The sequence below is a fragment of the Siphateles boraxobius genome, unplaced genomic scaffold (genome assembly GCF_051911475.1).
Source record: "Siphateles boraxobius isolate OS27281-9 unplaced genomic scaffold, OSU_SipBor_1 20, whole genome shotgun sequence".
Taxonomy (NCBI): domain Eukaryota; kingdom Metazoa; phylum Chordata; class Actinopteri; order Cypriniformes; family Leuciscidae; genus Siphateles; species Siphateles boraxobius.
In genome coordinates this window covers 7585752-7729930 of record NW_027508811.1, presented here as the reverse complement: position 1 = coordinate 7729930, position 144179 = coordinate 7585752, and the positions used below count along the sequence as shown (strand labels likewise).

Here is a 144179-nt window from a genome sequence, read left to right as displayed (position 1 = left end):
AGATCACGTCTGCCGTTCCAGAGACCGTTCAGGTCACGTCTGCCAATCCAGAGACCGTTCAGGTCACGTCTGCCAATCCAGAGACCGTTCAGGTCACGTCTGCCAATCCAGAGACCGTTCAGGTCACGTCTGCCGATCCAGAGACCGTTCAGGTCACGTCTGCCGATCCAGAGACCGTTCAGGTCACGTCTGCCGATCCAGAGACCGTTCACGTCACGTCTGCCGATCCAGAGACCGTTCACGTCACGTCTGCCGATCCAGAGACCGTTAACGTCACGTCCGCCGAGTCGGTGTCTGTTTCTGTTCCTGCGCCGGTGTCTGTTCCTGCGCTATGGCCGCCCAAAGGGTTGTCTCCGCCCTGGTCGTCACCGCCATGGCGGCCCGAAGGGCCTGCCCCGTCTCGGTCGCCTGCACACCCTGCTCCGCCCTGGTACTCTCTGCCATGGCCGCCCGAAGGGTCGTCTCCACCTTGGCCACCCGAAGGGGCATCTCCGCCATGGCCGCCTGCACAGCCTGCTCCGCCCTGGTCACCTGCATAGCCAGATCCGCCCTAGCCACCCGATGGACTGTCTGAGCCACCCTGGTCTTCAGCCTGGAGTCCGGACCCGCCCTTCCCCCCCTGGCTCAACTCTCCCGTCCCTCCCTGGCTCCCCTCCCTCCCTCCCCTCTCTGTGTATGTGTTCTGATCTGCTTGTCTTGTCTGCTGTTTGGTCTTGCACGTTTGATGTTCCTGTCTTGTTTTTGGTGTCCCTCCTTGGGAACGCCAGGTGGCGTCCCTTTGAGGGGGGGTAGTGTCACAGTTCTGTCACCCTTGTCTGGGTTTTCCCTTGGTTTAGTGACAGAGCTGTGACACTCCCGGTTTGTCATGTGTTTGTGTTGGTCTGGTCTGTTGTGAGCACATGGCTGTAATGTTATTTCCTTGTGCCATGTGCTCTCCTGTCGATTGTCAAACCCCGCCCATCTTGTTATCTCGTTATTGTTTAATGTCCCTCACCTGCCTGCCTCGTTACCTTCATTTGTTTGTTCCCTATTTAGTCTCCCTGTGTTTGCAGTCCTGTGCTGGTTCGTTGTCTATGTTCCCTCGTGTTCTTCTTGATGCCTGCCTGAGTTCTCTCCTGTTTTCCCCCCACGGGGTTGTTTTGTTTGTAAGTTTGTTTTGTTTATTTAATAAATTCCTTTCACGCACATGAATCCTCGCTTCCTGTTTTACCCACTCCGTGACAGAAGATCACTGGATAAAGGGCTGAATTGTCTTTTGTGAATTTATGTGTAAACCAAATATTACAAAATGGTTAAATGATTAAAGAAGGTATATTTAAGGTTTTAAAGTGTATTCTTGTTTAACACCATGTAGGCTAATCCTCCGAAACAAGTTTGCAGCAGAAGGCACGAACAGAGCGAAATGTTATTATTTATGAGTAGCCTAACGTTATTATATGAGTAACGTTAAACTATTAATAAATGTGACTGAAAATTTTATTGATAAGACAATTGAATGCAATAGAGTCAAAACATTAATGCGACAATTTTAACATGCATAAGTTAAATAGGAATACGTACAAATTTGTATGTCGGTAAAGTTTATACGTAAATAAATTATGTTTTTGTGCTGTCAATACGTAAATGTTATACGCTTTAGTGCTGTAAATACGTCAGTATTATACGTTTCTGTGTGTATAAAACGTGAATAAATGTACGTATGGTAGAACTACACTTTACGTAAAAATATACACATTTTCATGAGATCATGTTGCATAATGACATAGAATAGATGGTATTTTGAGTTGCTAAAACAAACAAACAAAAAAAGCCAAGAGCCACCCACCACTGGTGTCTTTTTCTGACGCCAAGAGCTATCGATACGATAGCTATCTAACCTACTTGACCAAGTAGTCCAACTTGAGAGCAGAGATGTGAACTGTAAGTTGTCTCATTAACTCAGTTAGTGGAAAGGCTTAAGCAGGAGAATACCATAAACAAATTGTGTTAGGGACATTCTATTTTATCAGTGAGAAGTGTTGAATGTTTAATGTCAAGTGGCCATTTAGCTACTCAATTAGTTTGTTTGTGAATGCTAACTCGCTAGCATCTATATGGATTTCTCCATAGGCGTTAGCTGAGCTAACCAATCGGTTTCAATTCAATTTTTAATGTGTCTAAATGCACTCAGGAAATGAATACCAAGATATATTTTGTTTGTCTGCTTTACAGTTTTACAGTGAGTCTTAAGTAAAGCTTTGAAGAGAATTTTGGCGTCCTGCTTTTCTTGGGAAACGTTATCCATCTGCCGAGCTTGTAGCCACACACACAAGAGCAGGGGCAAAATACATTAGTTGTTCGTCTGAGCTACACACTTAGTAGTCGTCTTGAATAGGGCACTCAGTGTCGTGTCGAGTTGAATTTTACTTGAATTATATATTAGGCTACATAGGGAGGTTATTTTAGTGCTTGTGTGTAAGACAACAAGAGAAACTCTGGTTACTCTAATGTCCACACACAGTGTTGATTAAAATTAGTCACATCTACAACATCTGCATCTTGTTTAATTGTTAATCTACATTAATATTGTTACATAAAGCCTTTGTTACAACATTCAGCAGTATGTAGACATAGGCTGATAATTTCGAGTAGGTAGCCTAATATAATTTCCACCATTAAGATTGCTCTGCAGTGAAACAAGTTGTGGCCTGGCTAGGTGGCTACAGGTGGTTACAAATTTGAATATTAATAATTTTGAATAGTAATAATAGGCTGCCCGTGGTCATTTTCTTTCACATCAGGAATGTGGAAATGACCTTGCATGTATTAGGCTAGGCCAGGGGTAGGCAAGTTCGGTCCTAGAGAGCCGCTGTCCTGCAGAATTTAGTTCCAACCCTAATCAAAAAAGAATCCCAGTACTGGTGAACCAAGTGAAGCAGACTATTGTTGAAAGATTGCAGAGTCAACCATCTATCTCTGTAACCATTGATATCTGGTCTGACCGCAGACTGCGGTCCTTTTTTGGCGTCACTGCACATGCAGTACACTGCTCTGATGGATCCTGTGTGCTTGAACCGTACCTGCTTGAATGTCGGCGGTTTACAGGACGGCACAGTGGTGAGAGGATTTCTGCAGCTTTTGAGGAAATACTTGAAGAATATGGCATCACGCAAAAAGTTTGTTATATTATAACAGACAATGCCGCCAACATGAAATGCGCTTTGAAAGTGCAAATGCCAATGCAGCAAGCCTCTGACACAGAACGCGGGAATGATCTTGATGATGAGGAGTTATGGGAGGACACTGATGAGGACACAGAACTTGGGCTATCGGGGGAGAGGCTTTCTTGTTTTGCCTATTCTCTTCAGTTTACTTAGTTCAATTAGTCTTGCCATTGCTAAAGCATCTCGCTTTTCTACCCTCTTACACACCAGCTCGGCTTTCAAAGACACATTTGAAAGCACATGTGGAACAACAAAAACTGTACCTGCAGCGAACAACACCAGATGGAATAGTACATTTAAACAACTACAAGCACTGGCTTCTCTGGATCACAAAACATTGACCGAAATGTGTCTTAACGACTTTTCAGATGTTGTTTTCACGCCATGTGAGTGGAACCAACTCAGAGACTTAACCTCAATTCTTGCTCCTTTTGCTGAGGCTACTAACTTAACAGAGGGGGAAAAAGTCGTAACTATCAGCATCATTGTGCCGACTGTTCTTGACCTGAACACCCATTTAATAAAATGTGAAACAACTTATATCCTGTGTAGACCCATCGCAAGGGCACTACACGGATCACTGAAAAAACGCTTCCAGGGGATTTTTGAACAGTTTGACATGTCTGGGAGAACTGGGAAGGAGGAGCCATTCAACAACAAAATCTACACCCTTGCCACAATGCTGGACCCACAGTTTGGCCTAAATTGGGTGGATCTCGATGTGATGTGCAAGCAGGGTGCAGCATACCAGAGGCGATACAGAGAGGACCTGAAAAATCACTGAAAGGTTAGTACATAAACTGATGTATGAAAACTTACTGTAAATTCGTATCATATTTGCGCACCAGAACATATTAAACTGGGTGTATTACATTTTACCACAGAGTGCAAGGGTAATAACATACAACAGTGATAATTATTCCAGGATTACATTTAACATGTTTAACATAACCCAGCGTGATCATAATCTCGAGTCTACATAACATTTGATATGACGTGCTCATGTCCTCATGTCTCACAGAAACACTGGTTGCAGAGGTTGAGTAATGTGCTGAGAGATACGGAGGAGAACAAGATGACTTGGACGCCACATTGGAAGAGGATGATGACTCCCCACCAAAGAAATCTGGTCGCATGCTGTCGATGTACAAAACCCTCAGAAAGCGCAGCACAGGGCAGCAAACATCTGTTGCTACGCAGGTTGCAAAATATACATAGAACATAGTTGTTAACAGCAGTGTGACGTAGTGTGATATACACTATGTGTGTGTATTTGGGTGATCATTAACTGCATTACACAGTGCAATTGTGTTTATGTAATGTTTGTGTGTGTTATGGGGGAATTAAGTTTTAAAAGATACTGAATTGAGTGTATTGTTAAAATTTTTAAGATTGGGAAATATTGGAAAATGTTATAAAGTATCTAAGCCTACTAATTTAGACATGCCAATAGAAAATTTTAATTTGCTCTGCATGTCCTAACTATGATTAAAAAAGTCAGGGTGGGCTTAACATGCTGATGACAGAGCAGCACTGCTGAAACATCTTAGAAAATAGGCAGAAGATGATGCATGTGGTAGGGATTTTTTTAATGATAGTAAAAGTATAGTCCATATTAAGATGTTAAGACTGCTCCTCTAAACAATTTCCAATCTAGCTGAGTCTGTAGACCTAACTGTTGATTATTAACTGGGGTGATATTAAATCATGAATAGCAAAATTGACATGTCGAGACAAAATCTCGACTCGGACTTGCTTCCTCAAAGACTTGGTCTTGAGTCGGACTCGACTGTATTTGAAAAACAACGGACTCGGTCTCGACTCAAACTCAACCCTCCAAAGACTCGGTCTTGACTCGGACTCGACCCTTCAAAGACTCGGTCTTGACTCGGACTCGACTGTATTTGAAAAACAACGGACTCGGTCTCGACTCGGACTCGACCCTTCAAAGACTCGGTCTTGACTCGGACTCGGCATAGGCGGTGTCGTCCCCATCACTACGTTGTGTTACACATTTTCAGCTGTATAGCCTTTCCCTCGGGTGCACTTTATACATCAAATATCCCCGCTATCATCGTTTAAAAAATCACACGCACACACAACACAAGTTTTATTCTAACATTTTTATTTACTTATCTGTATATTTGTTAGTTGGTGACTTTGTTCGTGCTATAAAGTGTCTCACGTGTGGCGTCTACCTGGTTGATCAGCCATCAGCACGGCAAGTGAAAAGGGTCAAAACGCCGGTGGCAATTCGTAAACGCATAAAACGTAGCTTGTCTGTGCTGCGCCTGTGTGAGTCATCCGCCGGCTAGGCGGTTTTCAGTGTTTATGTGTGGAGAGGAGGAAGTGGGGAAAATGTCTTTTATAATTTTTCAATTTATTAACTATTATTAATGAAGTATAATGTATACATGGTATTAAACAAGACATATATAAAGGTGTGTATATCCAGTTTGCCTTTTTCTAGAAAGTTGTAAAATGGATACTTACCTTGTACTTACCTTGATGGTTTCACCCTAATAGGCTGGGCCTTTAATATATAAGGGCAGCTCTTTCTCACAAGGTGGTGGAGGTGTGAAAGTTAAGGAGTGCAATTTGAAGTGCAATTGGGGACTATTGAAATCCTTTTTAGTAGAAGGAAATTCAGCTAAGAGGTTGGTGTAAATATATTTATATATATTTATTAGTTTATTTTATTTTTGTTTGTTATATCTTTGAATTTTTGTACACTTTGGGACGGTTTGGACTGAAAATAAAGAATCCTTGCACTGAAGTGCTAATGTGGCTGAGCCATAATTCTTGTGCCGAGAGCCTTTTACCAACACGCCTCTTCACAGGGCCATTCTGCCAACCTTGCTGGGGCAGAGAGGTTCCCAGCAAGTTTTTACCCGAGGGTTGCTCGCTCTCTCTGAGGAGGGCTCTAGAGCAGTCAAGCCAGTTGGTCCCTGCCGGTTCTCTGCTTCAGGGCACTATGCTTGCGGTTCAAAATACAGCAGAGGCCAGTCATCCGACAACACATCTGTGGTCTTTTACATAAACAATCAGGGGGGTCTGCAGTCAAGCCCCTTATACAAGCTGGCTCACCAGATCCTCCTGTGGGCCCAAGGGAAACTGCTCTCTATCAGGACAGTTTACATCCCGGGGTATCTTAATCAGGGAGCAGACATACTTTTGAGGCAGGGGCCGAGGCCTGGAGAATGAAGACTCCACCCCGAGGTGGTGGAGCTCCTATAGGAGAACTTCGGTCGAGCAAAAGTAGATCTGTTCGCACCTCTACGACAAACTCTCCACTATGGTTCTTTCTCAGTTTTTCAGCTTCTTTTTGGGCTGGATGCTATGGTACAGACATGGCCGAGACCACGTCTGTGCACTTTTCACTCCAATCACTCTACTCCCGGGAGTTCTGGAGAGAGTTCGCCGGGACGGGGTCTGTCTTCTAATAGTAGTTACCCAGTTAACTGCCCAGTGGGTGCAGGAGTTTCTGCCGGAGCGATTCTCCGCAGAGTTATCCCCCTCAACAATAAATGTGTACGTGGTGGCCTGCTTACCACACTCCTTTACGTGGTGTGTCTTTGGGGAGACACCCCCTAGTAACCCGTTTCCTTCATGGCACCTTGAGACTTAGATCTGCAGTCTGCACGAGGGTGACGACCTGCGATTTGGCCTTAGTTTTGGAAGGCCTTTCCTTGGCTCCCTTTGAGCCCATTGAGGAGGTTCCTGAGAAGTTTCACACGCTAAAAACTGTCTTTCTCTTCGCTATCTCGTCTCTCAAAAGAATTGGAGATATGCAAACCGTCTCGGTTTCTCCCTCGATCATGCCTGGAATTTGCACCTGGTATGGTAAAGGCTTTTCTTCACCTTAGACCAGGCTGTTCCTAAGGGTCCTACTAATACTGTAAAACCTGATCGTACTGCAGGCCTTCTGTCCTCCTCCCTTCCAAATGTCAGACCAAGATTAACTAAATCTGCTCTGCCCAGTTTAAGGGGTATACAGTCAAAGACCCAGAAACCAGATATGAAGAATAAAGACCCAGAGTCAGATTTGGGTTGCTGGGCGCCAGCATGCCCAGAACAACAACTCAGTCAATCTCCAATAATGCTAGTGGTTCCTTAACCTGTAACCAAGAAGACTAACACACATACCGAAAAAACAGCTTTTCCAACGTTGGATTTGGCCAGGCTCTAACTATAAACAGGAGAGCCCTCTCAAAACATCAAGATAATGTGTTCTTTCTCTCAAGGATAGCTAAACTTTAGTCTAACTGGAAAGTAAAGCTTTAACAAAGAAATGGTCCCTTAAACTATAGATCCCTATACGTTTTCACATGTTGAAGACCTTACTCAAACACAAAACAAGTCCCTATTTTATTTGTGGAATAAGCAAGCACTGTTACTGCATTCAGATGGCAAATACTGACATTAAAGAATACATGAAAAGAACATTTCAGTAATCACACTGGTAACTTCCATAACAAAGTAAAATCTCCAGAGAAGTCATTCAAATCATTTGATATTTGGAAGGAAAAATATTGATTAATACCTTGATTATAATCACTCATTACATATAGATTGAAGCAGCAGTGGATTCCAATCAACCCCCTTCACCAGTTAGGGCTTTAGATGCTTATGTCCACAGAGCTGTCCGGTGGAGAAAGTCTGAACAACTGTTAGTTTGCTTTTGGTCACCCAGGAAGGGGTCCTCGGCATCTAAGCAGAGGATGGCCAAGTGGGTGGTCGAACCATCTCACTCGCTTATGAGTCGGCCGGTCAGCCTTCACCATTCGCTGTACTAGGAGTATGGCTGTTTCCAAAGCATTACTGTCAGGAGTTTCCCTCCGAGATGTTTGCGATGCGGCAGGATGGTCCCACCGCACACATTCATGAGGTTCTATAACCTTGACCTTGACTCCACTCCAGGGGCGCAGGTGCTTTCGTCTTAGTGTGCGCATAGATTTCACACAGACGGACACTTGCTCATATGGCGGCATGGGTTTAGCGTTCCCACAGCGTTTCGATGTAGTGTGAGTTCCCTTGAAAGGGAACGTCTTGGTTACATTTGTAAACTTAGTTCCCTGAAGATGGAACGAGACGCTGCATCGCCCTGCCATACTCCCGGCATGCCCGTGATTGACTTGCTTCAGATCTATCAGAAGCTAACACTGTTTGGTTTGGGTATGCTTTATAGTTTCCCGGTCGATGACGTCACCCGCCTATGATGTTCCGTAATGCCATTGGACTGATTTCATACGTGCGTCATGACGCAATCACGCAGAGGTGTTCCCATATCGTTTTGACGCAGCGTCTCGTTCCCTCTTCAGGAAATTAAGGTTACATTCGTAACCGAGATGTTTTACTTGTCAGTTTTAATTCCATTTCTAAGTCCAATTCTATGAGAAAGGGAGAAAACATACTGAACTTTAAAAAGAAGCTGTAACGATGCAAAATATAATTTAAAAAAATTAAAATGAATTAATCAATATTTCTGTCATTCTTTAAAAAACATAAGAAACAAACATATAAGATTTATTTTAAAAGAAATATTTTCTTGCCTCATTGGGGAAAATATTGTTAAATTACACTGTAAAAAATGAGTTATGACAACATATGTTTTTACATTGATTTAACTCATCAAAATAGGTTAAGCAATTTTCAACTGTTTTTATAAGTTATACAAGATTCAACTTAAAAAAGATACTTTTTGTCATTTTAATGTAACTTAATTGAAATTACATAAACATTCAAGTTGATTGTACTTAAAATTTAAGACAGCATTTTTTTTTACAGTGTAAGTATTTTTAAATTTTCATATATAACTTAATGTTTTAATATGTTACTGGAATGTTTATGGAACATATACTTATTTTAATCTAATCTTATTCCCAATGAGGTGAAAAATTATTATTTGCAAAATATTTGATGTTGATGTCTTATACTGTTAGTTAACATATTTATATATTTTTCAGTGTATTAAAAACTGAAAAAACCCACATTGATCTACCTTTTATATATGTGGACACTTTTTTTAGACTTTTATATATTTGTACACTTTTTTTAGACTTTCTAGGTATTTATAGAGAGACAATCATTCAAGAGCAATACATTCTTCAAACTATAAATGAGAACAAACCTAAATATTCTCATGGAACAGAACTCTTTGACATTGAAGGAGTTGAGCTGAATGCTGAAATGCATCTGACATGAATGTTATTATGATATAAGCTAGATGGTAAAGGAAGTAGTGTGGATTTTTGCACTGGATCTTCAAAGTCTGAGAACGAGAGACAGAGGTGCACGTCTGTGTTGCATTTGTGTTGTAGACTTGGAGAGTTTTTTTTAGTGGGGGGAGAGAGAGAGAAAAGAGGAAATGGAGCTGAGAGGTGCTTCCCATTCCGACTGTTAGTAAAGCAGCATTGCAGCACCTTCTGTGCCCAGGGACCCAGGGCCAGAGCTCCTCCCTCCCTAAACAGCTTATTCTCTCACTCTCTCTGTCTTGCTCTCTTTTGCCTCTTTTTGTTTTAAACAGAGTCAGAAAGTTCTGACTCAGGTTCATTTTATTATGCTATTGTTTCTCATAAATACAGTAACTGTCCTCAGCGTTTTGTCTGTCTTCAGGCATGGTTGTGTTTCTGAGCAAAAGAAAAAGGAAATCAACAACCTCTGATGGCATTTAGATGTATTCAGCATCATGGGTCACAAGTGTGACCAATTAGGTTGACTCCTTTGTGTCTCATACTGCATATAATTGAAAAATGCTGAACAGCTGTTTCTCTATTGGTTAATTAACCCTTTAAAGTTTTTTTTGCTTGTTTTTTGCATGCAAGAAAATGCAAACTTACAATGTCACAGATTTGTTATGATCTGGTAAGTGATATATAAACTGCAATTGGAATATTACAGTTTTACTAAAATGAATTACATGTAATGAACTTTCATGTTTTTACTATCAGTTTTATTTGTGCAAATGTATCATTTATTTAGTAGGACAGTCTTTACATTTTACATTTTTTTGACTCTTCAAAAAGACAATGTTTTTTACCCCTGAGAATATCTTGAAAAGATCAATTTTACAGTCCAACATTGTGAAAACAGTTCCTTATGAGATACTTTAGTTTAGTTTTATGACACACTGTGTGATTTTTGTCAGATGGATATCCAGCAGCATGAAATCATAGATCTATTTATCTGTGTTTTGGTAAGATTCTTCAATCTCTGCTCCGACGCTTATCTCTCCAACATCATAATGGAACATTCCACCTCCTGTGGGTTCTTCAGAACTTACATAACCTGCTATCAAATAAGCAAAGTATTTTATCGAATACCACAGATTCTGGAGGTAGAACGATGGTAATAACATACAGATTAAAGGAGTCTGGCTTACATAACCTCAGCATACTCTTGCTGTAATTAAAGAAAATCAGTGCGGTTTTTTTTTTCCTGAAAGAAATATGTTGAGATGCTTAAGATAAATGAAATTATATTCAAATATAAAACAAATATGTGTGGAAGATGTAATGCTGTTCTCTGATTTAGATTCAACAATTATCAACCATCAAAAAAAAGAATAAATGCATGATATAAACATCATCATATATGAAAACAAGTGAAGATGTATGCCCACTAAAATTTGATTTATGAAACTGTCATGCTAAAAGTTTGGGTGCAAAGGGTGGCCTCTCGGGTGCACAAGAATGGACCAGCATAAAGACATTACTGAAATCGCCATGAAGACAGAGATGACCGCATTAGCATGACAGAGGCAGCATCATAGAGAAGTATAATGGGACTAGAGACGGCAAATCCTGTCCATGTCACACTAACCCAATTTTGAAACGCACACATTCAGCTAATGGAAACTGGTAGAACTAGTGTCAACAACCAAAGTGATATTCAGTATGCCCTGCAGTGATGTGTTTTGATAGTGTGCATGTTTGCTCAGCTTTGGATGAAATATCACTCTCTGGGGCTTGAGTGGAACCACATGAGACCGACAGACTCTTACGATTAAATGACAAAAAATAAGCATTTTGAATTGGCCAAATGGTACTTCCAGAAGAAATTTTTACAAAGATGGCACAATATCTAAAACAAACCAATTTGCTCAGATGATTAAGTCTTGTCACGCAATATCTTTGCTTGTGCACTGAATGATCATTGTAACATGGAGAGTAAGATGTTTGTCTCCAACTTTGAGATTGGTAAGTTATGAATATAAGATATTAAGTCATCTTTGGTTTGTCCTTCTCTCTGGTTTCTTTGAGACAACATATGTTGTTGCATGACACATTTTTGCCCCATTCTTTGAAACCATAGAAACCTCTAAATTAAATTACTGGTATTCTTAAACTAGTTAAATATATGAGATTTCTCAGACTGACACAGATTGGCAAAAAGTCTGCACAAAACCGAATTTTCTATTAGACCTCTAACATTAAAAATATGTTTTTCTTTTTTTTTTTTGTATAGCCTATTTTTGTCACATATATTTAAAGTCACCAACTCTCATGAAAAACAAAAACTTTTCTTGAAATTGCGATTGGCTACAATACTCAACTTTGCAGAATCACGTGACACATTTGCAGCGCCGTTGAACTCATGTGATATGAATAGAACAACCATTTCGCTTTAATTCACTCAATTGCTTTTCTCTTTTATTTAACAATTACAAATGATGTTACACGTAGTAATATATCTAATAAAAACATTACTTTGCATTGACCTGACAGCCATGGCAGACGCCCCTGAAGAAATAGCTAAAGAACAACTTAGACTTAATGTGGCAGCTTACTAAGACATGTTTACAGTCAATATATCAGTAAGTGGAAAATATGGATATACTGTTTAAATAAAGTTTAATTAGCATACTAACCGAATAAAAGTCTGAACCTGTGAAGGTCATTGCTCTTTTACAACCTCGATTTATTTGGCCAGATATTAGCTATACTGCCTTAACTATTTATATAGGCTACAACTTAAATAGATGTAAACAAATATTATTTATAATAGGCTATAATTTACACTGTATCTGACAATGAGTGGTTGTATTCTCGAGTGTCTAAAAGCATCTTGAGCGAGCATGCGTCTCTTCTCCACATCTCTGTTCCTCCTCCTCCTCCTCCTCCTCTCAGGCTCAGACTCTGGCTCGGGATATGGACGCGGAGACGTCACTGCAGGGGAGGACAGGAGGTTTCACTGCATTGGTAGGCTACTGGCATGACATTATATGATGGGGAACTTATAATTCAGCCCCCTCAGCAGGTCCACCTTTATATCCGAACCTGACTGACATGGTTCGGACTGAACCGTATAAAGGGGCTTCAGTCCAGTTGTTCTCAGGCCATTGAACTGAAACTCGGAGCCGTGTGGATGTTATAGACACTGTGGATTTTAGTCCTTGCGTATCTTATATTTATCTTGAAGATTTAGAGGACTAATAAACTTGTGCTGTTTCAGTTGGATTGCACATCATAACAGGTGAGTTTTTTGTTTTGGGGCATTCATAGCCTATTTATATAAATTGTCTTCCTAGACTTGACTAATTTTATTAAATGAGAATAATAATTACACATTCTTTCCTCCAAAACTACGTTTGACAGATTGTCACAGTTGTTACCGATGTCTTCATTTAGTAAGCCTCCTGAAGTTAAACGCTTTTAAAGACCTGTTACTACTGCAATCAGCAAAAGTGTTTGGGGTGTCATTCTGATAATGAGGATGCGTAATATATGTTTAATGTCTTAATAGCTTGAAAAGTAATTTAGTCCCCATTGGTGTGTCCATTTACTTTTGACTTTGACAGCTCTACTAGTGCTGTTGATGTATTTTACATGAGTTGTCGACTATAAATGAACGTTCAGACTGTCTTGATTTTATGTGAACTTTTAATTGGCTGGTTTAAATAGTCACATGACCACAGCTGTTTTATTAGCTTACAGTTTGTCCCTCTGGAAGATGATATCTGTGTCAGTTCTCCTTAAAATGTCATAATTGATATACATAAAATGGATAAGGGTCTAATATTAATCTCTTTCTAATATTGTCTTACATGCATATAAAACCCAGCAATGTGCAAAAATACAGTAGTAAAAACCCAGAGTCCGTTTGTTGAAGTAGTGTTTCATTAAATAATATATTTGTACTATTATTCCTTTTTCAACACAACTGCCTGATAACAATACAAAATGTGCATTATTTATTTATTTGCGATTTTTCAATTATGTCCTGTAGCCCAACTGAAACGTGGATTGTTTCATTGGGCTATCTAATGAGTATTTGTTAATAAATGGGTTATTGATATTTTATGTTTGTATATATGTATGTGTGTATTTTGAAGGAGTTATGATACTCAGGAGAAATCTCTGCTTTCTGCCCTTGCTGTTACTATGCATCAGAGCACTACCTCAAGGTAAATACATGATGCACCTGTTCCTAAATTGTTTCTAAATATTTAGGGATACCCAGTTTTTCTGTTGCCATTGACATTTACCCACTTTTCTTTATATCTAATTCTGAATTTGAGATTTCCATATTACACAATTTGCCCATTATTCTTTGTGCCTCCAAGCACATATGTGTTTAATTTACTAACAGAGTCTCTATGTGGTATTCAATGCAAAACAGCTTTTGAATGATTTTGACCTGAGATGATGTAATGTTTTCCTGAAAATCTTTAATGGGCTTACATAATCATCACATAAAACGTATTGTGTATTTTCACATAATCATCCGCACCTTGCTGAAATGCTTATGTCGACTCTCAAAGATGGCCATGTGGAAGATGAATCCATCTTCGACCTTTTCAAAATCAGCAGCATCAGCAGAAAGACGATTGGTGCCAAGCTCTTCAAGGGCCACGAGTGGGACTCGCCGGCATACCGCTTCATCCGCTTTGACCACATCCCTGCTGTGAGCACCCTGGCCCTCCATCAGATCCTAAAGCAGGTCCAGAACAATGAGGGTTTTGTGTTTGTGGCCACCATGCGACAGGACAAGAGCTCAAGGGGCACTCTGATTGGTCTGGAGGGTCCCAGTGGGAGCCGTCAGTTTGAGATTGTGTCCAATGGACGCGCCAACACGCTTGATCTGGTCTACATGGTCGAGGGATCTCAAAATGTGGTGTCCTTTGAGGATGTGGACTTGTCGGATTCGCAGTGGAAGAACATCACGCTGTACATTCACGGAGAGAATGCTCATCTGTACGTAGGCTGTAGCCTCATCGACAGCGTGATCCTGGACGAGCCTTTCTATGAGCGCCTGCGGCCGGAGAGCAGTCAGATGTTTGTGGCTAAGGGATCTATCAGGGAAAACCACTTCAGGGTAAGACCAGTTCTTCTCCATGAACATCATCTGTACTTCATTCCATGCTTGTTATGCTATTCCTGCGTAATGATTCCCTGTGCTGTGAGATAGTCAAGTCAGCTATTTTTTATAGTGCTTTATACAATACAGATTGTTACAAAGCAGTTTCACATTAGTAGGAAAATAAAAATCAATGTTTGAAAACTTTAGCAAACATGGGACAAATTCATATTCTCCTGCAGAGCAACTTTAAAAAAAGATGAATGTAACATCATTCAGCTGAAGTCATCTCAGTGTTGATTCAGTTTAGTTCAATAACTGAAAAGTTCAATATTTATAAAATTTGTTTAATTCGGTTATAAGCAGCTCTACAGAAGACAGTGTTCAATTACCATGTCGATGTTTCAAAATTTGTCATTTATGAATCAGCTATAAAGCAGCAATGCAGAAAACTTTAAGTTTTGTTCACATCCAATAGTGTTTGTGCAGTCAAATTGATAATATTACTGAATATTAAGTGTATAATAAACCCCAAATAGGGAAGGAAAATCCTTTTTTGAGTGTCTGAAAGTGAAAATGTTTTTTAAACCAAATGGAGAAATAATATATATATATAAAAAAAACTTTTGCCTAGATATGCAACAAATTCACCACTGCTGTGGGGATTTGAATATGATTGCAGAAAATAACCATAAATCTCCTAATTTTAACATTATAATGGACTTATTATAATCTCTGTCATTCCACAGGGTTTGCTACAGAATGTGAAGTTCCTTTTTGACACCCCGATAGAGAACATCTTGATAAACAAAGGTTGTGAGATTGCTAAACCTGGTAAGAATTCATTTATATCTCTTAAACATGAAAACTATAAAGGTCAGCATGGGAAAACCACAGAAAGTTCTTGCAGTAATTCCCGAAATGTCACCTTAATTGTTTGCTTTCATGATCTCTGGCTTATTTTGAATTGATTTGTTGGTGTCAGATTAGGCACTCATAATGCATGGACTTCTAAAAGGTTGCAGGAGCTCTATATGGCTTTATTCTGTGCAGTTCATGATCAAATTTGTTTTTAGAGGGTTGGTATGTTTTCCGTTGGATTCAGTTTTCATTTTAAGCTCTTCTGGCTTTAACCTAAGTGGGTCACGAAATCTGCAGATCAGAGCTGTGGAAATTTCTGACCGTATTACATCATGTTTACGGGAAACGCTCATGTTAGTGTGGTGGTATAAGGGTCAACCAGTTTGCACATGCCATAAAGAGGATTAATATACATTGATTAATATACATTGGCAGGGAGTTCATACATTAAGAGAAGGTGGAAAAATGGAAGTACATGGTCAGATCACAAACTGGCTGGTTTGACTGACTGTTCCGAAAAGCTTTGGTTGGCAGGGTCCAACAGTAAGAATGGCCCGCTGGCCCAGAGAGTTTCAGGCCAGTTTATGAAACAGTCACCAGTAGTCCAGTGCATCATTGCCAGTGATAGTCTTACTTTATTATGGTTTACATCCATTTTTATGCCTGGCAAACTGCCTCGGAAACATTTGGTATTCTACATTTCTGCGGCAATTTCTGCAGATTTATCACCACAATAATGTTATCTTACTGGCTAACCTGAATGAGCTTTTGTCAAATTTACAAAAAATGACTTGTGATAGTGTTAGAAGCATAAGAATGTGTTAAGGTCATGAGACACCAAACCGACATAAAAGAACTAGTGGCGACGGAAGCTGACTGTGTTGTCACCTTGCGTCGGCTGCGTCTGAGCCAAAAGGCTACGCTTGGACACATGACAAAGACTACAGACGACTGTCAACTATCATCTGTGGTCTGCCCGTGCGTGTAAAGAAATAACTGCCTTTATCAGCAGGTATCAATAGTCTACATCCATCATTAAAAAAGGGAAACTGAAACTAGGACTGCAGATATACAAACTGAGTTATTCGATCAGAGTTCTCTCTCTCTCTTCGGTGGCGGCAACATGCTTCAAAATGCTTAATCGGTAATAAAAACCCAGAAGGGGTCCGACAAGTGCTAACGGTGCGGAACACACTGCAAAAACTGGATCAACAACGGCCCTGCGTTGGTCGACGGCCGTCCGTTGGCTTGGTGTGTCAGAGCCTTTAAACAACAAACCAATCTGGAATGTTCTGCATCAGATTCCACTGTTTCAAGTTTATCGTAGAGAAGAAAACTGAGATAGTCTATTTAACCAGTAAATAAACTCATCCCTTGACCTGGCTGACTTTTGTGCTGAAATAAATAGTTTGAAACCATGACAAAACTACGCCTTGTGTGAGATATGCGGGTGTGAGCATTTCTCCTTCACTGCTGCCTCAGTTCCTTTTAATTATAACTGAATAAGTATGCATAGTATATGGCAGTCAAAAAGGCTTCCATTTCCATTGCCAGGACAAATGCATGCCAACTGCTGAACGTTAGGATGCCAGTACAGAGGTCCCTCTAAACTCTCTAGTGCCCCAGTTTAGGAGTGCCACGTATTGCTAAATAAAAGCTAAACTGAAGCGCACAAAAGCCTGCCTAGAAATTCGCTGAAACATATAAACACACACACACTTATTTTCTCAGCTTTGACTGAAACCCCAAAGAGATTTGAACGAGTTCAACAGTCTCTAAAAAGCTGCTAACCCTGCATGGGTCTCAAAGGAACCTCTGGAGGTATCAACATGGCTCCCTGATTTAGTGTCTTCTGTTCGCCATTAATCTGGAGAAAATTTACGCAAATGACCCCAATATGGCTGCAGATATCTAATGGGAATTTTGGCATTATGGACAGCATTCCTCTGCTGTTGCGTATCCCCCAACCACACCACCTTCCTCCTTTTCCAAGATGTGCTTTGAAAAATCACTATCTTTCTTTAAATGTTACTTCTGGGGTAGCTTCCGCACATTTATTATAGTTATGTCAGAAATATAGTGAGAGAATGATATATCTGAAATCTGTGGGCTGTGGAATATCCTACAAATCGGTTTTATGTTTTATAGACCATGCACCCCTATACAATTTCAAATATAGCTGCTGTATTCTGATTGTATTCATGAGGCCACTTTGTATCACATGTACCATTTCAAAAGTGAAGTCTTTTTGCTTGCTCTTTATCTTTAGGGTCAATTTTTTAATCACATTATGAAGTTGTCTAATGGGTACTCTCAAGTAACGTCCTTTAACACTGATCCACTGCATTCTTATCCCTTTCAGAGGAAGTTAACGTGGTAAATGAGAGTATAGAGACTGTGTCTGTCAGCACGGCTATCTCCACCAACTTCATTGGGCAGAAGGAGAAACTTGCATCGGATGTGTGCGAGCGTTCCTGTGAGGAGCTCAGCAACATGGTGCATGAACTGAAAGGTCTTCGTATCATTGTGGGCAATCTCATCGATGGCTTGCAGAAAGTGGTAAAGTTGTTTTCCTTAATGTCTGGTTTTACAGACAGGGTTTAGATTAAGCCAGGATTAGGCCTTGTGAGAGAGTGCTTCTTGAGACCAAACAATGTCTCTGACATATTTTAAGAAGTTGCTTTTTAGTTAAAACAGCTTAAACATGCATTTTAGTCTGGGACTAAACTTAAGCCTTGTCTGTGAAACCTGTGTTTTGTTTGAAAGATTAGTTCATTCAACCTGAAAAAGAACACAAAATAAAAACTGTTTTCCCATGCAATTGCAATGAATAGGGACTGAGGATTTCAAGCCTCGAGAAGGTCACAACAGCACCATAAAAGTCTCATAAAAGCAGTCCATACGACTTGTACACTATACACCAGGTCTTCTGAAGGCATACAATGGTTTTATGTGAGAAAAACACCTTGAAAGCCTCTCAGTTCTCATTCGTTGTCATTGCATGGAAAAGAGTGGCCATCAAATTTCTCCTTTTGTGTTCCACGGGGGGAAAAAGTCAAACGAACATGGAACGAAAAGAGGGAGAATAAATGATGTCTCTTTGGTTGATCTGAAATTTAAACTTTATTTCATAAAGCTCCATTGTTCAGGTTGGTGGCCACCTCTGATTTGGAGAATTTTATTACAGATTAAATATCTGGCCATGCAAGCAAAAATTCTTGTAGTCTAAACAGAACCATTAAAGGAAAACAGGACTGAAGAGGCAGTGGAAAACGTGAAGATGTGGGCTGGGGTTTTATGGTTTGTTTTAGAGGGAGATAGGAAGTGTGAATAGGAACCGAGTCGTGTCTGGCAGTGTTTAAACAGCCCCTTTATCCTCCACTGGGAGCTTCCCAGCGATGAGGGAGTCTGGGCATAATCTCTGGGAAATCCTGCCGTTGGATGCTGCGGGTCCCAGAGGCTCTTCCAGACCATGTGGTGTTCTGTTTCACAGCCTAAAACTCATGGCTACTACCTATGCTTTTTTTTTCTTACTCACACATGCACAAATTAATTCATGAGCACACATTGTGGTTTGTTTTGTGTGTGTATGTGTGTGTGTGTGTGTGTGTGTGTGTGTTATTTTATGTTCTTAATGTGCTGCAGAAGTTAATAACCTTTCCTTCCCTTACATTTTTCTTGTTGTTCTTTCCCCTCCCTCAACCTCTTGTTCTGTCTCTTTCCTCTTTCTCAACTCTTTAGTCGTGGCCACAAAATCATGATTTGCTAATACTGCAGCTCTCAGAACTACAACAATCTGGTTTGGGTGTTCTTTTTTCATTTCATTCTTTTCTTAAAAAAGCAAGAAAAAGAAAAACAGAAAATTGAAACAACTAACAAAATAACACGAAAGTCTGAAAAGAGATTTTTTTTGCATTCAAACATTACAGAACCTAGATTGATGTTACAAATGTCAACATTAAAAGCAAATCATAATTTTAAGACAAGTAATTTAAATGCAAATCACTTGAGGACAATTTTCCCTCAGCAGTGTGTTTAACCAGAAATGTCAGTTGGGGCCCTGTAGGGATTTAAAGGTCTTTAGGTGCCTGCTGGAAAGTAAAGACATTTATAATGTTACAAGATTTTTATTTCAAATAAATGCTGTTCTTTCTATTCATCAACAAATTCTGGGGGGAAAAATCATGTTTCCACAAAAATATTAAGCATCACAACTATGTTAACATTTATAATAATAAGAAATGTTTCTTGAGCACCAAATCAGCATATAAGAATGATTTCTGAAGGATCATGTAACTGAAGACTAGAGTAATGATGCTTAAAAATTCACATGACAGGAATAAATTATATTTTAAAATATATTTAAAAAGAAAACAGGTATTTTCATGTTATAATATTTCACAATATTACCCCAAACCTTTGAACGGTAGTGTACTTGGAAATCTTTTAAGTTCGTCATCATTACCCACAGGTTAACATTACAGATCTGACAGCAGGAAAAGCAAAGATTTCCCAAGTCAAGAGGTCACAATGAGAAATCCATCTAAGATTGGCTGAGGCAGAGCATCCTTTTCTCAAAGGCATAATTCCCTTGCTATACAGAAGTGTGCTCATTTCATTGTAGTTTGAATCACCTCTATTTATATACATGTGGAAGACGTTGGCAGAAGTATTGCCATCTCTTGACCGTTTGTGCATCTGTCTTGCTGTGCATCTGTCGGTTAGACTGAGGAGAACAGTGTGATGAAGGAGGTGCTGGGGAATATGAAGAACATCAAAGACAAGCGCATGTGCTGGCAAGACGGCCGTCTCTTTGAGGATAAGGAGGACTGGGTTGTGGACAGCTGCACCAAGTGTACCTGTCAGGTAAGAAAAAAGAGCTAATGCCATTCTGCTTTTGTTCTGAGTACTCTGTCTTATGGCTTTATCTTGCAGGAATCAAAGATTGTGTGCCATCAAATCACATGTCCTCCAGTAGCCTGTGCCAGCCCCACTTTCCTAGATGGCGAATGCTGTCCTGTGTGTCTGCGTGAGTAACGTACATTGCTGATTTTCACAATTGTCATGCTTTCAGTTTCCCAACATGTCTACACTGGATGCAAGGGGTCTCGCATTCAATTTAGAGACATAATTGAGAATCAAATTATGTTATTCACTTATATCTTTTGTGTTTATTGTATTCAAATGCCTGAATATTACATTTAAAGCCAGCTTGTCATGTTTCTCATGGTAACCTGAAATAGTTTGGGTGTTTTAAAATAACTCATGCTAGTTTTATACCAATGGATTGTCCTTAAAAATAAAGTAGGATACAAAGTTTGTCATGTCAACTGGCACTTACAGTACATGCGCACATACACGACTGTTCAAAAATGGGGAAAGTAAGATTTTTTTAAAAGTAAATTATACTTTTATTCAGCAAGGATGCATTCAATTGATCCAAAGTGACATTAAAGACATTTATAATGTTATAAAAGATTTCTATTTTAAATAAATGCTGCTGCGCAATCATTTTTAACTAATAATAATATGAATTGTTTCTTGTGCAGCTAATCTCCTTTTTAAACTCCAATTACTGTTAAACATATTTTACTGAGCTTTTTTAATGTAAATAGACAATGTTTTTATTCAGATAAACGTTTTACTGATGCATTTTAAAAATGTATCACCTGAATGTATTTATGAATTGAAATGTTCACCTGAATGAACTTTTTGGTAAGTGAATCATTTTTGTTGTTCAATTTGTTCTCGCAATGAAGCTAGCCTTGTTGCTGGGTGCTCAAAAATAATAAATAATAATAATAAATGAGCAGCTAATCAGCATATTAGAATAATTTCATGCGACACTGAAGACTTGAGTAATGGCCGAAAATTCAGCTTTGCCATCACAAGCATTAAATTACATTTTAATATATATTAAAATAGAAAAGTTATTTTAAAATATATGTATATATTACTTATCAATATTACTGTTTTTACTGTATCTTAAACGCAGCCTCGGTGAGCATAAGGGACTTCTTTCAGAAATGTTTTTTGGAGAATTTTACCAACCCTATACTTTTGAACAGAAGTTTATAAACAGGCAGACTTTTTCTTTTCTTAAATGATATAGAACTTTTATTGTTTTAAAAGTGCCAACCACACATTTTTTATTATCCATGAGTAACAAGCATTACTGTATGTTCCCATGGTCTGAAGTGGGTTGAGAAAGATGATGTCATGTTTAACTTAAGCTCCAAAACATCAGAGCTGAAGAACAATTTTGCCTTTGCTGTGTAAATATATTAACAACAAGGAGCACCATGATGGGTGTGGTGGGGTTAGAACGGGGTGAATTGTGCCTGAAGTTACCATTGCTAAATGTGCTTGTGTGTTCATGTGTGTATAGCTAAAGACAGCGAGGATGGCTGGTCGCCTTGGTCTGAATGGACGGAGTGTACCGTCACATGTGGAACTGGCACCCAGCAAAGAGGCAGGTCATGTGATGCCACAAGTAACCCCTGCAGCGGCCCCTCCATCCAAACACGCAGATGCAGCTTGGGAAAATGCGACAGTCGTGGTGAGACAGCCAGTCTTTGTTTGACCGTTATTAACTGCACTCTTTCTCTGAAAACCTGTTCTTTGGTCATATAGAGGCATTTTGGACACCATTTTCTTGCCTGTTTTGTCCAAAAAGTCTAAAATCTTGGACGAAAACCACATAACAGCGGTTTAAGTGGGATTGGATTGATTCCTCTTGTTTGTGGCCTTAAGAAATTTGGTCCGTCACCTTACAACTGCAAGTGCACAGTTTGTTCTCTCACTGATTTGTTTCAGGTGTATCAGTGCTTCAGAGTCTAGCGTGATAATAAATGCAGCTGTCATATCTAAATAGCTGTTAAAAATAATGAAAATGGAAGAAAAAGATTCGCTGGTTCACGGTTTACTTTTCGCCAGAATCTCTAAATCTTTATGGGGGAAAAATACTTATTTTGGCTGTTGTTTTTGTTGTTTAAAAATAATTTTGAGCTTTCAAAGGAATAGTTCGTCCAAAAATGAAAATTCAATGATTTACTCATGTCATTCCGTACTTGTATGACTTTTTCTTCCAATGAAGACAAATTGAGAAATTACTCGTTGCTCTTTTAATGCAATAACGATAAATGAGGTCTGATGCTTTTAAGCTTAAAAAAGCATATATACACAATAAAAGTGTAACAAACAACCCAGGATCATTGGAAAGATGTAAAAGTGGAGTTCCTGCACGTTTCGTGACACTTTAAAATTGAAATGTCCAGTGAGTGCCACAAAAATCGTATTTAGTTTTATCCGAAACGGATTAATTCGAATCGTGCAACGTTTTATTATGTTTGTTATCGTGGCAGTTTGGAATTGAAATAAAATTCTAGGACATAACCATGTGAAAATAAGTCTTTATTCATTTGATAATCTGTCACTCTAATTATAATTTGTGTAAAAAGTAATAAAAGTTGGGTAACACTTTAGTTTAGGGTCCAATTCTCACTATTAGTTGCATATTAGCATGCATATTACTAGGATAGTGGCTGTTTATTAGTACTTAGTTATAAAGCACATATTAACGCCTTATTCTGACCATATTCTACATCCCTTAATCCTACACAATACTTAACAACTTCCTTACTATTAATAAGCAGTAATTAGGAGTTTATTGAGGCAAAAGTTGGTTAATGAGAATTGGACCCTAATCTAAAGTGTGAACAAAAGTTTTACTAATGTTGATTTTAGCTGGAAACTGCAGTAAATTTTATGTATAGATATGTTTTTGGAGTCTGGCAAAAAAAAAAAAATTAGGTACATGCACGTAATGAGCCCATGTTGGTCACAAAAGCAGTTTATACAATTTGTCAATTATATTGGAAGTTTTCTGAAACCATCCAATTACTTTGTGTGAGGACTTCAGAACACTTTCAATAGTGCAGAAATCATATAGATCACATTTATGATTCTTTTATGGTGCTTTTGTGTCCTTTATGAAGGCTAAAAGCTGCAGTCATCACTTATTGTAATGTCAAGAAAAAGAGCAGCAACCAGTGCAATTTGTCAGAGTTTCTCATTTTATGTTCTTCAGAAGAAATAAATTCAAATGAGTTTGTAACAGCATTAGAAAATAATAAGAGATTTTTTTATTTTGGGCGCAAGTAATCATTTGAAGTAGGCCATATCAATCAAATATCATTGATTTTTAATGCAGGGCTGAAGTAATATGATAACTACAGAAGCCCCTTGCCAAGCGTTTGAATTGGCATTAGGCTGAACACACACTTAAGCAGTAATCTACTACCTGGCACCCACTTACCTACATTTCATCAAATCGGTTATTGCTACTGATGGAATGTTACATCACCTAATTAATATTCATTACCCATATACTGAGCCTGTGATTTCAAGCCAGTCAATTCCTTTGAAGAATCCAACATGATATTATTGACCTGATTTTGTGGCAGGCGGAAGGTTTTGTAACAACATGGGTGTTTTCTTTCATCATATGTTGTAAATATTTATGGAGCGTGGGCTAATAGACAAACTCCTTTCCATCAGCAAGGGAATGAGCTGGTAGTCATCACTTATGCTCAGTGAGGTTTTAATGAGCGGCATATGGCTCTTTGTGGTGTACCAGTGCTAACTCTGGCTTATGGCTGACTCAAATGTTTTTTATAACTGACAAATGTTACCAGCTGGTATCTTGGACAGCAATGGACAAACTGGCCTTTGTTACAATTACCGCAAAACAATATCTGTACATTAATACATTGAGCTTTTTAGATTTATATAAATTTTTTTCCAGTCTCTCTACTCATAATGTGGGCCTGTGTACTCAGACCCTTGTGGTCGTGGCAACAGAATTCAGCTGACAGTGTGTGAGGAGGTGCACTCAGATGGATAGTTCACCCAAAAAGGAAAATTTTGCCATCACATATCCTCATCTTGTTTCAAACCTGTGTGAGTTTCTTTCTTCTGTTGAACACAAAAGAAGATATCTTGAAAAATGTTGGTAAGCAGACGGTTGATGGTCCAAATACTTACATTGTATTTTTTTTTCCTAATATGGAAGTCAATGTGTCCATCAACTGTTTGATTACCAACATTCTTAAAAATATATTCTTTTGTGTTCAACAGAAGAAAGAAACTGATTGGAGCAACATGAGGGTGAGTAATTGTTAACAAAATTTTCATTTTTGGGTGAACTATCCCTTTAATGCTCATTGCGTCACCCCTGGCCTGAATACACCATTGGGTCTCTCCCATACTGAATCCAAAAGAGACGATGGGGTGGCGGGTCCAGAATTATGGGCCAGGTGGTCATCGCTTCATCAAGTTTTTGGCTGTCCCACCCTGTGTCATTCCTGGACCTCATGCCTCTGTACTTACTAATGTAAATGAAAGATGTCATTGTTTGTGTGGGTTTGTTTGCTGCTTTAACACTGCATTCAGGTCATGTCTGAATGAGATGAGTGCACATGAATGCCTCTGCAATTTTGTTTTAGTCCCAACTTTCCGTTTGCTGATTTGTATTTGTCATTGTTAAGTTTCACTTGTGAATGTTTACTGTGCTGTTCATAGCGATACATCTTGCCAGAAAACATTTATTGTAATAAACTACTGAAGCAAAGCATTATGTATGTATATCTAATGAATATTCTTTAATTATTAGGCATAAAAATGACATAAATTTGCCAATAAAGTGTAAGAAAGAAGAGAGAAATACACCACTGTTCAAAAGTTTGGGGTCTTTAGGTTTTTAAATATAAAAAATTGAAAATCTCTTATGCTCACCAAAGCTGTATTTATTTGTAAAAAAAATAATAATAATAATATATTGAAATATTATTACAATTTCAAATAAGTGTTTTCTATTTTAATATACATTAAAAAGTAATGTATTCCTGTGATGGAAAATCTGATTTTCAGCATCATTATTCCAGTCTTCAGTGTCACATGATCCTTCAAGAAACTTATTATTACGTATTATGAATGTTGCAAACAGTTGTGCTGCTTAATATTTTTTCGGAAACCATGACTTTTTGATGAATAGAAAGTTAAAAAGAGGAGCATTTGAAATGGAAATCTTTTGTGACAATATAAATGTATTTCCAATTTATTTTGATAAATTTATCACGTCCTTGCTGAAGTAATGTATGAATGACTTCAAAAAAGTCTTGCTGACTCCAAACTTTTGAATGGTAATGTGTAAGATTGAGCATCATGTATATCTATTAGGCCAAAATCATCACTTGAACACTCATTTCGTAATTACACACTTAAAAGTAGGATCTTCCACAAGAAAATATATATGCTATTGTATATGACTTTGGTAATCATGCCAGTTTTCTGACTGTTGTTACAGTCCGACAAGACGGTGGTTGGAGTTTGTGGTCCCCTTGGTCATCATGCTCTGTGACATGTGGAGAGGGACAGATCACACGAATTCGCCATTGCAACGCCCCCGTCCCTCAACTGGGAGGAAAGGACTGTGAGGGCAGCGGGAGAGAGACGCAAAAGTGTGAAGCCAAGCCCTGTCCGAGTGAGTGCTGGGAGTCATGCGTTTCTCTTTTATATGCTAGACTTAGTGTTGTGAAATGAGACTGAGGCAATATTAGACCTATTTTCATTGAGTGATCTTAGAATAAAACAATTTACATACAGTAATTTGTCTCAGTAAACTCAGCTTAATACTGTTATTTTCACTGTACTTCCCGTAGTGGATGGAGCCTGGGGCCCGTGGTCTCCTTGGGCGATCTGCTCCGCCACCTGTGGAGGAGGAACAAGGACACGAACACGCGTGTGTAATAGCCCTCGTCCGCAGTACGGTGGCAAGAAATGCCCAGGAGAGTCTAAGGACACTGATTCCTGCAACAAACAGGACTGCCCTGTGGGTATGTTACCTTTGCACTTTCTTTTCACATATTCTCACTTCTTGACTCTCTTCAGTTGTGTATCTGCGGGGCCAAACCTTGGACCCCCTCTTGTTCCCATCTCTGAGCCACTATTAAACCTTCTGCCTCAGCTCAGTTTGGTGGTCAAATTAGCAGCTGCCAAACTAGCAGCTGCCAAAACTCTCTGTTGTTTATTTAGATGTCTATTTTTATGTTGGCTATATATCACAATAAATACAATAAAGCATAAAGGTAAGGATTCAGCAAGGATGTATTAACTATCAAAAGTGACAGTAAAGGCATTTATTATAACGCTGGCAGGAACAAAAGAGATGGCAGTTGTAGAGCGGATGAATGCAAACAATATTTTGTTTAATATTGCAAACAAACAAAATATAAACAAAGAACTAAGAGCTAAGGAACACAAAGTGCTAGGGAACATGAGGAACAAAATAACACAGACCATCTACATGTAACAGCAAACAATGACAAAGGAACAAGGAAACAAAAAGGCTGCGTCCGAAATCGCATACTCTCTTGAGTAGGTACTTATTTTGAGTAAGTACTTCACGAACGCTAAAAAAGTATGTTCTATTATAGCATGAATGTAATCCGAATGTACAACATCCGCTATGTTTTCATTATCACGTGATCTACCAGTGTCAGTTATGTTGCTTCACCTCCATTCATAAATCCTATCTCATGGCCTCATGGGATAGTAGCCTAAAGTGTCCATCGTATGCACGCTTCAAAATCTTGCCGGAAGAAGAAGATCATCCAGGTATTTAAAGTACTACTATATAGTAGGGAATAATGCAGTTTTGGATGCAGCCCAAGGCTATTTATTCACAAGATAACAAGGGTTAACAAGGGACAGGTAAAGGTGATTAATCGTCATATTAACAAAAAAGGGTAAATATGAGAACAAACAAGGGAGCTAAGGAAACAAGCGTTGAATTCCAACTGGCGTTTTTGCACCCTTGAAGGGGACTTCGGGAAGGGGACACCATTTTTAGGATCATTCCAAACAAAAGTGAACAACTGAATCCCTTCACGAAGGACCATTCCACAAGTCCGTTAGCAAAGGGAACATGTCATGTCAGATCAGCCTAGTCACCATCCTCTTCACTACTTTTCCCATCACTCTCCTCGGTTCCAACCTGCATGTCATTTCCCAATCACTCACACCTGTACCTCATCATCGACCTCATCACTGCCACTATTAAAGCACACACTTCACCACAGCTCACGGTCTAGTTAATGCCATGTGGACTATTCCCCCTGTCTCCAGCGTCTTCCATTCCTCTGTGTCTCCCTCAAAAAACAAGACCTTTTGAACTCTCACTTAACTGCTCACCTTATCACTGCCCCTTTTTTGTTCAATGAACTCACTGTTCACCTGCCATCTTCAGCGTCTGCTTTCCGTAACAGGTCACTTCAAGGAAGTAATTTAGTAATTTGTGGTCATGTTCTGCCCTTCGGAATGAGTAGGGCATAGGTATCCTAAAGCAAACACGGGAGGTGAAACACAGGACCAAGGGGAAATACACTTCAAAACAATAGTCCTATAACACAAAAATGGGGAAACAATTTGAATAAATGCTGGTCTTTTGAAAATTCTATTCTTCAAAAAATTCCTAAAAAAACTGAATAACTTTTTAGACAAAATCATTAAGCAGCACATCTGTTTTCAACATTGGTAATAATAAGAAATGTTTCTTGAGCAGCAAATCAGCATTGAATGATTTCTGAAGAATCATGTGACACTAAAGACGGGAGTAATAATGCTGAAAATTCACAGGAATAAATTAAATTTTAAAATATACTAAAATAAATAAAAAAATTAAAATTATTAAATTGTTATAATATTTTACAATATTATTGTTTTTAAACTAATACTCTAAAATGAACCAGCGCAAACTTTTGAACAGTAGTGTACATTCACTAATCATACTGGTAGTTGTTATTTAAGGACCTCTTTAGACCAGTGGTTCCCAAACCTGTCCTGGAGACCCACCAACACGTTTTCTCTGTCTCCCTAATCAAACACACCTGATTCAACTCATCAGCTCATTAACCCATGTGATTATGAGCTGATGAGTTGAATCAGGTGTGTTTGATTTGGGAGACAGAGAAAACGTGCAGTGTTGGTGGGTCGCCAGGACAGGTTTGGGAACCACTGCTTTAGACTGACATCATGCAGAACATCTCTTGAGATTTATGAAATGCATATCAATTTCATGAGTAAACTGTAAGCCTCTCCCTCTGCATTCTCTTCTTCCTCAGATGGTTGTCTATCTAACCCATGTTTCGGGGGTGTCGAATGCACCAGTTTCCCTAGCGGCTCGTGGGAATGCGGGCCCTGCCCTGTCGGTTTCCGTGGCAATGGAACATTCTGTGAGGATGTGAATGAGGTACAAAGGCAAAGAGAGCTGGGAAAAAGCGTAATGTCAGGGCTATGTAACAAGCAATTGTTATACTTTGTTACTCATAATTCAACGCGTAGCCAATCAAAAATGTTGTAACTCAACAAGTACTAATAAATGTGAAGATTCTTGAAAAATACTTATTTTAAATGTTTTATAAACATGTCTGTTTGTTTTTTGTGTCCTATAGTGTGACATGGTCCCTGATCTGTGCTTCAAACTCGTTGAAATCCAGCGCTGTGTTAACACAGACCCAGGATTCCACTGTTTGCCTTGCCCTCCTCGATACAAAGGCAATCAGCCCTTTGGAATGGGAGTGGAGGCTGCCAAGCTAAATAAACAGGTCAGTTATGCAGTCTGTGGACAGATTGGATCAATTATTGCACAAGTATATAAATGTGTTAGTTTCCCATTGTACACTCATTAGCCTGGCTGAATCCAGTCTCGGCCAGTGACAGTACGCTTACAGTATGTGCCGCCCACAGTTCGTTCGCTGACCGTCTGATGCACATTACACACAAAACTGGAAAGCACTTTCTCGATCTGGCAAGTTCAAACTTGAGTTATTCCTGTTAAATAGTCCATACTTATTTTTAGATGAACAAATTCTGATCATAGTGTATACGCACATTTTATCCCAGACATCAACATAGTGTCGGCCCAGATCCGGGCCACATCTGGTACATGTGGATTCCAAGCTTACCAGATGTGGGCCGGATCTGGGCCACACTATTTTGCTGTCTGGGATGTTATTTTGTCAAGGTTATTATTTAATTAATTTCTTTGCTATTATTTTGGAATCAACTATTTCTTATAAAACTTCCCTTTAATGCCAGATGTACTAATCAGGGCAAATTTACCGTAAAGCGAAATTCCAAAAAAGCGCAGATGGGAGTGGAAAGTTCTGCGCATGATAATGGTGCAAATACCAATAAATTAACATTGCGTGATTCATTTAAATACTCTCTTCCCATTAATTTTGCTACTGAAAGGGAAATTTCCTACAATTGAATATGCAATAAGGTCAGTTGCAAAAATAACCCTGTCCACGTCTTTTCAGCGTTAATTTTTCACTGCGTGTCTTAAGTAAATCCTGACAGCGGTTTTTAACGAGAGTTTGCGTTGGCGCAAGCTGTTATTAAATCTAGCCTTAGGTTGGTAGTCATGATAATAGGCTGAATGTGTCAAACGTTTAGAGTAGAAAGTGTATTCTGAGACATTTTGGACAAAACATGTCAGCTAAATGAAAAAATCTTTGGGCCCATAATGCTGGCCAACCATATGGATCTTGCTCTCACTTTCCCATTCCTCTTGGATTAATAAATTTAGCAGATTTCTTTGAAAGCTGAGTCATTTTCTTTCCTGCCCAAAAGTTTCATAACGTCCACAACCACAACTAATAGGTTTGTCACCAACTTCCAACTTGTCTGTCTTTGATCCAATGCCCAAGAGTAGTAAATTGACAAAGGACTGAAAGGAATTGTCTCATATTTTATAGCTGCGATCCAATAGCTTTTTCAAATAAACTTGTTATGTGCACCGCTGAAACAAACAAAATAAAAGGAAATTATCAATAAAAAGGCCCTCACACCACTATTCCCGATCCCAGTTGTCCCCCACAAGCGATGAACCAGTTCTTTATTCACCATAATTGGACTGCTGTTCAGTGTTGCTGAAGTCTGTTAATTTTGTTAGGTATGTGAGCAAGAAAACCCCTGCAAGGATAAAACCCACAACTGCCACAGATCCGCTGAGTGTATCTACCTTGGCCACTTTAGTGACCCAATGTTTAAATGCGAGTGTAAAATCGGCTATGCTGGGGACGGTCTCATTTGCGGCGAGGACTCTGACCTTGATGGCTGGCCCAATCAGAACCTGGTGTGTGGAGCCAACCAATCCTATCACTGCAAAAAGGTAATAGAGATGTCTTTTCTGTGGTTACAAGATAAAGTTTGTTATAACTTTTGTTTCTGAAATGAATTGCATTTTTGAAAGAAGTCTCTAATGCTCACCAATGCTGCATTTATTTGTTTAAAAAATGCAGTAAAAACAGTAATATTGTGAAATATAATTAGAATAACTATTTCCAATTTTAAAATTAAATTTGTCTGTAATGGCAAAGCTGAATTTTCAGCATTATTATGCCAGTCTTCTGTCACATGATCCTTTAGAAATCATTCTAATTTGCTGATTTTGTGCTCAAGAAACATTTCTTATTATCAGTGTTAAAAACAGTTGTGCTACTTAATATTTTTGTGGAGACCATGATACATTTATTTTCAGCACTCTTTGATAAATAGAGCAGCATTTACACTTTTGATCAATTTTATGTAGCATTGCTGAATAAAAGCATTGATTACTTAAAAAAGAAAATCATACTTGACTTAAGCCCAAACTTTTAAACAGTAGTGTATATTTATACAGTGAATCCCCAAATTAATGTAGATCTAGCTATCTACTTGTAAAAAATTTAAAAAACAGATTCTGCATTAGTTCATTTAAAACATTAAACAGTCCACATTCAATTTTAAATTTTTAAAGTGTTAATTTTCCCAACTAATAAAAATAATATTTTTCATCCTTCATTGTGCAGGACAATTGTCCCAACCTTCCAAACTCAGGCCAAGAGGACTTTGATAAAGACGGTCAAGGAGACGCCTGTGACAAAGACGATGATAATGATGGAATCATGGATGAGGGGGTAAGCAAATTCCTTAATAATATTGTTGAAATTCTTCTTCTTTTTTTAACTAAGCTTGTATTTGTTTCTCCTGTGCCCCAGGACAACTGTCCTCTGCTGTACAATCCCAGGCAATTTGACTACGATAAAGATCTTGTTGGTGATCGCTGTGATAACTGCCCATATGAGCACAACCCCGCTCAGATCGACACTGACGGTAATGGCGAGGGAGATGCCTGCTCTGCAGACATCGATGGAGATGGTGAGAAACATTCACACAAATTACGTCAACAATACTCAGGGTTTGTTTATAGACTTGACAAGCTTGGGTTTCTATAATGATTAGACTCAGACTGGGTGTAAACCCAAGCACAGTTTTTAATGTAAATAAAATAATAAACCAAAAACAATGCAAATATCTCACCACAGTCAGGTGCAAATTTGTTGGATTTCCCGATTTTTGTCCATTGAACTAAGTGTAATGCCGTTGTTTGCATGTGTATCAGAGGTTCTGAATGAGCATGATAACTGCCCCTACGTGTACAACAATGACCAGAAGGACACCGACATGGATGGCGTGGGTGACCAGTGTGATAACTGTCCTCTGCTGCACAACCCTGACCAGGTACAACAGGCGTAGTAAACGCACGTACCCAAAAATAGAAGGTATGTTTTGAAGTAATTTGTATGTTTTAACAGTCTGACTCAGATAATGACCGAGTTGGGGATGAGTGCGACAACAATCAGGACATTGATGAGGACGGCCACCAGAACAGCCTGGATAATTGTCCCTACATTCCCAACGCCAACCAGGCCGACCATGACAAAGATGGGAAAGGAGATGCTTGTGATTTTGATGACGATAATGACGGAATCCCTGATGACAAGGACAACTGCAGACTGGTGCCCAACAAAGATCAAATAGACTCTGATGGTGAATGAATTTATTGCTTAAATTAAAATATCTAGAAGTGATTCTCTGTATTTCTACTGACTGTGAAAAGAAAAGTTCCCCCACACACACACACACACACACAGACCAGTGATCTGTATCCCATTCATATTTGTCTGGTTTTTTTTTTTTTGGCCACATTTTTCTCTATTTCATTCGTTGAGATTCAGATATATTTACAACTGGAAAATTTCCTTTAGTGTAGACGGTCAAGGAAAATGATGTCAGACTCTCATAACTTGCAGGTGGTTACTGAAGGGTGCGTGTGAGTTGCCCCACTGTACGCGTTTTGTTAAGGCTAACTGATTTTTATTTTTGTGTTGGTGGGAAAATGGAAACCGGTTGCAGTTGGAGGTCGAAGTTGTCAGATGCTATCATACTTCTCCCACCTCATTATATTTAGTTTCTTGGATAGAGTCAAGATGGTTCCAAGGAGAGAAAGTCAACTACTATAAAAACAGACATCACAGCAAGAGCTAGCATCTGTGCAAAAGCCTACTTGACTTTTCCCTCATATTTGATTTGCTAAAGTCTGGATTTAATAGATCTCACATTTGAAGCCAGTCACATGTTAATGTACATGACATGAAAGGACAGCTGAGATTGCTTTGTGCTTGGAGAAGAGAGCTGGAGTGCTAGATGAAATCTTCCCTTTGTTAAATTATTTCTATAACCCCTAACAATTTTATTACACACAATTTAGTGTGGGTGGGTATAATATAATATAATCAATTTCTAGATCATTTATATTAATATTCAAATTGTTTAAAAATATAAATAGTAAATATTAAGAACAATAATTATTCAAATATAAAACGGTAATAATTATTAACCAAGTAATTAATAATATAATTCTCACATGCTCTAATTTCATTACATTTTTAATTAATTTAAATATTAATTAATTTTTTTAATTATATTGAATAATTATTTATATTATTAATAAACGAAGTAAACATTTATTATTATATAAATGTTTTTATTATTATAATTTACTTAATGTATAATATTTACGTTAAAATGTGAATTATTATTATTTGTGTATATTATTTTTGGTTTCATTTATAATTTTTGGGGGGTTATTAAAAATCTTTAAAAGTGTGGATGGCAGATTTAACAGATCTGCTGACATTTATTATGAACTATTTTAACTTTCTTCCACAGGGGATGGTAGAGGTGATGCCTGCAAAGATGATTTTGACAATGACAGCATTCCAGACTTTTTGGATGTGTGCCCTGAGAACGACGCCATCAGCATCACAGACTTCAGGAAGTTTCAGATGGTGCATTTGGACCCCAAAGGAACGACACAAATTGATCCCAACTGGGTGGTCAGACATCAAGGCAAAGAGTTGGTTCAGACTGCCAATTCCGACCCTGGTATTGCTGTGGGTGAGTATGTGAGCTTTCAGAGTAGCCCATCTGGTCATGATTTTAACTTGATGTCATTGAGGAAATGAGAGAGACTTCAGCTTTTGAATTGCTCTTCAGGTTTCGATGAGTTCAACTCTGTGGATTTCAGTGGCACTTTCTACGTCAACACTGACAGAGATGACGATTACGCTGGGTTTGTGTTTGGCTATCAGTCCAGCGGGCGATTCTACGTGGTAATGTGGAAGCAGATAACTCAGACGTACTGGGAAGACAAACCTTCAAAAGCCTTTGGCATCTCAGGGGTTTCTCTGAAAGTGGTCAACTCTACAACGGGCACAGGCGAGCACCTGCGCAACGCCCTGTGGCACACTGGTGACACTCCTGGACAGGCAAGGCTGACTACTCCTCAAATATGACTGATCTGTTAGCGTTTATGGTAACCTTTGCTCAAACTAATCGCAATGTGTGGTCTGACAGGTCCGCACACTGTGGCACGACCCTAAAAATATCGGCTGGAAGGATTATACCGCCTACAGGTGGCATCTCATCCACAGACCCAAGACAGGATTCATCAGGTGATTAACAGGAAGGACTTAACAGACACAGTGATCTTATGAAGCATGTAGAGTTAACAGATCTATGTTCTTTTTCACCAGAGTGGTGGTTTATGAGGGGAAACAGATCATGTCAGACTCAGGGCCGGTTTATGATCAAACATTTGCAGGAGGGAGATTAGGACTGTTCGTTTTCTCCCAGGAACTGGTTTACTTCTCTGATCTCAAGTACGAGTGTCGAGGTGAGTAGTTTATCATAACAAAACATGGGTAATGGTTTAAATTACACCCCTGTTGTATTAGTAATGTGTGTCGAACCACTGTCTCTATCACCATTTCTACACTTGTGGCCCGTCAAATCTAAAACCCTCCTCCGTTCTTCCTACTCTAGCCTCTTCATTTTCTCCACCTGTTTGAAATACAGTAGCATGTATATTATTATTATGATTATGTAAAAGTGCTCGGAAAACAGAGTCTGCATCACGTGTTATCTGTTAAAATATTAGCAAAGCAGATTCATTAATAGCAAAGCAGAAAAACAAAGCCACTTTTTTCATTCTTTTTCTGTTTTTCAGATAACTGAACAAGAGAAGAAATTACCCTCCTTTAAAGACTAAATCTCAACAACACATTTTCACACTCTCTGACAAAACACAGAAGACCAAAGACTTTGGTGGACTACATCAGAGAAGGGAAACAGACCACAAACCTCCTCCTTAGGAGAAATAATGAACTTAAACTACAAGCACATTTATAGCGATGTTTTTGTTAGCCAAAGTTTGGGTAATGGTAATCAGACATTATGTTTGTGGTATTTTTTTATTAAATTTTTTTACAAAATGTAACAAAATCTTGAGGAAAAATAATCACCAACTTTATCACCATCTGCTTTACTTGCACAAGATTTTTTTTGTTCCTCTGTATTGTTACAATGTGCAGAATTGTTCTTCTTTGGATTTGTTGTTGTAATGGAGACATCTTTTTCTACAACCCTCGATTCTAACAGGGGCTTTGGGTTTGATCAGCATATAAATGTTTTAGAGACCTTTGAGATGAAGATGTTTATATTAAGACTGTATCATAATTACTTGTGTAAAGTATTTATATGACTCTTGCAATTCAGTATCAAGTTGTCTAGTGTTTTTTTTGTTTTTTTGCAATGCTTTCAGAACATAGACATTGTAAATACTAATTTATTTGTTTACACTGACAAAATTTGATTATTGCAGAAATAAAGATTAAAAAAAATAAATTTGCTGAGCTTCTAGACATCCATAACGCAACTCCATGCCTATGCAGTTTTGTATTCGTTACTTGATAAAAGTGCTTTCCAAATGTGAGTATGAGTGTGCTATTTTTTCGTTTCAGTTTTGTCCTTTGATGCCACACTGCATTTGTTGCATTGAACACAAATTTGCTGGTCATCAACCACTTTTTCTTTTGTTTCTTATGTTTTGTCTGTTTATCAAAGAAACTGTCATGGAGTGCACAAGACATAACTAGACAAATGTTTTATTTTTATCAGAGAAACAGAAATTATCATTCATCGTCCAGATCCTTTTGAGCCTTAATGTTCATCCGTGTTTTGTCTTTCTTTTGATTTTAAAATGATTTTATTTTCATAAAAAATCTTCTTCGATTTTTATGCCACATCCCCAGAAAACCTTGTAAACTTGTTATTCTCAAAGTTGTCAGGTTTTTTTTTTTTTTCTTTAATAAAAGGTTTACACAGTTTTCCGTTTGGACTGGTGCTTTGGAATCATTCCAAATACTGTAATGGGATGTATGATAGTTTTTAAAGATGTCTATCAGATAATTTATGTGACATCACTGCTGCCATAAATCCTGCATCATTCCTGTCCTTCACTAAACAACTGTTTTAACTGTTCATGCACAAAGAGGCCCAAAAGTCCTGGAAGGGTGCAACACGGGCCTATATTCGCTTGTCTCCAAAACACACATAAATTTGTTTTTAGATCGTAATATGATTTCATGGTGCCATGGTAAAGCATGTACAGTCAGTCAATAGTTCAATGATGTGATTTTCATTTTTGGATGAGCTTTAAAAAGTACTAAAAAATATAGTTTTGCAGAGATGACATATTTTTGTAGGCCAAAATCCAGAAACAAGGATTTTAGCATTTCTAGTTCCATTGTCTAGTTCCAAAGGTTTTTGGTTACATGCCTGAAATAAGGTGTGTGGCTAACACAAGCTAAATATATTTTCACATTTTATTCTAAAAATACATCTGTAATATCCTCTTGCGTTTTTTTTATCTTGTTGACTATATGGGAATACAGAGGTTTTTGGGGAAATGAAACATGACGAACACACATGTACACACTAAGCCACCAACAGTTATGTTATAATAACGCTTTTGCAAACTATTAAAAATCTTCAGGGGAAATTAATTAAAAACTGAAATAGTTGTTGGAAACGTATGATGGCGCGTTCACGCCATGACGTTATTCCCATAATTTCGAGATGACAACCTAAACACCTAAATTAATCTGCATCGGTCACGTGGTACAAATAGCAGCTCTCAGAAAATTCCCAGTTTACAAATTATAATTACGAGCTCTACGAGGAAATGAACGAACATGCAGTGACCCCATCTCAATGATGGTGATGTTGAAGTCATGTGAACGGGGTCTAGTTTATAGTCTATGTTTTAGTGATGGGATTTATGGCTCTTTGAGGGGATCCGGATCTTGGCGATCCGTTCCTTACAAAGAGCCGTTCAAAAGAACGGCTCTTTTGGCTCTTTTTAAATATTTAATCAGTTTTAAGAAGCCAGCTTGAGGGCATCTCAGTTTATCCTGGAAATAATCACTGGGAGGAATGATGAGGTGAGATTTGTAGTCAAATAATTTAAACTCAGATATCACACACCAATATCTGAGTTTGAATTTTTCTGAAATATAGATTATTACCTCATTTGTCATGTGTGGACTATATACCATAGGGTTGCACAACATCCCTCTGTTTAGAAAGTGACATCACTATTTTGGATTCACCTTTAGTACAAAGTGTGTGTATGTGTAAAGCTATGTTGACTTATGTTATTCATACAATAACTATTCACAAATAAACATAAAAAACAAAGCCGGCTGCAATGAATTTCTGTGCAAATCAGCTTTTACTACAAACAGTAACACTTCCACACAAGAACATTGTTATCACACAAGAACATTTTGATAAAAAAAAAACGGCTCTTTTGGCTCTTTTTAAATATTTAGTCAGTTTTAAGAAGCCAGCTTGACGGCAGCGCGCACAACTCCGCTCCTAACCAATGACAAAGGCACGTAGGTTTTTTTTTCCATTGGAGTACTCACGTAAAGGATGGGCGCGCATGCACAACTACTATCATCATGCTGTTAGGCAGTAGTACCCCTGCGCTGGGTGCGCCCCTTCCCCTATAACTGAGGAGCTAATTTGTGTGCATCTGTGTGAAACACGCATAGGAAAAAAAGAACGACAGAAAGAACGGCTCCCCTCCAGCCGCGACTCGGCTCCCATCGTTCATGTTTATGAGCCGTTCAAAAGAATCGGTTCGTTCACGAACGTCACAACTCTACTATGTTTAGCCTTTTACTTCTGGCGCTTGGATTGAGGCTTCAAAATGTATAAAATGTGTGTTCATTTGATTAACATGATTAACAAAACCATCATAATTTCTGCAATAATCCATAAACCAATGGAAAAATCTTACTGGGTTTTTGTCGAGGGGAACCAGGGTGATGTAAACTTCCGTGTCAGCTTACAAAAAAATGTCATCACTGCAGCACTCAATGCTAACGTTATCTTCCTAGCTCCCTTTGGATGTGGACACAGACATATCCGAAATAGAATTCCAATAGTAGGCGAAAAACAGTATTGCTGCGTCCCAATTCGCATACTATCCGTCCTAAATAGTATTCGAAAATATAATTAGTACGTCCCAAATCGTAGTATGTTGAAATGAGTGTTTCAAAGATACCCGGATGGTCTACTATTTCCGGTTAGAATCCGATATTGCCCACAACCCATCGCGCGTTGGACGAGGATTCGGTTAGAACTACAAACAGGAGTGAAAAGTGTTAAAAAACCTCAGACATTGAGGACGCGCGAGTCCCGCGGTTATGAAGAGAGGTTTAGATAAAGAGGTTTGAGTGATTAATTATCAGTATCTAACCTGGCGAAAATGAATGTATTCAGTGTTGTCCACATTATAGCATCAGCAGCATTGTGAACTTTTGTAAATATACGTTTAGCCATTACCTTTTAAATGCATCATATTCAAATTGCAAACACGAGAGTATCCGCGTGAAAGACTCACGACTTGTAGATGAACGTGTTCTCCGAAACAGTAGGACATCAAATTAGATTGAATTGAGGATTTGAACTGTGATGAGATGATTGACAGGGCAGTTTAAGGTGACAGGATGCACGCAGCACGCGACAGAGCTGTCCATTAAAGATGACGTGATAGTATGTCCCAAAGCTTGCCTACTCTTTAGCTACACACTCAAAAGTATGTACTTTTTCTTCACAAAAAGAGTACATACTTTTAGGGCGTAGTATAAGTAAGCGAATTGGGACGCAGCACATGTGACAAAAGAATAGGCAAAAAGTACCCGGATGACCTACTTCCAGACAGATTCTGAAGTGTGCATACGGGTCACTTTACTATCCCATGAGGCCCACGGGATTGGATTTGTGAATGGTAGTGACGCGACACAACTGATGCTGGTTGGGCACATGATTATGACAACATGGCGAACGTACTGCGTCCAGATTACATTCATAGGACACACAATCATTCTACAGAACATACTTTTTTAGCGGTTGTGAAGAAATGACTTATTCATAATAAGTACCTACTCAAGACAAGAGAGTATGGGATTTTGGAATCAGCAATGATATCCTGGCCCTTAAAATTTGATTAACTGTAAGTAGTACTGTACCTTTAAATACAGTACATATTTACACACAATAATACATAATTATACACTGACTGTTGCATCAACAATGTAATGATATTCTAGAAATGGCTTCTAACATTCACTGTTTTTTTAACAACCAGGTTTTAAGTGGCACTACTAGGGGGTGAAAAACAGAAAGCATTAAATAGGCTACTCAACATGTGAAATCACATTTGATGACAAAATATTACAATGATATCCAATGACTCCGAACAAAAAGCTCTGTTGTGAAAACATCCCACAACTGCTTATGATAACCTTGTCGAAAATGTTTAATTTTCTATGAAATGACAAAAGCCAGGCATTATGCAGCTACATCCATTCCCATGGATTACATTATATTTGTATGTGTTTTTTTTTTTTTTTGAATGTTTGTAAACCTCATCACAAATGTTGATCCCCTTCTGCTTACATTTTAAAAATCCCAAGTCTTTTGTGATCTCCAGCAGGCACACTTTTAAAGTCCGTTTTGAAACACAAACTGACATTTGGGATTTGCAGCTGGTTTACAGCCGAAGCCAAGATACCATTGACATGTTGTAAATGCGGTTAGGCCAAGGAGACATAAATATGTGCATTTTAACAAGCCAGCAACTGGCTTCAAGAGATAAACAAGTTAAAAGACTACTGTCATTTCCAACTACCGCTGTTAAAACCAAATATAAAGGCACCATGCCAGGATCTTTAAGTATGCCAATCCTCAAAAATAAAAGTCTCTTACAGTACCTGGGTTCCCTCATGGACCATACGCGTGACATTACCTGGTTCATATCCAGAAACAACTGTTCTTTTACAAAACCACTTCCACCATATGTTTGGAATCAATAGTTGTGTTTTAAATCTTTTTTTTTTTTCTTCCACGTCACTCAAATGTATTTCAAATCTAAACTGGTTGATTTAATTCGCAGCCTTCTTAAAGGGATAGTTCACCCAAAAATGTTGTCATCATTTATTCACCCTCAAGTTGTTCCAAACCTGTATGAGTTTCTTTCTTCTGCTGAACACAAAAGAAGATATTTTGATAAAATACTATGGAAGTCAATGGAGCCCTGGGCCTGTATGGATATTTGGCCTGTATGGATTTTATTTTGTGTTCAGTAGAAAAAAATAAATTCATACAGGTTTGGAACAACTTGAGGGTGAATAAATTATGACAACATTTTCATTTTTGGGTGAACTATCCCTTTAATACTTTTATAATAATTGTGTTTAACACAATGTTACATTGGACAGAAACCTGCACCATATATTGCTTTCTAAATTAGCAATAATCCACACGTGGACCTCCATTTGGTAAACATTAAGGTAAATTCTTCTTTTATTGGACATGACTGTGAATTTTCTCAGTGACTGGCCTTAAGTTTGCAAGTGCTGTCAACCAAATATATAAATGTTAACAAGGTAGGCCTAGCACCACAGGCACCAATTACATGTTTTCCATGAAAACAGAAACAATTAAATGTTCTCAAGTTCTGCACAGGAACTACCAGATGAAGATACAGGGGCTGAATTGTTAAACATTGCTCAATGAAAACAATGCAAAAGCAATCCACAGCTCTGTTGAAGCTTCTTGCTGATATCTGGAATCCTTGATTTTGATCGAGGAGGTCAATCGCAAACGCAGCGCCTTTCATATCACGTGAGGCAGCAGCATTTTGTGTATCCTATTTATCAATTGTAGATTTAGGTCTTTAATATTACTGTAACGCCTTAGTGCAGAGATGATGAAGAAGATTCAAATTGAAGCGTGTTTATTAAAACAAAGTAAACTCGGGTAATAGGCCTACACAAAGTACAAAACAGCGTGCTACACGAACAATAGTCAATGACCGTGAGAAACAGTTTATTTGTTTGTCGAGTAGCGTAATAAACTGGAAAATTATCGCAAATAGCGCGAAATTAACCCTGACACCTTATTCCTTACATGCTTTATTTAGCTATTTGCCTACAAAGATATGATGGATGGTTGTGTCTAACAGCCAATTATAGCTGTGATTAATTTTCCACAGCCATATTGGCTCTGAATCTGTTTTCTAAGGCTGTAGTGTCTCTGATATGGCTGTCATTAAATACAGCTGTCAGATGATATATTCTCACTTCTGGTCCCCCTTGGCTGTTGTCTGCATTGCAATGTAGGACTGTGAAAGGTTTCGATATGCTTATTTGCAAAATATATCACTACCCTGTCTTGAAGGATTTTTTAAATTATTTTTTCATAATTTGTGACCATCTTGCAAATCATATCAGCCAACTTCCTCATTAAAGTAAAGGGGCATTTTTAAAGGCTGAAATGGTGTTTCATTACAAAGTTGAGTTACAACAGAACGGGTAAATATTGTGTCTATGCTGGACATTGCTGGTTGAGTTTCAGTTTACCGTCAGAAATATTTGCTTGTCTGGTTGCAGGGTTCAGAGAGTTGCTCAAACAGCACAGGTCGGAGTGGGAAGGGTGTCTCTTGGGGTTCTAGATAATCACATGTGAATGTGAAAACATAAAGTAGCTAGTTTACATTAGACTGGGTTGGAAGTTTTAAAAAATTAAAAAAAGGCTTTCAGCTCCTCAACATAAAGCAGCACCTTTATGACACAGGCACTCGTGACTGGTTGAGTTAAAGGTGCTCTAAGCGATGTCGGGTGACATCACTTCTTGTTGACGTTTAAAGTATTGTCAAACAAAACGAAGGCTAGCTAGACCCTTCCTCCTCCTCATCCGCGCACTAACCCCCCAAACCCCACCCCCAAATCCTTCTTGTCGGTTATTGGCTGGAACAGTTTGTTATGTTTCTTGGTGCGGGTTAGCCCATTTTGTTTTTGTTGCCGTTTTTGGAGTCTGGGGTGTCTGCAGAGACCGTGTTTTTTTACAGTGTGTTCAGGGGACAGGCAGCTAGCGGATAGTGAGGAGATGTTTGTTGTATGTGACAAAAAATGTTTTGGCCTAAAAAACGTGTGACATCGCTTTGAGCACCTTGAACAGCTGAAAGCCTTGCCGTAGCTTTACAGAAAGTAGGAGAGTAATCTTTGACATTCAGGTTGGTACATGGAGTTAATGTCTTGTACTGACTCCACTCCTTTGACCTTTATCAGGTTCGCAATCAGTACGGCCCAATTATTCTGATGATGAATCAATGAATAGCAGGTCATGCTCTGAGAAAAAAACAGAAGTCCGTAAATGCTCGTAAATTATTACTCCTATGGTGTGGCATGCCAAATCCCTAATTTTTCCAGAACTTAATGATTCTCCAACTGTTGTGGGTGTGTGTCTTCACAGCACAGGAGCCAGACCTCCCACTGTGCCTAAACCAGTTTTATATACGGCCTGCTGCTAGACACAATTTTGTGAGTCTCCCGCAACTGTCTGATGTTGCCATTAAAGCATTACATTTTGTTGATGATATAAAGTGGTTGGTTCACTTTATAACTTAAACTGAATATAGATAGATAGATAGATAGATAGATAGATAGATAGATAGATAGATAGATAGATAGATAGATAGATAGATAGATAGATAGATAGATAGATAGATAGATAGATAGATAGATAGATGAAACAAAACTGCATTCATGTACAACTGTCAAGGGAAATAAATGTAATTGCTTGAGTATGTTACAGATTCAAGTATCATTTGTATAATGGCGACCTCTACTGGAAAATATTATAACCGATGATAACCTAAAAATGTTATAAATAACATATTTTATTAATGTGTTACAAGATGATTTCTGAAGGAAAAAAAAAATATATATATATATATAATTTAAATAGACTATAAAATATATACAATTTAAAGAATGTAATCACTCATATTAATTATATAATTTAATTATATGTATATATATATATATATATATATATATATATATATATATATATATATATATATATATATATATATATAATTATATTAATAGTATTATTTCTACATTTTTATTAGTTCTAATTAATAAGATGAAAAACACTTTTTTACGTTTTATATATTTTCGGGTACAATCAATTACAGTAATAAAATGGACACGCTGTGGTTTTTGTTAAATGGATAGTTCACCCAAAAAATTAAATTCTGTCATCATTTACTCACCCTCGAGATGTTTCAAACCTGTTCTTCTGATGAACACAAAAGAAGATATTTTTTAAGAATGTTGGTAACCAAACAGTTGATGGACCCCATTGACTTCCATAGTATGATCAAATATGTTATTGAAGTCATGTGTCCATCAACAGTTTTGGTTACTGACATTCTTCAAAATATCTTCTTTTCTGTTCAGCAGAAGAAATAAATGAAAACAGATTTGGAACAACTTGAGGGTGAGCAAATGATGACAGAATTTTCATTTTTTGGGTGAACTATCCCTTTAACTCTCTTTATGACGTAGGAACAGGTGACTTTCCACAGCTACAAATGTCAATCGTCTTATGGAGTGTCAATGTGATGAAAACAAATCTGCTGAATTTTATAGCTACTGTAGATCTGCACAGGCTGTGCACAGGCTCACATGCCCTATAAACCCGCTGATGTTTTTTAAAATACCCTCTTGTTTACAGATCTCACTCTTGAGTAATCACACTTTCGCAGATGTCACTTATATATCTCATAATAGCTGCGCAATCGTGACAGAGTAATCTAGTGCTCCTGCTTATTTACATGGCGAACTGGTTGACACAGAATCCTAACTAGATTTTCCCCACAGAAAACCTGCAATTTTTTGCTTGTTTAGAATTAGAGTGTGATAAGGGCTGTGTAATCGAGGCTAATTTACGAATCCTACTATGGTAAAGGGTCGAGGCTTAATGTAAATGACCATTGCTTTTTGGAAGGTCACCAAATCCCGTCAGCATAACCTCATTATTATTCATGAGCAACTTAGTTTCTTTTAATTATTTTAAAGATAAATAATTTAATAGCCTACTAAAAATATGGGGGGTAATGGCACAAGTAATGAACTTCTCCTTTGCCATAGTAACATTAATTCTTTCCTCGCCGGTGTCTATCTATTCCACAGACAGTAAAAGGTCTATTCTCAGTAAACAGTTCTTGGATCTGTTATGTTGGAAACGGTGGAAGTGACGCAAGCTGAGGAGGGTGGAGTTGCGGCATGTGTGTTTGTTAGCTACAGCTGAATGGAAACGAATAACTTACATGGAGCGCTCGTGTAGAAATACGATAGCTTAAATGACAGCAAGCGGCTCTGCTTAAAAGAAGTCATCATTATCCTAGAGAGTTCAGAAACGACACGAGTAATGACAGTACGCGTCTTCCAACTAGAAAAGACCACGACTGTATTATGGTTTTGACATTTATTTAGTTTTATAATTTGTAATACTTCTCCCATCTCAGAAGCTCATCACTGTTTGGAATATTTTTGTACATGACTATCTCTAAAATAATCGAAGTGGAGGAGCCACAATTGGGGGACTGTAATATGAAAAAAGAAGCATCCGATTTATTAGGGTTTGTTCCGCAAAAAGATATTGTTTACAACGAACTTCTGCCTTACAAGGACAAACTAGACGAAGAGTCCAATGAAATTTTGGCACAGATCAAAGGAAACCTCGGCCGAGCCGTCCAACTCAGAGAGATATGGCCAGGTGTCTTGTTTTGGACGAGGAAACTTTCCACGTAAGTATTTTAATTAGAGGCATTACTTCATTAAACATTATCCAGGAATCATCCTGATAGTTATCTGCCCACGAAATTAAATTGTGAAGTTGTTCATGATCATGAATCATAAAAAGGGCCTTCGATCATTCCCTTAACCTTAATAAATAGGAAATGTGATGTTCTGTAGGCAGCTGTATTTAGAGTTAGGCAGCTGTATTTAGAGTTACGGGAACACCGAACACTTTGTATTTAGGAGGATAAATCAGACTAGGGTAAAAATATCTCCCTTGCGTTTTAAATAGAGCGCTAATCACAGTGCGCACTGACTGCTGATGCGCATGCGTAGTCAACTTTGTTTCACTTGCGTCATTGTTCAAACAAATGTTATCGAAGAACGATCAAATAAATATAATTTTAGAACGTTCAATTTGAACACTTTGCGAGATTTTAACTGGGTATGATAAAACCATTACATTGAGTTGTTTAGATTTAAGTTGTTTTTAAATGATAACCCATTGTTGACTAATATATAGGCCTACAATCAGCTTTGGCAACAACGTTGTGGTTTGGTGTTAAAAGTATCAAATGTAGAGTTACCTATTTGAGCCTTCATTGCAGTGAAGGTAAGGAAATGACTGGTGTTTAAAGAGCCATATTTTGTCAGTGATTGCAAAATGGCTTGTTGGTCATGTTTTAGCTACTCAAGTGCTATTTTAAGAGCTCAACAAGCACAAACTGTCACTGATGTCAGACTGCGTGTGACTGAGATGCAATACTCATCTGTAAACAGTAAACATTCAGAGAAATATTGTTCTCAATGTCATCCAAGCCATTTGAGTAAGCCAAGACATCATATTGTTACTCACTAAATCTATTCATTGATCTCCAGATTGCCTGTATTTTTAAGAATGCATGGTATGTCCATGTTTTGGAGATGTCCTAGAGTCAGTAGTTGTGTCCCAAATTACGCTCTCAATCTCTAAACACTATGTACTCAACCATGTCGAATGGTATGAATATTATAAGGTTATTTTGTCATTCAGCATCGGAGTCTGATCGCCCCTGCCCCTCTGCTACGTAAAGGGGATAGTTCGCCCAAAAATTAAAATGTTGTCATTACTTACTCACTCTCAAGTTGTTCTACTCACACTATTTATACTACAAAACGTTATAGAATAGTGCATAAGTATGCAAATTGGGACACACATAGTAGTGTTTGTGTTAGAAATTGTCTCTATGTGCACTTAGGTGTTTAGGACATGGCTTTATTTATCACTGCCAGTCCAGAGAATATCTGCACACAAAACCCTCTTGGTAAGGTATTGGCATTGCCAGCCTAAGCACAGATACTAGGTCTGGCCTAGATTATTCGATTGTGTCAGGTCAGCCATGAGTCCACTTCCTTTTCATTGGAAAGCAAGCTTGGGCAGCTTGACCTAAATCTACTAATTAAAGTGATTTACTTGGGTATCACATGTTGCTGTTATGTTCGGAGCCATTGAAAACCCATCTAAATGGAATAATTTTTAGGGCAATCTAAATTTGTTTAGATTTTATGCATAAATGCACATTGTTGATGTTATGATCTAACATGACTACACCAATCAGCACATGGTCAGCACAATAACACTGTCAGTTCTAAAACTGATAATAACCACCAGTCTGTTTCATCTCATACAACACACCGTCATAATGGTTAATATCAGAGAGAGACACAATATAGTTTGAATAAAGTGGTACTTTTTAAAACCCCACAATACTTCCTTGTCCTTCAGGTACATGCGATTATATGGAAGGAAGTTCAGCAAAGAGGACCATGTGCTTTTCGTCAAGCTGCTGTACGAGCTGGTCACCATCCCCAAACTGGAGATCAGTTTGATGCAGAGCTTTGCCCGTCTGCTCATCACCCTGCTGAAGTAAGACTGACTTCATTCATGCCGTCACGTCAACACTGGAGGCTCAGAGATTGTCACTGTGTGGGGTGTTTCTGTAGTAGTTTGCAAACTATTTAGCCTAGCCATAAAGATTGATAAACCATCCATCCAAATACAATACTTTAATAATTAAAATAAGCAATTTTACATATTATGTAGCCATTTGATAATTGTTTCTTCACCTCACATCAATGCAATTATGACTGGACCCTCACAGATTTGTAATCGCAGAGTGGCAGAACAGCTCTTGAGTTTTGAATATCCACTATGACACAAACCATATGAAGAAAATCATCTTGATTAAATGGTTTTGTCTTTCAGGAAGAAGGAGCTGCTTTCAAGAGAGGACATAGAATTGCCATGGCGACCCTTGTATGAGTTGCAGGACAGGATCCTGTACTCAAAGACAGAGCACCTCGGCCTGAGCTGGTTTCCCAGGTACACGCATATCTCATCAGAGATGTTATAGAAATAGGACTAAAGCAGTAATAACTTGATCTCAACATCTTAAAAATCTCTGTTCAATAAAATGGGTAAAATAAATGTGCTTATGTAGTTACTCTAATAACTTCCATCCCAGCTTTGGTTTTGGTTTTGGTTTTGTCTGTCACAGGGAATTTGCACACATCTTAGAACTGGTGCTGATGTTGAGAATCTCATAAAAATGTTGTCTGAGTAGACAGGAAGTGCTGAGTGTGCCTGTCTTTTTATCTCCTCTCATATTCAGTTCTCTGCGGCCACGCTCTTCCTCTAAACACATTCTCGTTAAACTTGCTCAGAGGTGGTAAGGACCATGTTATTTTATGTTAATATTTAAAGGTGCACTCTAATTTTTTTTGCACTCAATGTTTCGCTGGCTCTCATTTCGTCCCAGTGGTCTTTGACTTTATACTCGCTTTGTTTGTCTTTAAATCTGTTGCTGTGGATGCATGACATTTTTGCTGGTGCACAATAACAACGTCTGTTTGTCTGTTTGTTCCTTGTTGATCATCAATGCATATTCTGCAACTCATACATACACATAAATAAAATGGATGTTTTTTATTTGTTAAAAATTAAGTTTCACAAGATGACAACTGAAGGATTATACTCTGAGCTTTTCACATCCTTTACTTTTTGGAAATTTTTGTTTGTTTAAATACTGAATTAGGGTATGCCAAATAATTGAATTAGGCCAAAATGGTTCCATGTCTTTCTTATATTTTCAGATATGTTTGACCTATCCTGTATTATTAAGACGTTAGTAATGGTAAAATTACAGACGATACCAAACAGGAAAAAAATGTATAGATTTCTTAAGTTTTTAGTAATTTAGTTCTGAAATGTGTTTAAAACAACATACAATTTTATATATATATATATATATATATATATATTTCAATTGATATATGAGATTCATGTCACATTGCACAAAAAAATACTGGCACCATGACACAGGCTGTTGGACTCCAATGCTGTGAAATCTAATGCTGTGCTGCTCTCACACTATTCAATAACACACTGTTGCTCAATTGACATTCCCAAGCCAACACTGAACACGGCGTATTGTACGTTGTTCCTGAGTGCTGAGCGTGTTTGTAGCGTCTGTTTCCCCCATGCTCTTTAATGCAGTCATCTGATACTCCAGTATCCTTGTTGGGCTGCAGCAGTGAATCCCTACTGAGGATCACATTCTTTCCTCTGAATGAGTCCAGAGGTGAATGATTTCTATGGCCTATTTCAAAACTAAGGTCCTCAGGTTCAGAGGCCCTGTCTGGGTGTCGCATATCTGCAATTCTTTGGTGACACATGCATTTTTACATTTGTTTAGCTGTGTGATTTTTATGGTGCATGTGTTTGATGGGTTTCATGCAAGTGGTGAATGTGATTTTGATGTTTTGGTATTGAAGAACAGAATTACCTGAAATAACCCCTCCATTTTAGATGCTCACATTAAGGAGGTTGATAAAACTTTAAAATAGCTTTGCTGACCAGCTTTTAAGCAACATTTAGGTCACAGATGGACAATCAGCCTAATAAAAACTCTACTTCCCAAAAGTTCCTCTACCACTAGACTCATCCCCACATTTTGGGGGTTTATAACAGGAGACTGAGGAGGTTTTGTAATGAATGAATGGGTCTAACAAACACTAGTGTGTTGGGTTTGTTTATTGAAGAATTGTTTGCATGGAATTAAAGTGTTATTGTATCTAATGTCGGACACTTTCAAGTTTTTCTTCCGTTTGCAGCTCAGTGGAAGGAGTTCTGAAGGCCTTAATCAAGACCTGCAGGCCGTAAGTACTTGCATATCTTCAGAGGTGTAAAGAGTACCCGGAAACCATACTTGAGTACAGATATCCTACAACAAAAATGACTCAATTTCAAGTCACAAATTCCAATACGACTTAAGTCTTAGAGTATCTGATTTTAACAGTACTTTTTATTAGTACTGGGTTTTTTTTAGCACTTTTTAAGTATTTTACTCATACTGAATGTAGGCTCAAAGATGTGCTTATGATACATGCCAGTAAAAAACAAGAAATGGTGTAATGTGTAATTGCATTACTCTTCACAAATTAATATAAAAAATTTGTGGTCAAGTAGAAGCTAAAATTTGCCAATATCTTTCTATACTCAGTAAAACTACAAAGTAGGCAATAATATTCTTAAGTACAGTAACTAATTACATTTACTCAAATACTCGTTATGCCTCGTATATAACTACCAATCGGTATTTTGGGAATCTTCAGAAATTAGACTTTCTATTTTTGAAATATTATTAAGCACAAAATTATTAACCATCACAACTATTTTCAACATTGATAATAATAAGGGAAGGTTTCTTGAGTACATAATCAGCTTATTATAATTATTTGTGAAGAAATTGTTCTGAAAAATTAGCTTTGCTGATAAATGTAACGTTTTGATAACTACTTTCTATACTGAAATTTGAGCCATTTCATAGTTTTCATGTCTTTAATATATGACAACTAATAAAGAGTGAGCAGGTGTGTCCAAACATTTGACTGGTAATGTATATAAACCCTGCGCTCTCAATAGATCTTCAGTTTCTCCCTAGTCATTTAATCCTGTTTAATTCTATTTTAATTTGGCTTTGTTGGAGTTTCCTGTCTCTGAGAGACCGAAATGTCCCAGGATCAGTGCAATCCGTTCCTTAGCAAGAGGTCAAAAGGGGCATCATCCTTCAACAGCAGACTATTAAAATTAGGATAAAACTGTTTTAATACAGTGTAAGTGAAATAGAAAGAGACCGTCGTATGATTGACTTGTTTCTACTTAAAAACAGTGACACAAAAGAGACTGGAAGTTATCTAGGGTGAGGGCAGGCTGCATGTTCAGAGCTCTTCTCGGCTCATCTTGGATTACAGAAAAGGTTGCCATGCGCCCAAGTCAGTGAAGTCCATACTTTTAGCTTGTACAGATAATGCACTGTTTGCAGATTGCTCATGAATGGGCCAGTAGATGATCCAGAGGATGTCTTGTTTCTTGAAGTGGCTTCATTCATTTTACAAAAGCACATTTTATCCAGTTAATAAGAGTTTACCTGTCCTGCATACAGTTTAACATGATATTTAGGTACTTTTAAAAATAATATGTAATACATATTTATTTATTTATTTATTTATTTGAAACATCACAAAGGTTTAGTACTATTATCTGTGTGCATAACATTTTAGGTGTCAGCAACAACAAAATGATTCTCTGTCTGTCTGAATTTGTATGCATGCAGTTATTTCCCAGAATCAGCAACACAGGAGATGCTAAATGAGTGGAAACCTCTGATGTGCCCTTTTGACGTGACCATGCAGAAGGCGATGGGATATTTTGAGCTCTTCCTGCCCACCACTCTCCCCCCAGAGCTGCATGATAAGGGCTTCAAGTGAGCACTGTCTAAACCTTATTATGACACACTTTGAGTCCTTGCACAGTCAGTCCTTATAGTCTTTCTGCTAGACTTGAAATCATATATAGAAAAGATGAATTTAGCACATACACACTACCTTTCAAAAGCTTGGGGTCAGTAAGGCTCTAATGTACTCCGAAGCTACATTTATTTAATCACAAATACAGTAACGGTAATTTTGTATAAAAAAAATATATATACATATATATATGTATGTGTATATATATATATATATATATATATATATATATATATGTGTGTGTGTACAGGTGAAACATGAAAAATTTGAATATCGTGCAAACATTTTAATTTTGATCATTATGGCTTACGGCTTATGACAACCCCAAATTCAAAATCTCAGAAAATTTGAATATTACATGAAATCAATAAAAAAAAGGATTTTAAATACAGAAATGTCGGCCCTCTAAAAAGTATAATGATGCATATGTATATAGTTATATATAGTAAATATATTATTTTCACCTTTTAATTTGAATTACTAAAAAACATGAACTGTTGCACGATATTCACATTTTTCCAGATTCACCTGTATGTATTGTATTTAAAATAACTGTTTTCTATTGTAATATATGTTTTAAAATGTAATTTATTTCTATGATGGCAAAGCTGAATTTTCAACAATTTCCACTATTCATTTCTTTAAAATCATACTGGCCCCAAACTTTAAAATGGTACTATACATATTGCAGAATGGAGATTAATGGACAAGCCATTGTTATTTTTTGTATTCAATTTAATTTGAAAAGTCATTCATACAAACTAGAACTTTTCCAGAGTTAAAAATACACTAAAATACCTTTATTTGAATGATGTGTTTCCACAGACTTTGGTTTGATGAGTTGATAAGCCTGTGGGTGTCTGTGCAGAACCTTCCAAGCTGGGAAGTGGTATGATTGTCTCACTATCGAAGTTAACTCTGTGGATTTCTCTTTCACATCCTCATTGATTCATTACATATAGTGTTAACCCGATTTCGTCTTTTCCAGAATCTTGTCAGTCTTTTTGCACGACTGGCAAATGACAACATTGGTTACATAGATTGGGACCCTTATATACCGAAGGTGAGGACATCGCTCTAAAATTTTAGTCCGCCGTCTGTTTTTAGTAACAGGTTTCTTATTTAAGTGATTTTCATGTACACATTAAGCCATTAAATCCAGAGCTAGTTCAGTGTTGCTGGTTATACATTTTGTATTCTGTGTCTGTTCTCAGATCTTCACCAGGATCTTGAGGAGTCTTAATCTTCCTGTAGGATCCAGTCAGATGCTGGTTTCCAGATATCTGACGAATGCCTATGACATTGGTCATGTGGTCACCTGGATTTCTGCTTTGCTGGTCAGTGTGAAATAAAGGCACCTTCCAAAATATGCTATTGAAATACCATTAAGTTATGATGTAATAAATTTGCTTTATGTTTAATGTGTTTTTAGGGAGGGCCAAGCAAACAGACCCAGACCCAGCTCAGTGGCCTTTTCAGCAGTATCACCTTGTTTTTACACCCTTCTAACCACGGCCGCTGGCTGGTGAGTTACTGCAAGGGATTTCTGATTCTGATATTTATGCTTCATTTCTTCTTTATTATAAATAAATGTTATATCAAATTATATAAATAGTATTTATAAGTCTAAACAAATTAAAAATATAAGAATAAACAAATTCACTGGATTATCAAGACATTACCACATGATTTTTAAAACCAAGAAGAAAGAGCAAAATGAGTCGGGTCGCTATCCAGATTTTAATCGTCCTCCCAGAATGCTTTAGAGGAGCCTGCAGCTGTGTCCGTTTCAAACACACTGCTGCTATCAACAATACATGCCATTCTTTTTCTGGAAGCATCTCCTCATAGACGAGGACGGCTCATCTTTCCTGGGTTGCGTGTTTGCTTTGTCTGGGGGAGGCATCTAGTTTTCACAGTAAAACCCTGCGGAAGCTTTGTTATTTTATTGTTGCCACATTGTTGATGAGATGTTCAGTCTGTAGAACATTGATTTGTTTTCAGAAGCTTACAGAAAGTGTTCTTCCTTTGATGATGCAGATTAATTGTGTGATTTGTGGTGGTGGGAATCACAGGGTACAAAACGCTTTATGACAGGAAGGAATGTGTCGAGGCCAACATGCTCACTTGTTGAAATGGGAATCTGAAGTTAATATCCGTCCCTTTGATCAAATGGATTTTTTTTTTTTTGACAGTAATTGCTCAGTAGAACTAACTTTTTTTTTTAAACCATCCACAATTCCATGTTTGCTTAATTTATTTTAGGCTTCAATCTGACACTTTGTCTCTTTAGAAAAATAAATGTCATTATTTCAGACCTATTACAGACCCATTACAGATGTGGTTGCTGGATGGGAATTTTGTTCATTCAGTCTGTCTCCCAGTTGTAATAATATCATTGTGGTCAGAGCTCCATTTCCAGGCCATTTCCCCTCTTTCTCCCCAATGATTTTCTTCCTCCTCCCCTTCACTGTGATAATAACAAAAAAAATTGTAATTATTGCATGTAAATATAAGTTCCATAATCAGTCCTGTTCAAAATCTATTATTTTATTTTTTTTACTTTCTTTTTAATAAATAACTGTTTTTCTTTGCCCCGTCCATCCCCAGATGAAACTCATGAAACTCCTTCAGCGTTTACCTGCCAGCGTTGTGAAACGTCTGCATCGAGAACGTTACCGGACGCCAACATGGCTGACCCCTGTTCCCGAAAGCCACCTTCTCAGTGAGCAGGACATCACAGACTTTGTAGAGAGCATGAAGGAGCCTGTCCTTCTTGCCATGTTTAGCAAAACCGGCAGCCTGGATGCTGCCCAGGCCCTGCAAAACCTTGCCCTGCTCAGACCCGAGTTGGTCATTCCTCCAGTGCTGGAGAAGTAAGTGTATGTGTGTGTGTTTGTTTGTTTAAAGCACATGCTAATGTATTTTTAAGGTAAGAACTTACAATAACATTACATTAAGACTAAATAAATTGATGATAAGCTGATGGTGTGCTTGATCATTATCACATAAAAGCATTTTTTGGGACCCTTTTCTAATTTAAGGACATATCCCGCCATGGAGACCCTCACTGAGCCTCACCAGCTGACCGCCACTTTAAGCTGCATGATCAGTGTGGCACGGAGCCTGGTGGCCGGGGGCAAGAGTTTTCCTGAGGGCCCCACACACATGCTGCCTCTCCTCATGAGGGCTCTGCCGGGGGTCGACCCCAATGACTTCAGCAAGTGTATGGTGAGAGTCTGTTCTGCTGTTAACTAAAACTATAACGGTTGGAAATAAATCTGAAGAAAGATCAAAATATTAGATGATAAACTAAAAAATTAGAACTCAAATAAATAAGCTTAAATTGAACCTTTAAATTAATTACAAATAAATATAATATAAATGAATAAATGAATATGAAATAAATAGATATTAAATATAAATATATAATAATAATAAATAAAAACAAGCACTTAACAAATTTACTCAAACTAAAAGCTAATTCAAATTGTATATAAATAATACTAAAATAAGACTGATTGAAGATAATGGGTGTTTTTTTATGATTATATACTTCCCTGTCCTAAGTAAGAATATTATTAAGTTAAAGTATAACACTTTTGTGCCAACCCTCCCATAGCGAAAAAATATTTTTATTTTATTTTTTCAGATAACATTCCAGTTATTAGCAACTTTTGTTACTCTTGTGCCATTGGTGGACTGTTCAGCTGCTGTTCAGACAAGAAATGACCTCACACAGGTCAGATATATCCCTGCCCTTATATTATGTTTACGTGTCATAGTTCATGTGTGACTCAGTCTTTTCTTTGTGCAGGTGGAAAAAGAGTTGTGTTCTGCCTCTGCAGAGTTTGAGGATTTTGTTCTTCAATTTATTGATAGGTACAGAACTCAGAGTGCCAAATGAATACTGTACCAGTGTTTATTCTTTCTGTATCTTCATTCTCCCTCTTATGTTTGTGTATTTAGGTGTTTTGCACTGATTGACATCAGTACTCTGGAACAGACCCGGGAGGAGATGGAGACAGAGAAAATGACTCATCTAGAGAGTCTGTTGGAGCTCGGCCTGTCCTCCACACTCTACACTATCCTCACACAATGCTCCATGGAAATATTCCAGGTCATTACAAATGTTACAAACACATACATGGAGATAAAGCTAGTCATAAGATACTGTACACTACCATGCAAAAGTTTTGGGATAAAAAAATTTTTTTAACTTTTTTTTTAGGATTCTTTAATGTATAGAACGCTCACAAAAGCAGCGTTTATTTGAAACAGAGTTTTTGTATCAAATGTCTTTACTGTCACTTTTAATCAATTTAATATGTCCTTTCTGAATCTTACAGACAGAAAATATTATATAATATTTAAATAAAATATTATAGACCCCAAACTTTTGAACTTAAAGGGACACCAGGCAAGCCTGAGTGTTTTTTCTCTACAAAGCTCCCCCTAGCTCCCCCTGGTGTCTCCGTCCCCCTGGTAGTAAATGCTTTCAAACACACTGTCGTAAAAACAAACTGTTGTTCCTCCCCCCTCGCCACGAGCAACCCAGCTGATCAGCTGTCAACCCAGCTGAGCATGAACCGGCTATTTCAAACCTTCAAAACTAATTTCGTAACTTCTATATTTGCAAACAAGACGGTCACAGAAAATATTTTGAGTCTGGACTTCATTGTAGTTGACAAGGATTTGTAGTATATGGATCAATACAATAGAGAATGCAATCGGTGAGCCATCGGCTTCTACACTATGTAGCGCACTGCAAAAAAGCTACACCGGCTCCAAATAAAAGCAAAGTAACACCTGGATGCAACGTGCAAGCTAAATTAGACACATAGAAGTGCAGCATCCATCTAGCTAGATCAAGCCAAAATCTCCGCTAGCCATTTAGACGCGGGTAGGATACACCGGTGTCTTGATTTTGAAGAAATTTGATATCTGATTTTGATATCTGATTTGATATCTGAATTTGATATCTATTTATTTGCGAACTAAGTTACACAAATAAAACTGACAGAGGAACGGCCAAACAACTACAGAAATCAAACGCGTTTGCTAATGACAATACTAACATCAAAGTTATAGTATCTAACGTACTAGTAAGCCCGTAACAGACAGCGATCATAATAAAAACCTTTACAGACAATAGCAAACATCCTGAGGTCACAATTACTTGAAATTTTAATATTAAACACAGTTTATTCCAAAGTTACTTACAAGTGCAACAGCAAGAAGGCCAGGTCAGCATCAGTTTTGCAGGCTTCTGTTTCTCTCAGTTCTGGCCATTCTGAAAAAGCCAGTTCGATATTTACTCGAGTCTGACTTCTTGCTCGGTCAGTCTCCCGTTTCCTCTTTCGTTGGTCCTCCGACAAAGATTTCCTAGCTTTCTGCTTCTTTTTTACAGGCTCAGCCATAACTCAATCGATCGTTGCCTTTTGCTTATAGTTAGCCGGTACTTGAATGGGGGCGTGTATGTGTGCAGTGTCGTCAAGCAATTCGTTACATCGCGAGACCTGATATCACGCGATACTTCCTGACGGCCCAAAGTTACAAGTGAGTTTTTTCCGCTCTTACCATGTCTCGGGCACCATGGGGGGTGCGAAACCACCACCATTCAACCCGAAATAAGTAATATAACCATTCCACTGACTCCAAAGCTGTTCAGTTAAGGTAAAAAAGTTACCTGGTGTCCCTTTAAGTGTATTTGGCTGGTATGACTCAGTTAGGATACCTGAACATATTACCCTCATTTTCACAGGTGGCTCTCGAAAAAGTCTTCAACTTCGCCACTACAAACATTTTTGAGACTCACGTTGCTGGACGGATGGTAGCAGATATGTGCCGAGCTGCAACCAAGGTCAGTGTCCTGAGCTCAACTCACAGACATTCACAGCTGACAGTGTTTCTCAAAAAAGTTGTCTGACAATTTCAAATGATTATTCTCCTTTTTAGTGTCACCCGGCAGAGGCTCTGAAGCTCTTTTTGCCTCACTGCTGTAATGCCATATTACAAATCTCATCCAGTAAGTTCCACATGGCACATGCACCTAATGTTAATGTCTTGCTACATGTGTTGTGTTTCCTGTTAACATACCATGTGTTCTCAGATGAAGAGGTATTAAATGAAGAGGAGCTGGATAAAGAACTGATGTGGAACCTCCAGCTGTTGTCTGAGGTCAGTCACTCGATTCTGCCACTCGTAGATAAGTAGCTGTGTAACTTTGGAAATGCTGAAATCTTTATATAGAAATCTATAGCTAGAAATTTCTATTTAAAAATATATATATATATATATTTATAAATTTGAAATGTATATTTTGAAATCGAACTCTAGGAATATAGAAATCTCAATTTAGAAATTAAAGAAACTTCAAAACGTTAGGGTCGGTAAAATTATTTAATGTTTTTTTAAAGAAGTATCTTATTTTCACCAAGGGTGCATTTATCTGATCAAAAATAAAGTAAAAAATTAATTGTCTAGTAATATTGTTTATTAGTAATATTGTGTAATAACTGGTTCTGTTTTAATAATATTTAATATTCCTGTGATGGCCAAGCTGAATTTCCAGCATCATTACTCCAGTCTTCAGTGTCACATGATCCTTCAGAAATCATTCTAATATGCTGATTTGCTGCTCAAGCAACATTTATTTTTTCAATGTTGAAAACAGATGTGCTGCTTCATATTTCTGAGGAAACCATGGCCTTTTTTAAGGATTATTTGATGACTAGAACAGCATTTATTTAAAATAGAAATCCTTTGTAACATTATAAATGTATTTACTGTCACTTTTGATCTTTTTAATTCATCTTTGCAAAATAAAAATATTATTTTCTTTTAAATTTTTTTTAAAGAATTTTGGTTTAGTTCATAACCTATCTATACTTGAAGAAATAAATCTAGAAATCAAACTCTAATTTTAAAACTATATCTAGAAATTTAGAACTCTTGAAATCTGAAAACTTGACTCTAGCTTCTGAGAACCATATCTAGACAGAGATGCATAAGATCACAGTCCTTGTCTTTGTCTGTAGGTGACCCGTGTGGATGGTGATCAACTGCTGCTCTACAGGTCTCAGCTAGTGCAGATTCTTCAGTTGACTCTGCACCTGAAATGTAAGCCGGGCTACAGTCTGGCTTGTAAGCTTCTCTATCACATCCTGCGTTCCTCATCCCTCATCTATCCCAGAGAGTACTGCAGCGTCCCTCGCGGTGCCCAGCAGCACACTGACACATACCTACCAATCAAGGTCAGCCTCAAGGGGAAAAAAACACTAATCCTTTCATTGTGACACATGCCGTATCTCTGCTCAGAAAAAAATCTGAAATATGATGCTGTAATCCTGAAGAACCCATTTTAAGAGTCCATTTAAAAAATTGTTGACGCACAGTAAGAGTATAGACCATTTTCAATTCGTGGAAAGCATACAGGTCATTTAAGTCAGTTATATGTTCAGTAGACATCTCTGACGTTTGTATCTTGGTAAATCTAAACTAAGTTTGAGATATCATTGAAATTTCTTCTGAAACTCTAGAGAAGATATGCGTTTGATTACTGAGGTCTTTTCTCAGGAGAAAAATTTGAGAAACAGAAGGAGATTTAAGCAAGTCTCCATTGCTCCCAATTTACAGTAATAGAAGTGATGTCTAGGAGAAACAATTGAGATAAATCAAATGTAATTACTGTTTTAATAATCATTTATATTTCAAAGTGCCAAATGTTATGTTTTAGGGCTAATGTTAGTAAAAATTAATATTCTATAAAATATTATAATAGTATTGTTATTATTATTATTATTAATCATAAGAAAAATTACAGTAGATGTCAATGGGACTATATAATATATTTACATATTTAAAAATTCCAAAATGTGCAAATTACCATTCACAACAACAGAGTGACTGGGAAGTCTCCACTAGGATATTTCTGTTTTTGCTCATGTGACAGGGCTTTACTTTTATCCTATCAAATGAAGAAGAAGAGATGAGATGTTTAGGTAAATGAACGGTTTAGTGGAGCTCCGTCACCCTCTTTAGCATTGAAATGCCTAAGCACCTCTTCTTAGATAGACAGACGTCACTCTTCCTAACTGTCTGACGTCTTAATGCGCGATTCATCTGAACTTGACTCTGTCTCAGCATTCTCAGAAAATCAGAACTACTTTTACTCCCGTTGTTTTCAACATTTATGAGAACAAATCAATGAAACAAAATGTTTTTCTTAAAGAGCTCCTATTATGCTATTTTAGAAGTTCCTAATTTTGTTTTGGTGGTCTCTTACAATATGTTTACAGGCATCCAAGATCCAATAACACTTTAAATTTCTCATAATATACATTGCAGCATCACTTCTTTTCTCCCAGTGTCTGAAATGGTTCAATAAAAGATTCAGTATCTCTAAACCCCTCCTTTCTGAGAGCATACTCTGCTCTGATTTGTCCGATGGCCCACTCTGTTGTGATTGTGTGTCGGAAACGAAACGCCCGTTACCGTATCTGAATTTCAGCTCCATAGGCTTCCTCAGCACTTTTATACACCGTGATAAGAACAGTAACAGTAACAGTGAAATCAGCTTTTAATTCAAGCCTGAGTTCTGTTTAATTCAAGAGCATGCAAAATGGATTTCAGCTTTCACTGAAAACAGCGTCTTTTCAACATGTCGACAACTTGAACCAAACTCCTTCATGCCTCAGCTACAGCGTTTAAGGGCGGGTCAAAGTGGATGTTCTTCACTGGACAGCCATTGAAGACCATAGGCTAGCATTATGCAAAATTGTTTCAAACCTACGTAGGTTTGTGCAGAAAGTAAGACTGGAATTACTGGCGACTCATTTCAGGCAGTTCAGAATGGGTGACAACAACTCAATTTATTATGCACTTTTATCTTTGAAACTTTGCTCACTTTTTACACTCACAAAGGGGTATATTACAGACCTCATGAAAGGTAATATACAAAAAAAGCATTGTATGGGCAGTTTAAAGAATGATCAAGATAAGATAACAAGGATGACATTCAGTAAACTTAATTTAACAAAACAAAAGTCACTATTGTCTTCTTCAAAAATCATGTAATGGAGGCTGATATTCACTGTCTCCTCTCTGGATCAGGACTGGGGTCGGCCTGGAGACCTGTGGAAGCTGGACATCCAGTGGCATGAACCCAGCACAGAAGAGAAAGAGTTTGTTTTCTACTTGCTGGATCTGCTGTTAAAGCCGGAACTCCAGTGTCTGCAGAAACACACACAGGGAGAACAGGACATGAGCAGGTCAGCTTTGTTTGAATTCAGAAAAACTCTTCTTTCTTTTTGTCTTGTGTACCCACACAGCCCCATCAGTAAATTCCCATTTATCAACACTAAACCAGAAATGTGATCCTTTAAATTTATATTACACTGGACTTTCTTTAAAAGGGGGGCTGAATGTTTTCAGGGTGTTTATTTGGCAAAAAAAAAAAAAATTATATTTATATATATATATTTGCAATGATGTGAAATGCACAATGTTTTAAATGCCCCCTGGACCCTGTGGTAATTCAACATACCATGTTTCACTGAATTACAGAAGTCAGAGACTATTATTCAAGAATGATTTAAGCTTATAGATGTTTTTGTTTCTTTCATGGATGAATGTTATTTTGATGCCATTGATCCACAAAAGAACATTTAAAGAAAAAGATCAGAGAAAGAATAATTTGCTCTACTAATTTGTGTGTTATGTCTCTTTAGGGATGATGTTCTTCAGAGTCTGTCTATTATTCATAACTGTCTTCTGGGAGCAAGCCCCCTTCTGCCCCCAGTGAATGGAGAACCCATCCCGGATCTGTGAGTAACACACACAACACTACCATAGAAAGGTTTGTGGTCGGTAAGATTTTTTTTTTTTTTTTAGAAATTAATACTTATTCATGCACTAAATTGATCAAAAGTGACATTTATAAAGTTAAAAAAGATTTCTATTTCAAATAAATGCTGTTCTTCTGAACTTTCTATTCATCAAAGATTATCAACATTGATAATAAGCAATGCATCTTTAGCATCAAATCAGCAAAAATAGAATGATTTCTGAAGGACCATGTGACACTAAAGACTGGAGTAATGATGCTGAAAATTTGGATTTGGTACATTTTAAAATATAATAAAATAGATAGCAGCGATTTTAAATTGTAATAATATTTCACAATATTACAGTTTTTACTGCTCAAATAAATACAGACTAGTTGAAAATAAGAGACTTGTTTCAAAAACATTAAAAGATCCTGCTGACCCAAAACATTTGAACGCTAGTGTACTACAGTTAAAAAACAACAACTCTGCAAACATCTGTGATTTTAGCATTGCATAGATTGTCCAACTATATATGATGCTCTGGTAAACGTCTTTTTAAATATATGAATTTGGTAATATTTAAACTTTCTAATGCTTCTCATTTAGGATCAACAGTATGGTTCGGCTAAACGAGACAAAGGTGTACACTGGAGTAGACTATGGTAAGTGAGCATTTCCTTGTTTAAAATCAGTGCTGGAGCTATATTGATTAATGAATGAATTGCTTTGCAGTGGATTATATTGATTATTGATTATTGATTTATTGGCAGACCTGTCCAGAGAGAACTACAGAGAGGACATCTGTAAGACAATTAGACCTTTACTACGTAAGTTACTTCAACATACTAAGATACTTAAATACCCTTTCTAGTTTTAAACTTTAAGGTTTTGTTTCCAAACCTCTTAACATCTATAGAGAAATGTAATGAATGATAGTTCTTACATATTGAGTGAAATGAAACCTATTTTTAATTATGTATCTATACAGACTACACACTAGAGCACTCGGAAGACGACATCAAATCCCTCTTCTCCATTATAAAGGTGAACCACAACACTGTCAGGTTTTCTCCAACATTTGTGTGTGTGTAATATGCATGTGATATTTATTTTATTGGTAATAAGCATTGGCGTGAACAATTCTTGGTGTTCTTTTAATAGATCATCAATGACCTGCTCCACTTTAAAGGCTCACACAAACATGAGTTCGACTCCCGCTGGAAGAGTTTCAGTCTGATTAAAAGGTCTATGGAGAACAGGGTGAGACACATTTAATGTCCATCTTCTCTGTATTTGACAAGTAGTATACTGACACTCTCTCTTCTTCTCTCCAGCTTCACGGCAGTAAACAGCACATTAGAGCTCTACTCATAGACAGAGTCATGCTGCAACATGAGGTAACTCATAATAATAATTATAATCTTAATATGTTTTATAGAGCATTTGGGTGAATCTTAAGAAACCTGTCAAGAAAATTGCTGGGTCATTTTTTCAATAAAGTAACTTTTATTTCAATAACTATTTTGTATGTTTTATATAACTACCGTTCAAAAGATTGAGGTTTTTGAAAAGTTTTTTATGCTCACCGAAGCTGCTTTTTATTTTAAAATACAGTAATATTGTTAAATTGTTAAATATATAATTCCAAAATAATATATTTTAAAATGTTATTTATTCCTGTGATGGTAAAGATTATTTTTTTAGCACGCATTATTACCCCAGTCTTCAGTGTCACATGATCCTTCAGAAATCATTCTAATATGCTGATTTGATGCTCAAGAAACATTACTTAGTATTATTAATGTTCAAATCAGTTGCACTGCTTAATATTTTGTGGATTTTTCTTTTTTTTTCTGGATTCTTTTATGAATACAAGGTTAAAAAACAGCATTTATTTTAAATATAATGTTACAACAAATATTTCTAAGTGTCTTTACTGTCATTTTTGATCCTCGTGGAATTAAGTATTCATTTTTTTTTTTTTTTTTAAAGAAATGTAATACTTTTCTTCTTCAAAAAAAAACCTTTTAGGTTTTGGGGTAAAATGCATGACCTGGACAGGTTTTTTATGAGAGGAATGCTTTATAATATATATAACTTGCCTCCCGTTAGATAAACATGTATCTTAAAGACTCTTCAACATGTTATGATTTCAGTAGTTTTTAGTGTGTTTATGCCTGTTTGTGTTTCAGTTAAGAAATCTGACCATAGATGGGTGTAGCTACAGGTACGTTCATCAGGACCTGATGAAGGACCTGCTCAGACTGTCCACCAGCAGATACAGTCAGGTATGACAACACCATACACAAACACACACACACATATGCATTCACATTCAAACGCAATGAATGCAACATGAATAGCCTCTCTCTCTTACCTCAGGTGAGGAGTAAAGCTCAGAATGCGCTGTTCACAGCATTGGCAACCTACAACTTCTGCTGCAGAGACATCATCCCTGCGGTGTTGGAGTACCTGGACCCAGACCGCACTGACGTCACCCAGCAGCAATTCAAAGTAGGTCTCTCACAATGTTTACACTCTTTCTGTTAATAAAGGATCATACTTGATCTGTCTTTCTTACTCTTCTCCAGGGTGCCTTGTATTGTCTGTTAGGGAACCACTCTGGGGTCTGTCTTGCTACCCTTCAGTACTGGGACTGCATCGCTATGACATGGCCTGCCGTTGTTCGTTCTGGCATGAGCCCCTCCATGTCTCTGGAGAAGCCTTCAATCGTGCGGCTCTTCGATGACCTGGCCGACAAGATCCACCGCCAGTACGAGACCATCGGTTTTGACTTTTCTGTGAGTTCAGCAAATAGCAGCCTAAATGACTGAGATGGATAAACTGAATTATAAATAAAGGCTTTCCTTTTACTTAAAGCTGTTAACATATTAACATAATTGTATAAATTAAAACATGTAAATGCTAATGTGTTTGTTGACATTGCACACCTCAGCTAAACAAACTCTATTTTTCTTGTGGCATATGTATCTTTACAGTTTTCTCCTTCGTTTTGTATTCAGATTCCAGAGAGTTGTGTGGATGTTGCCCTAAAAATTCTGAAATCCAGTAATCCAGAACCGACCCCATGTGATGCCTCTGAACAGGAGGAACTGGAGGGAAGAAAGAGACAGGAACAGAAAAACAAAGACTCAGTGCAGTGAGTAAATGCTTAAAAACTGCATACAAATATGCTTCACAAGTTTATATCCGGTTAAGTGGTGCATATACTCAAAAACTGCGTTATTTTTTTATTTGATCAATCCTAACAGGAAGTATGAGAATCTAGTGGTGGATCTTTTGGACTGCGTTTACGACCGAAACATGTACGTCTACTCACAAAGTGCTGTTCATTCTAACCAGACACAGTTTTACAGGGTTTACAGGAACAGTTATGCTAAAATATTGTATTATTCTTTGTTATTATTCTTTATTTTGCTGTTATTGAAATTGTTCTTTGTGATTGCAGTCTCTGAATTATTTGTAAGGATTTACAAAACACTGAATGGTAATGGAAGTTCATTGGTCCTATGCTTGTTTATTTTGCAGGCCCTGGAAGTTTGAGCAGATAGCGATCGGCTTCCTCTCTCTGATGCTGAGAGATGACCAGCCCTTGCCTTCCTCTGCAGTCCTCTTTTTCATTAAGAGCCTGAACCACGACTCCCTCTTAGTTCGCAATGTGCGTTTGTGTGTGCATTCTGTCAAAATTTTACTTCAGAACATATCTGTGAAAGGAAAGCAAAAACATGTTTCTTCTTTTTTTGTGCTATTTATTGCTCAGGGTGCAATATCAGCAGTGAGTGGAATACTGAAGCAGCTCAAGAGACCTCACAAGAAACTGGCAGTGAATCCCTACGACATTTCTGAACTCAAAACCTCTCTTCAGTCATGTGAGTACACTAACATATAGTAAGAAGTGAGTATATACAGTTGGTAGCCAACCAAAATGCCTATTACTGCCACTTGTACTGCCGCTGCTAGACCACAGCGTTAAATAAAATCTAGTCACATGTGGCACTAGTTTACGAAATCACCACCAGTTGGTGCAAAGGGCAAATGTTTACATGTAAATGAAGATAAAATAATGAAATAAATTACTGGTAATAATATTAACTGTAATATAATATAGTATTACACCTTTTAATCTTGGCTAGTTATTTATCATATAAGTGCTTAATGTTCCAGCTATTAAAACTATGGTTATAGCGCCACTTGCGTTCAAGAGCAGAAATGCATTTTCTGCCGCAAGCTGCGTTACCCGTGGCGGCAGAAAAACTCATTCTGGTTGAGTACCATCTGTAGTCTTACTAAATGGAAACATATCAAAGTATATCTGAGATTTGTGATTTCCTGTTCTTCATGTAGGTGATGGTAAAGCTGTTGGTTCTCTGTTGGTGGGAGATAGGCCTGATAACCAGTGGCTGCAGTATGACAGCAGCAGGTTGCCGCGCTCCCAGCAGGACTGGGATGAAGGTTGCTTCATTGAGAAAACCCACTGGGGTTATTCCACATGGCCACGGTACACACACAGTGCTTAAAGGAAGAGTTTACCACACATGGAAAATAACTGTTTGCTGTTATTATAATTTTTTTCTGTGGAACACAAAAGAGGAAATTTTGACTCATTCCACAGCTCTTTTCCATACATCAACAGTTCATAGAGGCTGTCAAGCTCCAAAAAACACAGTAAAAGTGGTCCATATGACACATTCACCATATTTCACATTTTCCAAAGCCAAACACAATAGCTTTGTGTGAGGAACATAAAGAAAATTAAAAGTTGTTTACTAATGATTTTTCCCTCTGCAAAGTTCTGAATAAGGCCTGAAACCATTCTGAAGCCAAAGGATCTCCCTTTTCATTATAAGATTTTTAATATCATTTTTAAAATGTTTTTGAAAGAAGTCTCTTCTGCTCACCAAGGCTGCATTTATTTGATGAAAAATACAGTAAAACTGTAATATTCTAAAATATAATTACTATTTAAAGTCTTCAGTCACATAATCCTTTTTTCAGGACTGAATTGAAAGTTCTAAAGAACATCATTTATTTGAAATAGATATATTTTGTAACATGGTGAATGACTTTACTGATAATTTTGATTAATTTATCCTTTTCATCCAAAACTGAATAAAAGTTTTAAATTTCTTTAAAAATCTTACTGACCCCAAACGTTTGAATGGTAGTGTATAATTTGAAACTCATTTTGTGCTGATCTTCAAAAGTTAGACAAAACAACTGCTAAATATGTTATTATTTTGTTTCTTTTTTTAGGAGCCTGATGCTCTATGCCCCTCCTGAGGAACAGCCCAAACAGGGCAAAACAAGAGAAGAAATGAATGAGGTATACTCAATTTCAATTCTAGTAACATCTAAACCCAACCCAGTTTTGTTCCTCAAAACTCAAAATATGCTTTTACCATTTATATTATATTACCACAGTGGTTTTTATATTTCAATCTGTCTTGTTTTGTTTAGGTTCGTTTATACCTGTTTTCTGTTTTGTAGAGTGAACAGATCATATATGATCATTTCTCAGACCGGCTGTTCATCGATCAGTTCATCCACTATTTGTCTCTGGAGGACAGGAAGGGGAATGATAAATTCAGCCCACGACGATTTTGCCTCTTTAAGGTGAGAGTATTTACATGCACGTCTACAAGTCTGTTTTTCAAACCCAATGAAATGTAGACTGTAGAACTCTATGAGCCAGGTTTTCAGGCTTGTTCAAACCAATTTAGTTCTATATCTGAGTGGCATCCAAACAATCGCCATTCTCCGAATTAAAAATGATTGATCGCTTGCATCATAAAAATGCTTTGTGTTGTAAAAGGGCCTTTTCCGGAACTTTGATGATGCCTTCCTGCCATTGCTGAAGCCTCATATGGAGCGTCTGGTTGCGGATACCCATGAAAGCACCCAGCGCTGTGTGGCGGAGATCATCTCTGGACTCATCAGGGGCTCCAAACACTGGAGCTACAGCAAGGTATTTGCCACATGTGCATTTCAACAAATTAAGAGTCCTCAACATAAGCATTTTTACTCACCTGAACACTTGGGTCTCAACTGTTTGGACTCTGGCTGTTTGGACAAGAATGAAACACCTTTGCTTGAGTCTGTATATGTGTTTTTGTGCGTTTCAGGTGGAAAAACTGTGGGCTCTGCTATGTCCACTCCTCCGTAAAGCTCTTTCCAATATCACTATAGAGACGTATGCGGACTGGGGCACCTGCATTGCCACTGCCTGTGTAAGGATATTTTTGACCATGTACTTGTCTTTTATGAGGATTTATGATTATTGGTATGCTTAGGATCACTGGGTTTTGGGAAAAATCTTTGCAAAAATATACTATTTCAAATTGTGGACAGTTTTGGGTAAGTTACTTAAAAAAGTAATGAATTACTGGCTACTAATTACATCTTCAACAGTGTAATTATATTACTGGCTACTAATTACATCTTCAACAGTGTAATTATATTACTGTACTAAGTACTCTCTTTAAAATGTATTGCATTACAAATCCAATATCAACCTCGACCAGTTGAACAATACAAAGATAGACATGAAACTGAAATAAATAATATAAAATTGTATAAATAATTTTTGAACTGACCAAAGTATTTAAAGTGAGAAGGTTACATTAAAAAAAAATACATTTAACCATTAAACGTTACATTTTTATGTTCAATCCACTATTGTTTGATATATAATTGTCCTATATCATATTTAATGGAGTTACATCAGAAGTAAATGTAATTAAATTACAGAAAAATTAAGAGTAATCCCTTACTTTACTATAATTACTTTTCTCTTGAAAATGCATTACACCAAAAACTGATTGTGGATTAAATTTAATATCATATTCTAGTATTAATGAGGCTATTGACCAGACAATCTGTGGATTTACTTTACCATTCAAAAGTTTGGCGTCTAAGTTTTATTTTTTATTTTTAAAATAAATAAAAAATGTTCAACATGCGTGCATTAAATTGAAAATTTTATAATGTTACAGAAGATTTCTATTTCGGATAAATGCTGCTCTTTTGAACCTATCATTTATTCATCAAAGAATCCTGATAAACAAAATACTAAGCAGAAAAAGAGAAAAATGTTTCCACAAAATATTAAGCAGCGCAACTTTTATTTCCAAAATTAATAATAGTAATAAATGTTTCTTGAGCATCAAATCATCATATCAATATGATTTCTGAAGGATCATGTGACACTGAAGACTGGAATAATGATGCTGGAATCTTTTTTGCCATCACAGGAATAAATTACATTTTAAAATATATTAAAATAGATAACTGTTATTTTAAATCGAAACAATATTTCTTAATATTACTGCATTTTTGATCACATAAATGCAGCATTAGTGAGCATAAGACTTTCCAAAACATGAACAAGTCTTACCTTCCCAAACCTTTTAAACAGTAGTATATGCTTTCATATTTTCCCAGCTGAATTATTCCCTGTGTACATATGTGTGTGTGTTGTACAGGAGAGCCGAGACCCACGAAAGCTCCACTGGCTGTTTGAGTTGCTGATGGAATCACCGGTCACAGGAAAAGGAGGCTCGCTTGTGGACGCCTGGTATGACATCACTGCCACACACTTCATCTTCTGAAACCTGAATGTTATGGTTTAAATAGGGGAAATGATCACTGTGACTTCTATATATTTCATTGCTACATGTCAAAGTTTGTCATTTAAATGGGCTCAATGTCATCTCTGTCTTTCAGCCGTCTGTATGTGCTGCAGGGAGGTCTTGCTCAGCAGCAGTGGAGAGTCCCAGAGCTGCTTCACAGGTTACTACAGTACCTCGAGCCCAAGCTCACTCAGGTCTACAAGAACGTACGCGAACGCATCGGCAGGTATGTGCTTCAACACAAAAAACACATCAACATTATACATGTTCACGTTTAGTCTTTTCAGACCTCATTTTTAATTAAAACCCTCCGTATTATAGCAACACATTTGGATCCACTCATTGTCTCTGTCTTCTCCTATCTCTCAGTGTGCTCACTTACATCTTCATGATCGATGTGAACCTGCCACACACTCAGCCCACCACGTCCCCGCGCATCGGAGAGTTCACGGAGCGTGTGCTGGCCAGACTCAAGCCTTTAACCGAGGGCGAGGAGGAGATCCAAAATCACATAGTGGAGGGAAACACGGAGGGAGATCAAGATGAGAGGTCACAGGCTATCAGATTACTCAAAACTGGTGTGTATTTTGTACACCTTTATGTTTGTGTTTGAAAAAGTGTGCAGAAGTGCTTGTGGTCCAGGGCTATTTGGGGTAACAGTGTTTTCTGTTTGTTTTAGTGTTGAAGTGGTTGATGACCAGCACTGGACGCTCTTTCTCTTCTGCTGTCCCGGAACAGCTGCGTCTCCTCCCTCTCCTCTTCAAAGTGAGTCCTAGTTTTGTCTGTAATTTAGTTCACTGTCTGCAAGTCTTGTGTTTTTAAGGCCTGTCTCCCACTCTCTCTCTAGATTGCTCCTGTGGAGAATGACGACAGCTATGATGAGATGAAGAGAGACGCTAAGACATGTCTGTCTCTCATGTCCCAGGGGCTGCTGTTCTCAGAACAGATCCCACAAGTCCTCAGTGCACTTGAAGAGGTGACTGTCAGTGCCCATAAGGCGCACACACTCAGCACACACAGTATGAGTCATGTGTGAATGTGAGGGTTTAATGTGTGATTTGACCAGCAGATGGCACTGTTTGTTACAGATCTCAAGGAGCAGCTCGTGGCACGCACGTTACACCGTTCTCACCTACCTGCAGGTTATGGTCTTCTACAATCTTTTCACTTTCCTCAGTGATGCCCAGGCTGTCGGTGACGTGAGAGCTGTAGTTCTACACCTGCTACAGGATGAACAACTAGAGGTGTGTGAATAAATTTGCACACTGATATACGCACATGCATTACAGTTTGTTTCACTATTTCTGAGGTCTAGTTGCAACTCTGTACCCCACTCTGTTTCTGGTGGGGTACAGTCAATAATTTCCCAAGCCTATTATGAAAGCACAAACTTGCTACGAACTACAATCTAATTAATCAATGTATAAATACTACAATCTGTAAATAAATCTTATTCAACAGGACGTTATCTATGACAGCTAATCAGCCGAGAATTAGAATAAAAGCCAATGAAGAAATGCACAACAATTCCTCATTCGACAAACTTGGCAGGCTTTCATGATAAGATCTGGGTGTTTATAAATGAAGTGTCATTGCAATTAGCATAAAGAGAGACTAGGCTTTTTTTGGCATTTTTTTTTTTTCTTTCTTTTTTTTTTTTTAAGCTCCAGTCTGTAACTTTTTTGTGTTAAATATTATCCACAATAAATTTGAGCAAGTACATATAACTAGCCAGTGTTCCAAACTACCTGCTTGCTTTAGCTCAATTAAGAACGGCAAGCTTGTAATAATGTTTTTAATTCCAGTGGTACTGGTAGGGCTGGGCCGGTTACCGCATTACCGCAATACCGCGATACCGCGGTCACGTGACTCCGACCGCGGGTCTGAGCTGGTCACCGTCATCACCTGAAAAAAAAAAGAAAAGAAAAAACTTGGCCTGCACATGTGTGCATGTTGTGTCTAATAACATGGATTCATTGATTCTAATGACATGGATTATGTTTATGATATTGTAGCTTACATGGATTCAAGGTTTTCTAAACAAAACTTATCAAAGATGGAGCAAATCCGACCTTTCGCGAGTTGAGGAGCGCAATGTTCCATGACGCATAATAACATTCCATTCGTATTAGAGATGCGCGGATGGGCTATTATTATTTCATCCGCAACCACATCATAAAACTCATCATCTGTCCGCCATCCACCCGCACCAACGTTTTTTGATCAATTTTCGAAACCGCATCCGCGGCGCTGACTGTTTTAAGGTCTATGAGCAATGTGAGGCGCTGCTGTCGCGAGGCTAGAAAGCTCTTGGCTGTTCTAGAAAGAACACTGATCCAATGCAGCAAAGATATTTAAAGGCTAAAGTCCCTAGAATATTGGCTATGTTGTATCCCCAGAATATCAGCAGTGAACTCCGTCTCCGATCGGCGCACAGGGATAAATATGAATAAGTAAATAGCCTATAACGCACATCGGCAAACCTGACCTTACCTGACTAGGCTACTGTAGACTAAAATTTTATCATTTCGTTTTGAATTTTGTTTAAAAGTAGACATTTAGGCCCAGCCTACGCCGAGTTTCGGTTCATTTATGAGACGAGCTCCAGTTCACGCGAAAGAGATCACACCTGCGTTTCGACGTCCTCCTGATTATATGTCTGCTATTTGCTTCTTATTCCTAAATTCCAGGCAATTAGTTAATGAAACAGTGATTAAATTTAAGGTACAATTTATACAAAACGAAATTTAATTTAAAGAAAGGCTTTCTACAAAACAAAACTTAATAAAGTGGTCAAAATCGTGTCTGACCCATCTTATGATCCTATCTTACTCATGCTGTTCACTCTTCATATAATCGACATAGATTAAATAAAAAATAACACTATATTATGTAAACATAAATATGGAGTATAATATATTTAAAGTTGATAAGTTAATACACGTAAAGTTGATAATTCCGCGAATAACTGCTCTTGCAGATTTCGAACAGAGATGGCGACAAAGAGGAAAAACTACGGACTGCAGCTTTAAGTTTCTGTTATATAGTGTATTAATCAGCTGCGTGGTTAATCGTTAAAAGATCATGATCTCGATTCAAATACACATGCAATATTCTTCCTAAAAGAAACCTTTGACGGGTACGATTACAGACATTCAAATCTGTGTTCTCGCTGGCGCTGACCCAGAGAGAGCTGTTGTCATGTAGAGGAATGGAATAGCTTCACAACCACACAGTATCATTATTTCTGTTACAATAATTCAAATTATCACAGAAGTACTGGGATAAAAGCTTTTAGTGAGCATTATGAGTGAGTCATTGAATCATTCACTCAAACCGATGTTTTTTTTTATAATTCATTCAAATTAATTTAAAAAATGTTCTGATTTGTGATCTCCATTTTAAACAAAAATCGTAATTCTCAATTTATCCAGAATCGTGCAGCTCTCACACAAATATTATGACATTCACTGCAAATGTTTATTTAATAAGTATACATATATTGATTTGTTTATTATTATAATTTTATTTTATTATTTTTAATCTACTGTTTTACTATTGTTGACCTTTTTTAAAATGTCCTTAAAAGTCTTATGATACAATTAACCATTCAAAGGTTCGGTGTTGGTTCGATTTTTTTGATCAGTACATTAATTTGATCTAAAATGACAGATTTTTTTATTTTACAAAAAATTCTATTTGAAATGAATGCTTACATTTTTATTTCAGGATATTTTGATGAATAGAGTTTAAAAGATATCACGTTGATAACAAGATTGATAATATTCAGAAGTGTTTCTTGCACTCCAACTCAGCATATTAGAATAATTTCTGAAGGATCGTGTGACACTGAAGACTGGAGTAATGATGTTGGAAATTCAGCTTTGATCACCGGAATAAATTACATTTTAGTATATATTTAAATAGAAAACATTTCTATTGTAAAATATTTACTTTTCACAGTATAACTTTTTTTTATCAAATAAATCAATAAGAGAGGGCATTTTACAAATATTTGGCCCTCATAATACATAACATAAATGCACATGCCACAACTAACAAGTGTCTGTCTTTTACTACTGATTTCACCCTTAGATGTTCACACCTTAGACATTTTTCACTCGATTCCATTGAATTAATCTTGATCACTGTAAAAGATGATATATCTTTAGTATATCTATATTTGAAGTCTTTCTGTTCTGTTCAACCTTCTGTTCATGAATGTGATGTAGTATAATCACAAAGTTTAAATGTGTCGGAAGCCAATTACGTAAACCGCTGTGGTGAAAGTGTCTCTTTCACCATGCTTTCTTTGCAGTGATGTAGCACTCTCTTGTTTTCCTTTATTCTCTCTCTCTCTCTCTCTATCATGCTCTCTCTATCCGTCCTACTGTTACCATAGCAACTCCCAGCTGCAGCAGTATTCTGTTTCCATGGTGATAGATGTTCAAATTTCCAGAGAGGAGCGTACGGCAAACGGAGAGAAGTGGGGGAAAAGATTAGGGTTATGGGTGGAAGGAAACTACCCCTTTAATACAGCAAATTAAATCACATGACTTTGGATTCCATGTTGCATATGACCCTCTGTCTGCTGACGTAATACAGCTAGTCAGTCGATTAGTGACACCCAATCAGAACGTCACCGTGACTGGATCCCAAGGTTAAGGATCAGAGCATAGGGTCAAGATCACAAGATTTTGGGACTTCAAAACAAGAGCCATCGTTTCTTTGTCAGAGCAAATGGATGTCATAAACGCACAGAACTACACAGAATGTTATTGCGGAGTCAGCTTTTTATGGTTGTCTCTGTAGGGATTTTTTTGTCTAATTATTGCTTCCTTAAGACGGGTTGGTTGACTGGCTGTTTAGCACATCCCTGGTTATAAGCTTGAAATTTGCTTATTCATCCATTTCACCCTGACTGGAACATTGTGTTTTGTTCTGTGATGCCATTTGCACCAATCTGCCTTGTTACATTTAAGTTCCACTGCTTCTGTTCTTCGTGCCCTGTGTATTTTCTTTATTTAAAGAAAGGTTCTTCTGACACAAAAAGCCCCCAGCTGCTCTGCACCTCCCACGCTTTAGATAACTGAAAGGAAAAAACTGTCTGAACCTTTGGCCGCAAAAAAAATATTTTGCTCTCTCTTCATGTTTTAAGGTGAGGGAGATGGCGGCCACAACTCTGAGTGGATTACTGCAGTGTCATTTTCTCAGCATTGATGAACCTATGCAGGCCCATTTTGAGTCCCTGAGCAAGACCCGTCTGCCCAAGCGTAGGAGGAGAGAGCTGGGCTCCATGGTGGACACAATCCCTTCTGCTGGTAACGATCACACAAGTACACTAGCGTTCAAACGTTTGGGGGTTTTGAAAGAAGTCTCTAATGCTCAACTAGGCTGCATTTATTTAATCACAAATACAGTAATGCTTATTGCAAATTAAAACAAATATTTTCTATTTGAATATATTTTAAAATGTAATTTATTCCTGTGATCAAAGCTGTATTTCCAGCATCAATACTCTAACTCTTCAGTGTCACATGATCCTTCAGAAATCATTCTAATATGATGATTTAATGCTCAAGAAACATTATTATTATTAATGTTGAAAAAAGTTATGCTGCTTAATTTTTTGTGGAAATGGTGATAGATTTATTTACTTTGATTATTTAATTTGATTAATAGAAAGCAATTACCAAAATAACAGCAATTATTTAAAATGGAAATCTTTTGTAAAATTATAAATGTCTTTACTGTCAATTTTAATCAGTGTAATGTATCCTTGCTGAATAAAACTTTTGAACGGTTGTGTCTATATGACCTTATCTAGCCCCGCCCCTTTTCAGTCCTGTGCTCCTTGTCTTTTTCTTTTAAACTGGGCTCGTTTAAAATCTTCCCGGTCTACTGACATTTAAGACATCTGCTTTAAACATTACAATCCTCATGATAACTTTCATTAACTTTACAATAAGTAAATCCACTTTTACGAATTATTTCTCGACCGTTATGCCATAGAAATATACAGAGCTACTGCAAAAACGAAATTTCTAAGACAATATTTTAAAGATGGCTGCGCGCTTGTTTCTCTGGTGCATAAGGTCTATTCTAAGGATACACAATATACTGATGTCTTATGGGTTATCTGACGATTTTAGAGGTATTTAATTTATCAGTATCATTCAGTATGCAGTTCATATATAGTGCACTTTAGATATTCAATTGTGCATGCTCATTTCTCCTATTTTTACATTTAAATTACCATTGCCGCCATAGCTCAAGGTTAATATTTTAACACCATTAAATTGAATTTTTTTGCCAGGAATTTTTAGCAAATCTTAAAATGAATATCCTTTTTTACACTCTACATTAATTTGATGCCTAAATTTACTTGTAGCATTTCAAACAATTCTAGTTTTTAGTGTTTTACCGTTTTTATGTTGTACGGCAATTAATAGTGAGCAGAAGTTTGATACCGTATAATAAATATAGTATTTTATTAGATAGATAGATAGATAGATAGAAAATCTTAGATTCAATTAGTGATCTAGAAATTATTACATATGGAAAAAACACTAAGATGCTCATTTTGGTGAGACTGTTTACTGATTTTATATTTGGGGTGAATTAAATTGACCAAAATTCACCCTAGATATATTTATACACAGTACCTTATGATAAATGATTGGACTTAAATCTTAAATTTTTTTTGTGTGTTTAGACCTGGTGCGGCGACATGCAGGTGTATTAGGTCTGAGTGCCTGCATCCTGTCCAGCCCGTATGATGTGCCCACCTGGATGCCCCAGATCCTCATGGACCTGAGTGCCCACCTCACTGACACGCAGCCTATAGAGGTACAGCTCCCGCTCTCTTTTACTTGTGTGTTAGATGTTGAGAAAGGGAGAGTTGGATGATCAGCTGATTGCAGTCTGCAGGGGTCCAGGCATTGACTGAGAAAAGATGAAATGTTCAAGCATTTCTGGAAGTTGAATATGAATCATGCAACTGCATTTTGATGCACTCAAGGAAATGAATGGATGCCGGAGGAAACTGTGAGACTACTTACAAGATCTTTAACAGATTTATTGCTGTCTCTCTAGATGACTGTGAAGAAAACACTGTCGGATTTCCGTCGCACTCATCATGATAACTGGCAGGAACACAAGCAGAAGTTCACAGATGACCAGCTGCTGATGCTCACAGATCTGCTAGTCTCCCCCTGTTACTACGCTTAGGTCTGTTATATACACACTCACACAGGCTGTCTTCCAAAACCTAGTGAGCTTCTTTGCTGCCTGCCAATATATACAGTGCCTTTTAAGGCAGCATCCTGAAACATGAAACAAAACCTCATAAATGATGATTTGGTACAATCTACATGCTGTAGGCAATACGATATTACACAATACTTACTGGAGCACACACAGATATTGGGTAAAACAGTTGTTTATTATTTAGGTTAAACAACTTTTTATAGAATTTTTTTTTCAATATTAAACTCTAGAATGAATTCGACACCAAAAAATACTGACTACGCAAGCATCTAACTCTGTTTTGGAACATACTTCGTTCACATACATGCATGTTCTGGTAGATTTCATCTTCACGCCCTTCTTATGATATTTTCTACTCTGTTTTTCAGAATGATGCCACTCTGGTGAAGGGGAAATGTTTCCTACACTTGTCTTGAGGGAAAGGCTACAAGAAAAAGGCTGCTTGAAACCTACATTTTTGTTTGCCCTTAATGTCTGGGATTGTTTTTAAAGACACAATTTATGTAGCAATAGTTGCAATCATCTAGTTTAAGACAATTAGAATATTTTACTAAACTATTTATTTTTTATTTTTGAATACACTTAATATTTAAGGAGAACCTATTGCAGGTATCGCTGACCTGCATCTATAATGTTCTTGTACAGTTTTAATTTTTTGCTTGTGTGAGTGCAGTATGGATTGTTAAAGCAGTTTTCTGCACTGCTTTGAATTGCGTTTTTATTGTAATACTAGCATTTTACCATTTTTGCAGTAGTCCATTTGAAATGTGTACACATGTAATGTTGGTAAATGTTACATATGTGTATAAAATAGTACCGTATTTTGAAGTTGCACTACATTTCCCCCTGGCCTCATGCAGACGTATTGCATTTTGAAGAGTTATGTAAGCCTACATAAATGGAGTAAGAATATCATCACAATGGATGCTGTTACAAAATACTAGGTCTGTTTAAACCATGAGATTTTAAATTTCCTCCCTTTTGTGCTTCATGCATCTTTTTGTCTACAAAGTCAACAAATGTTTATTTATTAATTTATTCGATTGAGACTTTGTTGACTGTTTTGTCAGTTGGCTCGACCTTTGCATTTAGTGTTTACAGTTTGTAATTTTTTGCATTAAGCCAGGTGTTTTCATATCCTGAAATCAGAAGATTTTTGAAGGTACTCTCTGCAAATCTTGAGACAGTGTTGAGAAATGCAACAAATGCAAATTACCAAGTGTTGCTGTTTACAGCTGTTCATTGCCCTGCTGATGAACCTGTCGGTAGCAACAATTGCAGACTATGTTTAATATTATGGTGTGTTGATAAGCTTGTGTCATAGTTATAATTATGCTGTCAAAATCATGTCCAAAGCCAATATAGAGTCCAACTTTGGTTGGTAAACTATAAGACTCTAATGCTTGATTAATTGGTTACCTGTTGATGATGTTGTTTTCTTTATCTTTTACAAATATTTGAATAAAGACAAGAGATGTTTGTAATAAAGTGTGACAAAGTATGAAGATACAATATTTTTTTTGTGTTTTTCACATGTTAATGCTGAGAAAGTACAATTTTGAATAATCAATGGACTGATCCATTATAATCCACAATAAGAATCAGACAGACGTGTGTATAAATAAAAAACTTAATATAATGGAGTCATCTTTATGATTAAATATTATTAAAATATAACATTATATAAGCGTTAAATAGATAATTAAATCGCAAACAAAATTAGGCTCTTTGTGCTTCCTGAGTGAGCATCCTGTTCTCGCGGGCACGCGCTTGCTGTCCATTCAAGGGCTTCAATATGTTTCCAGTGAGGCGCGCCCACTCTCCTTCTGCGCATTAAATTCATTCTGTTTTTTCATTCTTATCTTATGCTGTGATACTCTTTCTCCACCTAGGATGCTTGTGTCGTTCATGTACTTTGGAGATTCATACAAATGTGGAAAACGCGGCGTCGTAAAAATGGCACACACAGGGAATCCATGGTAAGGAAATCATAATTTTTCGGCAAGAAAGCCGCATGATTATTAGGCTATGTGCGACCTTGTGTATAGACTGAACGGTGTATTTAGTATTATACATTTATAGAACGTTTGTTTTAATGGAGCATGATGATTATTTATTTATTTATTTGTGTTTGTAGCCTATGTTCTTTCAAAGATGGGGGGCAGGATGCATTTTTGACACAATTTTATAGGCACCGCACATTCACCTGCAGTAATATTACTATTAACAGAGGTTAACGGATAATAAAAGCTTTCAGATAACTTACTATGCAGATTGTTGCAGACATGTATTCATCTTAATCGATAGATTTGTATGACGGGAGCGCGCACAGATGAGATCAGGTACAATAATCATCGTGATTCTGTTTTTATAGAATATCCAAATAATGTGTGCATCAAGTGTTAATAAAGATATCTCATAGATTAAAATGAATCCCTCGAATGGATAAAAAGCCACTAGGCTATTTGCATAGTCATTTTTTATGTTAATTTATTGAGTCACAATTAGGCCTATCTTATCTTACTCAATGCTTCATATTGTCTATTACTAATCAATATTTCCTCATCCCTTGTGTCCTTGCAGCAATCCAAAGGGTCTGTCATGAACTAACTGCACAATGGGAGTATTAGCTCGCTCTTGTGTGACCTAAAGGCAAGATGGGCAACACTCTGAGGCTGTGACCACTTTGCATCCCCATGTGTACCATGAACAGCACAGCCTGGCCTTTGGACCTGGCTGAGTTTGTGAAACCTCGGGGCTTCAACAGCTCCCAGAGCCAGTCTGCTTCTGCGAGCGGCTGGGCCTTGATCCACACCGCTACCCTCGCCTCCTGCTCATTCCTGTTGGTCCTCATATTTTGTCTCGGTTCTTATGGCAACTTGGTGGTCTTCTTGTCCTTCTTCGACCCGGCGTTCCGCAAATTCCGCACCAACTTTGACTTCATGATCCTCAACCTGTCCTTCTGTGACCTGTTCATTTGCTGTGTCACTGCGCCCATGTTTGCACTGGTGCTCTTTCTGGATGCGGGAGATGCTACCGGCGGAGTGTCCAAGGGCTTCTGCTTTGCCTTCCACCTCACCAGCTCGGGCTTCATCATTATGTCCCTCGAAACGGTGGCTGTGATCGCCCTGCATCGACTTCGCATGGTCCTGGGTCAGCAGCCCAACCGTACGGCCTCGTTCCCCTGTACTCTGGCCCTCACAGCACTCCTATGGACCACCAGTTTCACACTGGCGGCGTTGGTCACCTTGCGAGCGTATCCCAAGGGCTCCGGGCCTTGCCTGCCTCACTTTGGTCTTACTGGCAACAAGGCCAAGTTAGTATTGTATGTATACATTGCAGACTTTGCTTTCTGTGTTGGTGTGGTTTCGATTTCCTACCTTATGATCGCTCAGGCTTTGAGGAAGAATGCACAGGTACGGAAGTGTCCCATCATCACGGTGGACGCGACGCGTCCGCCTGCTTCTCATCCCCCGCTCATCGCAGCTGGTTTTGAGGGTATGCAGTGTACAGTGCAGGTGCCCTCTCTGTACCGCAACCAGACATACAACAAGCTCCAGCATGTCCAGACGCATCCCTTCACCAGGAGGACCAACCAGCCCCTCGTGCCCGGGGCCGCCACCGGAGCAACCTGCTGCCAGCTGGTTTCCACCGTCAACTTGGCTACAGCCAAGGATTCGAAGGCTGTGGTGACATGCGTGGTGATCGTCATCTCCGTGCTGTTGTGCTGTCTACCACTAGGTATCTCCTTGGCGCAAGATATGGTGTCACCGGAGAGCAGCTTCGTCCACTACCAGTTCGAGCTCTGTGGTTTTGCCCTCATTTTCCTGAAGTCTGGAATCAACCCGTTCGTGTATTCGCGCAACAGTGCTGGTCTGCGTCGCCGTGTGCTCTGCTGCCTCCAGTGGGTGACCCTGGGCTTCCTGTGCTGCAAGCACAAGACACGCCTGCACGCTATGGGCAAGGGAAGTCTGGAGGTCAACCGCAACAAGTCCTCGCACCACGAGACCAACTCGGCGTACATGCTCTCACCAAAGCCTCAAAGGAAACTGGTTGACCAGGCTTGTGGACCCAGTCACTCCCGGGACAGCATGCCTAGTCCTTGTGCCACCGCTGGACGCAAGCCCCGACCCCCGAGCACATCTACGCCCATCAACACTCGCATAGAGCCCTATTACAGTATCTATAACAGCAGTCCGTCAGCAGCACCGAGTTCCCCCAACAGCCTACAGCCGATCAACTCTCAAACCACTGCCTTTGCCAAAAGCTACGTGGCTATGCACTACCACACCCACCAGGAGGCACTACAGGACTTTGACAGCACGTCGGCTCATCAGATTCCCATCCCATCGGTCTGAGCTGTGGAACGTCATACTGCTTGCTCAGCATCCAAAGGGGGAGCATTTATAGTGTTTGCTTGTGGTTTGCTAGTGGTGTTTTGCTCAAGAGACAATGTGCATCGAGTATCCAATAAAAAGAAAATGGGACTTTTACAACTAGTTGTCGCTTTCCCCAAATTTGTTATTGTTGTTTTCTGGACTAAAGGATGTTCTATTTTTACATTGACATGGCATTTTCATGTAATAGTCTTCGCTCAGATTATGTATTTGTGAAACATCCTACATTTTATATATGAACTTATTAAATGTTTTGCAAGTGTATCTTGACTTTATCCTTTGAAAGCAGATATTTAATGTACGCTGTAGTTTGCTTTGTCAGTCATGTCTTTTCTTTTTTTTGGTATTCAAGTCTAAGCAAAGGATGAACATTATGTAAGAACATTAGTTCTCTGTGAACAAAGCCTATCCACAGAAAGAGACACTAGCGCCACCTAGTGTAGGTAAATGGACCTTCTGGCCAGTTCCTAATATTTAGCAGAGGCATGTTTATTTCTCCATAAGAAATATTTTTTTTCTGTTATAATGAATAATGCCCAAATGATTCTTCTACCCAGGAAAATAATTTGTAACATAAATGGAAAAAGGAAATGTATTTAATTTTACACTGAAATACTGCAAAAATGGTCCTGTACAAAAATGGGTCTAAACATTCTTATTTCAAGATACATTTACTTGAGAAGCAAAATTACAACATAATCGTTTTTGACATAGAAAAAAAATCTGCAACGTGTTTTCCTTTTGAATAAGGTTTATTTTTCTTGCCTCACTGGCAGACGTGTAAAAATCTTGTTTTAAGTATAAATAAATCATTAAGCTTCTCAAGTAAATGAACCTTGAGATAAATACTAAAAGTATGCATTAATATATGTTTATATGGGAGTATGAATCTTTTCTGAAATGACTTGAAATCATATTTTATTCAACTAAACGTGCATGCTGAGTAACAACCAGCATTGCAGTCAATGCAATGAAATAATCTGTCTCGATATAAATTTGTTTAAGAGGAGCCCTTCACCAAACACTATGTAAAATTTACTAGAGGATATCTTAGAAAAACATGAGTGATTACACTTATGTGAGGGTAATCAAAAATACTGTACTTAACTCAATGACCCTTGATTTCCAAAAAAACAGTTTAATTACATTCAATTTCCTTTGCATATAAGACAGTGTATTACCCTTGCAGTTTGCATTAAACAATGACTTCTTCAGTCACTTTTAAAAGCTTTATAATAACCATCTCCAGCTGCACAGTGTTAATGGGAAGTTGGACAAAATAAATAATGTATAGTAACAGCTGACCATCTTGTATTTCAATTGATTAACAGAACAAATTAATGATTTGATTAGATTTTAAAGAACTGCCAGCCATCTAAATGTTTCAAAGCATGAAAAAAAGGCCAAACAAAAATATTCTTCAACAGGTTTGAGATTGGTCAATAAAATATTGAGAATTCAGTCCTAGCTGCATCTCCAGGTTTAAAAGTGTCACCAAATCTCTTTTAGGTTTCACAAGAGAAAGTGCAGTCAGTGAGGGACTTTCTCAAAAGGTTGAGGTCTGAGGTTCAGCATGTCCATGTTAACTTCATGATCTATTGAACCAGACTCGATCAGACCTTTATCTCTCCCTCTGAGCATTTTCTTCTGTATTGTTCATTCTTTAAGCAACTGTTCATTCCTCCATCTCGGTACCAATCATGCAGGCTAGCTAGGGATTGAAAGAAACCCATTTTCATCTGCAGTGTCCAAGATCTTGCATATTACTGGAGACTCAACCTGTGGCAGAATGATAACCAGGATAAGGGTTATTCAAATGAAACACTCTTTTTGTAACATTAGCATTAATATCAAAAAACAATGTGCTCATCACTGGAAACATCTAGGGCAGCATAATTACTAAAGTCAAAATTGCGGTCAAATCTCAATGTCATTCTGTTTGCCACTCACCCCAAGAATATACTGACAGGTCTGAGGTTCCAGCATGTAAACTGTAACAGCATGAGGAGAGTCTGACTCCTTACACCTGGAACGGGTAGGTGTTAGTAGCGGCATTCACAAAACCGGAAAAATCACATGGCATCATGAAGTGTGGGTAACTCACTTAAGCTTGACTACAACCTGTCTCGGTTTCCCTGTTAGGTCGCAAACATCTCCATGGCCATAAAAGTGAGAAACGATCCTGATGAGATATAGGCAAGACAACGTACATGAATTATTAAAATCTGTAACATATTATATATATATATATATACACACACACACACACACGTGAGGTAAATATAATCATACTTGACTTTCTGCACTCCATCGTCTTTTAAATGATAAGATCGTGCCACGTTTTTTTTGGCCCAGTTCATATGATCCACAGTGTTCCAGCTGCCCACCACCACAATGTTCTTTCCTTGCTCTTTATCCTTCAACCAAAAGCACAACATGCAATTTACCATCTCTCATAATCCAAACATTTACACTATACTGGAAACTGTTATCATTTCTAAATAATTCAATGATTTCACCACTCTTACCTCATGATACTGGTGTACATGTTTTCCATAACAAAATTCATACTTCCACCATCCAACCCCCTAGACAGAAACAAAAAAAATGTTGAGCTGGGAACTCAACTAAATGATCAACAGAGACAGAAGAGAAATCTATCCATCCTCACCCCGTGCAGACAGTACGAGCCGCTCAGAAACTCCTTGATCAGCTGTTCATCAGTTAGACGAGAGATGTGAGTGGTGCCAACGGTGACCTGGGCTTGACCGCCCACTGTCAGGGGCTTATGGGTAGAGGTATACGCCTCTTCCTTCACTGGAGGTTTGTCCTCCTTAGCAATGGAGACAGAGAGATAATTATATTTTTAAATAGTTGTACATTAATATAATTTATATAAAGATTTTTGGCCATACAACATTTTTCATATAATTGTTAATGTCCTTTAATACAGACCAACTTGAAGAGTCTTTTTTCGAAACTATTTATAGTAGCAATTATTCATTACGACCCCCATATTCTTTAAGTGAGTCGGTGTAAATGCAGAAGATAAAGGGCAGGTTCAGACTCACCCTGGATCCCCTCAAGTCCCGTTCAATGCTTGAGCTGAACGGTGGTTTGAGCATCTCTTCCTGTTCACGATCCAGCTGGGACAGACTCTGAGGTCTGAGAGGGGAACCACCCAGAGCCTGACAAAAGATGTCGTTCACTGGGGACGACTTGAACCTGAGGAGAAATGTGTCACAAAGGACTAAAAATGTATTCACCACGAACAACACCTTCAGTTGAAACAAATATTGTGGGTTTCAGAACATAATGAACATATAAGCTAGAACACATTACAATGAGTGAAATCTAGATCATCATATAGGTCGCATTTTGAATTAAAGTGATTAAAAGTAGTGTTAAATGGGTTTGTCTTGCATTAAAGCATGTGAAAGAGCCTGTAAGTGCTTTATTTCACTTGCTGCAAGACTTCTTGTCTGTGATTAGCTTCACTTTTTCCTTCGATTCTTGGTGAGAACAGGGTTTATTACATTATCATATTATATATGATAGAAACACATAGATAGAAATCAAGAACTAATATTTATGGACTTATTTTGTTGGAAAAAACTGTGAACTTTGTGTGTGTGTGTGTATATATGTATAATATACATATATACAGTATATATGAAAATAAATTATATTAATATTTTGCTTTTTAAAGTAAATTGTAAGTGAGGGAAATATAATCATACTTGACTTTCAGTGTTCCATCGTCTTTCAAGTGATAAGTTTCACGTTTTCATTTGATTCTTTGTTAGAATAGGCCTTATGACATTATCATATTTAGGGGTGCACCGAAATTTCGGCCGCCGAAAATGTTTGGCCGAAAATGGCATTATCGGTTTAGGGCCGAAATAAAAAAAACAGCCGAAAACGTAAACCGAAAATGAATATCACCCGCCCATCCCATCCGTGCGCAAGCGCTTAGGTTTCACTCACGGTCAAGCTGTTATCACGCGTCTGCCTATCAAAAATACGGATGTCTCCCGCACATTGATAGCGGCTCCCTGATGCCCGCAAATTAGTTCAAATCTCCCGGAAGAGCGAGCGAGCAAGAGCTCGTGCTTCAAACCGTGTAGCGCGCGCACGCCAGACAGGGAGAGAGCGAGAGACCTTGCGTGTGTGTGCTAGTGTGCCACATGAAGCGCATGTAAGACCCCCAGTCCAATTTTTTGTGTGAATAGCAGTTACATTAAAACTTGCATAGCACTGCACAACTGTGTTTCCTAAGGCTACATAGGCTTACATGTTGTTTACAGTTTGAGTTTGGATTAAGTTCTAGTACTGTTTTTGCACTGTTGTTTTGCACAGCAATTTAAAATGTAAGTAAAAAATTGTTTACATGCAGCAGCAGAATAGAGGCCCACCGCCATTCTTTGATTTTGTGTGCAGTTATTCAGATAATTGTGGATCTTTTTGCACAACTGTTAAAAAACTATTTTATTTGATGGAACATAAAACTTGAAGAATAATATTATTTGGTATTATTATTTATATTTATTGTTAAAAATATTTTAGGTTTTGTACTCATATATATATATATATATTAGTATAAGTTTTTAAAAGAAGCCATTTTTGGCTTCAGTTTCGGTTTTCGGGTAAGTGCATCCTAAAGTTTCGGTTTCGGTCCCGAATTTTCATTTCGGTTCATCACTTATCATATTTATGTGATATTTTGTCCATGTGATGACATACATATTCACGAGCATATACTAGACAACAGAAATCAATAACTATTTATGTACTTATTTAGTAGGATAAACTACTAAAAACTGATTTTAAAACCGAAATCTTGATTGAGCTGAATGTGTTTGTGTGTGTACCTGTAATTGGGGTGAGGACAGAGGAGAGGTGTGAGCACCACCACTTCATACTGACAGCTGACGACCTCAGCGATTGTGAGGATCTCATGCTTCGCCTCCGGGTGGCAGACGTACAGCACTGTGGTAGCGCGAGGTTCGTTCTGTCTCACAGAGCATTCAGTCCCATGTCCCATCTCTACAGGAAAGTATGGCGTGAGCTGACCCTCTATATTCTTCATTGGCACCTGGGAACCCACAGAGAGTTTTTAAAAAAAACTCATGTCACACACATTTACTATTTGCATATCTAACAGCGACAAACCTCTGTGTCTGTGTTTGATGCTTCTTTTTCAGATTCTTCAGATTTATCAGTTTCTGACTCTAAGGAGCAGATAAATGAAACAATTGACAGAAAGCAATGTAAAGCAAAAAATACCATCTTAAGCTTAAAAATTGCCCAACCTGCACTCTCTTTTTTATTCATGTTCCCCAGATAGTATTCCTGAACGTTGATCTTCTGAGGGACCAGAGACTAATAAGACCACTGAAATGTTTATATTACTTAGAAATATCTTAAAATACTACAAACAATCTACCATTCAAAAGATTGGGGTCAGTAAGTTTTAAGAAATTATATTTTTATTCAGCAAGGATGAATTAAATTGATCAAAAGGGATCGTAAATCGTTTCACATTGTTACAAAAAAAAAAATTTAGATAATATGATTGATACTAATAAGAAATGTTTATTAATCACCATATTTAGAATGATCTCTGAAGGATCTAAATAATTGACATTAAGATTTATTAAAATAGAGAACAGTTATTTTAAGTTGAAATAACATTTCATAATAATACTGTTTTTACTGTATTTTTGATCAAATAAATGCAGCCTTGGTGAGTATTAGACGTCTTTCACAAACTTTTGAGTGGTAACATATGCTTTCCTAACATAATACAAGGAATGCTATAAGGATCCGCCATTTTCTTTAACAGAACACATCAAAAACAGTGGTTTTACCTGCCCCGTCTCCTTCTCCTCATGGTACTGCCGTACATGCTTACCATGGCACACTTCATATGTCCAGTATGACTCGATCTGCAAGACACACATGTTGATAAGCCTGTCAGAAGGCCAAATTGTGGTCACAATAAAAGTACCTCATATGGCTAGGAAAAGATCAACAAAAGCAAAGAAACATAATATAGTATTTTGCTGATTTATTCAAACAGCTCTCTTTTTGTAAAAACAAGCTCAATTCTCTTTAAGCAAAAATACAATATTTTTCTTATTTTTGGGGGAAAATGTGACCTAGACCTATTATGTGAGAGACAAGCATATTTATAAAGTCAGACTCAGATATACAGAAAGTGAGACATGAAACTCACTCTGTAGGAGCAGCTGCTCTGTTTGAATAACGGCTCCAGTAGCATGGCTGGACTCGGTCCGCTATACTCCTTCACATCACCCTTCAAAAGAGACAGACAAGAAACTGATAAAATTAAGTAAAATAAAACTAAACTAGATGATACATAGAATAGCTCAAGATAATGGTAATTTAAAATCTGCCATGCATAACCACACCTCCTGATTGCTGGACAAAGATGGCAATAAACACTTGTACTTTTCTTTTTCCGCAGTTGTCATGATAACGTAGTTATCTTTTCTGTACAGGCCTCCAGATGTTGACTGTGTAATGAAAAGGGATATTATTGCATATTTAACTTAATCAATAACAAAATACATGCCCACAGTACCAGAAGTCAATGGGTGCCGTCAACTGTCTGGTTAGCAACATTCTTTAAAAATACCTTATTTTGTGTTAAGCAGAAGAGATAAACTCAAACAGGTTTGGAACAACATGAAGGTTAGTAAATGATGACAAAATGTTCATTTTGGGGTGAACTATCCGTTTAACACACTACAAAACAAAACAGGAGACGTCCAGCTGTTATACAGCGACCTTAGCCAACAAGCTGATAATTAAACAAACAGCATAATGCTAGGTTGTATTTTCAGCTGTCCTGCGAAATATCTGAGTTTATTAGATGTTTGTACTCACCAGGGTGAAGTCTGATCCGGGCCATTTGATTTTGAAGGGGATCTCATCAGAAAACACAGGAGATCCTGCACGATTTGCAGACACTCCGAACCAAATCAAGCCCCAAAACCAGCGCCAAAACACCCCCATCGCCCCCGCCGAGCCTCCGAACGCGCTATCCGGACATTAGAAAGAGACAGAAGGGTCAGAAAACGGAACTACTACAGGTAATCAGTGAGATCTAATAGATGACTGACTGCTGATAGTTTGACATGAGTTAAAACACCAGCTTGCCACGTCCATTTCCGGTATCAGACGGAAGTTCTCCTCAACCAATAGCGCGAGGACGGCGCATGAGCCACTGTTTACGCTGAGATATCAACTGAATACTTGTATTTTCGGTGATTAAGAAAACATTTTTTAAACTTAAAAAAGGCAGTAAGAGGGTCCATTTGTGCAACTCAATATTTTATGAATTCGCACAACTGTATTCATAAGCAAATAATCTCGTAATTTTATTTGAGTTAGCCTACTTTTTTTTTACATAGGCTACGTTTATAAATATAGCAGGCCTAATTCATTAAAATATTTCTTAAATGACTTTTCTCCAATAATTGAGTGGCAGAATAAGCTCCCATACAGTTTTTTAATAAAGCAAAGTCATCACATAGCCTACTTCTTTACAAAATGTCTCAGAAACCTGATTTATTGCTGTTTTCCAACAAATCAGGACTCAAAAGATACGCCAACAATTCCATATTTTAATTTGTTTGTATCTTGTATGAAAACATAATATTTTGGATGCTGCATGTCACTTTTAGATTAACTCCGACCCAAATATGTTCAGGCTCCCAAATGTCCGTATTTGCTTGCTCTAAAAATAATGATTATGCAGCATGATAAATATAAGTGTAGCCTACTCGTTTTGAGCTTTTTAACGCATGCATTTCAATCCTATCTTCTCAAGAATCTATTCTGATCTTCTGCTCATCTGTCCCAACAGGCTTCAGATAACCTCAGTAATTGCTTACATCAGATTGGGCATCCTTGGTAACTTCCATCATATTTCTCCTGGGTCTTCATTCAAAACCATTAACCACAAATTGCTCTCAAAGCTGGCATAAATGGCCATTTTCACACCATGCAGGGCCCTTTCTTCACCTACGGGGATTTCACTGCTTGGGCCCGTACGCTTCTCTGTCTACAATACATTTTTCATTTGGTTACAACACGTATTGTGAATTTACTAGTCCCATAAGCAACCAATTTAATCTGAATAGTCTATTATCCAAAATAATGGCAGGCAAAGATTGGTTTAATTTCCCTTCTGTGAAGAGGTTGCTATTTCTGTCGTCTGTGTCTCGCTTAAACAGCCTTGCCACATGGTTTTTGGATCACTGAATAAATTGGAAAATGTATTTTCATGTTATAGCAGGTCTTTTGGTGCTTGAAAGCAAAGTAAAGCCAAGAGTTTTAAATGGAAAGTGAACATCAGTATTCACGCAGCTTTCAATCATAGTATCATGGTACATCTTCTTGATGGTTGAATCTTTGTTTCAGAAGCCTTTTTCTTCATTAATCGTATCATACGATACGATTCAGTTTCTTAATGTCGAGATTGGGGGTGTTTGTTGACAGTTTATAATTTTATAAAATGTGACAAACAGGACGTATTTCTTGAGGTTTCATCTCTGTACTAATATTTAGGCCATCATTGTGCCTAAATACAAATTCTGACAACTGTGTTACGAGGCTTTTTGTTAGGCACAACAACCAAAAAAGCATGTTAATTATTTCTCTAATGTAAAATGTATATCTACTAATATTCTATCAAGTGTTTTTCTCCATAGAAAACATTCCTTTATGTTTCTCTCAACAACAAAAAAACAATGAGTTTCTTTTCAACAGTGTTTTCTTCTGTCTTTGAAAAAGCCCAGCTTAGCCCTTCATATCCAGTAGAGGGCACAATTGTTCTGATGATTGGGATTGTAAAGAAAGAGCTTTATTACCAGGTATGATAAAGGAGCGACAAGACAGATAATAAAAATAGAATTAAGTGAATAAAAAATTAAAACATATAAAAATATAAAAAATACACAATATACAAAATAGACAATGTATGTGTATGGGTCATTGACAAATAAAGCTTCATAAAAGGTGTGTTTAAAAAAACTGATGCAATGCATATTTTTGAGTCATGAACAATGTGTTTGAATAAGTTTCAATTGTTAAATAAAATTGAAAGAGTTTAAATTCATTTTGATACATGTTATGTCAGGCGGTACAGCCAAATAATTGTTTGTATATTTCCTGCAGTTGTACCACCTGTCATGGAGAGTGTACCAACCTATACCCATACATGAAATCGGAACTTTTTACCAGTTTTTAAGAGATCTACAAACCTTTTCAATCCACAAGGTCCTCTGGATGATACATTACCATATTTACTATTATTACCTTGTCAATTCATAATAAAAGAGCCATGTTTGCAGTTGCGCCACCCTGACATTTGAGAATATATAGGCTACAGATTGCTGGACTAAAGTTTTTCTATTATCTCAACAGCTTTAAAACTTTTAGTTTTATATGAAAAAATGTTTATATCTAAAATGATGCCATAGTATTTCGTTTTTATTATTTTATTTTATAAAACAAAATTTTAAATAGTTTCGCTATAGTTTATTTGTTCGGACAGTGCACCACCTGACATTGTGGGGGTTTAAGATAACAAAAAAAAGTTATTTAAATATACTAAATTGAGTTAAAAAAATAGGTTGTATATAATAAAGTGATATATGTCATGAATTTAACAAAGTATTTTTAAAAGAAATATGCACTTGAACACAAAAATATGCACGTCGTCATTGACCCTACAGATATGTTACAAATGGAGGGGAATGTAAATAAGAAGTAGCCTATGGTGTGTTTAATAAATACAAGTATAAACAGTACACCCTTTTGTTGCCAACGTGCTTGGCAATTATGTTCATCTGCCGGTCAAAGTGAACAGTGTAAAGCAGTGTGTAAGAGTTGGCCTTGGACAGAGCAGAGGAAATGACATAATGACCTTCTGAAGTCACTCACTGGCCACGTTCCAGCGCTTGAGTCAGTCTTTCGCACACACGGGCAGGCAGCGTCTCGTCTTAGTGCCTGGGTGTGGTCTTTCTCATATTCAGCTCAATATACCAACCTTGAAAACTAGTATCAGCCCGTCCAATTTAAACATCCTTCAGATTCACATCTCTCACGCGCTCTCTTATCATCACCATATGATGAGACGACTGCTCTACTTCTAAGCGCGCGAGCAAGGGACAAAAGGTAATTTTAACACAACAGCGGGTTTGTCTTCTGTTGAAAGATAAAGTAGAGTTCTTTGTATGCGATCCACATGTGCTCGATGTTCTCAATGTCTGTCTGTTCACTCTGGATGCTCAAGGCAAACAAATTTAAACATTTAACTGAATCGCAGAAATATGATAGATTTATTTGATATTGTAACAAATATACTGTGAATGTACATCAGATGTAACAAACCGAATCGGTTCTTTAAAAAAATAAAGAAACTTTTTTTTTGGTTAACTGATTGCTGGAGCCTACCTGCTGGTGAGTTTAAGCTAGCGGTTCGGGTGTGGAACTGGTTCTCCAAGGCGCACCCTGTAATAACTGGAAACCTCCAGTACAGAACAGATTAGTGGTTTCTTTCTCTCTCTCTCTTCCTCTCTCTCTTTTTTTGGTGTGTGTGTGTGTGGTGGTGGTGGTGGTGGTGGTGGTTGGCGGGGCTGGGTGCCGGGGGGGGGGGGGGGGGGGGGTGCTGGGGGTAACCTTTTAAGCGAACGAATCGTTTTCGTTGAATTCTATGCAGCTCTCCGTTCACTCTCTCACTCTCGCGTTTGAAGCGCGTGATGTTTGCTCAAGTCAGATTGTCTATAAAACTATTAGCTCTCAAGACCGGTTTTAAATGACCTATAGCCTACTTGCTTACATTGGTTGAATCTAGGCTACTGAACGAACACACCCTTTTCAATGATCTAATCGGTGTTTTGAGTCGATATACGGAATTTCGAAATTAATCATTTATTTGATATTATTTTATTAATAATGTGTTGTTGTTATTATTGTAAAAAATGTTAATTCTGCTTTCTGAATTATTATGTTTCAGTCACTCTGTGTTGTTAACGAATCCATTCAAATAAATTATTCAATTAGGCTACTCACTTAAAGTGCTAGTTTACCCAAAAATGAAAATTATCCCATAATTTACTCAACCACAAGCCATAGGTGTATATGACTTTCCTCTTTCAACCAAACACAATCAGAGTTATATATATATATATATATATATATATATATATATATATATACAAAAGTCCTGGCTCTCCCAAGCTTTGGGAGTGAATGGTACCTTGTTTTTTGAAGCCCAAAGAAGTGATCCATCCATCATAAAAGTAAATCATACAGTTCCAGGGGGTTAAAAAGTCCTTCTGAAGCGAAGCGATTCGTTTTAATTATAATCCTTTAAAGCATAATAATATTTTTTTGCCAGGTACTTATTTAATCGGGGCTCCTCCTCAAAGGGTTAAATCAGTGAATGAATTTGAATTAGTCTCATCAATGAACCGAGATTTGAGTCACTGGAATGGATACAAATCCTCACGACTAATGCAAATAAGTTTTTACATTTTATAAATGAAAAAAATAATCTGGTACATTTCTACACGTTTGACCGCAAATATTTGTAATTGTAACACTATTTGATTCAAATCAAAGTTCGCACTTTTTTCTGTCACCAATAGCAGAGCCAAAACACACAGTAGACATACAGCCCCATGAGTGACAATGTGACATTTCTGTTTCAGCCTTTGGCCTGTGTCCTGAGAGACTTTCACATGTAAGAGCTTGCAATAATGATAGGGACATGATTCATCTTGCTCTTTGTGCAATCCTAATATTCTCCTCAGTTTTCATGCAAACATTGCTTTTGAATGAACTATTTGCTCTTGAAAATGGAGCATCCCACACATAGCAAGAAAGAGCACATTCCTCACAAAGACGGGAAGCTACTGTCCTGTGCTAGATTTTTTTTAAGGGATTTTATTAGCTTGCTGACCAAAACAAACAAACCGAAACAAAAGTTTCTGGGGGTTTATTTTTTATCAGAAAAAAGGTTTGCTGGCTCAATGATCTGGTCACAGGTTCTTGAGTCAAAATGGACCACTTTTATGGTACTTTTATGGTACTGTATGGTCTGTTTTTGTTACAAATCGGAACTTTTTTTACTTCACTGAAAACAACAACAGCGTATTGGTTTGGAAGAACATGAAGGAGAATAAATAATGACACTTCTCCTTTTTCGGTGAACTATCCAGGACCATACAAATAGCCTTTGGGAAATATAGATGTTAGTAAAAAAACAAATTGTATAGAATATAATAAACTATTTACAATTTATACAACATTCGAGTTGATGTGGAAAAAGAAACCGACAACAAAAAAAAAACAGGAACTTAATTCCCATTTGTTGCAACCATGCAATTTGAATATTGGCTCAGGTAGATTTCCATATTTCAAATACAGTTTTTACATGTGCAATATATCTTGGGAGGTACCATCCAGTTTTATTTATAAAAAACAATCTTCTGGTTAATATGATAGAGCAGCCAAAGTTATTTATAGTAATCTGTTTCTCTCTCTCTCTCTCTCTCTCTCTCTCTCTGCACAGGGTTTTGTTGGGACAGGTGAAGTCAAGACTACATTATAAGGATGGGAATCATTAAAGTGCTGAAAACTCAGTTGCTGTGCCATCTCATTATCTGTTATGTGTTCCTGGTCAGTGGGTTTATTGTCAACCTGCTGCAGCTTTGTACTCTACCACTTTGGCCCATTAACAAGCAGCTCGCACGCAAGATCAACTGCAGATTGGGTTATTCCATTTCTAGTCGTAAGTCCTGCAAAGCTGTCACCTGTGGGTTCACCTCCAAAGAAAGAGACTGTCCTAACCAAGCATGATGCAACAAGTTTCCAGTATTTATTTTGTCCTCACTGAAAAAAGACATACTGTACTGCATGAAGTGAACAAATCACATAAAATAGTAACAAAAGAAAAAAATAATATCAATACAATGTGTCACAGTCATGGAGATCATGATTATCTTGTCTTTCCTTGTTAAGACAGATTTTGTACTATTTAGCAAATGGATACACACCACCTGAAACCATTATTTCCTGTTTGAAAAAGGTGTTGCAATGAGGGTAACAAAACAGGAAGTGCATATTGTTGTAAACTGCAAATGTCTATTTACATATATACAAGAATGATTAGCTTGTTGGACTACTGCAGATTCATAATTATGTAAATTCACTCTGCATTATGAATATATGCACTATAATTCAGTTGTATATTTTTTCTGTTTGTTCAGAATTGGTGGCATTGTTGGAGTGGTGGTCTGGGACAGAATGCACACTTTACACAGATCCGGAAAGCTATTCACTCTATGGCAAAGAAACCGCCATTGTTGTCCTCAATCATAACTTTGAAATCGATTTTATGACTGGCTGGACCATCTGTGACAGATTTGGTATTTTAGGGGTAAGAAAAAAACATAACTTTCCCACACATTATCCCTTTAAACACATACCTCTGGTTTGTATTGACCCGATACAAAATTCACTACCCTCTTTCGTTTAAGTTATACATCAACTGTCTTAGTATTCCTCAATTGATTAATTATAAACAAAATAACAAGAAAAAATAATACAATTATAAAACAATGCCTGTTTTCCCCTAAATTTTTTGTAAAAATTGTATTGGGTTGCTAACAACTCGAGGTGTGTAATTTTTATTTTTATTTTTTTGCAGAAGGATAGTTGAAACTTTGACTAAATAAATGCAATTCACCTGAACTCCACAAGGTGGCAATGTCTGATACACAATGGTGAAGTGACCTTTCACTTATAGTTACTACAGGCTGAAAACAAAAGAATAGGAAGTATCATCAGCAAATCAGTGATTTGCTGCAGAGAAAATATTAGTCACTGTCACTTGATGGTGGATCTGGTGAAGAAGCTGTCAGCAATCAAAATATTGACTTTGAAGATGTTAAAAATGGTAGTTTTGAGAATGTTTTTGATCGCGAATATGAGCCAGATGCTAAATGTACTGGGAAATGAGCTCTGACAAGCATATGGGCGCACGCCCTTTAAAAAAAAAAAAAAGGCCTAGTCAAAAAATGTTTGCATTTCAGAACCGAACGAGAAACGCAGCGCCGCGCACACCAGACGCGCACTTTGTCAGTTTATGGCCAGCAATATTGTAATGTTATGTTTAAGGACATTATGGAATTAAGATAATGTCTGTACTATGTTATGATTGTACTGTACAATTAAATACAACCGTTGCAAAGTCTGCTCTCTGCTGAACACTTTACCTCAGAGCGTCCGTTAACGAATGAATTGAGAATATCACCTGAAAATCCGATCACATCAGCAATTTTCATTCAAGCAGCTGATTTCTGTAAATGAATGTAAAACTAAATGTATATTGCAGCACAGGTTAAGTCAGTATACATTAACGACGATTTGAGACAAATAATTGTAAATTTAATATAAAACTATGTAAATCGCGCTCCGTGGCACGGCAGGATTTTGAACAAGGTCCTATAGCCGTAGCTGGGCGCCGCCGGTGTGTGTAAGTTACACTCATAGAGAATAATGTGTTTGAATTGTAAAAGACATGGCACTGCGCGACGCGCTGCGCTTCTCGTCCGGCGTGCGACCCCTTTTAGGAAACCGACAGCCGCCGACACGAACGCACACACCTATTTACTTGATAATAAAGCCGTAAAATAGGCTATCTTTCAACTCAGGACCATAGCTCAGGACAGCACCACTTCTCACAAATACAGACAGGATTGGAGATCAACAGTTTAATTGACACGTAACCGCGATCAGAGGCGTTTTCATCCGGGAAATGCTGTGATTGGTGGATAGGATATGGAGCAGGCGACTGACAGCGACATAACCAATCACAGTGTGACAGACGCTTCACATAGCACCAACTGCAATGATTAATTTTAAATGAATGTAGCCTACTGGCAGTCTGACACACGTGGGTGCTCGGTATTTTCCGTGGGTGCTCGAGCCCCGGAGCACCCACGGTATCGGCGCCTATGCTGACAAGGACAGTAATGATGGTATAAAACATTTGCTCAAACTGAACCCTTTCAAGCTCCAAAAGGTAACAAAATATGCTTTATTTTATTCTTCTGTAATTGTTACTCTTATATCAACAGAGTTCTATTTTATCGCGATAGGTAGAGATCCATCCATGTTAGATGTAGATCCGGGTAGCTAAAGACCCAAATGTGTAATAATGATTGGCAAAACATTCATGCACTCAAGGGTTAACAGATGTGTGATTCTAAATGAAAATGATGTTTTTAAACATGAGTATTACTAATTTTTAAGACCCAATATCGCTTATTATAAGGCATGTATGTTGTACTGCCACACAATTGTTTTTATCATATTCTGTTTTCAGAGTTCGAAGGTGTTGGCAAAAAAGGAACTCTCCTTTGTTCCTGTGATTGGCTGGATGTGGTACTTCCTGGAGATTGTCTTCTGCAAAAGGAATTGGGAAGTGGATCGCACCAAAGTAGTGCAGAGCCTGCGCAACCTTCGTGATTACCCAGAAAACTTTTGGGTATATTTGTAAAATTGTCATTGCACATTGTACTCTGGTGTCAATGACACTTTATTACATTTCAGATTTCACAGTTTCTTAACGCACAATTAGTTGAAGGAATAGTTCACCTGTTCACCCGAAAATGATTTACTCACCCGCTCATGTTTCAAACCTCACATGCTGTTATTTTTGTGGAAAAGAAAAGAAATTGGCCATGAAGTCATTATTCACTCAAAGAACAGTCATTTTTTGGGTGAAATTACCCAACTCTTAACAAATACACCAAGACAGGCTTGGTTAGATCAAAACAACTCTAGTGCGATTGCTTTGTTAGTGTGGTTTATCCTGTATTTTTACTAAGCTTTTCTGTCCCTTGTTGTATCTCCTATGTGGCTGATGTTCATTTTTTGATTCGCCTATAGTTCCTGTTGCACTGTGAGGGCACACGATTCACAGAAAAGAAGCACAAAATTAGTATGGAGGTGGCAGAGAAGAAAGGTCTCCCCAAACTCAAGTATCACCTTCTTCCTCGAACCAAGGGCTTTTGTATCACGGTCCAGAACCTCAGGGGAATGGGTGAGAGCTTCTTGCCCATTAAGTAATGACAAACCCGTAGGTAGCAGCAGTGCTTTTATTGATCTTAAGGCACATCACTTTCTTGATGCTATTTAAAATGACTGTAAATACATGAAATGAAAGAGGTCTATTGACAGACATAGCCTCTAAGGATTTGGCTCTCTGACTTGGTTTGTGTCTCCTCTGTAGTTACTGCTGTGTACGATTCTACACTTAATTTCAGAAACAACGAAACTCCAACTTTACTAGGGGTACTCAATGGGAAAAAATACCATGCTGATTTATATGTGAGGTAAGAATGAAAGAAAGAAAAATGTCAAAATAATTTAACACTGCCCTTCTGCAATATTTAACAAGTTGTCCATTAAATGCTCTGTGATTATGTCTCCTGCTATAACAAAGTTCAACATGCAATCTCCATAATCATTTATAAATGTTTGTTTCACTTATGAATGTGAGTTAAGACCTTAGGTCCTTTGCGAGTTCAAGATAAACCTTCATGGATTTCCTTGTGTCTGTTAGGCGAATTCCTCTGGATTCGGTCCCAGAGGAGGAGTCGGAATGTGCGGCCTGGCTCCACAAACTCTATCAGGAAAAAGTAAGTGCACTACTTGCCTTAGTTGGAGGTGATTTTGTGCTCGTCGGTGTTATTTATATAGCATTATTATTATTATTCACATTTAAATTTTTTGTCAGTATTTATGTTATTTCAATAATTGTTATATGCTTTTGTCAACTTATCTTTAACTTTATTTTTCTCTTTGGCTTTATTTTAGTTTGAGTAATTATAGTACTTATAGAACCATTTTATTTCAGTATGTTGCCAATGCCAAGGCAACATTTCTTTTTCTTTTTTATGTAATATTTTATTTCAATTCATTTTTAATATAGTTTTTGTTTGAGTTGTTAAAATTATCTCGTTAATTACTAACTTTCATGTCGTTCCAAACCCATTAGACCTTCGTTCATCTTCGGAACACAAATTAAGATATTTTTGATGAAATCCTTATTGGCCGGCTCCTGCGCCAGCATCACGCGTTGTGGTGCTCACGTGACCAGCATCAGAGACTGACACGGAAGAGAAAAAATTGGTGAATGAAGTTATTTTTGTTTTTGCGCTCAAAAAGTATTCTCGTCGCTTCATAAAATTATGGTTGAACCACTGTAGACACATGGACTATTTTAACGATGGCTTTACTACCTTTCTGGGCCTTGAAAGTGGCAATTACTTTGCTGCGTATGGCTGGTTCAGAAAGCTCTAGGATTTCATAAAAATAAAGAAAAAGTCTGTGTTCCGAAGATGAACTAAGGTATTACAAGTTTTGGAACGACATGAGGGTGAATAATTAATGACAATTTTAATTTTGGGGTGAACTAACCCTTTAATAATAAAAACCATGGTGCTGGTATTAGCATTTTAGTTATTATTAGCTTATTAATAGGACACAGCCAACTAGAAACTAGCACTAGAAAGCAATTTCCCATGAACAGTAACATGGACAGTTAGGGTAATCAGGGTTGAAATTTTTTTTTGGGTGTGTTGTCTCACTCAGGATGAATTCCAAGAGATTTACACACGGACAGGCCGGTTCCCAGGTCCCATTACGAGCCCCCCGCGCCGACCTTGGGCACTGCTGAACTGGCTGTTCTGGGTATGTTTGCTGGTCTACCCTCTCTTCAGGCTCCTGCTGAAACTGCTGCTGTCAGGGTCCATCTCCACCGTCGTCTGTACATTTGTCTTCTGTTTTGCAGGTACTTGGCATAAGCATTTCCTACTGATCAAAAAAGCTGGTGTAACAAATAGCAAAATAAAGAAATAGACCTTTAAAATTGCAGCAGATATTTTTGTGGTCCAGCAACTAAGTAATTGTATACTGCTATTTTCCTCCAATCTGTTTTTTCTTTCAAAAAATAAACATATAAAGAAGGCCGATTAGGTTCTATGGCAGTAAGTATATCAAGCATTTCTATCTGGATTTACCGCATGCTGGTGACTTCATAAGTGCATGGATAAAGGACATTTTTATGCATTCAAAGTGCCCTTAAATATCATAGCATGTGTGTGAGAGCTGTATAAGATTCATCGAAACACCAATTGCACACAAAAACAAATCTTGAACTACATGACTCGGTTATACTATGAGAAATCATGTAAAATTGATATTTTATATCAATATATAGGGTAATTGATATATATTTTGTTCAAATGAAGCTTTCATTTGCTCATTGCTTATTAGTACAGGGTTCCCACACCTGTTGACCAAAGAATTTATGATTACTGAGAAAAAGGTGTTTTAAAATGATTTTGTAGATGATATCCAAGCATAACTTGATTCTGAAGTGTTCTGGCATAAATAAAATAAAGTCCACATTCACAAAATTGCCTTTTCCAGGCTTCAAAATCACAGGCTTAAAATTACGTTTCCAGGTTTTCCATGTCTGTGGGAACCCTGTTAGTAATATGACAATGAACTGTGGTTCTCAACCTTTTAGACTCGATTACACCCATTGCCCGACACAATATTTGAAGTCCCTCCCATACAAACATTTTCAGTATTTCTTCTGTAATTGACATACCTGCTTGTTTTCCAACTTTATTATGACCATATTCAATTAAACAATTCATTTTGTGATTCTAGAAGATTCATGAAAATTGTTTCACTAAAAACAATTAGGAACGCACCGATATGAAAATTTGGGCCGATACTGAGAACCGACATTTCTATATATATACACAACCGATATATTGGGTGCTAAATCCAAATTTTTATATAATTTTTGAGAGCCTGATTACTAAACCATTAAAAGCCATGTCCCAAGCACACAAGTATAATGTTCTCATTATAATTTTCTGTATATGACAGACATGCGGTGCACATGTTGCACTTAACTGTGTTTTCCTTTTTGGAAGTGATTCCAATCATATTTCAAGCAATTCAAAACCATCATGCCAAACAGCGCGCAGCTGAAGGAAATAATCCATTATTTCTCGGCTTTAATATATAGGCAAAATTTTCTTATCGGGCCAATAACATCAAAAATTAACATACATCAGCTAATACCGATATGGTGGCATGATATATCATGCATCCCTATAGTTAGAGGGGGATAAAATCCTTTTTAGAATTAGCATATTCATATATTAGAATAGTTAATATAAATGTGGCCACCTTAAAGGACGCCCCCTGATTGAGAACCACTGATCTTATGAATGATATAGACAGTGCTTGTAGCCCTAGTTTAGTTATGGAGCATGCTAATGAGACTGGCTGTTGTGCTGACAAATACTTGCTTTTATTTTCAGTGTCAGTTGGAATCCGCTGGATGATTGGACAGACAGAGATTGAGAATTGTTCGAACTACGGGAATAAAGAGGTGCAGTTGAATAATAACTGAGACACTGTCTCCCACCAGGAAAACAAGATCATGCTACTGTACTGTGATGAGGGCACTTTCACAACAGGAACTGGCATTAGCAAAGTGAAACCACCTTCGTAAGTGAAATTTGAGGAACTCGTCACATGAAGATTTTGGAAAGACATTTAAATCATTAAAAACACTTGTCATGACAACACTCGGACTGATTGTATGACAATGTTGTATGTTTGGTCTTGGCGAATGTTTGGTCTAGACCTGCTATGCTGCTTCTGCTTTTATTGCTGCTGCTAATACATACAAGACACACTGCTGTGAGCAAGACAGACAAGCTGCTGCTGTACAATATAGAGTACATGAATTACCTGTAGCATATCTATATAGGTGGAGCTGGGGAAGGTGGAGGGTTTCTGAAAGGGCGCTGCACCGCTAAGGCAAATGCTACCCAAGTATTTGAAGGTTGAGCAGCGAGCTCATTGGCTACTGATACGGCAGGAACCAATCAGCTGCACCCTATAGATAACGATGTGAACAGGTGAGTGAAAGGACCTATTTAGCCTGCACCATCTAGTTTCATGCCAGAACTTTGTATTTCACCATTTTTATTTAAATGTTTTTAAAGAGACAAGTAGGCCATTTAAAAAAAAAACTGTCCGTTTATTAATATTCTTTTTTTAAATATTGCAAACACTGTTGGAGGAGCAGAGAACCAGCAGTTGATGCCTATGTAAGAACATGTTTGTCCACCCGTCCGAGTGCAGCAGCAGAAAGGCGGAGTCAGACTGGCCTCTTCCCTCTCATTGGTTGATTATGCTCTTGTACACCCAGATCGTAAAGGCACAGCGTTGTCGAGCACGAGGCTTAGCCGACGCAACAACTACTTTTAGGCTTAAATATGACTTGTTAGCAGTGGGCTCTGCAGCAAGGCAAACAAAAATACCATTTTAAGAAAACAAAAATTTAAAACCTTCTCTACTGTGACTTTCAGCCCCAGGTTTGTATGCTTTCTTCAGTGAACACTGATTGTAATTGTACATACAGTCAGTCATTGCCAAACTCTCCCTCAATCTCCTATTCTCTGATACATATTAATGTACTTGGTCTCCTAACATGTATTCCCTGTGACTCATTCACCAAAAAAATGGCTATTAAACTTCAGCTTTACAATATGCTTTGTACAAAGAAAAACCCTAACCCTATTCTTACAGTATGTACATAACACACTCGTCCGAATGACATTTCCATCCCATTTGCTAATGTTACTGTACATGTAAGACTTGCCCTGCTTTAATGTCGCAAGGGGTTCATATTGAGCAGAGCGCGTCTGTTTTTCCTTCGTCTTTCCTCATGCCGTCTGAAGTAGTGCTAGCATTTTTGTAAACGTTAAGAGAATGCAGGTCCTCCCCATCACTCTTCATCCGTGCAGACCTGCAATTGAAAAGATGCGAGACTGACATGTTAGTGCCATTTCGATCAACCTCACTGTAGCAGCCAATCAGGTGACAGCATGTGATGGATTGTCTAAGTAAATTAGCGATGACCCAAAATGATTTTTACACCCAAACCAAAATTAAATTATTCATTTGGCCAGAAACCAAAAGTACCAAGTAAAGTAAAGTAATATTTAATACTCAAATCTGAGTTGCATATAAACGTTCAAATTGCACACATGGCAGTTAAAAAAAATAATAAAATTCAATGATATAAATATTTATTCTCCAATTCGTTGTTGAAATATGAACATTTAAACGGCTGTCCTAATTTGGTTTCTTGAAAGATTTATAGCCTGTTAAAGATATTAAACAACATTTGAATTTTGTTATAAAATTGGCAGAACTTTTCATATCAAAAGTAACAAAGCTTATTGCGATTATTGGTTGATAGCCACGCTACAAATGTTTTTGAGAAGTTTTATTCAGGGATCAACTGAAAACAGCATAGACGGTACATCAAAATGAAGATCTATTAAATATGAGAAATCGATATTGTCAACCTAGCTTCAGAATCCTCACAGCTTTCAGTCAATGATTTCTACCAAAATTTCGGTGCATCATTAAAGTAAATCACTGGTTTATTGCTCAAAATGAGAATTTTGTTTTGTCAGTGTTTGGTTTCATGCTTTTATGAGAGTGTAACATGTTGGTGGGTGTACTAGAAGAGCCGTTTGCATCTAATTTGAGTAACAGATTGGAAATTTGGCACAAGCAGTGCCTCATTTCCATCACATGTGTGACCCCGTGGATCTGCTTAAGGATGAAAGCTGGGTGAGAGTGGGTTCATACCTTGACAAAGGGGTGGTCCAACAGGGCACTGGCGGTCCATCTCCGCTTTGGTTCACTCTCCAGGCAATGGGCCAGGAAGTCCTTCCCCTCTGTGCTCAGCTTTTCAGGAATGGGTGGTTTGTGGCCCATTCCCACTTTATACATGATCTGGAAGTTATGCTCATATTCGTGCCAGGGTCTCTGAATTGTACAATCAAACAGGAAGGAACATGAGTTACTTAGTGACATGATATTTGTAGATTGTTTTACAATTTATACACTAAAAACTCTGTTGCTAAATGATGGTGTTAAAAGACGAATAAACTTCAATACTGGTGGTGAATATCCGAACTGAATCCTGTTTTGTCGTAATTGGTGTACATTTGATTCAATTATGTTTCAGGAAGACCTTTCCAGCATAACTAGTTTAGTTGTTTCAAGTTCAAGGTCAAAGTTTATTATGAGACTAAAGGTCGACTTTGTGCAGCATACAATTTGTAACCATATCATACAAAACACACAAATAAAATACAAACATTCTGAAATCTTACAACTTTAAAAGCCTTACAGCAGTGGGAATGAAAGAATGTTTATAATGATTGCTTTTAGGTTTAGGCATACTATAATTTATACCAGAAGGAAGCATTTTAAATTCATGGAACAGTGGATGAGTACAATCTGCAAGAATCGCTCTAACCGTTCAAAACTGTTTGATAACCCAGTCTGCTTCATGCCAATAATCTTACTGCCTTGGTTGACAATACCATTCAATGAGTTTCAATGTTTAATATTGACATTACCATACTAACAGCATGTAGAGCAGCAAAGTACAGATTCAATATCTTATCAAGATTTATAGTACATGCCATGGTCACAAGAGTCCTACTGATATTAAAAGTAGAGAGCTTCTGAAGGCTGTGTAACCGTTGCCATCCTTTGTGCATACCACTTCAACAACACTTATTACCAATGATAAACACGAGGTACTTGTAACTGCTATCCCATTCCACCATTTGACCTTTCTCGGGTTGATTGAGGCGGCAAAGGACTAGATCTAATATCAGTTACCATATCTCTGTCTTTTTTACGTTTACTTGCAAAAAGGCACTGGATCATGACAATTATCATCCTTAGTCAGCAAAATAACAATAACAGTATCATCAGCAAATTTGAAAATGAACCTATCTGTGTGTTTGTTCACACAATCGTTTCGGCATGTGTACGCAAGCCCATAAATTTCCTTTCAGGATTTGGCGCTCACTCACCGCTCAAACACAGGGTGTGTTTTTACAGTACATTATCCTCAAACCAGTTTGGGGAAATGCTGGTACATGGATGTATAAAGAATAAGACCAAACAAAACAAGCACATATAGCAGGATTTACCTTTCCAGTGACCATTTCTATGAGAACACAACCAAGGCTCCAGATATCAGCAGCACGACCATGACCTTCACCCTTTGCTCTTGTGATGACCTCAGGAGCCATGTATGCTAGAAATGATGGGGGGAAAAAACAATGTTTTTTGTGGTAATCATCACAATGCTACCAGTGTGATTTAAGTATTATTTATATACAGTTATATTAGTTATTCATATTTTAAATTTGATTTTATTAAAAAAAAAAAATTAGATTGTCAATGTGCTTTTGTCGTTTTAGTTTTTTCATATTTCTATTTAGCTTTATTTATATTTCAGTTGTAGTTTAAATAATTGAAATTTCAACTTTTCATTTGAGTTAGATGTCAAGGCAACAATTTATATTTTGTTTTAGCTTACATTTTATTTAACAAAATAAAACTATTTTAAATAGATTTAGTTTTAGTTCACACTGATGCTAGGTTGACAGAGATTGCATTAAAGCTGTACAGTATTTAACACAAATGTTTTTTAATATTCAAAATTTACAATTATATTTCATACTATTTCTACCATTTGTTAAACTTATTAATTTTACTCAAAGTAAACTGTTGTTTTGTTAGTTAACTAAAACTATAAAAATAATGTTTTCATTAACTGAAATAAAGCTGAAATAAAATAAAAAGTTCAAGTTGAAGTACAAAAATTACAAAACAATCTAAATAGAATTTACAATACTAATAAAAATGAGAAAAGAACAGAATTAAACTAAAATAAAATGCTTGACCTAAAATTAAAACTGAAAATATAAAAGCATATTCAAAATATTAATAAATACTATAAACTTATTAACACTGTAAAGAAACTTTTGGAGACAGTGTAAAACTGTTCAAGACGTCCAGGAAGCATTTTGGTTTACCAAGTGACCGTTTATCATGAGGTGATGCATCACCATGTACTGGTGATAAAATAAAATATAAAAAAGTTAATATTGCCTTTTTTAAGCAACGCATTAAAACTAGAAAAATCAGTGGACTAGACCGGAAAGTCAAAACCAGAAAGTCTAGATCGCCACCATGCTTCACGGAGCTTTACAACAAAAAGTCTTTTGAGATCTTCAGAAACGAGTTTTGGTGTGCCAGGTGTGGCTTCAGGACACATCACACTCCCGTTCAAAAAGTTTATCATGCCCCCTGGTGTTTAAACCTGGAAACCACAACTTTGAGCCTCTCACCTGCTGTTCCCAGTGTGCTGTTCACCTCTCCAGGCATCGTCTGAGCATTGTTCTTTAGCTTCACTGAGCAGCCGAAGTCCCCTAGCTTTATTAAACCAGATGATGTGAGGAAGATATTGGCTCCTGGGGAGTAAAAGAATAACAAAAATGAGTGATGCAATGAAATAAAAATTCTTAACTGACACCTAGACATCCAACTGACTAGCCAATATATACATCTGATTCTCTCATGAAGGAAAGAGTAACTGAGGAAAGGAAATCTTGGCACAAATGAAGACCTTTAATGTCCCGGTGGACAATGCCGTGTTCATGGAGCACGTTGATTGCCGTCGTGATCTGCTTGCTGTAGAGGCGGATGACGTGTTCCTGCAGACCCAGTCTAGACACTTCCTCCAGCGTCCCCTCGTCACAGTACTCCATAAAGATATACATCTCCTCCTGCAGGAGCAAACAACAGAATCAATGATGAATAAATAAAACTGTTAAGCAGACACTAACATAACACAAAACAAACAAAACTTTTTACCCTGTGCAATTCAACACCAAAGTAGCGGACAAGGTTGGGATGTTTGATTCCTTCAAAGATCTTCAGCTCGTCCGCCGTTTCCTTTATGGTTTTGTGGTCATTGGGCTGAAAGCGAATCTGGAAGCAAATTTAGTTACAGCTTACAAAGTGCTAATACCGCAGTGTGTCTAATATATAAATAGAAACACACACATACACAGATAAGCAAAAACATTATGACCAGTCACAAGAGAAGCGGATTTCGTTGATCATCTAACAAGGCCACATATTATGGTCCGAGTACATTAGATGGTAAGCAAACAATCAGTTCTCGTAATAAACATGCTGGATCGTTTTTCTTGCCCATTTCTGCTGCATCCAAGCCAGTGGAGGGGTGTGATGCTCTGCAATTTTCTGTCAACCAGCCATTCATGTCAACATAAATTTGACCCGTGCACTCTACCAAAACATTGTTTCAAACCACGTACACCATCATGACAACGGTGTTCCCTGGTGGAAGTGGCTCTTTCAGCAGGAAAATGCACACTGACACGCTGCACACAATGTTCAAGAATAGTTTAAGGAACATGATGAGGGTTCAAGGTGTTGCCCTAGACTCCAAATCCCCCAGGTCTCAAGCCAACTGAACATCTGTGGGATGTGATGGATGAACGAGATCCACATTGGCTCCACCTTGAAACCTACAGGACTTGAAGGATCTGTTGCTAATGTCTTGGTGCCAGATACCACAGCACACCTTCAAGTGTCTTGTAGAGTCCATGCCTCAGTGAGTTGCTGTTTTGGCGGCCCGCAAAGGACCAACGGCATATTAGGCAGGTGGTCATGATGTGTTGGCTCATCGGTTTAAGATTTTGTTCATACCACCTACTCCGTTTTAAGCAAAACCCATGAAATATCACGATTCAGGGACATACCTCCTTCATGGCCATCAGTTCACCAGTGTCCACATTGATGCATGTGTAAACCTTCCCATACTGCCCTTCGCCTATAACCAAAGAGAAAAAGTGTTAAGAAAATGCAACTGGAACGGCTTCTGATAGTAATGTACAAACTGATGACCACTCACCTATCTTGTTGCCTCTCTGCCATTTGAAGGTGACCTTCCGCAGGCCCACATGCATGACGTTATCGTAGGACTTTGGGGTGTTGCACACCTGTCCTATGATGTTTCGCTGTCTCATGAGCGCATAGTGCTTCTCGTCGAAGGTGCTTATGGATTGCCAGACGGCCTCCATAGGACTCTGACGCGCTGCTGTGTCTGTGGGATAATCAGAGCAGTGGTTGATATACTGAATATGCACATTATATTTGCAATAATAAATAAAAATGCTGTTACAGCAAGAATCAGTCAATAAATGGTTTAAGTGATCACTCAAGTCTCAATGTGGTATATTTCATGTGTTCAAATATTTTAGTTAAAATATAATCGACCATTTAAAAGTTTGAGGCCAGTAAAATCTTTTAATGTTTTTGAAAGAAGTCTCTTATGCTCAAAAGGCTGTATTTAGCAGTAATATTGTGAAACATTATTACGATTAAAATATTTGAACATATTTTAAAATGTAATTCATTCCTGTGGTGGTAAAGCTGAATGTTTACTCCAACATCATTACTCCAGTCTTCAGTGTCACATGATCAGAAATCATTCTAATATGCTGATTTGGAACTTAAAGGGGTGGTATAATGCCCCTTTTTACAATATGTAAAATAAGCCTCTGTTGTCCCTAGAGTGTGTATATGAAGTTTTAGCTCACAGTTTTAGCTCACAATACCCCACAGATTATTTTTTTTACAGCATGTTAAAATTGTCCCTTTTTGATGGTGAGCAAAAACACGTTTTTTCATGTGTTCCTTTAAATGCAAATGAGCTGCTGCTCCCACAGAGCTATATTCAGCTACAAAAGCTCATGTGTGTTAGCAGCTCAGATTACCTCACGCAGACACGCACTGAAAATGTCAGAAACTGCCTTTTGTTTTATGTTCAAACAGGAGTCTGACAATGATGGAGAGACTTAAGAAGTGACAACATGTAGAATGCAACTGTACGTTTCTAAATGGTTAGTTGATGCTTTCGTCTTTCCAGCCCTACTTTCGTCTGTCACCTTGCCTGACAGACTCATCATCATCCTTTTTTTTTAATGTGTTCTACCTTTTGACTGGCTGATGAAGTTGCGGAGCTCCCAGCTGCGGCGGGCTGTACTGCTAGGGTCTCCTTTAGGATACGAGGGCTCTGGAGATACAGGAGAAAACGTACAGAATTAGTTCATTAAGTGTAACGGATGGCCTTAATCAAAATGCCCTAGTCATTAGAAAACCTTCCCCCTCTCCCCCGTTGTCATCGGCCCTAAAACCAGTTCTCTTCAAAGGCCGTTATCACCTCGGCTCCACTGAACCATCTCAGCAAGAGACTGTGTCTACAAGCCTACACAGGAGACACTAGCCATTTGGTAAGAGACTATAGAGACAAACTTCAATACACAAGGACATTTACTCCATTCTTACCCACAAACTTTCCCAAATGTTTATAGTATTTCTCCTGTGTTTTATGCATGCCCATATGTTTTATTAGTGATGACTAGTTATGATTCTTTAGTTATGTTTTAGTAACTTTCAAATGTTGATATCCAAATATGATGTGTCACTGCTTTAATGTCTTCGAATCCCCATCTTTCTTGGTATCAAAATAACTCTTGATTTTATAATCAATGGTGTACAATATGTTATCATAAATTGCATCATGTTATTTTTACCATACTTTTGTGTAAAGACTGCACAAATTCTCCATGCCAGCATGAACGTGCAACTGGAGATAAGATAGAACAAAGACTTTCTCCCGGTCATCTTTGATTGGTCACCTCACCAAATAGGTGTGAACCGAGAGGACCTTTAAGAGTGTCTGATTAGTTCAGATCTTTGCTCAATCTCTTTGAGACAACGTTTCCGGTTTTCTTCCGGCAACTTCATCTTCAAGTTAATTTCTTTGGACTCAACGTGGACCAGCCCAAGAACCCAAACGAACGCTTCAGCACACTCCTGGCAAAATCATCAAGAATCTCCTGCATCTGAACTTGTTTAGCAACCAAAGTCAAAGCAAGTACCCATTCGCAGCCTTTAGATGCGTTCTAAGTTATTGTGCCCCCTTTAAGGTGACCCTGATTCTTTGATGGTTCTCATAGGTTGTGGTTAACTGATTGTAATCTTGCCATTCTCTTTTCTTCTCTCGCTCTCTTTCTTTACTTTTTCTTTACTTACTTGATTATATATACAATCTTTGCTTAGTTTAGTCATGTGTGTAGCCTACCGTAGTTTCGTTTATTAAACCAGTATATCCAAGCTTGATTGTCTCTGTGTTTGCCACTCACAAAAAGATCAAAGTAACTTGAACATCCTGATCTAGCTATACCTATGCTTTTACCCTGCTAGTATTTAATTTACTTTAGTTGGAAAAAGTTATTCTTTCTTGGCCAGGAAGAGAACTTATTTCTTAGAATTGATAATTGATTATGCTTTCTGTTCATTGGATAAACTGATTAAATAATTGTACTATTAATTCTGCTACAGTCAATTCTAAAACATTAAAATATTTATAATTAATAATTTGTTATGATTTATTATAAATATCTTTTGAGCTAATTTGCTACATAACAATTTTTTTACACAAAGTCAAGAAATGCATCAATACCTTCTCTGTCCTCTGTCGGGCTGGAGTGGCGACTGAGGGATTTAAAATGCAGCTCTGCCGCCACAGATGACAGTCGGTCGTTCTCATTTACACTGGAGCCCCTATGTGGCAGAAAAGAGTTAAATGTTACATATAGTCACCACCCTCATTCAGAAAAGAACCCGGTTGAGACGCATTGCATGCAGCCAAATAAGTCAAATGAAACATGTTAGATATGATGAGCATGCTTAAGTCTTACAGCAACACAACAGCGAATGGGAAAGCCAGCTCTATTAAAGCGCAGCAGTGTTAGTGTCACAAAATAAGCAGCATTAACCTCTTTCAAACCAAATACAACAACCTCTGCCTCTGATTTTAACATCAAAGTTCATAAACAAGTTAATCAGTCAACCTAACGTCAAGCTGCATGCCCTGGGTCAACATATTTTCTTGATCCTGGATCAACATTCCTGTCTGAAAATGTAATCCTAACCATATCCCTCTTAACCTAACCCTACCCATAAAGTTATCCCTAAAATCAGAGGGAAATGATAGGTGAATAACACTGATGTAGAAGCACCTAACGCTGGTTGTAAGCCTACACTTCACATAGACTGTAAACATGTCCCTCAAATCTGATTGGTTGATTGAAATGTTGTTCCAGGATCAAAAAAGACATTGATCCAGGAACACAATAAGTGTTCACAATTGGTGAAATGTTGTTCCAGAATCAAAAACGACATTGATCCAGGAACACAATAAGTGTTCACAATTGGTGAAATCAGGTTCCTGTCGTCAAGCTATTAAGGCCTATTCACAACAAGGACGATAACTATAATAGAGGATAACTAAGTCTACTCCAGCACATCCCAAAGACTTTCAATGAATTCAAGGTCTTGACTCAAAGATAACTATGGTCTCCAAACCATTCTTTAACAATTTGAGCCTTATAAATCTTGACATTGTTGTCATCCTGGAATATGGCCATGATGTCTTTATATGGTAGTTTAAAAAATGAAAAGCTTCACAGTTGTATATACTAACGAACAATCACACACGTAGAGCTGAGAACTCAGAAATCTTTATACACTTGGATCAATGTGTACCTTTGTTTTAACAATGCACCTGACGGCAGCGGGACAGGGTGTTAAAGCCAATGATGCATGCTAACGCATGTTTCAACAGAGGCTAATTAATATGGAAGCGCTGGACACTGTGAAAGTTGCAAAGGTCATAAGTCACTAAACATTTGTCATTAAAGCAAATCATCTGCTAAGGGCTCAAAGTATTGAAGCTCACAGCAGCGTGAAACCCAGACAATTACTGTGGGTTGATGATACATCCAAACTGACTGGCAAGGAGTTTGAGGAGCACTTTCATGTACTGAACTAAAATGTGTTCAACTTAAAGGGGTCATATCATCCTTTTTTCATAATTTTTGTATAATTCATTTTTAAGATATTTTTTGTGTAATAATTCAGTCTTAAATTACAATTTTCCCCTCAATTGAATTAAACGGGCCATTCATTGCCATGCTTTTTGCTCCATTTCCAATTGAAATTGCAAGGGAATTGCACTTGCACATGAACTGTGGGTTTGTTGTGTCTAATTCTAATTTTTGCGGTCTCATCCCGCGATAATGCAACACCTGATTCTATATTGTGAATTTTTTAACAGTAGGTGCTACATACCAGTGTTATTTCAGTATCATTGATACCATTATAGTTTTATTAATATTTTGAATAAATTAAGAATTTTAATTTTCAGTTTAATTTTAGTAAATTGTTTCGTCAATGAGTTTTTTTATTTTTAGTCCATATAATTTTATTACGTTTAGTTTCAGTTAATTACTAAATTAAAATTAGAAATGCTAGAATTTTGTCTTTTTATATTAATCTCAGTAGTAAGTAACAATGTTTTTTTTAATGTTTTAGTTTACTATATTAACCCTGCTACACACAGCACAAGGTTTAGCGAACATTCCCAGATTCACAGAGCAAACGTTACTCTTAATGCCAGTTCCTCTAGTTTTTAATAATAATCTATGACATATCCTCCCTATTATTACAGTGTAATTATTCAGATTACCGAATAGACATAGCTGACGTAAATTTAACCGGTCATTTTAATATATTGGGTTTCTGACATAAAACGGTTTCTATTTTAGCTATTTGGTTTTAAATATATATATATCTTTTTATATTGAGTTGTCATACCAATTATAACAGTACATTTTCACAGTGCATAACTGTCGATCAAAGAAATTTGATTATAGATTTTATGACCCCATTATCATCACAGCATCCAGTGTAAAAACAGCATTACTCAGACGGTGCATGCTTTTCTCGTGGACTTGGGTAAGAAAACTGAATATTTTACAGAAGGAGCAGACTGTTTCAAGATTTTCTGGTTCCCGTCATCTTGTTGTTAAATCTTGATAATATATTTCAGATTTTTGTCAATTCACTTATGAACCCAAAACCCACGAGAGATGCTGTTCTGATAAGGATGCAATGCTGAAGACGTTGAAAATGTTGCAGAGCTCCGTTTTGGGTTGAGAACGGGATGTCCTGACTACCTGATGTCATTGGGCACGCCGCCGGACGATTTGGTGGCGTGGCCGTGTTCCCCTGAGGGTAATGGAGGGGTGGGGCGCTGACCTGGGGGACACAACTGGGTACGCAGATCACACGGGAGACTCCGAGAGCTGTGATGGAAAAACAGACTGATGGCCTCAGCATTCTGCTTTGGATGGTGTGTGCATGTGTGAAAGTGTTTATTATTAAATAAGGCAGAGCTTGACACATGTTCTAATGTCAGCATACAGACAAAACACACAGCAACGCACACCCATATGAAGCCCTATGTTGTTTGTAACACCGATTGTGGTTAAAGCATTATTACAAACTACAGCATTAATAGAAGCGTGACTCAATTAAACAAACCCTCCTCCAGATTAAAAAAACAAAACACAAGGGCATGCAAAGGAAGTACATATTCACAAGCATTAACACCACTAGATTTACAAGATGTGCTACTGGTGAAGACCCAGAACATAACCTACCTGAAGCCCTCGGCATGAGAGGAAGGGATGAAGAGGTATGGGTTTGGAGGATCACTATGGCAACGGGGGACTTTGACAGGTCGAGGGCTGTTTCGTGGGCCTGATGAAAGAGTTACATCAGATGTCATGATCAATTTGTTATACAAGAAAAACACATACAATGGTCAAGATAGGCAAGATATTTATTCCTACACGAATACAGTACTTGAATATGTCTGTTCAAGTGCAAGACGACATGAAAGAGCTCAATTCAGTGTTTGTGCGCTGTCTGTGAAACGAAACAGCGAGAAACGAATTGAGTTCCCTTTTGTTCCTTCTTGCGCTTTCACGATGATACAGCACTGGCCTGCCATCTGTCCCGAGGCTCGTTCACGTTCATGTTCTCTCAACATTGCATTGTTATAATACATAAAAATGTTACCGGCCAACTGGCGATTGGCACTGTTTCATATAAATTACAGACACTGACAGCATAAACAGAACCCAAAAACACTACAGGGGAAGAGAACACTTACCAAAGTACATACTGCTGACAGGACTGTGCGGTTTGCCGATAACATGCCCGATACATTCATTCATCAGGGCTTGCAGACTCTATAAGACATAATATTAATGATTCCAGACTGAAGTGCAATCCAAAACAGATATTAAAACAGCAGGACATGGATATCTCACCAGAAAGTCATCTTCTGGCAAGGCTGATATAAACGCAGCCTCAATCGCTTGAAGAAAATCAAAGCCCTGTGTCGCCCACCTAGAGAAAAAGTTTAAATGAAATATAATTTCAAATAACATTTCCGAGCATGCTACAAAGAACAAGGTGGAAATATCATTTATTGAGAAAACAGTTTGAAATGTTTACTTTGGAGCAGAGCCAGTGTTTTATCCCACTAAGAAAGTAATGTTCAAAGTCTAGAGAGCTTTCTACAGATGCAGCATTTTAAGACAACATAGACACACTTCCTAAGCAAAGGCTGATCCAAAAGCTAGGTAGCACGATAATGTAGGCTTCTAAATAAACTATTTTAGCCAAATTCTAAGGAAACATTGCATGTTTCAGAAAATACAATCCTATAATGCATTGCAAAAAACTCAAAAATGATTCCAAGATGGAGAACAAAGCAAAGTATCAAAAGTACATAGGTCAATAAAAAAATTGTACTCTATATTTGTGTGCTATTTTTTCTAGGCTTAACAGAACAAATTCAATTGACAGTCGATTCCAAGTTAGAGTTCAATGACAGACTCCTCAAAAGGAAGCTACCAAGGAAGTAGACTGCATGACACCCTACTCGTTTTTGTAATGGACCCACTCACCTTGGACGAGTGCCTCTTCCACTTTCACACTTCGTGAGGACAAAGTTCATCCACTTGCGGGCAAAAGCAATGTAGCGCTCCCCTATTCGTCGTCTGAACTCTCCAGACATCAGCCGAACGACCTCTTTGTGGTACTGCAGGATAGCAAAAAAAAAAAAGTGTTGAAGAGACTGACTCAAGAAAACCCTTTATGTTCATGTTAGCTTGTTTCACAGTTGAAGCAGTAGCTTTGAGGTTTTTCCCCCCTGAACTTCCTTTTTTCCGGTGTTTTTGAGCTCACATGGCTAATTAATGTAAACAATGATATAAAGACAGCACTTTAAGGTGGGGTAAGCGATATTTGAAAAACGCTGTTTGAAAGTTGGTCGGACCGACACAACCAGACGTGTAGCCAATCAGCACTAGGGGCTGTATGACGGTGGAGGAGAGAGAACGAGTAAGGAGGAGATTTGAAGAAAGACTGTAGAAATGAACAATGAACTCTTGTTTGTTTTTACTCGTTTATACATTTTTTGTGCTTCCTTGTCATTCGTTCATCATCTTCGCTTTATTTTTCGTGAAGCATTATTTTGTTGAGCTTCGGCTACGATTAATAGACATCCACTCTTGCATTACGTGTGTAACAGAGGCCAGCTAGTGAGAGCAGTGTAGGCTTGACTGCCAGAGAATGCAGTGTTGACTGTTTAGCGTCTTTGTTAGAACACCCGCCTCGCATGCCAGTGATCGGGGTTCAAGAACGCCTCGGAGGAGGCCGGTTAGGATTGGAGAGTGATCTTTGAAGGCGGTGAAGAGAGAGTGTGATTGGGTTGATTTCAAATATCAACAATGTTCAACAACGACTTCGAGAAATATCATACTGCACCTTTAAGGGAATTAAGGCGAACTAGCTAATTAGTAATTAGCATATCTCACCATTGTGACTTTTTCCTTGCAATTCTGAGTTTTTATCCCACAATTCTGAAAAAAATCCTTTTTTTTCAACAAAATAATGCTCAACAAAATAATGCTTCACGAAAAATAAAGCGAAGATGATGAACGAATGACAAGGAAGCACAAAAAATGTATAAACGAATAAAAACAAACAAGAGTTCATTGTTCATTTCTACAGTCTTTCTTCAAATCTCCTCCTTACTCGTTCTCTTTCCTCCACCGTCATACGGCCCCTAGTGCTGATTGGCTACACGTCTGGTTGTGTCGGTCCGACCAACTTTCAAACAGCGTTTTTTAAATATCGCTTACCCCACGTTAAAGTGCTGTCTTTATATCAGTGTTTACATTAATTAGCCATGTGAGCTCAACAACACCGGAAAAAAGGAAGTTCAGGGGGGAAAAACCTCAAAGCTACTGCAGAATTGTGATATAAACTCCCAATTGCGAGAAAAAAGTCAGAATTGTGAGGTGTTATAGGCTTAAATGTTATCCATGTAAAATGTTATATGTGTAAATATTATTTCAGGCTGTAACTAGGGCTAATACATTATTCCCCCATATGAACAGCATATGTGAATATTATATAAATCTACTGTTTACATTAAATTAACGCTTTAATAGTAAACTAATCATAACAGGTTTCATCAGTCCAGTCTGTCTGTTTTTAATGGCTTGCGACCATAAATGTCTGTTTCACTTTAAAGGGCGTCTTCGACAACGGTATTCTGTAAAAATAAAGACCATCTTTTTCATTGCGATTCTGACATTCAAAAGAACAAGACCACCTTTTTTCTCTCATTTGGTGGATCTCGACTGTTTTCCTCCACTTGTTACCAGTGTTTTTCTGCCACCACAATGCAAACGCAACTGCAGTGACGTTTGCTCATAAATGGTCTATTGATTGGATTGTTATCGGCGGTGCACACGTCATCAGAGAAAATATGTCATTGCAAAAAGGAGGGGACATTAATGTTTTTGATTAAAGATTACATAGGGCACACGAAAAAAAAAATCTATAATAAACACTGCAACATTCCATGAAAAAATAAGAATTATCCATTTTGATTTCAAGGTGCTGTGAAGCATTTCAAATAAAAACATAAACAGAAATCCATTGGACTCGGACCTCAAAAGCAAAGTTATAGCCCTGAATCATGGACTCTCTGTAATACTGCTGCAGTGTGGCCTTCTCGGTCTCCTCCACCTCAGCCTCAAATTCAGACATGAACATGTATTCCACACGGTCGATTGCAGTGTTGATCTTGATGCACAGCTGTAGAGCCTCATTCTGAAAGGACAGAAAATGTTCTTTAAAAGAGCAACTCAAACCAAATTTGCTTTGCAAACATCCGGTTTGCTGATGCAGAGTTATGGGTTTTCATATCATCACATAACAACGTTACTCGTGTCTACGGAGCCAAACAGATCTTTGTGCTCCTTAAACCTGGGATTTCTATTCATATTGTGTGAGAAGATTCAAGTGCATACTCCATTTGTTTGCTAAATCAGCATTAAGTGACACAGAATGAAACTCTTGCTTGATGTAATATGAAAGTGGGTCTCCAAAAACTCTTTGTTTTGCATCACCTTGAGTTGTTCCAGGGCGCAGACGATAAGCGGCTGGCTGGATGTCTGCTCTCGGCTAAGGGTGAGAATTTCTTCCATTGATAGCTGAAAAGCTTTGCGCTGTGTCATAAGGTGGGCCGACTGCATCACAACCAGCAAGAGATTGTCCACCTAGGAATAATATATGACATATTAGATGCCGAACTCAACAGCGATAGAGATATATGTTTCTTTCTTCCAAAGACAGATTAAAAATACATTAATGTATTTTACAATTACAACTACACCCTTTTTGATTTGTTATTCTGGTTTTTGTATTTTCTTTTTTAATTATAAAAAAATAAAAATCATCTTTAAATTAAACACTTATATATAATAAAAATATATTATATATATTGTTTTTTTATATTTCCCCCCAAAACAGAATAATACATTAAACAGGACCATATCTAAATATATATTACATATAATGCATATTAAACGGGCTATACCTTCATGGCCCGTAATGTGTCCACAGTCTCCATCTGAGGCACCAGTTTGAGCACAGGGCCGTCCCACTCAGCCCAGGTGCCATCGGCGGTTGAGTCCCCGACTCCGTGCTTGCTCATGAGCAGGTAAGCCTCGTCTTCTGGGATCTCGTCTGGGTCTTTCGAGCAGTCCTTTCCAGCTGCTGCATTTAACAGCTGCAAGATAACCAGCCGCTGCTCAATCAGATCAGAAGGGACAAACACCTGGAGCTCTTCCAAGCCTGGGATTTGGACCTAAGGAAAGAGACATACAAAATTATTTAGCATCTGTCATTAGAAGCCTATCATTAATATAGAGAAACATGTTTTACTTTGACGTAGTTCTTGGCCTTCAGAGCTTGGAGGAGAGAAGGTACTCCACTGGTTAGGCTGAATTCTGCAGCAATCTCAAGATCCTGAGTGAGAGTAAAGCAGAATGTTAAAACCGTCTGTCACAGTGACATACCACAGTGTAAAGAGAGGTGAAAGTGGGTCTACTGGTGAACTCACCTTACGCAGCATCTTGGCAAAGCCCAGCGCTTTAGACGCTCTTTCCCTGGCTTCATGGAAGAGCTCTTTGAGCGAGCGACTTGTCTCAATCACAGAACGCCTGCAGGGAAAGAAAAAAACAGGGATAAATGCATATTATATAATATAAAATAATATTTACAAAAATGTATTATCAATGGGGTATATATATATATATATATATATATACACACACACACACGTACAGTATACACTACCAAAAGTTAGGTGTCAGTACGATTTTTGTATTATTCTCACCAGTATTTATTTGATCAAAAATACAGTAAAACAGTAATATTGTGAAATATTACAATTTAAAGTATATTAAAATATCCTTAAAATATTTATTTTAAAATATAACATTACTTCGATGGCAACATTTTCAGCAGGCATTACTCCAGTCTTCAGTGTCACATGATTGAAAATGTTGGAAAAAAATGTTTATTATAAATTTTGAAATCAGTTGTTTTAAAGAATATTCGAGTTCAAAAGTGCAGCTTTTATTTGATTTAGAAATCTTTTGTAACATTATAAATGTCTTTTACTGTCACTTATGTGTCCTTGCTAAACAAAATTATTTTCTTTAAAAAAACAAATCTTCTCTATTCTATTCTATCACTCCCTATAACAGAACCAATGTTCAACCAATTACAGATGAGAAGTCTTTTTTCCTGTAATGAATACATCAGATTTAATAGTTGTTTTAATGCTGATTACTCCTCAGGTGTTCTCTCATACACACCTGATTTCATCTGAGGCAGTGCTATCATCTGCACACTCCCAGAACTCATTGCCACTCTTCTGAAGGCCCGCATCCAAAAAGTCTCCAGTGGATTTTAGCAGCATGCCAGCAATATCACTGAAAATACAAGCATACAGTGATGCTTTTGTGCACTTTAGATTTGATATGGCTGTTGATTTGCATCTAAATTCCAACACAAGGATTAATATTTTTCTTCTTTCATCAATAAAATACCATAGAAATTAGTTGTGTAACGGTTCTCTGTAAAAAAATTGCACTTGCACCACAGTTCATCTGTAATCAGACAACGCATCTATAATATGGTTTGTTGTATAATATGGTTTGTATAACATGTAAAACAGACAGACTAATTCAGCTAATGTATGTTGTGAGTATAAAGTAAAAAATGCGGTTAATTCAGTGTAAAAAATGTATGATACGCATTCTGGCTTCTCACTCTTTGTAAATTTTGTTCAAATTTTTGAGACCTGAACAGCACATATTGCTATCTGTGTTTAAACTAAACTCATTTAAGCCTAGTCAATTTAAACATTCAAGCGCACGAAGACGCAAAAGAGAACTTGCGTGCGCTGTGAGAAAATGTGTATCTTTGGATCGAAAGCCGGGTCTCAGACAGTGCGCAAATTGTCTTAAGTGAACGTAAACCTCTGAGAAAGACAACGCATGTGTACAGTATCAGTATATTAGATCTGAGCAATTATTTCTTAAAGAGACATCAACCTAATATTCCTGCTGTCCGTGCCTTTTCAAACAACAAAAGACAAGGAAATCACTCACTGCTCTTGACTGAATAGCTTTGTAACTTTCATCTTTATTTAATTTATACAGTGAAGATAATATGCAATGCTATTTTACATTTGACTACTTTATTGAATTTCTGTACCTGAGAACTAGATGCCTAAATAACATGAAAAGCACTGTTGCAATTATTTGTGCTTTTGCTTGTAGTTTGATTACTTGACGGTAGTGTTTTCCCCTGAACATAGCACATACCAAAACATACTGTAACTGTGACCCTGAAACCGTGATAAAAATCGAACCGTGAGTAATTTGACCCATTTCACCACAAACAGAAATGCTGTTCTTTAAACACATCCAGTGAGCAATGTAACTGAAACAGCTAGTGCACAGAGAGAAAAGACTAACCAAAAGAGTTTCCCAGACTGGGCTTCTCCACCCCGGATGTATGGAGTGATAACTTTGGTGAAGTTCCACTCCTCCTCCAGCAGGTTCTTCAGGCTGTGGGAGGCTTGAGGCAGCTGCTGTAACATCTGGATCCAGCTGCGCATATAGTCAAAGTACACCTGCATGCACAGACACACAGAAGACATTTTTTTGTCTGTTTGATTTTTCTATATCAAGCTCATCCAGATCACTGCTGTTCATGATCGAGATGTTGCACTTTTAGGTAACACTTTATTTTCAATAGTTCACTTTAGATAGTACATTTAGACATTCTACTAACTATTAGAAACTTTGCAACTACATGTCAAATAACTCTCATTAGAGTATTAGTAGATTGTCTGCTTAAAGGGATAGTTCACCTAAAAATGAAAATTCTGTCATCATTTACTCACCCTCAAGTTGTTCCAAACCTGTATAAATGTCTTTGTTCTGCTGAACACAAAGGAAGAATGTTTGTAACCAAGCAGATCTTGGGCCCCATTGACTACCATAATACTTTCCCCCCCCTTCTATGATAGTCAATGGGCTGTTTGGTTACAAACATTCTTCCAAAAATAGGAACAATTTGAGAAAACAAAATTTTTTATTTTTGGGTGAACTCTCTCTGCTATCTATCTGCTAACAATTTAATTCGATGATCCCCCAACAGACATTCTACTGTATGTAACGTTGTAACTTTTCACAAGTAACTTTTTAAATGAATCACAGTCACATTGTCATGAATGTAAATGTAATTGCACACAAAAAAGTTGATAAATAAGATTACAACACTAGTCAGTCCAAATCCAACCTCTAGCATTTTATGGAGATCCTCCTCAAACTCGTCGATGTTGGTGTTAGTCTGCAGACCCTGGGGGTCAGTGACGACGCCTCGCAGCATGAACTGGTAGTACTGTTTCATCAGGAGCCCTCCTTTAAGAACCTCTTTACACTCACGCACCAACTACAATACACACAAACACACAACTAAGCCATTGTTGTAGCCTCTAGGAATCATTTCATGGGATTTAATTTAGTTATGCCGAATGTGTAAAAATAGCTTTTAAGAATTTATGTTTCTCGAAGAGAGTCAAGCACAATGCCCCCCAAGAAGCATCACAGATCAAAACAGCCATAAGTCATAATTATCAATAAATTCAAATCTACAACAAAAAACACTAGCAGTTAGTTTCACAACCAAGCAATCAAAAATGTAATGCACACATAAACCAAAATATTATATTGATAGACTCATATGCTGGCTTTGCCAGTTGTATTGGTTGATAACCATGTCTACTAGACCAGTAGTCGTAGTTCACCTTGTGTCAGTTCCAAAATCAATAGCTGTCATGTCTCAATGAATAATACACACACATATACATACATACATATATATATATATATAAAATAGTTCTGTCAATCGATTAAAAAAAAAATTAAACGCAAATTTTTCGGTAATTAATTGTGATTTAAAATCTTACTGACAGCAAATTTTTGAAAGGCAGTGCATGTACAATATGTGTGTAAGTAATGACCTGCTTGATGCTGAGCAGGGACGGTTCCCCTGCAGGCCTTTGCTCAAGGCGCAGTTTTAGGCACTCGTGAATAACATTTAGCAGCACACGGCAAAGCACCAAGAAGGCCGGTCGGAATGAGGGCAGGTCCATATCCATTAACTCTTTCCACGATACTCGTCCCGACCCCGCCTCCTCCTCTACCTGACCGGACACGTGACGAGATAGCTCTGGAAGGTAGTCACAGTGCTGCAAAGAATAACCTGGGACCGCTGACAACTAACAGGAACAAAGCAAAATATGGACATGGATAACACGAACAGAGAGAATATGGGCATGAAAATTTGGTTACATGAACATAAAACAGAAGACCACAAAATATTGCAGCAATACTGATAAGAAAAAATTAAAAAGACAGAACACTGACATCCATCCAATAAAAGGAAGAGTTCATGCAAATAAATATTATGTAATTATGCACTCACTCATGTTGTTCCAAACCCAAACAATTTTCTTTTTTTGATGTAAGTGAAACATTAGGTTAATAAATATTTTTTTATGAATCAGTTGATCTTGTTTACAATACTGGTTAGGATGATTCATTCACGAATCCATTTCTCAAATTCAACTCACTGACACAGTATGGGTAAACCGCAAAAAGATAATCACTGAATTAGGGGTCGGCAATATTAACAAAATCTTATATCACAATACGATTAATTTTACTTCATACAATTGATAAATATAACATTAATGCTATTTTTGCAGGAAACAAGGCTGTTTTGATGCCAAAATTTTAGATTACATTGAATTTCATTCAATTTAAATAAAATCATCAAATGTAAATAAGACACTTGATAGTCTTCATTATATTTAATAAATATACATTACCTCATATTAAAGCTACAAAAGTCATTTTGTCAAGAGCAGCGATTGATTTTCTCTTTGTCTTTTGTTGTTTGATTAATATTCAGGACACAGATGGCAGCAGGTATATTAGGCTGCTGTCACTTTAAGACCAAATGCACAGATCTAATATACTGACATTTTATCCCAAATGTTTACTTTCACTAAGACATAACCAACAGAGTTTACATTAAAGGTGGGGTAAGCGGTATTTGAAAAACGCTGTTTGGAAGTTAGTCGGACCGACAAACGAACAAACAACACCAAACGTGTGTAGCCAATCAGCATTAAGGGGCTTATGACAGTGGAGGAGAGAGAACTAGCAAGAGGCGGGAGATTTAAAGAGAGACTGCAGAAATAGAGATGAGACACAAACAAAAGAGAAAGCTCAGAAGAAATCACTGGAAAATGAAGGGTTACGACTGGGCAAGAGCTTTAGGACCCGAGTTAATATTAGTAAAACTTCCCAGCGCTGGAGAGAGCCACGCGGGAAGGCCTGAAAACAGACGAGGTGGTTGCTTTGACTCCGCTCCATACGCGAGTAACACTGGTTTTGAGTGTCATTGTTTATCTGGAGCTGCTGTGCTGTTGGCAACTAACAACGAACTCTCGTTTTAATTAATATTGTGTACTGTACGTTCATTTGTGATTCCTCGTCATTCGTTCATCATCTGCACTTTATTTTTTGTGAAGTATTATTTTGTTGTGCTTCTGCTCACATGCTGGGTATCGGTAGGGCTGGGTATCATGACTTCGATACCGGTTCCTGAAAGATACTTTTTCCAATACCAATTTTATGAAATCCGTTTTTACAAGATTACATTACCTCAAAAAAAGTTTATTTTTTCAGTTTTACTTTTACAGTCTGTAAAAAAGCACCAATGCAAAAATGTTCTATATATCCTAATAATTTAAATAACATGTATTCTTTACTTCAATGAGCTCATTGTTTCTGCCTTAAATTAATACATTGTTTAAATCAATATATTGTTACCTAACTGTATGATTTGTATATGTACATTTCTGAAATGCATTACTTACACACAGTCACCTCTGATAACAGATCACTGTAAGTTGTAATGTAGACACACATTTTCTGTAAAGCTGCTTCGAAACGATATGTATTGAATTGAATAAGGCTAATTGGGGGCGGGATATATGCATCGCGCTGAGCACACAAAGCTTGCCTTAAAGCACTGGACAAAGTAGCCTAATGATTATGAATGTGTCGAGAGAAAATAGCAAGGAGAAATTTTAATTGTTTATTAATAAACTAGTGTTTTCTGAGACGGTGGGTGCAAAGATGAAGTTGAAGACGCTGAATCGTCATCTCTGCAGTATTGTGAACGCATGAGCGCACCTATAGAGAGAAATGCACCTTTCATTTGGATTATTAGATAATCAGAGAGTATTAGTTTTCGATTAGAATTGGTTTGTTTAAAAGTAGACATCTCAAGCTTCTATAGGCCTTTTTCTCATGTCTGTGAAGCAAGTATCCTATTTATCCACCACCTTATGCTCTTAAGTTTATTTTGTGCACTTTCAAGTACTTCATTAGATTTGTCGTGTTGCTGGTCTTGACAGCAATTATCTTGTCTAATTGTCTGTTGGCATCAAGCCTGGTGAAATGTAGCCATACTTTTGAAATTTTCCACATATTTACATCCTTGTGGGTTGGGAAACATTCTTCGGGTGTCTGTCAGAACAGCACGCAAGAACCAAATTGAGTTCCGTTTGTGTCTTATTGTGCTTGAAAGGATTAAAATTGCTAGAAAGGTTTAAATTGGCAAGGCTTAAAATTGCTAGAAAGGTTTAAATTGGCAAGGCTTAAATGGTACAGCACCTCAACATCACGTGAGTATAACCCCGATATAGACAATAATGCAAAATCTTTACCGGTGGTCAAATTTGTGCTGGTTTATCATGTCTACCGGTATATCGCCCACCCCTACAGTGACCTTTTGACCTTTATGGAACTTGAAGCTCCCATTCCCATTTATAGCAATTGCATTAAAAAGCAACCAGAACAGTTCCCCTCTTTACAGGTTTGGAACAAAATGAAGGTGAGGTAATGATGAAAGTATTCTCATTTTGGGTTGAACTAATTCTTTAAAACAACTTCTCTCATTCTTTCCAAACTGCCATGAAGCCAAAAGGAACGTTTTCGAATTTTCCCACCGATATTCCACACATTTAGAACTAATCTAATGTCCTGCCAGCACCACAGTTGCTCTCTCACCTCTTGAGCCGGCAGGTGACTCAACAGAGCAGTTCTGGACCTCTGTAGCGAGCGGTCCATCAGCTTGTGCAGTCTAAGGATCAGTTTACGCAGTCCCATCTGTTTAAGTGCCTTATCCACAAACGGCCTGTATATGGCAGTGGGACAGTAGCAGGTATCGTTGTCCCGTGGGAGAAACTCCTCCTCTGACATGAGGCGTGAAAACTTTGGTGTGAGGCAGGGCGACTGCTCCCCATCACTAGTCGCCTCACTCAAGGTCCTTTCCTCCCCGTCGTTGTCGGCGGTGAAGGTAGCCGTGGACTCTGTCTCATCCTCGTCATCCTCATTGCCGCGGGAACAGCGAGGAGAGGGGATCTCGAAGATTGGCCAGCCGATGCGGGAAAGGTCCCTGAGGCCCAGCACGGTGCCCATCACACGCAGCTTCTGGTTCAGGTCCTGAGTGATATTGAGCCACAAGCAGAGCGCCTGCACCCTGCCCTGGAAATCCCGTGCTGCGTACTTTTCGTAGTCCTTCTGCAAGGTTTGCAGAGACGGGAACAGAGCCTCCACTGACTCCAACAGAGACATGACCCGCTTGACCTGATCGAAAGCTACTCGCTGCCTTTGCAGGTGCTCCCGGCACTCCAGTGCTGTAGAAAGCGGAGCAGCAGCGTCAATCTCTCCCCAGGACATGGAACAAGTGCTAAAGCTAAACGGATCGTTCTGGCAGTTGGTTTCACCGGAACAGGAGTTGCTCTCCTCGACCAAGACTTTGCTCTCAAACCCGGCTAGGCTGCTATAATCAACTTTGAAGTGCAGAACCTCGTTGATGATGTCAGGTATGGCTTGGCGGGCAGTGTACAGGTACAGGTCCTGCTCCATGACGCTACGGCGGGCATGCCAGGCCTGCAACTCTAACCAGATGACCTCATTGTTCTGGCCCATGGAGGCAGTGTTCTCCAGGCCTCGCTGCTCCTTCTCCTTCTTCTTGGATGACATGGAGGTGAGTTTAAGCAGCAGCCGCAGAGTCTCAAAGAATTTGAGACGGTCTGCCGGACAATCTGTGCGTGAGGTCTGCCGGTGAGTGCGCACAGGCAGCATACCCAGGCTCAGGTATGGCTTGCGGGGATCCATGTTTCTGGAGCCGATGGTACTGGATTTGGACACCGAATCCAGCATGAAGGTGCCCTCGAACTTGCTGTCCCGCTCGTTGGAGCGCTGGTTGAAGCGCTGCTTCTTTTCCTGCTTGTAGCTGTGCTCTTCAGGAGGTTCGGCTGATCTGGCTCCTTCACGTTCTCGTTGAGACAACGGGCTGGAGGAACACGGCTTCTCTGCTCATGAAAAGAGATCAAAGTTAGTGACAGATGACCAAACCCATTTATTACAATAAATCTCATTTCTATATCTACTTAATTTACTCTGCACTGTTTTTTTATATTATTTACAAGCTATATAATAGAACATTACTAAAATTATAAAGTCCCATTTTTTTTTACTTTTTCCATCCCCTGATTTATATACCGATATATCTATGCATAGTGCAAACACCTGACTATTTCAATTTGGCTTAGTTGTTTCAGTCCCAGTTGTTATTCTTCAATAATATCTTCTTTTAATCATTGTTTTTTTTCCCCCTTATGAATTAACTTCAGTGGCTTCATTTAAACGTCAAATGCATCAATTTTCATCCAACATGATCTCAAGCGCTTGAACGTACCTCCAGAATGGGGCTCTAACACCATATGTTTCAGAAATTTGCAAATGTAGGGGCTCTCACCTTTGCCCTTTGACCCCTGGCTGCTTCTCTGGTGTTTGTTGGACAAACGTTTTATCTGCCGAGAAGTGCGGGGAGGGGAGGTGCTGTAGAGATTCTCCTCTTCCTGGCTGGGCTCGTCCCAAGACTCATCCACCTCAGTATTCTGCTGGGGCACATCTTTGGACGAGTCCTTGAGCCTGAACAGAAATCAGAACAAACCAAAAAATGATTATGGTCATGAACAGCCTTGGTAAACTCCAAATTTCAAACATTAAAATGGAAGCATTTAAGAACAAATATCCATAGCCAAGTCAAGAAGCAAGTTATATTCTCTATATAGCTAAGGAAATCTTAGGGAAAACCTGAGTTGCCCCTTAGAGCTTCAAGAATTATTAAAAAATATTGATTACTGCACTTGAGACTGTCATAAGATCAACATTTAACATTTCATATTACTGAGGCTTAAATACAGATTTGGATATAAATAAACAAAATGCCATAAACTAGCAGCTCTAATGTACAACATGTGCAAAAAACTACAAATGTGCAATGTCTTCTGGCTCCAAATTTTAATTAAAAAAAACCTCTGAGGGTGACCACTTGAGTTATGTTTAAAATAATTATATTTTTGAGCTAATACAAGTCTTTTAAGAGGATTACAAAAAGTATAGGAAGAGGACATGCATCCCATAGACAATGAAACAAACAAAAAAGGACTGCATTTGCTAGTGGGAGGGAGCAAACTGGTGCAAAACTCCCCATCATGCTGAGACAAACTTTGTATGTAGGTGTATTTGGACACGTGCATGTCTGTGTGTTTGTGTGGGAGGAAAATGATACCGATACGGGGTCATTGTCAAGCAATGGAGGAAAGGATCACTTTCACAGAGGGGGTCATACTTTGGTTGACTTAATCTGTGATTTCACTCACAAAGACCACTCTGAGCAAAGCCCAAGTCATCCATCTGCCCCTCACACATTCATCAATTACCCACAATCCCCCAGGGAGTCTCCAGGCAGACCAAAAGTCCGCCCAGACACCTGCTGCAGCGTATTGTGGTCATCGTGCCAGAACATTCAGACACAGACGGCCCAACCGTTCCCACCGTTGCCGCCACTTAACATATGGATACCACCACAAGACCCATCATTTAAATTTAGCTTACTCGCATCACAAAAAAGAACAACAATTTGAATTGTGATTTTCTTTTAAAGCTTCATCTTTGCCGTTCTTATTTGTAGGGCAGCACAATTTGGCCAAACATTAATAATATATCAGATATGACTATAAAATAATAAATTTGGTAGCACTTTATTTTACAGTCCTGTTCCCCATGTACATATAATATACTTAGTAATTGCAATAACTGGGTAATAACTAGGTACAATTTACCCTGAACCTACCCCTAAACCTAACCTTAACCCATGTGGTTACCTTATATTAACCAGTAGGCCTACCTTCTTAGCAAAATAAAGTGCAACCATAAATTCTTAAACAAAAATATTAAAATGTAGTTAAAATTAGAAATATTACTATTGTAACTTTTCACTGTTAAAAAAATGGAGTTAAAAAAATACATTATTATTATTTTTATTATTAATAATAATAATAATAATAATAATAATAAACACCAATTTATTTTTCAGTACAAATGTACAATTACGGTACAAATATTTATGTGTCTTAATTTCTTCTTTTTCAAACGCTAAACCACAGAGTTTTTGTTTTGATGGAAATCCGACCTCTGAGACAGTGAAAGACCACGTGTGTAAAAAGACCATGTTGCCATGCATCAAACATGCTGCACATATGTAATTAAATTGCAACCTTCACGATTTGATAGTCGCACTAAGCCATATCACAATTGTGCAGCACTACCATTTACAGACACTGCAAACTGATGTGTTCAATAATTCATAAAAACCCAACCAACACAAGAAATAAGAGTATAAGTTCTGTGAGTAAATATATGCAGTTACATTTACAGAAAGCAAACAAGTCGCATGCATTGCAGGGTGTTTTTTGGTGCAAAAAAGTTGGCTCAAACAGCCTAGTAAAACTCTGAAAAGCTTGCTGGGAGAGTGACAGAATGTTTGTGTTTGAAGGTGCAGCCCTGGGCAGAGTCTAACTGTGACCAAACCCTTCAGGAATGACACAGGAAATGGTGAAATCACCCAGGCTCTGGCTGTTTGTTTGGTTGGTTGTCATGACGTATATTCATTGAATGCTGCTTGAGCACTAGAGTGGAAAGGTCTAGAGGATTCTGCCTCTGTGCTGCTATCACCCCATTCAAAGGCACCCGACCCGCAGGAACACCAGGGCAGCTCCGAGTGCAACCCCATAATAACCCACAAAAGCAATACACGCTGTTGATTTACGGCTGCATATGGAGCTCAGGTCCACTGAATAGCTCATCCAAGGTTATCAGGAACAAACTATACAGCAGAGAGGAATGTTACAGCCTTTGACGAGGGCCATAAACAGAGCTGACCACATCTGCGTCGCTGCAGTCAAGAGAGGGCCGTGACCTCTGACCCCATCCGCCACTGGAGTCATTGTTGTAGCCTGCATTGTGTGCGAGCGGCACGTGGAACAACTGTCTCGGTGTCTAATGGTTGCAGCTGGAGATAGAAATGGATAATATTGCTGAAACTAGTAATATTTTTAAGACTTTTGACAACAATACTATATATTTTGTATATAGATATTTTTATGTAATTATTCAGAAATCAGAATTAGAAGTGTTGTCAGGCAGGGGGTAATCGGGAACATTGTCTCAGGCCCATGAACGCATGAAGTTTCCCAGTAAAGAAAATGTGCAAAATTAAGTGTATAACTCTTTATTAGAACTTGACAGTTGAATTTGCAACGTTAAGTCAAAATTTCTCCCCAAAATCAAAAGAATTTAAAAAATATATAGGCTACAGAAATATATCAGTTTTTGTTTTTGCTGTTTAAAGAAATCCTATTATTTATCAAGGATGCATTACAATGATCAAAAGTGACAGCAAAAAAAATTTTTTATAAATAAAAAAAATAAGAAATAAAATATGTATATATATATTACTCTTCTTTTGAACTTTCTATTCATCAAAGAATCCTGAAAATCCATAAAAATATTAAGCCACATTGAACATTGAAACCTTTTCAATGTTGATAATGATAATATTAAGGAACGTTTCTTGAACACCAAATCAGGATATTAGAATGATTTCTGAAGGATCAGGTGAGAGGTGACCCTGAAGACTGGAGTAATGATGCTGAAAATTCAGCTTTGCATCACAGGAATAAATTACACTATAAAATATATTAAAATAGAAAAGAATTATTTTAATTGTAAATTAAAATTTTCACAATAATATTGTTTTTTTTTGTGTGTGTGCATTTTATCAAACAAATGCAGTCTTGGTGAGCGTAAGAGTTTTCAAAAACATTTTACAATTGAGCAAACCCTTTCCTGCAAATGACAGTATTTTCTTATTACTACAATGCATGATAAAAAAAATCTCATTCATTACTGTAAGACAGCAACAAACCATCCTTCGTACACATTTATTTTCACTAAAATCATCTCAAATGAATGTTTCAAAAATTTTTCTAAAATTTGCTTTATTTTCTTAATGTACATTTTCTTTCTCTTCTTTTCTCTGATTCTTCCTTTGACAGTTTTTGTAAAATTTACTTAGGCAGAAAAGCAATAAGCTGATAAGGAAGATATTTCTATTTTTCCCATGAATTTCTTTTTAAATCCAACCAATTTTCAGAGGAAACATGAACTTACAATGAACAAAGGAGAGAATAGAAATAAATGGAACAGTTTTTCAAAGAATGTTCATAGATTCAGCCAAAACCCATAGGGACATCATGTTACCAATAACAAGGAACAACCAGTTAGTCAGCAAAAAACTACCTTTGACATGAGGCCTTGTGAGCAATGCTTTTAGTAATGTTCACACACACACACACACACACACACACACACACACCCACACACACACACACACACACACACACACACACACACACACACACACACACTTCCTTCTCTAACAAGCAGACAACATCCCTGCTGAGCTTACTGATTGAGGCCGTGCAAGACAACAAAAGCCTGATTGGACACTATAGGTCACCACTCACACACAGGTAACCGAAGACCAATCATTCATCCACTTCCGTTTGGTACCAAGAGGTGTTGCAAGTTATCAATCAAAACAATGTTATTGATCAACTATTCTAGTCTATGCACTGTCCACAAAGATTTAAAGTAACGAAGTGAATTTTTACGGAAATAACATGCATATTTTAATGGTATATATTCTTATACCGGCACTTACACAATAGTTCAGAGGTTTAAAACATCAATATTGAGAAATATTATTACAATTAAAAATATTATTATGATTTTCCCCTTAAACATTTCTTCTTATAATCAATGTTGAAAGTTGTGCTGCTTAATATTTTCATGGAACCCTTGACACGTTTCTTCAGGATTCTTTGATGACTAGTTCGAAAGAAAAGCATAGTTTGAAATGTTTTAATCGATTATCAAAATTATTAGTTGCAGCCCATGCACCAAACATGCATTCATATGACCTTTCCCCACAAGCACTAGAAATAAAGTTGTCCAGAATGTTGTTAGTAAACAACTCCACTGGCCTGTGACGTTCCCTTGAGTGTTATTCTCTGAGCTCGTGATTTCTTGGAATTGACATTCAATATTTTCTCATATAGACATGAAGGTGCAACAATCTATGTAAGGAACAAGTGTAATGGTTCTGTTTTTTTTGAATATGCTGGTTTTGAACCTACAAACAAATTTAAAAGTGAGCTGGGTAATTTCTGCATCACTAGCAGTGCCAAACCATTTGTTTGAACAGCCAGAATAAGAGAACAACATGTTGATGGAAGTTTAGGACAACCAAACTTATTTGCTGATGTTTTGGTGCAGATATTACACTAGAGATTTGTAACAATATAAAAAAAGTTATTTTGTGAATATTCATAAATGTAAAATCGAATGCACTGTTGGTGCTCTGGAAAAGTGTCTACAAATGTACAAGTGTCAATATTGTACTGCGCAGTCAGCAGTGATGCACTCAGGCCATTACTAAACTGTATTATCAAGCCTATCAAGATCCAGAAAGACATCAATTCCTGCACATTTTCCTTATTGTAAAAGCAGCACTTTGAGGTTCGGCCTTATTGATATGCATCCTCCTTGTCTCAACATATGCACACTTCCATGCTAAGAATATATCTGGAAGAAAACAAAACGTCTCCACATTTCCTATCCACAGTAGTCTTACGCCCCATGACGCTTTGCGCGAATTATGGGTGTAACTTCCGTTAAGCTGTAAACAATCAGTGAAAGGCTCGCTCTATGAACGCAAAAATTGTCACAGTGAGATGACGTTAATCTACTCACCCTTCAACCATCGAACATTAAAAGGAAACTTAAAAGTGTAAAAGCCTCAACACTACTTTCAACAGACCAAATAACCCCAAAATTGCGAGTCTTTGGTTAAATAAAAAAAAAATGTTACCTTAATCAAAAATGTTCTTGAGAATAACGAGAGATTCTTCATGCATTCCAGTGAATTATTAATGGAATATCGTAAATTAAAGTTGGGAGAACAGACCACAAATGTGCAGTAGCCTATATGTTGTCCTTTTTCATACTTTTACAGCGGATTGCAGAGGGGCAAAATTAAATAATCGTGAGGAAAAGAAAGCAGCGACTGAAAAGAGCTCTTGCCATAGATGTTTTTGTTATAACATGTCACGTTAAAATACCAAGTACAACGTTATTCTCATGATGTCTGAAAATAAATTCAAACTGACGGATCAGCTTTATTTGTAGGACAACCTTATGATTTGAAATGATTCCTTTCAGTCTTTTTGAATGGAAGTTTCCCAAACCAGAAGTGCCACCCATAAGTCAAAACGCAGTAAGGTCGTCAGGAATAAGGTGGATAAATTGCATGACTCAAACTAGATAAAACTAATGTTGCTTGTTAAGTTAAATGCTGGCCTCTTAAATAAGATCTCGATAGGCACAAATTAGATCTGATTCATTGCTATAATTGCAGCCTATACAACTTATGCATGGAGTGACTGATGTTGGCCGTGGATGAATGAAATGCATAATAGCACAAAGTCACATTATGAAAAGTGAGTTCCAGGAATGCTAAAGCAGACTTCCTCTAATTTTAAAAACAAGCTTTGCTCTATTTCCCATCACTATGCCACAGATTTGTACAATATAATTTCCTGTGTCCGCATAATGACCATTTGAGGCCGCAAGGCAAAATGACTTTATGTGTGTGTGTGTGTGTGTGTGTGTGTGTGTGTGTTACATTATGACATGAGCATGTGGGACTATAATTGGAGTGAGAGTTGCATGAAGGACCAATGAAAAAACACCAACCTTGTCAAGCCTATACCTCTGCATGGAGGACTCAACATAAGTCACTATTCTAACCTCCACCCCTGGTGCACTCCCCACCCTCTCTGGACAATTAAAAGCATAATTGAAGATATTACAAGAGAAACTAAAGACTGTTTTGAGAGTTTAGCTAGACAAGTGATCTCTTTAGGATGATATGCATTACATCACGGCACTTCCTTCCTGAAGTCAAAAAGAGGACACAGTGGGCTGAAGCTCAGCTGGGAAAAGAGATGCAGGTGCTCAACCAACATACACCAAAAATACTAACCTTGCAGACTAAAAGCACAGAGAGGAAAGATCAGAAACATGCAGATAAACCACAAGTGCATCTGATTTGTCTTCAGAGAACAGCTATTTGAACTAATAGGGCTGATCGCATTTCCAATATTAATTAGTACATAATCGATACTATTTTGGCTGTGAAATAACACTTGTAAACACTTAACGCTCAAAATAATAAATTGGTTTGAGTAGGACAAACTTTAAACTGACTAGTTCAGTCTAATAAACTTTTATGAGTATTTAGCACTTTCTTTTTCTTTCAAGTTCACAGAACTGATATATTAAGTAAACTTAAATATTTGAACGTAAGCTTAAGTTATTAATAATACATTTTTATTTTTATAAACGTATTTACTTATTATTAAGTAAACGTAATGTTTTCATGTTTTGAGTTTTATGAAATTATTTCTTTTAATTTAGACGAACTGGGCTGGGATTTCTATTTCCCAGCATGCTTTACCCATGGCACTCAAAAGGGAGAGTAAATGCTAAAATTAAGTGTAATATAATGGGTTATATAATATAATAAGTGTAATATAATGGGTTATAGTTTTTCGTCAAGATTAATGATAAGTGGGAGATTTAGTAGTGATTAATGTCTTCTTAAGCTAATTTAGAAGAATTGCTGTTAATGTTGGTTTTAGGAGAGTTACGATCGTGGTGACAAGTGGTGCATGCAGCTTGGTTTGAGAGCAAGTATGATAAAAGCTTTATATTGCTGCACTCATATACAAGTGCTAACCCATGCTATTGTTAACATTTGAGACAATTTTATTATTAGTTCATTTTTGTTTAATTATAAGCAAGTAATAAAAATGTTCACATTGAGGTTACATTAACATTTTAAGTTTAATGTATGGATTAGTGTACTCAAACATTTCAAGTTAGGAACAAGTAAATGAGTACAAAAAAAAATCTGCCAGTTCTGCTTACTTAAACTGTGAATTTCTTAAAAATTGAGGCAACTGAAGGCAAACTGAAGGCAAAACACTGCTTCAACATTTTGTTTGCATTATTGCATCAAATTACTGCAAACCATTTTTGCATACTTTTAAACATCTTTTTAAATTTGTTTAGTGAAAAATATGTGGAAAGCATGCCTTTGCCTTGATAATATAACTTGATTTTACAGTAATTTCATAGCAGATAAATATTCAATATTCAATCTATACAAACAATAAAGTAAATTACATTTATTTTGTAAAAATACATTACTCTAGAAAAGATTATTTAATGGTATTTGTGATTAAAATTGTCTTGGACCATCTTAAGAAACCGGTCCTTTTAAAGTCTCATGAACACTCAAAAGTTGGACAGACCAAAAACATATGTTTTACACTCAAAGGAGTGCTTTTAAGGTGTCTTACTTCACACATTAATCTAGAGATGCACGACTAATCGTTAAAAGTTGCGAACCCGTTTCAAACACCCATGCAATCTTATTCCTAAATGACAACGATTTGGCTGTGTCTATTAAACCTTTTTTAAAGTAACTCGACACTTTAAATAAAGATTGTATCAATGACATTGTTACACCAGTAGATGACGACAAACAATTATTTGACATTGAATCATTCAAGAGATTCATTCAAAAACACAGATTCATCCAGTGATGAAACAAGTGAAGTTTTTATGAGTGAGTCATTAAATTGTTCATTTTAAAACAGATTTTTTTAAATAATTAATTAAAATTAATGAAATATTGTCAAATAGACTGCAGAAATGAACATTTTGTCAGAACCTCTAGCAAATTACACAGTAATTGATTCTCAATGTATCAAGTATCGTGCAGCTTTACTTTAAACATAATGGGCCTCAGTTATCAACATAGAAACGAGTGCAGATCCGAGCACAGAAATCATTTTCAGGGTTCACGTGTGACTCATGAAACATTCGTAAGTCGCCTGTAGAGGCTATTCTTCCCAAAAAACTTTGTTTAGCCTCTTGAGGTTAGTGAAGGAGTCTCACCCGATTCACATGTCCATAAAGCACCCAAAAAGATGCAATTGTAACAGCAAGAACATTTTTTTTACTAATCATGATCTCTGGTTTGCTTTCAAAACAAAAATACAAAATAAAGCATCCAGAATTACAATACAAACTGTTGCTCTTCACACTCTAACCCGTCTCTGTAGTGGTGAAAACTGTAATAAAACAATTCTTGACTAACATTACATTGTGAATGACTGTAACATGAATAAACAATGCTGTTCTCACTGCAGTAGCAGTTATACTGGCTATTAGCATTGCTGTAAAAATAAGCAGTGACATCATCACATGACACAAATACGATTCATTTTTTACAAACGAGGTAGATAAACAGAAAAGCAATGAGAAACTTTACATTTTTACCAGAGAATCTATATATAAGTACAAACAAATATTCTAAAGTTAAATTCCTTAAAGGACAACACAGCCTTCATTATAAACGACATACAAACGTCAAGCCATAAAGCGAAACTGAATCCAAGAATCCAAATATGTTTCCATATAAAACAGCATCCTTCACATGCGCAAAAATGTGTTTGGTTGGGCGCTGGGCAAGGTGATTTTACAACGGACCATTTAAATTGGGCAGTGTAACTTATGTTCAGTTGACAAAATTTTTAGTTTGATGATGAATAGCTGTAGTGTCTAGTTAGCAAGCAACGCTAGAACTGATATGCAGTGTGTGTGTGTGTGTGTGTGTGTGTGTGTGTGTGTGTGTGTGTGTGTGTGTGTGTGTGTGTGTGTGTGTGTGTGTGTGTGTGTGTGTGTGTGCGCACACGCATGAGGTGTCTCTTTATTCTTTTGTATTTATTTGTGCAATCGTTTGCAATTTGTTTTTTGTTCTTATTTTATTATTGACTGTCTACTGTTGAGTTTTTTTGGCAAATTAGTTTTACGATTCAAATAAAGCTCAGCTGTGTGTAAGCTAAATTACCCAAATTATCAAAAAATCATGAGATAAATTAACTGTGTGGCAGTATATGTGGCAGTTTTCCCCATGGTATTGAAAATAGTATCGAATATCGATATTTTTCAAAGTATCTTATCAAAGTTTGAAATTATTTAGTGAAATATATTTTGTGTAGTCCTATTTATTTTATTCTTTTTATATAGCTAATTTTATTGCTGTTCTTGGTTCACAGGAGCGCAGCAGGTGCGTGATGTGACGATGTGATGTTGGGAATCCTCATGTTCTGCTGTTTATGCTGCTATTTGTGCATGTAAAGTTAAACAAGCATGTGAGAACAAAAACATTTGTGCTCATTTTTAATGGGTCACAGACAGCCACCTATTCTAATTTAATTTAGACATTCTAATGTCGTCGCTTAACAAGCTTCGGTTCTCGGTCAGGAAAATAATCTAGATTAACAAAATGCTCTCATTACAATACTCCACCAGATTTATGCAGCAAGCAAGTTCACATTAACTTAAAGACTTGCATATGAGCTGTGACCTAATGTGAGATATTTTATCGTATTTACAGCTCACGTCTATATTGATAAATGCAAAGTTTTGCGTGATAACGACCATACGGGCAGTTTTCTGTATTACTTTTATTTTGTAAATTTTGTAAATCTACTTGGTAACCAGAGCTGAAATGATAGTTCTACAAAAGCCAGAAAAGACGTGGGACTGACAGCAATCTGAAGCATTGGACCATGGATTGTGCAAAGAAATAAATTAATGAGTTCCAGCCATGGGTGCCACCAGGATGTGAGGTCAACAATCTTTTAGTGCACCACATCCTGGAATTGAGGCATGCTTGTGGTCATAAATGGAGCAGTGATAGGATTCACAGCGTGCTATACTATGACGTAAAACGTCAAAATGTCAATTGTGCGTGTTCAGCAACCATACTGAAGAATACCATACTTGCAGAGTGATCTGTGACATTTCTGAATAACATACGTTACGAACTCAGGATTTCAAAATGTTCCAAGGCAACAATTTAACCTTAAGTCACCACCGAAGGCCAAGAAATACATTCTTGCCGCACTAAGCAATTTCACCCTAAAAGTCATGCATGCTGATTTTAAAGTTCACCTCATATTGTCCCAGTTCATTGTCGCAGTATCAACTGCACACACAGTAAACAAGAAATTAAATGCACAACAAATCTCTGATCTTGCATTTTAAACAGGCATTTGTATCTCTATCCTTAACACTTACGAGTCTATCACAAAGAATTGCTAGGAAGGGCGGGGAGAGCAGGAAGAGAGACACAACAAGGAATTCTTGAGAAGCTGTCGCCGGGCGTTCAGGGCAAACACTTTCCGTGACGTTGCGTGGGGTCATAAGAGACAAAACTATGAAAATGCTCCAGCAGAACATTCCACTGGGCTTTATCAGCTAAAGCCTTGTGCACATGGCAGTGGGAAAACAACACTTTCTGAACCTTATCTTAAACAGAAGAACTCAAATGCATGAAAGACAGTAAGGTTGAACACATCATTTATGACAGCAAATGATGCGATGCAATGCAAAAAAAAAAAGGCATTTGGCTACAGGCCAACAAGAGATATGGGGGGGGTGGCAGAACAATCTGTGCAGTGCACATATTATGTCTTCAAAGAACCTCAAACATCAGGGAATAAATAATGCTTAAAAAAACAATTCCCAGAATCAGATGCTGCACGTCAAATCCAAGGAATTCTACTCAGTTGAGCGCAGACAGGTGATTTCTGGGAATTGCAAATCAAACATTTCACCTACTCACTAAGGGAGTCTGTGTCAATCCGATTCCCAGGACTCGTGGTTTACTGACTGGATATTTTATATTCAAGCACGACTGTTGCTTCATCCCTGATATCGGATTTACTTCCAACTTTACTCGTTGTGCGTGATGTTTGTTAGAGTTCTGTGAAACTCAAGTTGCACTCGGGGAATGGTGCAAATGAACATTGACAATCTCAAAATTTCTAATAACATCCAGATATCGAAAACGGATAACAATACACTGAAAAAAATAGTACACAGCCCTTAAACTTTAAAAGGCACACTGCCGAAATTGGAAGAGAGAGCGATAGAGAACTCGCGCGCTAGCGGAGTACAATGATCTTGCACATAGACGCACAATCTCTTTACCTTTCCCTCAGGTCTGCTAGTTTCCATTTCCATTAGTTTTTCCCCTCATGAACAGATGTAATCATGCATACGCTTGCTGTGAGGTAACTGTTTTCAATTCTTATTTCAAATCAATAAAACTTTGCAACTTTAATGTGAAATTCTGCTTAGTGTTGCGCTGCAAAGCGGGATCACTTTGTGGCAGGAAGCGATTTGCAGCGATGCCCGATTCGTGAACAAATCATTCTAGTGAGTCGGATCTTTTCAATGATTTGGTTGAACCGCTCACGAAACCGATATGAACTGGACTGAATCGGTTCTCAAGTCAACTCATTAATTAATTGAACGTTTCCGATTCGTAAGTTATCAAGAAATAATGGGTGCTTCTCAATACTGAAATTGATGCTTCCTCGTTTCAAACCTATCAAAGAAAGACATTTTGAGGGTCTTCTCAATTCTCTATTAATTGCACCCCAAGGAGTGAGGAAGCTTCAGGAGGAGCGATGATTGAGGATGCACAGGTCAGGCTTATCTTATGCGGAAGTCTTTGTTGTCAAGAAACCTGACGCACATATAAATTCCCTCTTTTCAACTGTCTCTGTCTTTAAATTACAACTGTTACAATAATTTAAAAAAATGTAACAATAATTATTATTATTTATTATGAATTTCTAAAATAACTAAACCTCAACAACTTAAGATTCCCTGAGCGCAGCTGATGACGCTTTGAAGTGACGCTCGAGTGATCAAGAATATTCCAATACCCATTACCTTTGTTTATTGCTATATTCAGAAATGAATTACAAATGCAATAAAACTGTATAAATAGTTTTTTTATGATCTGTTGTAGTTTTTTATTATTATTATTATTTAATTTTGTGTTATTGTTTATTTTATTTTGGATTCAACATGGTTCTGTGCGTTTTTTTCTCTGTATATTGACTGTTTATGCCATTTTGTTGTATTCTGATTTTGTATTCAATAAAATAAAATAAAAATTCTGTAAGCTGAGACGCGAAGACAGGAAATGATGAAAGGAAACGAGGATGCACAAATAAGAAATGAGAAGCACCCAGTAAGTGATGATTCCTGTTGACATGCATTTAAACATTTGGAATGAACCGAGGAGTCGCCTGATGGAGCAAAAAGTAAGTTTAGTAGCAGGAATTATAATGTATGTCCGTTTTGTCAACAAACACATACAAAAAAAGTTTTAATGAACAGCATTTTACTATAACGTGAGAAAAGGTTTTAAGCCAAGATTTTGGTAAGCTAAATCATGACAGGAACAAACTGAACTGTGATACGTAAAATTGCAATAAACATGCATTACATCTATTTTAAAAACATATTAAACAGGGCTTGTTTATAAAACATATAAAAGTGTAATTAAAAAAAGACTGCTGAACCAGTTTCTAAATTAGTTCTGTTGAAATGAAAGATTCGCGGAAATGACTCGTTTTCCCCTAACAACTAGCGGTTTGAAGATGTTACGCGCATGCGCTTTTGTCGGTCCAATACGTCTCAATGGGTGCACTATTTGGCGGCGTGTCCTGAATCCCGGCTGTATAGTTGCGTGATCTCTCTCTCTCTCACACACACACACGCGCGCACACACACATATATATGTATATATATATAATATATATCATATGCATACAGACTCAAACACGCACCCACTGTTTCTGATTCGCTTATCTTACCTGATCTCATCCGGAGGCTCCATAACCGGCTAAGAATTGACGGGATGGTTCTCCTTTCACCCGTGCATGAATCAGAACATGTCCAGGACAATAGAGGTCGACTTTGCAAAGACTAGTGTATGATATGAGTCCCGGTGCACACTTCTCTATCCGTCGGCATAGTTGAGGCTCGCCCGTGTGTGCACTGACGCCATGTTTCCAGCAGCGAGCCGCTGATGAGGGAGTGACACACACACAAACACTCTACGGCAGCTCGTGCAGTACACCAGACCCGCTGCCCCCGACCGGATCACGGCCGCCCCGTGCAGACGCACACAGGAACTGCAGAGAAAAACGCCTCACAAAAGATCCCAGATTTGACATGTTTCTAGGACATAAGGGCGCACGAGTGCTTTGTGCACATCACGTAAAACAATAATAATAATGCATAGTTAATGCATAACATTTTATACAGCACACATTAAAAGGACATGTTTCATTCATATCGTTTGCTCAAAGTTCGATAGGCGACACAAGATGAAAATGTACTAATAGTAAGAACCATTTTCTGTTTTTAATAATAGTTCATTTTTATATTGTATCATGAAACGCATTTTCCTTATTTTACAATGATCTAAATTAATGTATACAAGTTTCTTTTAGTTTATTATGTGAATTTTGACTTTTTTACGTCCATTTTTTTTAACAAGGGTTGACTGTTTTTTAGCCACTGCTAAATTATGGAAGTTGGATTTATTCACAGCTTTTAATGATTTTGTTTTTCATAAAATTATCAAATTACATTTACTCATAAATTAACAAATTATATGTATGCATAACTTTTTATGAAAGTAATAAATAATTATATTTTAAACAATCACATTTTGAGATTTACTTAACATGTAAAATAAAAAAATGCCTACAACTTTTGATTGATTTACAAAAAAAAAAACAGTATAGATTTTACTTAGTTTCACAGTTGCTAAATCTACTTTAAAAATTGTGTGCAAAACTTGGGAAAAATAAATAAATCTTACTAGTTTTTACAGTATACACTGACATAGTTGGAAATACCATTAAACTTTGATGCATATATTTTCATATGAATCAAAACCTGCGCGGTCTAAAAATACATCAGGCCAGGGCGAAGTGTTTGATGCAGGAGCCCACAGAGCAGCGTACAGGGTCTGTCCCAGGTGATACGCAGGAGGACCCTGGCCTGGACTCACCCCACAGAGCTCAGCACCTCCAAGCACCAGAAGCTCCCCCACCGGGCAGAGTAGACCAAAAGGCACAAGTGAAATGGCCCCCTGACAGTAAACGGAGAGAGTGACACCAATTTGGGGAGGATACCGCCCTTATAATATCAAGCATGTGGAAGGGGGATGTCGACAGCCCCCTGCAAGCTATGTGCGTAGTCATCGTGAGCTATGGAGCAGAGCGTTTTGGACAGGAGGAGGAGAAGTCTAGCGAAGCACCTTACATCATGAATCGAAGAGTGGCAAAGATCCATCAGCTGTGACAAGAGTGGTTTAAGAGCACAGAGGAGGAGAAACCACCACTTGCAGAGCTCCACAATATCCTCAGGAAAATGCTCATGAGACTGCAGAGGACAGAGTGGCATAAGAGACGGGGCAGGAAAAAAGCCAGGAAAAGAGCCACTTTCATAGCTAACCCCTTTGGTTTCACAAGGGAATTGCTTGGCAGCAAGCGAAGCGGATGCCTCACATGCTTCAAGGAGGAGGTTGACCAATATCTCCACGCCACACTGCAGGATCCTCAGTGAAACCAGGAATTGGAACACCAGATGGCCCTTCTGGATCAACCAGCAACAGAAGTCGACTTGAAAGAGAGCCTGAAAGAGATCCTAGAAGTGGTGAAAGCAGCCAGAGCCAGTTCAGCTCCGGGACCGAGCGAAGTACCATACAAGGTTTACAAGCGCTGCCCAGAACTGCTCCAATGCCTTTGGAAGCTGTTGCATACAATATGGCGCAGAGGGGTTGTTTCCAAGCAGTGGAGGTATGCTGAAGGGGTGTGGATTCCTATGAAAGAAAATTCCACAAACCTTGAGCAGTTCAGATCCATCTCTTTGCTCAGCGTTGAAGGCAAGATTTTGTTCAGCATTGTGTCTCGACAGCTGACAGAATTCCTGCTAAAGAACAACTATATCGACACATCAGTGCAGAAGGGAGGGACTCCAGGGATGCCAAGCTGCCTTGAACACACAGGAGCAATCAGACAGTTGATCAGAGAGGCATACGAATGGAAAAGAGATCTGGTTGTGCTGTGGCTATACCTGGCCAACGCTTATGGTCCAATACCATACAAGTTGGTAGAGACTACGTTGAACCAGCACTGTGTTCCCAGCAAGATCAAGGACCTAATCTTGGACTATTATAACAACTTCAGATTGAGAGTCACATCTGGGTCAGTAACATCAAGTTGGCAGCAGCTGGAGAAGGGCATTATCACCGGGTGCCCAATATCAGCCACTCTTTTTGCCCTCGCCGTGAACATGGTAGTGAAGGCTGCAGAGGTGGAGTGCAGAGGCCCCTTAACAAGGTCTGGCGTGCGGCTGCCACCCATCAGGGCCTACAAGGATGACCTCACTGTCACTACATCCTCTGTACCAGGTAGTAGAATGATACTTTAAGGTCTTGAGAGGATTATCAAGTGGACGAAAATGAGCTTCAAATCAATGAAATCCAGGTCACTTGTCTTGAAGCGAGGCAGGGTGTCCGACAAGTTCCATTTCGCCCTGGATGGCACCACGATACAATCCATCACTGAGCAGCCAGTTAAGAGTTTGGGAAAACTTTTTGACCTGAGCCTTAGAGATGTGGCAGCTGTCCAGTTATCCATCAAGGAGTTAGAGACGTGGCTCAGCAGAGTAGACAAGTCAGGGCTGCCAGGAAAATTTAAGTCCTGGATTTACCAACACGACATCCTGCCCCGCATTCTCTGGTCTCTGCTGGTGTATGATGTACCAGTCACATCAGTAGAGGCAATGGATACGTAAGGGAAAAACTTAAGGTGCTTTATGCAACCGGGCACTGCTCACTACAGCACAGGACTGGCAGCTGATGGTCGATCTAGGCAGACAACTCAAGTTCCCGGCACATATCGCAGTGATATCTTTGCGACCTGACATCATCATTCTGTCAGAGGTCACGAAACAGCCTGCCCTGATAGAACTGATTGTGCCCTGGGAAGACCGCTTCGCTTGGAAGAAGCATTCAAGAGGAAGAATGCCAAGTACCAGGAACTTGTGGAAGAATGCTGGAGGCAGGGGTGGAGGGCACACTGCCACCCAGTAGAAGTAGGATGTAGAGGTTTTGCTGGACACTCTCTCTACTGAGCCTACACCTGGCAGGCCATTGAAGAAAACAGCCATCAGGGCTGCAACAGAAGCAGCAGAGAGAGCTTCTAGATAGGCTGTGGATCAAGAGAGGAAATCCGTGGGCTAACGCTGCTGGGACACAAGTCTGGGCTTGATCAACCCCAGCTGGGTCCCCTGGGTGAGGGTGTATCATGTTTTGAGACCCGAAACCCCCAATGAACCCAGGATACATCACTGATGATGCATCCCAGCGCATCCGTAGGATGTATCATTCACAAATCATAGGACTATACACTCACCCAAAGGTTATTAGGAACACCATACTTATACTGTGTTTGACCCCCTTTCGCCTTCAGAACTGCCTTAATTCTACGTGGCATTGATTCAACAAGGTGCTGAAAGCGTTCTTTAGAAATGTTGGCCCATATTGATAGGATAGCATCTTACAGTTGATGGAGATTTGTGGAATGCACATCCAGGGCACGAAGCTCCCATTCCACCACATTCCAAAGATGCTCTATTGGGTTGAGATCTGGTGACTGTGGGGGCCATTTTAGTACAGTGAACTCATTGTCTTGTTCAAGAAACCAATTTGAAATGATTCGAGCTTTGTGACATGGTGCATTATCCTGCTGGAAGTAGCCATCAGAGGATGAGTACATGGTGGCCATAAAGGGATGGACATGGTCAGAAATAATGCTCAGGTAGGCCGTGGCATTTAAACAATGCCCAATTGGCACTTAGGGGCCTAAAGTGTGCCAAGAAAACATCCCCCACACCATTTCACCATCACCACCAGCCTGCACAGTGGTAACAAGGCATGATGGATCCATGTTCTCATTCTGTTTACGCTAATTTCTGACTTTACCATCTGAATGTCTCAACAGAAATCGAGACTTATCAGACCAGGCAACATTTTTCCAGTCTTCAACTGTCAAATTTTGGTGAGCTCTTGCAATTTGTAGCCTATTTTTTCTATTTGTAGTGTAGATGTTAGCTACCCGGTGGGGTCTTCTGCTGTTGTAGCCCATCCACCTCAAGGTTGTGTGTGTTGTGGCTTCACAAATGCTTTGCTGCATACCTCGGTTGTAACGAGTGGTTATTTCAGTCAAAGTTGCTCTTCTATCAGCTTGAATCATTCGGCCCATTCTCCTCTGCCCTCTAGCATCAACAAGGCATTTTCGCCCACAGGACTGCTGCATACTGGATGTTTTTCCCTTTTCACACCATTCTTTGTAAACCCTAGAAATGGTTGTGCGTGAAAATCCCAGTAACTGAGCAGATTGTGAAATACTCAGACCGCCCCGTCTGGCACCAACAACCATGCCACGCTCAAAATTGCTTAAATCTCTTTTCTTTCCCATTCTGACATTCAGTTTGGAGTTCAGGAGATTGTCTTGACCAGGACCACACCCCTAAATGCATTGAAGCAACTGCCATGTGATTGCTTGATTAGATAATTGCATTAATGAGAAATTGAACAGGTGTTCCTAATAATCCTTTAGGCAATTAGTCAGGAAGCTACAGTTGTGGTCAGAATTATTGGCAACCCTGGTAAATATGATCAAAGATGGATTTAAAAATAAATCTGCATTGTTTATCCTTTTGATCTTTCATTAAAAAATCTAAATCTAACCTTTCATTGAAGTAAAATAATTGAAAGTGCTGGGAAAATCACATTATGAAATAAGTACTTTTTCTCCAAAATACGTTGGCCACAATTATTGGCACCCCTAGAACTTTTTATGAGTAAAATATCTCTGAAGTATATTCCCAATTATATTTATTTTTTTTTATATTTTTTTTTATGGGTGACTAAGAGCATGAAATTGTCCAGACATGACTTACAACAAAACAAAAAGGCCAAATTCCCTTAATCATCCATCACAATGAGTAAAACCAAAGAATATAGTTCTGATGTGCAGTAAAAGATTGTTGAGCTTCACAAAATAGAAAGTGGCTGTATAAGAAAATAGCTAAAGCATTCCAAATCCCCATTTCCACCATCAGGGCAATAATTAAGAAGTTCCTTTTAACTACAGATGTAATGAATCTGCCTGGAAGAGGACGTGTGTCTATATCGTCCTAATGTACGGCGAGGAGGAAAGTTTGAGTGGCCAAAGACTCTCCAAGGATCACAGATGGAGAATTGCAGAGATTAGTTGAGTCTTGGTGTCAGAAAGCCTAAAAAATTATCAAACAACCCCTACATTATCACAAATTGTTTGGGAGAGTTTCAAGAAAAATCCTCCTCGCTCATCCAAAAACAATCTCCAGCATATTCATTTGTCAGTCACGACTGGAACATCTAATGGCGCTTTTCCACTGCATGGTACGGCTCGGTACGGCTCAGTACGGTTCGGCTCGGCGCGTCACGGTTCGGCTCGCTTCGCTTTTCCACTGCGTGGTACGACTCGGCGCGGCGCGGCGCGGCACGGCTCGGTTCGCTTTAGCTCGGTTGCTTTTCCACTGCAGTTAGTACCGCTTCAAAGTGGGTGGGATTATGACTGATCGTTATAGTTTATCCGCTCCTCGGCTACCAACAAGAGGAACGACTGCGCTTCTCGTCCACTGACCACGATTCAGCCATTTATTTTTTGGAACTTTTTTTTCTTCAAGCAAGTCAAGCAAGTAGTTTTAAAACAGGTGCTACAGCAGTGGCTGTTACTGGCTATTTAAATCTAGCGGGTTTGATGTCTCGCAAATAGCCTACAATGACGCTGGTAGTGACGATTCTGTCTGTCTGACCAATCAGTGATCTACAGTGCTTCCAC

The 144179-nt window shown here is 37.9% G+C and overlaps 6 protein-coding genes and 1 long non-coding RNA gene across 19 annotated transcripts; 4 read left to right on the top strand and 3 right to left on the bottom strand.

Moving 5' to 3' along the window:
- The first annotated feature begins 12352 nt into the window (after positions 1-12352).
- On the top strand, positions 12353-35977 carry thbs2a (thrombospondin 2a). The gene is made up of 22 exons (XM_077236553.1): positions 12353-12677; positions 13537-13608; positions 13966-14519; positions 15251-15335; positions 17725-17921; positions 20088-20228; positions 20298-20391; positions 21751-21921; positions 25729-25905; positions 26084-26257; positions 28544-28671; positions 28874-29026; positions 30379-30597; positions 31277-31384; positions 31466-31625; positions 31870-31988; positions 32063-32297; positions 33480-33707; positions 33807-34078; positions 34167-34264; positions 34346-34485; positions 34819-35977. Exons 2-22 carry the CDS (start codon positions 13542-13544, stop codon positions 34824-34826), a joined length of 3528 nt encoding a protein of 1175 aa, XP_077092668.1. The 5' UTR covers positions 12353-12677; positions 13537-13541; the 3' UTR covers positions 34827-35977.
- An 8249-nt stretch (positions 35978-44226) lies between these two features.
- Positions 44227-76898, top strand: psme4a (proteasome activator subunit 4a). Of its 3 annotated transcripts, XM_077236573.1 has the most exons (48): positions 44264-44823; positions 46581-46721; positions 47061-47177; positions 47467-47523; positions 48968-49012; positions 50470-50619; positions 51488-51551; positions 51651-51725; positions 51877-51999; positions 52095-52187; positions 53273-53538; positions 53707-53893; positions 54315-54404; positions 54480-54544; positions 54632-54782; positions 56427-56525; positions 56621-56690; positions 56775-56842; positions 57703-57918; positions 59777-59934; positions 60394-60489; positions 61099-61154; positions 61263-61319; positions 61481-61536; positions 61654-61752; positions 61827-61889; positions 62685-62780; positions 62875-63006; positions 63084-63293; positions 63516-63652; positions 63765-63818; positions 64042-64171; positions 64274-64382; positions 64858-65011; positions 65767-65836; positions 66001-66126; positions 66326-66478; positions 66636-66740; positions 67995-68086; positions 68236-68367; positions 68511-68719; positions 68821-68906; positions 68989-69117; positions 69230-69385; positions 73300-73462; positions 74857-74990; positions 75237-75371; positions 75779-76898. In XM_077236573.1, the coding sequence occupies exons 1-47, from the start codon at positions 44573-44575 to the stop codon at positions 75369-75371; spliced, it is 5625 nt and encodes a 1874-aa protein (XP_077092688.1). In that variant the 5' UTR covers positions 44264-44572; the 3' UTR covers positions 75779-76898. The 3 variants fall into 3 exon arrangements, with proteins under 3 accessions (XP_077092689.1, XP_077092688.1, XP_077092690.1); XM_077236574.1 differs by lacking the exon at positions 47467-47523 and having other exon boundaries at positions 44227-44823; XM_077236575.1 differs by lacking the exons at positions 44264-44823; positions 46581-46721; positions 47061-47177; ... (5 more) ...; positions 51877-51999; positions 52095-52187 and adding an exon at positions 52908-53100 and having other exon boundaries at positions 53245-53538.
- Positions 76899-77140: 242 nt separating this feature from the next.
- gpr75 (G protein-coupled receptor 75) lies at positions 77141-81112 on the top strand. 2 transcript variants are annotated; one of them, XM_077236589.1, is made up of 3 exons: positions 77141-77214; positions 77303-77389; positions 77994-81112. In XM_077236589.1, the coding sequence occupies exon 3, from the start codon at positions 78107-78109 to the stop codon at positions 79766-79768; it is 1662 nt and encodes a 553-aa protein (XP_077092704.1). In that variant the 5' UTR covers positions 77141-77214; positions 77303-77389; positions 77994-78106; the 3' UTR covers positions 79769-81112. The 2 variants fall into 2 exon arrangements, with proteins under 2 accessions (XP_077092704.1, XP_077092703.1); XM_077236588.1 differs by having other exon boundaries at positions 77163-77389.
- On the bottom strand, positions 80709-87016 carry erlec1 (endoplasmic reticulum lectin 1). 2 transcript variants are annotated; one of them, XM_077236591.1, is made up of 14 exons: positions 86720-87016; positions 86242-86346; positions 86046-86126; positions 85678-85755; positions 85120-85174; positions 84980-85038; positions 84679-84902; positions 82879-83032; positions 82479-82640; positions 82336-82395; positions 82100-82224; positions 81912-81989; positions 81758-81833; positions 80709-81586 (listed from the first exon to the last, which is right to left on the bottom strand). In XM_077236591.1, the coding sequence occupies exons 1-14, from the start codon at positions 86846-86848 to the stop codon at positions 81515-81517; spliced, it is 1458 nt and encodes a 485-aa protein (XP_077092706.1). In that variant the 5' UTR covers positions 86849-87016; the 3' UTR covers positions 80709-81514. The 2 variants fall into 2 exon arrangements, with proteins under 2 accessions (XP_077092706.1, XP_077092707.1); XM_077236592.1 differs by having other exon boundaries at positions 85120-85171; positions 86720-87005.
- Positions 87017-88684: 1668 nt separating this feature from the next.
- Positions 88685-90435, bottom strand: LOC143744890 (uncharacterized). The gene is made up of 2 exons (XR_013205928.1): positions 90296-90435; positions 88685-90156 (listed from the first exon to the last, which is right to left on the bottom strand). It is a non-coding gene; the product is annotated as an uncharacterized LOC143744890 (long non-coding RNA).
- agpat4 (1-acylglycerol-3-phosphate O-acyltransferase 4 (lysophosphatidic acid acyltransferase, delta)) lies at positions 89788-101941 on the top strand. 3 transcript variants are annotated; one of them, XM_077236597.1, is made up of 10 exons: positions 89788-90037; positions 91555-91586; positions 92418-92636; positions 93115-93284; positions 95235-95396; positions 95801-95954; positions 96144-96246; positions 96477-96552; positions 97508-97706; positions 99259-101941. In XM_077236597.1, exons 3-10 carry the CDS (start codon positions 92459-92461, stop codon positions 99348-99350), a joined length of 1134 nt encoding a protein of 377 aa, XP_077092712.1. In that variant the 5' UTR covers positions 89788-90037; positions 91555-91586; positions 92418-92458; the 3' UTR covers positions 99351-101941. The 3 variants fall into 3 exon arrangements, with proteins under 3 accessions (XP_077092712.1, XP_077092710.1, XP_077092711.1); XM_077236595.1 differs by lacking the exon at positions 91555-91586 and having other exon boundaries at positions 89788-90016; XM_077236596.1 differs by lacking the exon at positions 91555-91586 and having other exon boundaries at positions 89876-90016; positions 92434-92636.
- Positions 99966-138377, bottom strand: map3k4 (mitogen-activated protein kinase kinase kinase 4). Of its 7 annotated transcripts, none has more exons than XM_077236577.1 (27): positions 138087-138368; positions 124622-124797; positions 122866-124175; positions 119742-119999; positions 119018-119170; positions 118189-118346; positions 117022-117138; positions 116262-116361; positions 116084-116167; positions 115737-116006; positions 115267-115416; positions 114806-114967; positions 112750-112883; positions 112108-112186; positions 111948-112026; positions 111433-111532; positions 110947-111075; positions 108390-108490; positions 106857-106937; positions 105774-105965; positions 105622-105692; positions 104708-104824; positions 104460-104619; positions 104182-104304; positions 102976-103082; positions 101612-101791; positions 99966-100757 (listed from the first exon to the last, which is right to left on the bottom strand). In XM_077236577.1, the coding sequence occupies exons 1-27, from the start codon at positions 138107-138109 to the stop codon at positions 100737-100739; spliced, it is 4635 nt and encodes a 1544-aa protein (XP_077092692.1). In that variant the 5' UTR covers positions 138110-138368; the 3' UTR covers positions 99966-100736. The 7 variants fall into 7 exon arrangements, with proteins under 7 accessions (XP_077092692.1, XP_077092691.1, XP_077092696.1 ...); XM_077236576.1 differs by having other exon boundaries at positions 122866-124178; positions 138087-138236; XM_077236581.1 differs by lacking the exon at positions 138087-138368 and adding an exon at positions 136405-136555.
- Between the last annotated feature and the right edge of the window lie 5802 nt (positions 138378-144179).

Bases quoted from the DNA above. Each gene is read 5' to 3' on its own strand.
- agpat4 (XM_077236595.1), top strand. From the start codon at position 92,459: ATGGGAATCATTAAAGTGCTGAAAACTCAGTTGCTGTGCCATCTCATT. The intron at 93,285-95,234 runs GTAAGAAAAAAA...TTCTGTTTTCAG, and splicing joins ACAGATTTGGTATTTTAGGG to AGTTCGAAGGTGTTGGCAAA. The intron at 95,397-95,800 runs GTATATTTGTAA...ATTCGCCTATAG, and splicing joins ATTACCCAGAAAACTTTTGG to TTCCTGTTGCACTGTGAGGG.
- thbs2a (XM_077236553.1), top strand. From the start codon at position 13,542: ATGATACTCAGGAGAAATCTCTGCTTTCTGCCCTTGCTGTTACTATGC. The intron at 13,609-13,965 runs GTAAATACATGA...CGACTCTCAAAG, and splicing joins CATCAGAGCACTACCTCAAG to ATGGCCATGTGGAAGATGAA. The intron at 21,922-25,728 runs GTGAGACAGCCA...CTGTTGTTACAG, and splicing joins GGGAAAATGCGACAGTCGTG to TCCGACAAGACGGTGGTTGG.
- psme4a (XM_077236573.1), top strand. From the start codon at position 44,573: ATGACTATCTCTAAAATAATCGAAGTGGAGGAGCCACAATTGGGGGAC. The intron at 56,843-57,702 runs GTCAGTCACTCG...CTTTGTCTGTAG, and splicing joins ACCTCCAGCTGTTGTCTGAG to GTGACCCGTGTGGATGGTGA. The intron at 66,127-66,325 runs GTGAGAGTATTT...GTGTTGTAAAAG, and splicing joins GACGATTTTGCCTCTTTAAG to GGCCTTTTCCGGAACTTTGA.
- gpr75 (XM_077236589.1), top strand. From the start codon at position 78,107: ATGTGTACCATGAACAGCACAGCCTGGCCTTTGGACCTGGCTGAGTTT.
- erlec1 (XM_077236591.1), bottom strand. From the start codon at position 86,848: ATGGGGGTGTTTTGGCGCTGGTTTTGGGGCTTGATTTGGTTCGGAGTG. The intron at 85,756-86,045 runs GTGAGTTTCATG...TGTGTCTTGCAG, and splicing joins AGAGCAGCTGCTCCTACAGA to ATCGAGTCATACTGGACATA. The intron at 82,225-82,335 runs GTAAGAGTGGTG...TTTTGGTTGAAG, and splicing joins ATGTACACCAGTATCATGAG to GATAAAGAGCAAGGAAAGAA.
- map3k4 (XM_077236576.1), bottom strand. From the start codon at position 138,109: ATGGAGCCTCCGGATGAGATCAG. The intron at 116,007-116,083 runs GTAAAACATGTT...CTCTTTCCTTAG, and splicing joins AGGCCAAGAACTACGTCAAA to GTCCAAATCCCAGGCTTGGA. The intron at 111,533-111,947 runs GTAAGTGTTCTC...CTCTTTCATCAG, and splicing joins TGTCAGCAGTATGTACTTTG to GCCCACGAAACAGCCCTCGA.